The following is a 132010-nucleotide window of genomic DNA, read 5'->3' as shown; positions in this document are numbered from 1 at the left end:
AATTAAAGTGCCTTGTTCTTATTTGTGATTCCGCAGTTGCACCGCAGCGGAAGTCTAAAGAAGATCAAACCAGCTTTATGCCTCACGTTAGGCTTTCATTAATTAAAAGCAGCAGGTTTATTGTAAGATATATGTATACAATAGTAATATAATGAAGCTTGGAAACCATTGTGACTCAAAAAATTATATTCCTTGAGGATATCTTTGGATATGTTTGCATTTAAACCTGGTCTATATACCATCTATATACCACCTGCTTCTGGTAGGGTTGGACTGTTCAGATATTTTGGCCATTCATCTTTTCCATTCAGGCAGCACAATTAAACTCTAGAGAGAAATTGCACTCTGTGGCCGTGGGCATGGTAAACCCATGTGATGCGCCTCACTTCTTTTTGCTTATTCTGGCTATAGCTTCCCTTTACATATCAGCTTTGAGTACAGCACTCCTATTTGGAAAAAAAGCTCGATACAGATCATGATGTTTTACTGAAAACATCTCCAAAAAGACGATCCCGAGGATGCGTACAATGGATGCCAGTTGGACTAGCTGCACTTGAGCACCAATAAGGAACATCCTGTCGATGTCTGTCTGATGGGGGCATCCTGAGGTTAACTCACCCAGTCAAGAAAAAATCATTTGAACATTCCAATTGGTTCCAATTCTGGATTTTTCATTTGGAACCAATTGGTTCCAGTTGTGTTATTAGCCACGCAACCAACTGAACCCACGGATTAGCCCCGGCAGTCATACTGAATCTAGAAATAATCACAAAATATAACTCACTGTTAAGTTGTGCAAAGTACTCAGCTTGAGAAATATTGTGTAAAAGGAAAATGTGTGAAAGGAAAACTAGCTGATTTCTGAGGTCTGCAAGGAGGCCGGCACTCAGCCTGCATGGTGCCAATCAACATATTTTTACTACCGAATTGAAATTCACATGCTTTATGGAAATCAAGGCCAACTAACATATGCGTCAAAAGAAACACTACATATTCAGACACTATAGCAGCATATATAAGCTCAATATGTACATCCAGAGAACACACTTCTGCGGCCACCCCATTTACGAGGCTCTCGTTCTAGTGGTGCTTGCCCACTTAATTTCGACCACAGTATGGTGGTTCAGAGCGAACCATATGTTCGCTCTGCCTTAATTGTTTGTCAAATATGCAAACAATAATTTATGGATACATTGGGTGCAGTTGGGCATAAGACCAATCCGCCTTTTTCATTTTCCTGTGCTGCCACCTCGCGTACAACGCTGGAAGCTCACTGGTAGGGTACTGCGCGCCCATCCCGGCCGGACTGAGTGCAGCTCCGGAGCACGTTTTGTTGGAATCTGTCGACGATGGCGTGTCCTGGGCAGCAGCTGGTGCCTGGGGGATTTCTAAGATTGACTGATGGCTGGGTGCGAAGTCCGAGGCAGGCTGTAGTGCCCACCGAAGAGCAAATTCTTCAGTATCTCCGATCATCCGGCATGCGATGCGATCGCCAGCTGAGCAAGGGCCGCCGCTTCAGAGATGAAGGCTACATTTGGAACATAATGTTCAATGAAATATCCCCGATCAGTGAGGTTGGCGTTTTCCGCTGTATATGCCTGCCATTCATGAAAGGTGGATACTACATCGTGCACGCAGTAGTACAGAAAACAACTGGGGACAACAGTTTTCACAAGCAATCGTTGTGCTCAAGCGCTGCAGAATAGCTACACGAGCTGTAAAAGCACAAGCGTACTCACAACAAAGCAGCTCTGCTAGCATTTCACTGTATTTTCCCACAGCACCCCGCTGCATAGGCTAAACAAGCATGCGCGTCCATAAAGACGAGCGCGAGAGGCGCACATTGATCCATTCCGGCGATACGACGCAGAGCTCTTCATCATGGATATGATTCGAACACACGTATAACGCACCTTTTTCTTCTGCCTCTTAATACATGGCGCATACCCACATGGGGGGATTGGCCAAGGTATAGTGGCATAAACAAGTAAATTTCCATAGGAGATTATGACAAAAGTTCAGCACCATGCGTGAATGCTCCCGTAGCTTCTTTTTCGTTGCCCGCTCCATCGCGCGTTGAAAGCGGCTCACAGCACTTGCCCATTTGGCCTTCTTGCTTGAGAAAGCAAAAAGCATCGGAACCAAGTCTGGGTGCCGCGGTGACATTCGAGGCCTTCCTGTCCATGAATAAAACACTTCGTGATAGACTGCACACGCATTTAAGCACAGTACCTCGTCCGTACCTGTCACAAAGTGATTCCGGCACAGTCTTGACGTGCTTGACGGTGCCCAAGGGCGGCCGCGATCGTCGAGCCGGCGAACTGCTTTTATCCACGCTTCGCGTCGAAGTCTGTCCCGGGAAGCGCTCGGAAAGCAAAAAAATCCGTGTTTGCTTCCCTTTACATATTGGGAATTGCAGCCGTATACAACACATTTCGTAGGCATCGCCAAATGCGTCGCGCTGAACGCCCAACGGCTGCAGCAACGCACCCGCGTAGGAAGCCGGTTTGTTTACACTTCCACGGCCGGTCTCGAGTGGAGCGCGCGGCCCTTCCAATAAGTTTCGAGACACCGCCGCCAGGGGATGGGCGCATGCGCAGTCGCGTCGTGAAAAAGGCGGATTGGGCTCGCCAAGTTGGTCCAGTTCAGTTCAACTGACGCTCAACTGAACTGCCGTTGAAAACGCCCGCGTAACACGGGTATTAGAAATCCAATTGGTTCCTACGCTTGTTTTTTTACTGGAATAGATGTAGCGCGCCTAAGCTTGCCGCTCCACTTGACTCCTTATCTCAATCGCGGGAAAGGCTGCGCTATAGCAGCAACAACTGGACCAGCAAGCCTGGATTATCCAGCTACGCAAGTCAGCTGCCGTCAGCGGTGCTCCTACAGATTGTTGTGGCTAAAAAAAAAAATCTCTGTAGAGTCTGTCGACGCAGTACACATAGCATTTTTTGTGCGTCAGGCCATGATGTGAAAGAGATGCGGCGGCGCTGGTGTCAGCAGCGACTTTCGTTGTGTAGGCAAAAAGCGGGGCTTCCATATTGGGTGCACCAGGGTGCGTCACGCTTGCATGTTTCTGGGCACAATTCACGGCGTGCCGACAAATTGTGGTGCAATTGGTTGAGCCGCAACGCAGAAGAAAGGAAGTGGCATAAGTTTCCCCAAGTTTATTGCAGTCAGGCGCGAAAGCGATGGGCAGGGGCGCGTCGAGGAGCAAGAAAAGTTCAGTGATGGATCAGTTTTGCGGCTAATTATTACTCCCGAGCTCGTTTCGCCTGTTGGGTTATTACATTGCGTTTCTGCATTCATATCTAATAAGTTGGTTCGTGTCTCTGACTTCGCATTGTTGCCGTTCGGTCGCGTGGTGAACAGTGCAAAAATAAAGTAACGCCTGCAACTCGTTCTCGTTCTGTTGCACTCACAGCGTAAGTTTAGGCGCGATATTCCGTGTGCTGCTTGGGATCGTAAGTTGAACACAGGGGGCCATTTTCAGATTTTTATCACTCGGACAACGTCCCGATCAAGCATCGCTTCACGCAAAAAAAAGAGAAGAAAAAGCTGCCACAAGTCGCCTTCAGCGTTCCCACCGTGCCGCGCTTAAAGAAGCACCGGCCTCGGATAGTAGCATGCAGGACGCTTTTTTCTCTGTTTTCATTGTCACGAATTTCAACAAGTGTGTTGTTTCAACACCGTCCCAGCGACGCTAGGATCTCGACAAAGTCACGCTGGGTTATTTCCCAAATTATATCAAATTTTCACATTGTAGGTCGATCAGAACCTAGCAAACACAGCAAATTCCATGCCAAAAGCCAGTCCGATCAAGTAGAATGGGCACACATGAATAAATTCTAAAATAAGAAGCAAAATTTTATAGCTTAGTGTGGAGTGAGTGCAAATTTCGTTTGGAGCTCGAGGAAAGCATCTATGCATGCGCTCGTGTAGCTCTCAAATCGCATTTGCCTTATTGAAAGCAGATATAGTGCTCATTAGTTTTAAAGGTCTCCGGAGTGAAGCGGCACGGTGAAAATAGGAAGCACATTACAATTAAGGTTCGTCGTGTGAGAAAGCTGATTCGTGTCGTGCATCACGTCGTCCTATCTTGCACTAGCAATCGGATATGCTTTATCGGCCCATAAGTTGAGAACTGTGGACGATTAGTTTCTCCTGCAAGGGCACCTTGAATCTCAAGGTGATGGTGCTTGGCACCCTTATACCGAAGCTGTCATCTGCACCGTGGCGATAGGTAGCAAGGTGAAGGATAGAAACAATGAACAGTGGCGGTCGGGGCCATGGTCAAGCCCCGGCCGACGGGCTCCCCGTCTGTTTACCAGGTGGGGGCTCCGGGACCTTCCTGTGAATAAGACGATGAACCACAGGCGATATTTAGGAACCGTCAGTACATCCATAGCACATGAGCACCTCTCCTTCTAAAAAACATGATCGGTCCCTGAAAAGGAACCTTCACCAGTACCCGACCTGACGTTGACCACTTTCCTCACTTCTTAGTGATACACTCCCTGATAGATAATGACACCATTTCAGCGAAGTCTGTTTTCGTTATCGCTCGAACCCTTGAGAAACTGATTGGGAAAAAGTAGAAAGCAAAACTCTCATCTGGTGACCTTGTTGAAGTGTCCAAGAAAGACCACTCTGACATCCTTCTGAGGCAAAAGCAGTTTGCTCACCTCCTGGTGACCATCACTCCTCAACGGAATATAAACACTGTGCAAGGTGTCATATCGGAACGTGATCTGATCCAAGAAACAGAAGCTGACCTCCTGGAAGGCTTCCGGGATCAAGGTTTCATTGCCCTTCGTCGCATCACCATAAGGCGGAACAATGAAGAGGTGGTGACACCCCACATCGTCTTGACTTTTGAACAGTCCAGTCTTCCAGACGCTGTAAATGCAGAGTTCATCCACTGCAAAGTCCGTCTATATATCCCCAACCCGAGAAGATGTTTCAATTTCCAAAAGTATGGTCACAGATCAAAAACGTGCCGGGGAAAACTCACATGTGCGAAGTGCGGTGCCCATGAGCACCCAACCGACAACTGCAGTGCCGCTCAAGTAGAGTGTCCAAACTTCCACGGGCCACATGCCGCCTGCTCGCGATCATGCCAGAAATTTTAAAACGAGAAAAAAATAATTCACCTGAAAGTAACAGAAAACATCACATTCTCGCAAGCCTGGAAGAAGCTCTCGCTTCTCTCCGAAAGATCCTACGCTGACACAGCACGCCAGGGGGCCGGGCGGCGTCTCGTCTCAGTGGGCGCGCAATTCAGAATCGGTGATGCACGTCCACTACGGCCCCTCACCAAGCAGCCTCCGGCTGCACCAGACTTCCATGTCCCAGAGGTCAACTTTTCGCAGACCTCTGGGAAAACACAGACAAATGAGACTCCCTCTCCCTCTTGAAAACTCCACATCTGCTTCCGTGTCTCCACCGGAAGCAATGGACATGACACCGGGACCCTCAGCGTCGGAGGCATTAAGGGAGGCCCCCATAGAAAGGCGGAGTCTTCTAGACCGCCTTAAACCGAAAAGACATTCACCAGTCAAGCCGCCTGATAAAGGCGGCGACATCTAAATAACTCCCACTAATCTTCGCTTCCTCACCAAGAACTATGGCTTTAGAGAGCATTATCCAACAGAACTGCCGAGGTCTACTTAAGAACCTGCATGACATATATGAAATACTTGCGGAATATCAACCAAGCATACTTTGCCTACAAGAAACGTGCTTAAACACAAAACACACAAACTTTCTAAAGAAGTACGCAGTATACCGGAAGGACAGGCAAGGCAGTGTGCACTCATCAGGTGGCGTTGCTATTGTGATGCAGAATTCAATTGCCTCACAATGTCTTCCACTGGAAACTGATTTAGAAGCAGTGGTAATATGAGCCCTAACTTTTGGCAGAGTGATAACCATATGTTCCCTATATATCCCACCAGATCATTGGCTGTCGACTGATCAACTCGAAAAACTCATTGTTCAGCTTTCCGAGCCATTCCTGTTGGTTGGTGATTTTAACGCTCACCACCCATTATGGCAAGGTACCAGAACAGATTCTGGAGGAGCGCTAATCGAAAAATTCCTGCTGTCATCTGGCTCATGCATATTCAATAGAAAAGAACCAACATACTTTAATTCAACACACAATTCATACACAGTGATAGACCTTGCTGTTGGCTCTCCATTGCTCTTGGCAGCTACTCAGTGGGCTGTTATTGGAAATCTTACGGAAGTGATCAGTTTCCCATTTCTTTAAAATATACAGATAATATCATTTGAGGGTAAATAACCCTAGGAAGTTTAAAGAACAGATTGCTGATTGGAAGATGTTCCGGGAACTATCAGCATTGCCCTGTTCATCAATTACAGAATTAGGTATACAAGAATTTCAATCCCTGATCACACTGCATATAATAGACGCTGCACAGAAATCCATCCCAAAGACATCAGGTAAAACAGAAAACAAACGAAGACCATGGTGCAATGCGCAATGCAAGGACGCTCATCAGGACCAAAATAATGCATGGTCAAAATTCCGCCGTTATCCTACAATTCACAACTTGATAAACTTTAAGCGAGCTAAAGCAAATGGCAGGCATACTCGCCATATATCCAAACGGGAAAGTTGGCAATCGTTTCTCTCATCTGTAAATTCTTACACAGATACACATAAAGTATACAGTTGACTAAAAGCAATTAAAGGGCATAGTTCACATCGAATTCCTCTTGTCAGCACTGTTGGAGATACGCTGGAGCACCAAGCAGGTGCACTAGGCAAACACTTTGAATACACTTTTAGCTCAGCACATTATACAGATTCCTTCTTGAGGTACAAGCTAGCTGAGGAGCGCAAACCTGTTCACAATAATAAAAGGCCATCAGTAGGAGGATACAATAGCCTATTTACTTTACAAGAGTTGAAAGCTGCCTTAGGCACTCGTGGGAACTCAACAGCAGCAGGCCCTGACAGGGTTACATATGGAATGCTCAGGCACTTGCATGAAGAAACCCTTGAAACTATCCTGTGCCTATTTAATAAGATATGGGCTGCTGGACGTCTTCCGAAAGCCTGGAAAGAAGCGATTATTATCCCGGTATTAAAGCAAGGCAAAGAAGCCACACTTGCGGCCAGTTATCGGCCAGTTGCCCTAACCAGCTGCTTATGCAAGCTCTTTGAAAAAATGGTAAATCGTCGCCTTGTGCATTTTCTTGAAATCAATGGTCTTCTTGACCAGCACCAAGCTGGATTTAGAGCTAAGCGGTCAACCACTGACCAGCTCGTTGCCTTCGAATCTTACGTAAGGGACACCTTTGTTCATAAACAGCACTGTTTATCTGTTTTCTTTGATTTAGAGATAGCCTACAATACCACATGGCGCTATGGCATCATCCATGACCTGTTCGTCTTCGGCATCTTGGGAAATATGCTGTCCACCATTCAAAGTTATCTGTCTGAACGAAAATTCAAGGTCCGTGTAGGAAACTCGTTATCCAAGCAGTTTATACAAGAGAATGGTGTCCCTCAAGGCGGCGTTCTTAGCTGCACTCTTTTTATAGTGAAAATGAATTCATTAAAGAGCGTCCTGCCTAGATCTATATCCTACTCCGTTTATGTCGACGATGTACAAATTAGTTACAAGTCATGCAATTTGGCCATCTGTGAGCGGCAAATTCAACTTGGAGTAAACAAAGTAGCAAAGTGGGCAGACCAAAACGGATTTAAATTCAATTCATCAAAGGCTGTAAGCGTACTCTTCACAAAAAAACATGGTATTAGACCTAAACCCGACATCACACTTAACGAGCAGAGTATTGCTGGCCAAAAAGAGCACAAATTTCTTGGCGTCATAGTCAACGAAAAGCTTACATTCATCAAACACATTAGGCACCTTAGACTTATATGCATGAAATCAATGAACCTTTTAAAAATCCTGTCCCACCAGTCTTGGGGTACAGGTCGAGACTGCTTGCTGAGTCTTCTAAATAGTGTAGTTCTATCACATATAGACTATGGCTCAGTAGTGTACGAGTCAGCACGAAAAAGCACCTTAAAAATGCTCGACGCTGTGTACCACCTTGGTCTGCGGTTGGCTTCTGGTGCTTTCCGTACAAGCCCAATTGCAAGTTTGTACATTGAGGCAGACCGATGGTCACTTGAACGACAATGGAAATACACAAGTATGATGTACAGTACGAGGGTATTATCTCATGCTAACCATCCATGCAATGCGCTTTTGCGAAACCCAACCAGTAAACTGCTCTTTTCAAACCGACCGTCTGAAACCCCACCTTTACCCATTAGAGTCGCCACACTTGTCCAAGATATAGGCATACGTACCAGTCTCCAACATTTTGGTAACTTTTTCTAAAGACATAATTGCTCCCTGGCAATTGTATCCAATTGCCTGCGGCACATCTTTTCGTGAGGTTGGTAAGAATGGGTCACCAATTGGCGCAAAACAGCATTTCCTGTCCCTACAAGCAAAATATCAGTGCACAGAGTTCTACACTGATGCCTCAAAGACATCCTCAGTTTCATGTGCAGTGCACAGTTGTCAATTTTCTGAAACAAAAACAATGAATGGACACACAAGCATATTTACTGCGGAATGCCATAGTATTCTGTTTGCTTTTGGATTCATCCTGGAAAAGAAGGTCCCAAGCTCTGTTATATACCCAGATTCGTTAAGTGTGATTATGGCCGTGTCTTCTTGGAAACCCTGTAAAAACCCTGTAATGAATTCTCTCTTGAAATGCTTTATGTCTGCACGCATATTAAACCTTAAAATTACAGTATTCTGGGTACCAGGTCACTGTGGAATAGATGGAAATGAAGAAGCTGATAGGCTTGCAGCATCAGGTGGCGAACTGAGTAGGATGGATATCAAACAACTTACATACTAGGACCTCAGGCTGTATATTAGGACTGCACTTTGCAAAGAGTGGCAGCAGGATTGGGACGAACAAACAGAGAACAAACTGCACACAGTAAAACTACAGATTGGGAGGTATGCCACAAAAAACAAAATAGATTCAAAGAAGTTGCTCTCTGCAGACAGAGGATAGGACATACACACATCACACACTAGCATTTTTTACAGGATGCTCCGGCACCACAGTGCGCGAGATGCGGAGTCCACATCTCAGTTGTCCACACATTAATCATATGCCCCAGACTGGATATGCAAAGACGGCAGCACTTTCCTGAACTTTACTCGTTTAATATACCAATGCACCCATCATTACTTTTAGGTGATCACCGCATGTTCTCATTGGATAGAGTTTTTAAATTTTTAACTGATGTAGGTTTTTCAAGATAATAATAATAATAATTTTCGGGGAAAGGAAATGGCGCAGTATCTGTCTCATATATCGGTGGACACCTGAACCGGGCGCCATAAGGGAGGGAGTTAAAGAAGAAAGGAAGAACGAGGTGCCATAGTGGAGGGCTCCGGAATAATTTCGACCACCTGGGGATCTTTAACGTGCACTGACATCGCACAGCACACGGGCGCCTTAGTTTTGCCTCCATAGAAACGCAGCCGCCGCGGTCGGGATCGAACCCGGGAACTGCGGATCAGTAGCCGAGCGACCTAACCAGGTTTTTTAAGAGAGATTTCATATTCAAAGTAACCTCAGCTGCTGCATGGCGGCACTGTGCGAGTAGAATGGTAGAATGCGTCTGGCACGTCGGGTGTCTCCACTCTCTTCGAGAATACGAGAAGCTGGGCTGGCGTTAATCGGCCGCGCGCAGTACAATTCTTGCTTTCGCGTTTGCATGCGTGTTTAATTGCATTCATGCTTTCCTGAGGCTTTTTCAAGTACGTATTCCGCATGCAATCTGACCCTATGTATTTATAAGCGCTAAAAAGAAAAAGATGTGGGCATACCTGTGAATTTCTCGCAGACGAGACGTATATCAGGCGATTCTGCTCGTTACCTATTCTACAGTAGCGTGTGTCAAATATCTGCTGACAGAAGAGTTCTTTTTCGTCCCACCCGAAAATTCAACAGCGATCCAATTGAATTCCTGCTTGGCAGTTTGACCAGGTGTAACGACATGTTGGATGTTCGGGCTGCACTGTCAGGTCTTGGAAAGCTACTGAAGACCATGATCGCTGTGTCTAATTCGTCATCCTACATTGCCCACAAAGAATGTGCTTCGATGTCAAGGCTAATACCCGCTGATCTCCTCTCTTCTGCGCAACCAACTTCTACTTCAGCTCCAAAGCCTCCCCTGACGTCGACTGTGCAAGCAGCGCCAAGGCTGTTGAGAGAAAGATTAATTGGTGATTCAGAGGCTTACTATCACAATTTTGCCACAGCACCTGCCATCGCTTCAGAACTCGGCTACCGCCTATGTGAGCGGCTACATTGCACGAGTTTTCAGCGAGCATATAGAATGCGAGAACCTTACTTTGGGAACGAAGACGGTTAGTAACCAGCCACTCCTTCAGTTCACCAGCAGCCAAGACCTAGATGGGCTGCTCTACCCATCAGATCAACTTCTCTTCGTTCTCAGCACAATAAGAGCTTTTGCTGACCGCGCCCTGCAGGAAGACCAGACCTTGCAAAATCCTCTCACCACATTAGTAGAGCACGCTGTCCCAGCTCTTTGTACCCCAGAGTTGCTAAGTGCAAGATCAGCGATGGCAGCAACGAGCACAGGCTTAATTAATTAAGCTCATGAACCGGTTCGTTTCCTGAGGCCGCACCTCTGCAACTACGCATTCAATGTTACTGACAAGCATGACGTAGTTAAACATTTTGCAAAAAGCCCCTTTCGCGAAAGTACGCGAACCTGCCATGTGAGAGTTACCGCAATTAATGTTTTTTGTTTTCGATTTGGAGTAAGTATTGAGTCACAACGCACCGTTATTGAATACATGAACCCCTATATCTTTTTTTTTATTTGAAAAGTGTGCCATGAGGCATAAGTTGAAAAAAAGGGAAAGGAATGCGGGAGATAGAAAGTTAAAAGAAGGATATTTAAGACCCGTGCTGAGGCAGTCCGCGCAGTGCTATCTTCAGGCAGATGGTGCAGCGCAACGTTACATAACTGACTGCACTGACAGGAGGGCGCATTTTTCGCGCGTACCGCTCAAAGTTGAGCGTCAACACTGCGACTCGAGAAACAGTGCTGCAGGAAAGTGCGCGGCCGATCAAATGATACCACATGGCACAGCTCCACATTTTCTGGCGCCAACTGCGGCTTCGGTGGCGACAATGGTAGCTCTCAAAAACTTCACGAAGGAAACGCGGGATCAGGCATCGCTTTGGAAGCAGTCTAACGGCTTTCCGTGCTACATAGCGCACATGCCCTTCCAGCTTGCGTCGTCTGTTACATGAGTAAACAGCACGCAACAGAGCTTCTTCAGCGTCCAAACTTTCAGTATTAGCTGCTGCCAAACACTGGTTTCAAATAAAGACCCTCAGACAAGCGAACTTAAAGGTGACAGAACAATTTTTCACGAATTGGATTCAAGCAGGCGCGCGCTAGCTGTCATATCGGCGCAGCAGACGACGCGCGAGCGCATTGCTCAGCAATAGCCGCAGACGACACGACTGAAATAGGCGGGTTACCCTTAGCGACAAGAGCTTCCTTTTAAAGAAGTTTTGGTTGTACTTGAAACAACATGAACGCAGTCGAAAAGTCAACGACAGAACAGCTGCGAACGGTGTGCGTTTCTATGAGCGACGGGCGTCCTACTCCGGTGGCGGCGCGTGGCGCCGAAACGCCGTACTAGCCCCGACGGCCAGCTCCCATTGTTCGCCTCTCCTTTTCCTTTTCTCCTTTTCCCTCTCCTTTTCCTTTTCTGACGAATTAAATGTTTTCCAATCCAATCCCAGGCACAGCACTGGCTATAATGAACTAGAATACCTATTCTAGTTCACTGTAGCACTGGCTGAGCTTACCCATAGCTGCCAGAAGCCTCGCCCCTCTTGCTCAAGCAAGGACTGTGGTTGAGGCTATACCTGGCTTCGTCGTTCATATATAACTCCTGTTAGAACAAGTTTTAGGCACACATCATTTTAAGCCATTCCACCAGATATTTAGGCACCCTCTTCAGACTCTATAATCATGCACCTACTCACTACTCTTAGGCCCTATGGACCTCCTTCACCCCGCGACGTCACGAAGATGCGGTGGCGCTGATGTTAGCAGCGACTTTCGCATGGTAGGCAAAACAGGTTCCGCTTGCCCGTGCCTACCGCAGCTGCCGCAGCTACCGGCGGCTGCTTCAAGCCTGTGCACTGCCGAAGCAGCATGTATTGACCAGCTGCGTCACTGCTGGATCCGCGTAGTAGCATAAAAAATATTAAATTAGCCTCGATAGGTTTCTCGCGCATAAATGCCGCATTCGGAAACTGGCTAACAGGCATTGGGCCACGGTAGTAAAGCGCGAAGTCTGGGAGTCGATAGGCACTGCCACTCAATGCACTTAATAGCATGCAAGTTACTGAGTTCATTCACCTGAACTTCAGGATAGTAGGCTGATAATTGCTCAAGGAAAAAAAAGACATATGCAGCTGCACACATACTTATCACCTTGAGCCGGAGTGCACGGGGTGCCGACAGGTTTGTTAATAGCACACCATGTTTTCATGGCGCGTTTTATCACATTTAATATTTACTTGAAACTGTTTCTTGATATGACGACGTAATTATTTCATTCGAGTAGAAAGAAGTTTGGTTAAGTTGTGTCAATCTTGCGCGGTCGCGTTGGTGCATGTGCTTAGAATAGCGCACCTTAAGTGTGCTAAACGCATGTGTCATGCATGTGTCATGTTTCCTGAGGTAGTACATGATCGCGAAGCTTGTTTGGAAAGAAGCAGCCGCAGGCGTGCTACTAACAGACACGTGGCGAGATTGAGAGGGGACGCGGCAATGAAAAGTGTTTTCGTTATTCATGCATGCAATATGTAACTAAACTTGGTGCAAATATGAAATTCCTACGCTAGTTTCAGTAATTTCTTTTATTTATAGCTATGCCTGGTGCAGTTTTGGGTAATTATAATTAACGCCGTCGTCAAGTCCCCCCAAGGTCTCAAATAATTGAGTAGATAGTGCGCAGTTTTTTTATGCCAGCATGTACATAAAGCCCTGTTCTGTACGATGACGCGATTAGTTCTTTTTCTATATATGATCAGTACTTATGCATGCATAGTTACATGAAAACGTTTCTTACAAGAAATAACTAACACAGTACTTACTGCACGTGTAGGGAAAAAAATCGAGAGATTTATTACGCTCCTCAACGTCTCAGGAATAGTTTGCGACAAATGGAATCATTTGATTTTCATGCGAATTACGAGGGTGAGTGATCCAGTCGCAGAAAATGTGAGAGGTCACAAAACGAACCTTAAAGTTTATTCCCTCGTTTATGGCATCTTCGCTTTCGCTATGGTCAAAGAAATGCGGCACTGAAATCAAAGAAATTACCTCACAATTTTTGACGAGCACACTTCTAAAAAGCGTAATTTATAAATTTGTACTCAATATTTTGCTATAATTTTTCGTCACGAAACTAGACTGCAGGGCTAGGAAAGAAAATAACTCTAGAAATCAAAAATTTTCACCAAATCGACCAGCTTAACAAGAGGACAAGTCGGCCTGGCTGGTGCGTGGTCATGCGGCTAAAAACAGCGCTAAGCGAGACAGGAGATCAGGGACACGACGCTGTCCCCACTTTTCGCACAGCGCGACATGTACGTATGTCAGCAGACCATGAGCGCATGTCTGCTCCGACGAAACAAGGCCAGCGCTTCCCCTCACTATTGTCCTAGTGCAGAGTGCAAAACTAGTGCAGTGACAATAGTGCAGAGTGTCAAAACTTGTTTTATTCAATGCCTAGCGCATAAATAAAGGGCAGGAACGCTTTCTACATGTTTACTACTAACCATATATACAATACAGTGGCAAACTATTTCTCTTTATAGGCCAGCTATAAACGCTAAGGCGCCCGTGTGCTGTGCGATGTCAGTGCACGTTAAAGATCCCCAGGTGGTCGAAATTATTCCGGAGCCCTCCACTACGGCACCTCTTCTTCCTTTCTTCTTTCACTCCCTCCTTTATCCCTTCCCTTACGGCGCGGTTCAGGTGGCCAACGATATATGAGACAGATACTGCGCCATTTTCCTTTCCCCCCAAAACCAATTATTATTATTATTTTCAGTTTTAGTTTTCGTTTTCCACTTAGCATCTTGTCTTTTCGACGTTCTCGTCTTTCTTCATGACAATGCCTACATGTTGCACCGTCAACTGCATGAGGAGAACAGGAAAGTCCTCGGGTGGTGGTAGTGGTCGTTTATTAAAATAATAGTAAAAAGGAAGGAAAAGATTTTTGCTAGCCCCGACATCTGCCATCGATACTGAAGCACCTGAGCTATAATACCTGAGCTGGGGCAGCGGAAATAAAGGATAGCAGGTAGAATGGAGAAATGAAATGAAAGAGGTGAGGGTACAGGAAGAGAGGATAGGGGAGAAGTAATATTTACAAACTATTTACACAATAAGAAATGTGTCCAGGTTGTGCGCGTGATTAGTTCATTTTAGAGGAATTAAATCACACACGCGCACAGCACTGTGTTGGCTACAACTGGAGTGGGGCGTCCAGTTATTAATCGTTCAAGGTAGAACTCGCGAAAAACGATTAAAAAATAAGGGTCTATTGCATCGCTATGGGGCGACACTAGCAGACGACAGAACGTCGCTACACACACTACGTACGGAGCCTCGTCTGCTCAGATCTGTGTCGTCCCGTTGCGCTAGCATCGCCAACTCTGCTCGTTGTTGTGATGCACGTTGTCGCGCTGTAAGCCCAAATTATACCATCAGTGGTGGTAAATTTAAGAAAGGGTAGGTGGGAACCTTCATTAGGCAGACGACTTTGCAGCGATCATTTTACCGAATTATGTTTAGACCGAACCGGAGTAAGGGCGAGGCCACAATCTGGAGGGGTGCCGTCGGTGTTCTGCTGGTTCACATTAGCGCGTACAAAAGGTATGTACTGGAAGGACTCTGGTACTACTTTTTTGACGGATCGAGTGTATCAAGTACTGCTTTGTACTGTAGCAAATTATGCCTGAATGGGCTGTTATTCGTGATGTTTGGTGCAGTTCACTTCAAACAGCGCTTGTCACATGCGCTGCTGCCTTCGTCTTTCTCGTCAGTCGTTTCTCTCGTGCTGTGTAGGTGAAACGTGGCTGTGCTATTGAGTTAGATTAAAAGCGCGTCTAGAAGGTAAATGACACACCAAAGCGATAACCATTACTTGCCGTCGATGAGAAGAGACATCGTCCGCCACCAACCCGAAAGTGAAACAGCGGCAGTTCAAGTTTCAGGATTTCCGCGCCATTGCCTTTTCTTTGCCACATGAAATTTTGTTTTTAAGATGACCTAGGCTCAGCGTCGTTCTACTACTTCCCCTAATTACGCTCGGAAGACAAAAACTATATCAGAAAATAGTGTTTAATGCCCTTTGCCGCGGCAGTGTCAGACCTGCATGCCTGTTAAGGTTTCTCTGAAATCACAGGGTTCCCCAAACAATGCGCACATTTCTCGCGTTGAGCTTGCTTATTCTTTTGATATTACAGTAGACGTTACACGAAAACAACGCGAAAAACTGAGAACGGAAGGGCGAAAGACGCAACTTTTTGGATTGAAATACACAACATACACCGAACTTCCGGGACATGCCACTGACCACTGATTTTCCGGTGGCTTCACTTGCGCCCACTTCGGAAAGCGGGAATGCGGCATCCAGCCACATAGTGGAGATCAGTGGATTCTTGTTTCGTTTCGAAATCGAGGTTTTTTTTAAAACAAAAACTTTCTTTAAGCATAATTTTTAATAAAAAAAATTGTGCAAAATAAAAATTATGCACAGCAGGTTCTGTTGGTCATTAGTTGTGCGTGACCTTCGAAAAGACAAACTACGAGCTCTGCTTGATGTGCTCTATGTAGTCGCCGCTGGCATCGCGTGTCGCAGAGAAAAATGGCGCTGTTGCGCGCAGTTGAGTTTCACAGCTGTCGCAGTTAAGAACATATCATTTCCACGATTTTTGCGCCGCTGTATTGTTGCCCTACTGTGGCTGTCTCCATTTTCTCACGCAGAGCAACTGAGCTATCGACCCCAATCTTTGGATGCGTTCTGATGTAGTCATCTGTTCAGCTCTGAGCAGGTAAGTGTCGAGAGTGCATTTTGGCGGCTTATTTGGTTCATGGCTCTTCAGTGAAAGTTGCGAAAAAATGGAGATGCTGCTCCCTTTACCTGCATTTTTTTTGTCTGCCTTTGTCTTCGTTGTCTTCGAGACGTTCTCTGAAAGCCTGAACTTGCCAGGTGGTTATGGACGCTGTCTCAGCTTCATGATGTGCGCGCGTCTGCTATGACAGTAGCAGTGTTGAAGAGTGTGCATATGTTTGTACACATACAACTTGGGAAACAACTTGGCCGCGTTACGCCTTGATTATTATTAATGCGAAAGCATTATGTGGTTATGTCGTGGCAGCAGAAGTGTCTGCAGGTTTTGTCCGCACAATTATGTCGTTCTGTGGTGATAAAGTGTGCAGAAGTTTGATTGTGTTAGGTGGTGCGTGAGTAGATCTTGAAATGGGAAAAGTTTGGTTGACGAATCGTAATTAATTAATTTAATGAAAATAAATGCTGTTTGAAGCAGGTTTTGTGTGATTGATTCGATGAAAAACGATGTAAATGCACAGCCAAAGTAATCAATAAAAATAAAACAAAATTTCGCTAAGGGTAGACAGCTGGGCTAGTTGGTTGTTTACATTATTATGGAACATGGTACCAGCGCAAGAGACAAGGACGAAAGGACAGGACAACACGAACGGCCGCGTTGGGCCGAAGCCTGCCTGGCGTTGCATATGTCTCCTCGCCCAACGTCGCCTCTCCTCCTCCTTCCCGTTCCTTCCCTTTTTTCTCCTCTTTCTCTCCTCCTTTACATCGTTTCACTCGCCCCTTCGGCAGACAGCACCCCTCCTCCTCTACATCGTTTCGCGGGGGGGGGGGGGGGGGGGGGGCAGCGGCGATGCCTTCCCTTCCGTCCTTTCAGGGTGAAGCCACCGCTACTTGCGGGGACATGCTGAGTTTCACCCTCTTGTTCAGGTGCATTGAGCGCAATGCGGCGGCGCGCCATTTTGAAGAAAAACCTGCAGCTGCCGCGAGGAATTCAGAAATTTTGGTGTTCAACGTTGACAGAGTGGTACCACAGATAGTTTAAACAGTGAATCGGTGGTAGTTACTCTAAAGTAGACTCTTTCGCAGCTAACCTGCCGATAAAGTCGGCGCCTTATGAACAGTCGGTGCACTCATGCGTGTTGGTTCTCTTCTGTAGCATTTATTCTGCGCAGTGTTCTTTCATAACAGCTTTCTTACAACTTGCGCAGCACATTCCAGTGCAACCTTTTGGCCCGAATACTCTCCACTTCAATTACTTTTCCAACAATCAGGATTACTTATTTCGAGCTGCAGTTGCATATTGGCCAAAGGTTGCCATTCAGGCAGCTTTTCGTTTGCCGTGAAATCAATGCGAGAAGGTGCGTTTCATGGCTGCTAATTTAAACAATTATGAGGATGTAAAGATAAGTAGCATTATCCCTCCGTCCCAAGCAGAAATTGTTCTGAAAAACAAGCGTTTCGCATGCCTTACCTCTCATACTTTGAGGTTTACTGTTGTTCACACAGTCTGGGTTGACCTGCAATTGGCATTTTTACGGCGCGCGCTGTCGCGAACAAAGCGAAATAGCCGGGTCATTTCAATAGTGCAGGCAGAACACCCGGGAACACAACAGACCCTCATAACTTGGTCTCTGACTGCTACATCACGCACACTACGAGTTCACTTGAAGCAAAGGGGCGTGGCCCGTTTTCGGCTCGGTTTCGCAAGTTCTCTGCGTTCTCCGGCGCCTTTCTTCTTCCGATTAGAAGCCCGTCGTCGTCGTTACGTGTCGCGGCCTTTCTTCTCCCGATTACAGCCGCCTCGGTACATACCGCACATTCTGCGCCACAGTGTCAAAAGTCGCATGTTTTGACCAGAAGCGCTTGCACTTGTGCGAGTGCTAAAACCTGCCAGGCCCCATCAAAAGTTGCCGAGCGGCTTTGGCTTCCCAACCTGATCGCAAAGGTGTTTCGCAATAAGGCAGCCGTATTATTTCTGCGCTCTTGTGGGTAAGCGCGTATGTGAAGCTCTCGTTGCAGCTTTTTTGCTGAGTTTATTATTTGTTTTATCTTAATGCCACGAAGGCAGGAAGGCTCTCCTCTCTCCTTCTTTGCGCCAACTCACTACGAATATCCTGGCGCCAAACCCATCTTCTGTGCGTCAGTAAGCAAAGAAGCCGTGGCTGCGTGACGTGAACGCAAGGTGGCTTTTTTTCTCCAGTAACGGTTAAAAGCGACTGTTATCCAGTAACAGCTAGCTAGTCGTTTTTGAAGATTTTTCTTCATGTTTTGAAAGGAAACAGAAATTGTTTAGTAAAATTTGTCCTCGAATAAAGCGACTTAATCACTACGAATTTGGAAGATGTCATCGCATCGCATCGTCAGTCTACGTGCAGTCAACACCATCCAAAGGGAAACGCAACCATTTGCATTGTTTTGTTGCGGTACAAGCCACTAAGGAAAGCAGTTAAGAAAATATGACCATTTGGCTTCAGACGTGTCCTCTGCTTTCTACTCTAGAGCAGTGAGGTGACAAGTTACTTGGAAGAGAAATTTGCCATTATTATGTGGAATTTTTCACATACGGTGCAGCAACAAGACAGTATGAGCTTTGGAAAATTGTTGTCGTGAGTTCTTCAGGCGAATACGCAGTAATTAAAATTTATTGCTGTGAAGTAACGGCAAATTAACGAGTGGTGCTTTTTTTCGGTAACGGTAATGGTAACGCGTTACCATTTTTTTTCTGGGGAATGTAGGGCGGTAATGGGTTACTTTTTTTTAGCCTAACAAGTAACGTATTTTGTTCCTTTTTTTCCGGTAATGCCTACAACACTGTTTATACCTCGTTATCACAATTGTTTTTATGACATAACACAACTATTCTTACGTCGCCGCGCACGTGGAAGTGTGTGGCGCGAAAAGACTGTACCAAGTGTCTGCGCAAAGGCAACTGGGTGTAGAGAGAGGAACTCGAGTGAGAGACATTGGTAAGCATCGTGCTTGCCCTGCCAAAGTGCGATTGGTGGCCCTGAGAGGGACCATTGAAAAAAAAAAAGCTGCAAAAGCAGCTTTGAGTCTTGGAGGGGGTCGAATATGGCAGGAAAATGGCCCACTTCACATTGGGTAGTGCCGTGCAATGGCCTCCACGAGTCGCAAGAAGGGGTCGCTGCAGCGCTGCCTTCCGTTCAAATGACTGCCACCACACCCACCCGAAGTAAGACTCAGTGAGTTTTGGGGTGAGCTTGCGCCCACTCCTTATGAGCTGGGCCTTAACCTTCTGCCAGCAACCGTCAATGTGCTACGTGTGGGTGCCGGTTGTGGGGTCCAAAAAGTTCGTGGAGTGGTTAACGGTCTTGTGAGACAGGCCCATGGAGACGCCGTTCCCGTCAACCAGTCCTGGTACGCACCGGTAAGCGGCCCACGCGTCGCTGCTGCTGGTGGTCCCTAGGAGAACGTTTGCAGCGATTATGGTGCCCAGGGTTGCCGCGTCTCTTCGTTCTACATTGAACAGGCACAGCTCCTTTGTGCACAGAAAATATACCAAAAATCCATGGCCCTCGGGCGCCGCCGCCGCCGTAGTTGTTCTGGCGATGCGGCGGCACGTTGTCGCCAGCCATAAGCCGGCCGCGGTTGTATTTTCGCCTACCTCTCATAAGGCATTCGTCCACCTGAATCTGGCATCAATCAGCGCCTGCTCTTTCAACACCGTCGAATCCAAGTTTGGAGAGGTCCTGTGCACCTCCGAAGAAACGCAAAGAACCATCTTGAATTCAGCGAGTGTTGTTTTTTCTTGCACAAACTTCAAAGTTCTGTTATTTACATTGCAACCTCTGGGCGCCTACGACAGTGCAGTTAAAGGGACGGTGAGGAGAACTCTTATCATTTTTTTTTGTTAGCAAAATCTGATAGTTCGGCATTTTATGGCTTTGTTGCCGCTTGTTCGGGAGCGAAAGGCGCATTTATTTCAAAGAAATTTGGATTCGAGAAACCAAAACTACTTGTTGGGCGAGTTGGTGCTCACGATGATCCATTACAGTGCGACAGACGGGACAGAGAAGAAGAGACGCAACACAGAGCGCTGACTCGCAACTAAAAAGTTTATTGACCGCCAGCCAGTATAAATACTGCCCTGGTGGCCGGGAAGGATACAAGCACGCTTGACGCGCGACATTCGACTTCGCCAGTACATCAGTAGCGGTGATATTTCCCACGTATCACTCTTACCTGTTGACACGTGCCTGATGTACTGGCACATGTCAACTCAAGTTCCTCACTCGAGTTCCTCTCTCTACACCCAGTCACCTTTGCGCATACACTTGGTGTAGTCGTTTCGCGCCACGCACTTCCACGTGCGCGGCGACGTAAAAATAGTTGTGTTACGTCATATAAACGGTGTTGTAGGCATTACCGGACAAAAACGGAAGAAAATACGTTACTCGTTAGGCTAAAAAAGAGTAACTCGTTACCACCCTACGTTACCCACAAAAAAAAAAGGTAACGCGTTACCATTACCGTTACCGAAAAAAAGCACCACTCGTTACTTTGCCGTTACTTCAAGGCAATAAATTTTCATTACTGCGTATTCGCCTGAAGAACTCATGACAGCAATTTTGCAAAGCTCATATTGTCTTGTTGCTGCACCGTATGTGAAAAATTCCACATAATAATGTCAAATTTCTCTTCCAAGCAACTTGTCACCTCACTGCTTTGGAGTAGAAAGCGGAGGACACGTCTGAAGCCAAATGGTCATATTTTCTGAACTGCTTTCCTTAGTGGCTTGTACCGCAACAAAACAATGCAAATGGTTGCATTTCCCTTTGGGTGGTGTTGACTGCACGTAGACTGCCGATGCGTTGCAATGACATCTTCCTAATTCGTAGCGATTAAGTCGCTTTATTTGAGGACAAATTTTACTAAACAATTTCTGTTTCCTTTCAAAACATGAAGAAAAATCTTCAAAAGCGACTAGCTAGCTGTTACTGGATAACAGTCGCTTTTAACCGTTACTGGAGAAAAAAAGCCACCTTGCGTTCGCGTCACGCAGCCACGGCTTCTTTGCTTACTGACGCACAGAAGATGGGTTTGGCGCCAGGATATTCGTAGTGAGCTGGCGCAAAGGAGGAGAGAGGAGAGCCTTCCTGCCTTCGTGGCATTAAGATAAAACAAATAGTAAACTCAACAAAAAGCTACGACGAGTGCTTCACATACGCGCTTGCCCACAAGAGCACATAAATAATACGGCTGCCTTATTGCTAAACACCTTTGCGATCAGGTTGGGAAGCCAAAGCCGCTCGGCAACTTTTGATGGGGCCTGGCAGGTTTTAGCACTCGCACGAGTGCAAGCGCTTCTGGTCAAAACATGCTACTTTTGGCAGCGTGGTGCAGAACGTGCGGTATCTACCGAGGCGGCCATAATCGGGAGAAGAAAGGCCGCGATGCGTAACGATGACGACGGGCTTCTAATCTGAAGAAGAAAGGCGGCGGAGAACGCACAGAACTTGCAAAACCGAGCCAAAAACGGGCCACGTCCCTTTGCTTCAAGTGAGCTCGTAGTGTGCGTGATGTAGCAGTCAGAGACCAAGTTATGATGGTCTGTTGTGTTCCCAGGTGTTCTGCCCGCACTAGTGAAGTGACCCGGCTATTTTGCTTTGTTCGCGACAGCGCGCGCTGAAAAAAATGCCAATCGCAGGTCAAACCAGACTGCGTGAACAACAGTAAACCTCAAAGTATGAGAGGTAAGGCATGCGAAACGCTTGTTTTTCAGAACAATTTCTGCTTGGGACGGAGGGATAATGCTACTTATCTTTACATCCTCATAATTGTTTAAATTAGCAGCCATGAAACGCACCTTCTCGCATTGATTTCACGGCAAATGAAAAGCTGCCTCAATGGCAGCCTTTGGCCAATATGCAACTGCAGCTCGAAATAAGTGATCCTGATTGTTGGAAAAGTAATTGAAGTGGAGAGTATTCGGGCCAAAAGGTTGCACTGGAATGTGCTGCACAAGTTGTAAGAAAGCTGTTATGAAAGAACACTGCGCAGAATAAATGCTACAGAAGAGAACCAACACGCATGAGTGCACCGACTGTTCACAAGGCGCCGACTCTATCGGCAGGTTAGCTGCGAAAGATAGTCTACTTTAGACTAACTACCTCTGATTCACTGTTTAAACTATCTCTGGTACCACTCTGTCCAGGTAGAACACCAAATTTTCTAAATTCCTCGCGGCAGCTGTAGTCTTTTCTTCAAAAGAGCATGCCGTCGCATTGCGTTCAATGCAACTGAACGGGAGGGTGAGACCCAACATGTCCCCGCCGGTAGCGGTGTCTTAACCCTGAAAGCGGCGCTGGCCCATCGAGGCATCCTACGCCGAGCTGGCATGCAGCGCTGGAGATCCCGAGGGGACGGGTGGTCGAGAGGAGGACGGAAGGGAAGGAAGCGCCGCTGCCCCCCCCCAAACGATGTAGAGGAGGAGAGGCGCTGTCTGCCGAAGGGGCGAGTGAAACGATGTAAAGGAGGAGAGAAAGGGGATGAGCGGAGAGGAGAGGTGACGTTGGGCGAGGAGGCATATGCAACGCCAGGCAGGCTTCGGCCGTCTGGTTGTTGCGCTGGTACCATGTGCATCTTGCGGCGTCGACCATTGTGGCGACGCTGCACTCCAGCCTTCGTGTTTAAAATGCTGTAGGTGGCCATGGAATAATAAAAAAGACAATTGGAAGTTTAGAAAAATTGGGGGACGCCTAAGCTTCGCCTTTAAGAGTGGAACACGACAGTGTGTTGCAGCACTGCCAGGGAATCCACGGAACGCCATCGCCCGTTCGGCGCGACGCCTTGCCCGTTAGACAAATCGCTCTGCTACATACGGTGAAACGGACGCGCGAAGCAGCAAACCACGTAGAAGTGCTGACAGGCGTCTTGCCGAAACGCGCGAGACACAAGTTGCAGTTCGTCGGCACATCGTTCTCGACAAAGCCGGTGCCACTAACGTCAGCATAGCTTCCGCGCCGAACGAACGGGCAGCAAGCCACAAGCTTCGTGGTGAACACGCTTTGGATGTGCGCTGCGTTGTTCGCTGCTCACCGCGTGATTCCTGCGTGCCCGCACGGCCAGAGATATGTCAGACACGCCACTTCCTTTCCTTAAAACCAATTTTCATCTCAATTTCCACCGCCGAGGTGGCTCAGTGGTGGCTCGGCTGCTGTCCCGAAAGACGTGGGTTCGATCCCAGCCGCGGCAGTCGAATTTCGATGGAGGCGAAATTTTAGAGGCCCATGTACTGTGCATTGTCAGTGCACGTTAAAGAACCCCAGGTGGTCGAAATTTCCGGAGCCCTCCACTACGGTGTCCCTCATAGCCTGAGTCGCTCGGGGATGTTGAATCCTCACAAATCATTTCATTTTCCTTCCCTTGCGGTGCGTTCCGGGTTGCCCACCAAAATATGTGACAGGCGTCCCTTCCTTTCCTTGCGCTGTTGTCGCGGGCTATCTGTTGGGGCAGTGGCATACATTGCGAGGAGGAGGAGGGATTTTTCACCCATAGCCGACAACATCGGCTTTTCTGTGACACGAGCGTTAAAAAACAGTTGGAACCTAGTGGAATCCGATTGGTTCCATTTGGTTTCCAAGTGTCCCAGTTGTGCTTTCGACACTTCCACTGGATCTATAAATACTGAGGTGGGCCCCTCACTTACATGTTATTTTTATGAGAACTCTTGGGATCTATAAATGCAAATTAAAGAATTAACAAATTCCGCATATATGGGCATTAACACATTAACGTTATCACATCATACCTTTAAAGCAGAGGATCGCCGAGTATTGCCACAGCATATTTGGTTCTTGTGTTTTAAATTTGGCCATGTGTTTACGAAGAAGTTGTTTCTTGCATTTGAAATTTCTGCTGAGAAATTTTGAGAAAGGTGATAAAAGGAATATTGGCTTTCATTTTACATATTGCTTTTGAGGTGAATAGTTAGAGGTGTCTTTCTGTTTATCCATCTTGTTATTTTTTGAATGACTTTTTCTTCACAGTGCTATGTTATTTGTTTTCAACATCAGCCATAAATTGTTCATGTTTTCGAGTTCCTGCTGTAAAAAAAAAGTATCTAGCATTATTTCAATGTAATCAATAATGCTGACATCATCAGCTCAGCAGTTGTGTTTGACAGATATGCTTGATATGCTGATTTCCATTAGGAATGATAAATATGACAGACCCCTTCAACCTGGTATGCGATGATAAGCATGTGCTATCCGAAATGTTTACGATGTGGGCACCAAATGCATGAGGTTTAATGGAACTGAGTCAGACATTTCATGTGACTGTCTCTATAGGCTGTAGACATTAGCTTTCATGGATCACACATTGGAATCCCCACCAATTATATCTTGCTAACACCCTTGAGGGGGTTCAGAATAGGGCCACTAGATTCGTACATTCATGCTACTCACGCAATGTCGGCATTTGATCCCTAAGAAGACAACCTTATCTACAGCATCTTCCACTTCTCCACCACATTGCCAGTCCCGGTCTTTATCACAAGTTTTTCTGTTCTGCACTTCATCAGGAACCCTATATCTGCGCACCTGCTTCACGTTTTTCTTCCCGCACTGGTCACCCCCTTCAGTTTTCAAGGCCACGTACCTGTACTGCCACTTTTTCAATGTCATTCTTTCCAAGGACAGCATCCGACTGGAATGACCTTCCCCACCACATCGCTGCCACAACATGTCCCTTGGTGTTCTGTGAAAGTGTTCCTGCGCATCATGTATAAAATGAACACTTATTTTATTTTTTCCCACCCCTTATGTAATACCCCTAAAGGGGTCTTTAAGGTAATAAAATGAAATGAAAAACACCATGTTATTCTCTTTGACCACTAAATAGTTTGATTCTTGATGCTGTTTCCGTCTCAGCAGCCCAACTATAGCTACAAAGTGTAAGGAGCGTTTAGATCACATGAGGTATGAGAAAAAAAAAACTGCGGTATAATTGCTGACATGTAGTTTTAATTCAGAACAATGCTTAAGCTAGCCTGCTTCTAGAGGGGGAATAAAAAAAAACATATCAGCAGTATTATTGCAGTTCCTTTTTTTCATGCCTCAGCTGACCTAAAAACTCCTTGCACGTTGGAGTCCTCATTCAGTTGATGAAACAGAAACGCCATGAGAGAAGAAACTGAATTTTAAATTATTTGGTGGTCGTAGGCAAATGCCATGTGGTCATCGATATATTCTAATGCATTTCGCATCATTCCAGGGTAGAAAATATGCAACTATAATGAGGTGTCTACAGTTAGTAATTTGAACTACCACTTAAGCGAGTACTCCTTGTAATACCCCTAACAAAAGGGGACCTTTGAGATAATAAAACTGCACTGAACTGAATGAGGTTTTTGTCGATATCTGTGGGCAAATAATGCTTTGGCCCTAGTTATTTAAAAATCTGCAATTTCTGTGTTCTGGGTTACCTGCAGAAGGCACCCTTGTTTTGTTTACTTTTTTTTTGCTCATGTGCATTCTTGTGGCCAGCACATTTTCTGCTGCTTCTGAACGAGTCCTTACATTGGAGGGATAGCTGGTCTTGCTGAAAATATTGTGTGCAAGTGGCAAACTTTTTAGTTATCACATCTACACTGACTTCCTTATGGAATTCCTTATCTAATGTGGCATATGTCATAATCAGTGATGAGTTAGCCAGTTGGAGGTTCCGGCATCATTGTGTTGTTGGAATGTTGAGGATGATACCTTATGACGATGTGGAAGTGATAACTTCCTCTGGGGCCATTTAAACATGCCAGTTCAAATTGTCAAAAACAGACGGGAATATGAAAGCTAACTTAAAGCAGGCTATTTTTCTCGATATTGAGCAGCCATGTGTGGTTTTTTTGGTATATTTAAAATAAGCACGTTTGAGAGGATAAAATCTTCACTTGCTTGGCCCTTAGCATCAGTGAGCTCGCTTCCCTAAAAATTGGAGTAAGCATTAAAATCCCTGACTGCCAAATAGGGCCGGTTCTAGCAGTTTGGAAAAGTCCTCTGAATCCTGTGTAGTTATTGTGAGGTGTGTTGGAAGGTATTGAGAGCATAATGTTATCCTTTGTAGGTGATGACAATGACCGTGGCAACCTCAGATTTTGTCTTTAGTTGTAGTTCTTGAGCCAGGACAGCGATTTGTATAGTGACTGCTATGCCTTTATTTTATGATGTTTCTAATTTTATAATATTTTGGGGTATTCACATGTTGTAGGCCTGAATGTGTTGCCTCAAGACATAACGTTTATCCTAGTATGTCTGTAATGTCATTGTAGTCCTTCCTTGAGTATGCCTCAATAGTTTAATAGTACTACAGAAGCCATATTTGTGTATTTTTGAGGTGTGAAAACATTTACTTCTTTTCCAGAACCATTATTTCGGCCTTTTTCTTCTTTGCATACTCAAGCGAGCTGTGCCATGCCTGCAACGTTGAAGATGCAGACCCAGAAGGAGTTGCATCCATTGCCTCGCTGGGGGCGTAGGAGGCCTGCAAAAAAGCCATGGGCACACATGTTTCAGGCTTCTCTCGATGTGGGGCAGCCTTTTGGGCCGCCGACTCAAGGGACAGTGTGGTCTTCTTCGAAGATGGCAGGGCAGCCTTTGCAGCATCTGCCTGGGGCATGGACGGCCCTTCTGGAGACTTCATAAACATGGCCTGGGCAGGGGCCATAGCCCGGTGTGGTGAGCTTCATCGACACACCACATTGGCAAAATGTATGTTTAGAACGAGTGTGTTGTTGGTGAGTGAGAACTGTCTCCTTGAAACAAGGTGGTTTTGTTTGTCTTCACCCCTTTTTCAGCCTTGCAGGATGGGCATGACCTGGAGTATGCAGGGTGTGTTCCCCGTAACAGTTTGCGCAGTGTGGTGCACAACTGTGGGAAGAGTCATCGTTTCGGCCATATCTTGCACATGTTTGGCACCAGTTCTATCTCTCGCATTTGAAACGGTGGCAGGGGTTTGGTGTGTAGGGACTGACACAGGTTTTTGTGTACCCTGTTTAAGTTAAGTCAGAGTGCGTACAGGAGCTGAAAGTGAGAACTGGGTGCTTTGTAGATATTTTTTTGTTATCATTTCTTATTTTTATTCTGAGGGCATTGATCACATGCTGTTCGGAGAGTCTGTCTAATGTTTCTTTTTCTGTGGTATGCTGGATTTAATTCAGGAAATTACACCACAAACTGTTTCAGCGATCTATGAGGTGTTATGGAAACGGGGATGTGCCCATATGATGCGGTGTTTGGAACTGCAGATTGCTGAGTTTTGTCACGGACTTCTAGGAGGAAATCGCAGGTTAGTCTCACTATGTTGTAGCCAGGCCCAAGGCATTTGTGGGACTCTTGGTAACTATAAATGGATACATTATCTAGGTTGGCTTATCTGTTGCTTTGATGTGCACAATTTATCTGAGCAAAGATTTTTTTTTTTTGAAGAACTGCTCTGTTACCTCTATCCGCCCTTTGGGAGGGTGGGGTAGGGAGGTGTGATCGGTAATCAAGGAGGAAGAAGCCGTAAAATGTGTTGGTTGCTCAACCAAGATGCCAGCCACCTGCCATGTATTGGACAGAACTATAGTGAACTAGAACACTCACCTAGTGGCACGAACGGAGGCGCGCGGCAGCGACACGGCTGAAGCAAAACGCTTCTCGCCGCAAGGGGCGCTACCGCGCCCTTTACTAGCTCTGCGCCTCTGCCGCCGTGCTGGCCGGGCAGTAGGAACGGCTCAACACTTGCTTTTTCAAGCCTCACTGCTGGTCTTCTAGGTCCCAATTCTGCATCTGTTAAGCTTCATTTATTTCTGTCGCACCTGGCGGAGTGTGTGGGAAAACCAGACTAATGGAATGAAAGGCTTTTATAAGCAAGCCGACAGCTACAGGACTGCGTGTGACACTGTCTAGCATACACGTTGTCATTGTTGGAGTACCTGATAGAGTGTGTAGGTTTCAGTTACCTGATGACAAGTAGAGTGAGCCAGGATCCAGCTGGGCATCTTAACAGAATTGTGCGCCAGTCTTCGTTCTGTCTGCAATACCCATACCCAGCGCCTGAGCCGACGTTCCTAGTTATACTGGAATCTGCCTTGCATTTAACAACCTTTCCCACTCAGTTTCTACGGGAAACCTCTAGCCTGGCATCCTCATTGCCATTTTGTACGCCCATACTGTCCTGCAAAGCTGTCCCAGTAATATGCAGGAGGTTGATAAAATTCTACATGCAGTCAATATGCAGATGCAGCAGGCGCAGCACTTAATTCTGGAAATACCGCAGTACCATTCCACTTGCACTGTAGCATCAAGTGACAGGCGGAAAATATTCTAATGGAGAAGCTTGGGCGTGTTGGTGGTGGATGATTCTTAAAACACAGCGCTAACAATTCGAGAGCGCAGAGACAATAGGTAAGGGGCGATAGATAGAAACGTGAACAGAGCGGAGCCTGTAGGCGCTCCGCTGTTTGCATTTCTTTTGATCGGGCTTTTACTTCGGTGGTAGCTAAAGGACGCCGGTGTCGTCCGTAATGCTTTCTAGGATGACTCTAACGTCTTTTTCTTACCGCCTAGGTAAAAGCGCGATCAAAAGAAATTCCAACAGCGGAGCGCGTAGGCGCCGTGTACGATAGTACACACGAGGGCTCATGTGTATACGTCTCGTCTATGTGCACTCGTACTGTTAGCGCTGTTTTGTATTGTTAGCTGCATGGTTACGTAGCATAGCAAAAAAAAAAAAGAGACGGCGTCTTGAAAACAGGCTGTGAAGGCTGTCTGAATTTGCTTCTAATGACCAAAGAAGCGACAGCGAACTGAAGCCATCAGAGTTCACTCGCATGAACGACAAGGGTGACTTTCGTCTCTCTGGAGAGCCCCCTCTACAAATTGTAGCTGACCTGGAAAATACTTGCATGGCATGCTTTAGCCTCCTATAAAGCTACATGCAGACAGTACCCTTGATATTGTACAGGTGTTTAAGACAGAAACAGAGACATCTGGCTCTCTGGCCGCTGTGAAAATTTGGCAAGTCAGAAAAACTCTGTATGGCAGAGACTCTATTTGTAAAATCACTAACGGAGATAGAGACTTGAAGTCTGTGTACACTTACTGAGTCACGGGAAAATGTTGGTAGCATTAGCTGCGCTGCTGTGGTGTCATCTTGGAGGGTGTCCTACTAAAGGGTACAAAACGAGCGTTCAAACGGTAGCAAAGTGGTGGCGGTTGGGGAGCGGCATCGGAATTGCAGTCACATAAAGCAAAACATACCTCAAAGCTCGCACTCCGTTTTTCAGCAGCTCGACTGTCAAAGTATTCATTGTGTTTGTGCTTTGGGATCGTTTTGAGCTTGGATATTTTGCGGAGATATAGTCTGGAGTATATTTAGCACGAAAAACTGTTTTTTGAAGAATAGACCTTTTGGAAGTTTTTTGCTATCTGAAGACCTGCAAGAGATGAAATGACTATCGACACCTAATTTTGTTGCGTGTTTTCTTTCAAATGATGCATTTGACACTAGAATACATGGATCACTGCATGGTTTTCGCCTACAACCGCTAAATAATATACAATTGAATTTCTGCTCTCATGATGTTTCGGTTCCAGTTTCATCAACCGAACGATGGTTGTGGCGTGTAGTTGATGCTTACGCCACGTGACACACAAAAAAACTGCAATATAAATGCTGATGTGGTTTTCATTGACTGCAGTACTTGAACCAGCCTGCTTCAATATCGAGAATTGCAACAAATGGTTGGGTGGTTGGCGGTTGGGTGGTTATCATGGTAGGAGGGTATGTTAGGTGTGAGCAGTGCTCAAATGAAGGGTGGTTGCCAGGGGAACCACCCTTCGGGTGGTAACCTTTGAAGGAGGAGGGTAAAGGGCGGTTCACATGCAAGCGAATTGGCGAGCAGCGGCGCGGCGCTGCGAAGCGGTTCGTGAGCTTTCGTTTCACATGCATCGCCGCTGCGCGTTTCCCACCGCTGCGAAAACCAATGTTGCTGCAAAAGATATGCGCTTGCAACCGGTTGTGGTGGCCTGAAAACAGAAAAAAGCGTAATATATAAGCAATATTTTGCCATTTATTTTCACAATTTATTTAAATAAATATAATTCTTGCATTTTAAGCATTAAACACCACTTTATACAATTTCTTTTTTAAACAAAGGTTCGTACGTCCAGCGTACAAGTTCGCGTGGCAATGCCGGGCCGTCATTGGTTGAGATGCGGTGCTGCCACGTTGCCGCCGTGAATATTTCCAACTTGCTCGCACCTCGCCGCTCCAGCCGCTGGAGCTTCCTCCGCCACTTGAGAGAGGGGGTACTCGCCGCCGTGGCAAAATTCGCAAGCGGTTCGCTTGCATGTGAAACAGGCTTAAGGTGAGAGCATAAAATTGCGCTAACGGAGAGGGGTTGCCAAGGGAGCCACCCAAATTGTGGAAGGAGAGTATGGCACTAGTGGGGTGCATAACTGGAAGGTAGTTATACTGTGGGAACCATCCGGAGTGTGGTAACCGTGGAAGGAAGAGGGTATAGTGAGAGCTTAGGGGAATGCACAAACGGTAGGTAGTTTCCACTGGATAAACTTGGAAAGTGGTAACCGTGGAAGGAGGAGGGAGAATTGTAGCGGCGCTGGTATCAACACCGGCTCTGATGACAATGATAAAGGTTTGAGCGCGACCTCGCTCGTGCAGAAAATAACTGATTCGGCAGCCGGTCTGGCCAGCAGCATCGATAGCTTGCTCCGCCAGCTCACAAGCCGTGGCTACCGGGCCTCCTTCGATAAATGTGGATCACCTTCCATCTTCTAACCGCTGTCGCTGAATCTGTCGTTACACAGTGGTAACTGTCGTGTGACTTTTTATTATTTTTTTCCAGGGGATTTGTTGAGCCGGTTAGAAAAGCACTCTGCCCACCATGGCAAGGGGCAGTTGAATCGCTCGTGAAGAGCAACCTCGGTCGCACAAGTCCCACCGGTGGCAGCACTTGCCAGCGCAGGGCAGTGGTGCATCGCTTAACCGCTGCACCACTGTGCCAGAAGTGGTATGGGGACTCCTAGGGACCTACAAATGTTAAGTAGGGAGTGGCCATTTCTGCATATATGGGAATTAACTGGGGGTGTGCAAATATTGAAATTTTCGAATACGAATCAAATACGAAGAAAAAATTGCTTTGAATATCAAATATCTGGTCAGCACAAAAAATAAGTTCAGAAAAGATAAACAAGCAAACATTGCTGCTCATATTTTTTTCGAAATAGTGTATGGCCTTTGCAACTGAAATAAACAAAAGTAGACTGCCTGAGCACCATATAAAAAAAAACGATGTGCGCAGAAATGTATATTACTTAATTGAACAGCATAACTATCCAACCTGCAATGTGGTCAGGCAAAATGAAATCCATAACATGACAAGACTGGAAACAAAAATAACATGATGGCTAGTAAAACCTCATTAATTCGAAGTTCAAAGAACCGACATAAATGCCCGGGTTATTCGAAGGTCAATTTATAAAATGCGGTAGTCTTATGAGGCGGCTCTATCGTGCAAACACCTGTAATCCCGTGTCGAGCACCTAGTTTCGGCGTGCTGGAAGACATCGTGAACGTAAGCGAGATGGGAATGCACATTGACGTCGGAATGGCGAGAGTGCTTCTAAAAAGGAAAGAAAAAAACTTAACTAGCGACGCGTCAGTCAGCGTCTGAAAGCGGCACGGTGCTGAGATTGGACTACTGGCGAATGCGCGGGCCGACAGTTGCCATGGCCACGGACGAGTGGCGAAGCTCAGAAACCAAAACTACGTGGCTAGGTTATTTTTTTGACCTAGTGACAGGAGCCCTCCGAACGTTGTCACGCCTGCCGTTACGCCCACTTAAGAGGTGCACGGGTTACTGTGCACCTTGCAATAAATAGGCGGGATTTTTACAGTATCACTTGCCCTGTTATGACACCTCGACTCGCCACTTCGGGAGCCTCACGCGAAATTCCGCAAGTAGGCTTTCCCGCATAGTGTAGTTGGCCAAAACAAGATGGCGGTGGTCACGCTCAGAGAGTTAAGGTGACAAAACGAATGTCATGGGTGTGGGCATTATTTGGATAACATATTACGGAAGGATAAAAAAAAATAAACGCGCTTTCGCGTTGCAATTGTAAGAAGCGGGTCGACCCGTCCCCCATCTTGTTCGCAGCACGTGTGGCATGTGGGAAAGCCCACTTGCGGAATTGCGCACAAGGTCAAGCCTAGCGGCATCGGAATGCGAAGAAAACAGGGCCTTTATATTGTTTTCCTAGAACTATAATTTGCCCAGATATTGCGCTTTTGCCACAATCAAATTTACGAAAGTCTGCGCGGTATACAATCGCTGCCGAGTATTCGGGAATTTTCGAATATTCGGAAATTCACGAATATTATTTTCGAATACGAATATAAACTGAATATGAAACATAATCGATTCGTATTCGAAATTTCGAATATTCACACACCCCTAGAATTAACCCATTACGCTATTGTGTCATGCCCTTACTGTGGAGCTTGTGTGTCCCCTCCACATTTTTTTTTTTGCTTCAATTGTTAGCTTTCCCTGATCAAAACAGGTTTCAGCATGTACTTAAACATTTTTTTTAGTGCTTGTGTGGCTTCTAAGTTTGAGGCTCTTTCATGAAGCGCAAATTAATGAAAATTGAATTGATTATTATTGCTTTCATTTATATGCTTTCCTTTTTATTTCTCAGTCACCTCTGCCTTTTAACTGTTTCATTACCTGTATTTTTCACATCAGCATTAGATAGATAAAGAGGAGGAGGGAAAGGCAGGGATGCACATCAGCATTTGTATATAGTATGATTTGTGGGTTCCTGGGTTTTGAAATATTTTTTTTTTTTTAAGCGATGCTTATTGCCTCAGGGCATAAAGGTTATGAAATGAGGGATGAGGAGGATGCTTAAATAAATGAAAAAAGGTTGGCTGATCTAATGAAATCAAGCAGTGTACAATGATGTGGTCCCTGTGTCCAAGCGATCTATGAATCCGGATTGTTCGGTGAGAGATCCACTGCCGCCAGGTGCCGAATTCTCGTTGGCTTCAGCGCCGGCCAAACCCACAGCAGTCTGACATTGTTGCTCTTATCAGCTTGTTGCTCTTTTCAGCTATCTTCAATTTCGTGTCATCGGTGTCCACAATGCCACCTGTCACTGGCCTCATTTGGCAGTTGGCTTGCCATGCCTTCCTCATTCTCCTTCCATGGTGCTGACTACTACTATTACTACTACTACTGCTATGCCGAAAAACCCAGGAATGGGCACTTAAGAGGTGTAGGTGAAAAACAAAACATGCTTGTGGGAAATTCGTTGCTGTTGCAGCACAGCTAACAGTCTTAACGTTTGCAGTATACACTTGTAACTGTCCTGTGATTTTTTTCTTTGTATTTTTCTTTTTTTTTACCCGATAGTGTAAAGGTCTCGTGCCACAGAAAATACAGCATTGTCGGCGTGGGCAAAAATCCTTTTTGCCTAACACGGCATAGTGGTGCGGGCATGTGGCGATCAGCGGAAAAACCCCACAATCTGATGTACTCAGTTGCCCAGACTGATGGCATGCGAGCAGTGTACAGTCTTAGTTCTTGAGTGCAGAACCTGCTAACTGTGGTGACTCTGTGGTGATGAACTGTGTCTTGGGCATAGTAGCAGCGCAAGAAAACACACAAAAAAAGAACTAGACGCCGAGAGACACACACAAACGCTGCTGCATGTCCCTCGGTGTCCAGCAGCGTCTGTGCATCTCTCTCGGTGTCTAGTTCTTTTGTGCGTTTTTTTTGCGCTGCTACTATGCCCAAGACAAGTAACCAACTCGCCCAAGAGCTCGTTTGAATGAACTGTGTCATTGTGAGCAAGGAACAATGTCTGTGTCTGTGTTAAGTAATGCTATTGCGCTGTACCCTTGAACGCGGAGCTTAAGTGTTCCCCAATTTTTATTCTTTTTAACCTTTTTATGTACGTTTATCTCTAAAGGCTGGCTCACATGCAAGCGAATGAGCGATTGAGCGGCGCGGCACCGCAGCAATTTACAACTTATTGGTACCTCACCGCTCACTGTCATGGCAACCAAAAAACAGGTTTTTGCGTCATGGCGGCAGGATTCGCTAGCGTTTTTGCTTGCATGTGAAACAGGCTTGAGCCTTTGCTTTTTTTGGTCTTTTGAACATATGCAGAGACATTTACCCAATGTTGCCTTCACACTTTTCGTATTTTGTACATATTTTATTTTGTTCATTTTTTTTACTTTTCCTACATTATTCGCACTGAATTTTGGCTTCTCTTGTTGTGCTGTCTTTTTCCTTTTTTTTTGCAGATTGCTGTTGTGCCTCCATCATCTCGGGACTGGCTTCTCAGAGTGAAGACTCTGGATTTTACCTTTTTCTTTTTCTGTTTAAGCTTACCATACTTTTCAGTAAATGAGAGTTTGCTGCTCTCTCTGACCTAGCAAGAATGTCACCTATTCTTTTTCAATTTTCCTCCAAAATTTGATTTCAACTGTTGACCCATTTCATTTTTATTTGGCTGGCTACCAGCCCGCTATAGGATAGCTGCAAAGGACTTTTCTTCTCATTTCTAATTTGCTTTTTTCTCTCTCTCTCTCTTTCCAAAAGGACAGCTCTACAGGGGGCAACATGTTGATATAAATGTGTCAGTCAGTGTCACATGTGGCTTAGTCTTGGCAGGTTGAAACTCTTTGCTGTAAGTTGTTGGATGCACGTATGTCACTAGTTTGGGTCAAGCATGATAGTCCCAAGTGCACCATTTTGTGCTGCAGTCACTGGTGCTGTTTTTTGCATGTCGCCATGAAATGTTTGTCATGAAATGAACAAGTGGTCCTGACAGTGCTGGCTATTTTGGTGTCATTTGCCTGTGAAAAGGGTGCCTGTAGTTTTTGAGGCCCTGCTTGCTCACATGTCTCCATAACTCTGCCTTGTAATGTGTGCAGTGGCTTCTATATCCGCTGGCCACTCTTGGTGACAAATAATACATTGGCTCGTTTGTATTTCTTCCCTTTTTATTTAATCAATTTTCTGGTGTTTCAGACCCCGGTACAAGTCTGCAGAGGACAGGAACGATGCCTCCTGACCTTCATATTTAAACCTTGCATGCATGGGCATGTTTGCGAAGATGAACACTTTCTGTGGACATTTCTTTGCTTCTTTATTGTTTTTTCTTGTCTTGTGAGTGGTGTTTATGTGTGTGTGTTTACATTCACAGTGTTACCAGGCTCTGGGGCTTTTACCATTAGCTATTTTCAGATTTCTTCTCTGTTTTTTACTAGGCAGTTCAATATTTTTATGCCATCTACACCATCGACGATTTTTCATATTCCTAAACATTCTACAGAAAACCATTTCGATACCCAGAGCTTGGTGCATGATGGCCTTAGCTGCCTATGTGCCACAAAACCCAACACAACCCAGCACGACACTTATCCCTGAGATTGTGTTATCAATGTCTGCTCCATCAAACTCTTGACTGCGACTCGTATCAGTTTTTTTCAAGCAATGCAGTCTTGTCCAGTATAACTTGTATATTTGAAAGAATAGCTTGCAAAGCTCTTAGTACTGTACAGATGACCACCGTGTAGCCATTTTTGTAGTGCGTATATTATTGCTCATGGTGCAGTTGTTTGATTTGTTGTTTTATTGTTTTGTGGTTTTTGTATTTCTGTCACCTCAATTGTCTTTTTGTGTTCTAACCCGACTGCACTCCCATTTGCCCTCTTCAGTCAGCACCTACCGTTGCTGTTGGCACTGTAGTGCAAGAGTTTGTCATGCATGCATTTAACTCTTGGACAGATTGTGTCATTCACAAATCCTGTGCATCAAGGGTGGTCATATTTAGTAGAGCTGCAGTGTTGTAGAAGTTGGTTGAAACACCTATCAGTCAACACTTTCACTGTTTTACCTGTGAGGTTTAGTGATTTTTGTTTTTCCAGAAAGTGCCAATGGTTAGTCAAGCATGACTTTGTGTACAAAATTTGGAAAATATGCACAAAAGTAGTTTTAGGGTAAAACTTGAGTTCCTTGTACGGATATGTTTTCAAGTTTTGAGTGTTACCCTTGGAAATGACAAACATATATTGAATTAATACAGGCTAGGAGTGAGGTAGGCAAGGTGCTGGTTTGGAGCTGAAACTTTCCAGAAGATGTTGCACCATCTTTTACAGAATCGTGTGTGCAAATTTCAGCAAGTTTTATTGTAAAGGGACACTGAGGAGAAAGTGAAGTTGTCCCCTAGATAACCACTTCTAAATGACCAAGTGGTTGCCGTTGACAAAAAGTGAAGTTCTTGTAAGCTGTAAAAAGAGCGAAATATGGAAGACAGGTAGGTACCGTCACCACTGATCATTTTATACTGGTATACTGGAGTGATGTTAGTTGACGCTTCTTGTTGAATGAAACAGAACAGAGGGTTATTCACTTGAACTAGTTGAGGCTTCTTGTTGAATGAATCAGAACGGAAGGTTATTCACTTGAACATTTGCGCAAGTCTTGTACCATGGCTGCTAGAGCACATTTAGCATACAGGAAACACTAAAGAAAAAATTAAACAGAGCAAACCCACAACCTACGATGTCGTAACCAACCTCATGAGTTTGGGTCGGGGGTGTGGGAAAAAAATTCTCCAAGCTTAAGTCCGTATTAGCAGTGAGAGCATCTCTCACTGCCAAACAAGCATCAGCAGAGCCACAGGAAGCCCAACAATCGACTTTTACTGAGAACAGAAATTTTCCTTAGTATTTATAGGGACACTGAAAACTGCACCAACCATCCAGTTTTTTTCTTAGTAAGAATTGATTCTATGGCTTTTTGTGGCTGTGTCGATGCATGGTGGGTAGCACAGGACCCATTTACTGCTTAGAGAACTCAATTTAGAAATGGGACCTATATTGCATCCCTCCACTCGATTCATGCTTGTGACGTCAAAGAAGACTCTGATCACACCGCATGCAAGCGAGTGGCAACATGGACTGGACTAGGGATCTGCCCCCCAAAAAATAGGGTCTTGGTGTCATTGCTTGCCAGTGAGAATAGCCAATGATGATGACATTTCGATTCCTGGCCTTTTCTAGTTTATGAAAACTTATTTTCAGTAAACGTAACCTCTTTGCCACTAGAACGTGACAAGATGTCGATGGAGGCCAACTATAATTTGTCCTCAGTATTCCGTTAGCCCTTTAACCACCAAATGAACTCACAAAAACATACCAAAATCGTCAAATTTTTTTGTGATCTTTGGCGAAAATGACTATTGACAGGCTTAAAATGTGCTAAAGGCGTAAAATGCGTTTCGTGGACAACTACTGCCATCTAGTGTATAAAATTGCAACCAATGCAATTGCTGATCATTACTCTTACTCCTCTTGGGCGGTGGGAGCAGGGCGGCATCAGGCTGAATGAGTGTGCCTCGTCATTGGTAGTATTCGTACAATTTTCTATTACAAGCACAGCTCAGTGTTGGTGGTTAATGGGTTAAGTAGCTGCACTGTATTGGGTGGCTAACTGAAATGTTCCTCATTGATGTGACAAGAAGGATGGATTTATATTGAGTAGTAGATTACTTACTTGAGGGAATGTGGTGGTACGTTTTTAAGCTGTAACGTGAAGCTACTGACGAGTTCTGAATGGGTGCTTTTGCTTGAAATGTTTGACGAGTGGCAGGCCGAGGCTTGCACTTATGAAGGATTGTAAGCCGTATTCTAAGCAGGTATTTTGCCTTAAATAGCGTGCTCCGTTGCAAGCAGAACAGACATCTATGCACACAGGTAGTGAAGTTTATTCACTTCTTTTTCATTTTTTGTCATTGTTGCTACTTATGAACATTTGAAGGCAAATGGAGGAAAAATTGGATTTGGCCTGTATTATTAGATTACCATGTTTGCATTACAAAGAGGCTACCTATGAAAACAGCTTGCTGTAGCCTGATGCAACTCAGGAACGAAGCAGCTTTTCTCCATCAAAGAACCCACTTCCAGGCAATGGCATCAACCAACTCTCATGAGCCTGGTAGCGTGACAATACAGGGAGTAGCATCTGAAAGGGGATAGTCCCCTCCGTGCATTGTCATGCTACTCTCCCTGCATTGTGACGCTAGCAGGTCCATGTGAATCTGCGGATGCTGTTGGCTGGAAGTGGGTCCTTTGACAAGAAAAAGCGGCATTTTTCTTGACTTCTATCCGGCTATAGAAAGTGAAATGCAAATAAACTGAGTGACAAGACATTTTTAGTGCACAAATCTCTTAAGTATGTGCTAGACGGACATTCATTTTCAAATGGCGATTGCAGACTAGTTTTTTGTTTTGAGGTCGCAAGTTTGAATTGAGTGGCAGGAAATACTTTTAAAATTTTAAAATGCAGTTTTCTGAACTGCACAAGCATTTTCTGCTGCCAGAAAAGCACAGGCATAGTTACAAAGAGCCATAAAATTCCTTTTCCCCACAGCATCCCTATACAGGGAAATGTTGTCGATTTAAAGGGTGCTCTGTAAAAACTGGAGAGGTTTATCAGTATGGGCCAAAGAAACGGTAAATTGTATTGATGGCCTTTTACTCTCTGGTCATTAACGTTTCTCTCGTTTCGCCCCAGGGTGGTGGAACGTTGTGGTGAAGCAAGAGCCAGGAGAAGGTGCCCTCGACTCCTCTGGTGGGAGTGAAACTGCCGGTCCAGTGGCACCACCTTCTGGCGAGCGAGAGCCCGAGGCCTCCTGCTCCAACATCAGTGGCCCCGTCGTGCCTGAGCGCAACAGTCAAGGGTTCTATTGTTGCCAGTTCTGCATCTACTCGACGCGCCACCGGACGCACTTTACGCGGCATGTGCAGAGACACCAATGCGGGCCATCCTTCAGGTGCACTGTCTGTCACGCGTGGTGCAGCTCTGCCAGGATGTTGTCGATGCACGTGGCGACTCACGAGACGCACAGGAAGGTGCGACCCATGGTACAAGCCCCTACTTCTCGTAGTGAAGAGTCACACAAATGCTACCTCTGCCCAGAAGTATTCACAAAAAAGGAATTGTTTCTGCGCCACTTGACCTTGTGCCACCCAATACCACTGCGTGACACCAGGCGACCCAGGCATGATGCGAAGTGAAAGGAGACTTGGGCGCACTCATCACAATGGGGCCGACACAGCAGGTAATCGAGGGGAAGGTATTGCAAGCACTGAAATCCTGCAAAAGCAGCGGAGTATTTGAAACTGAAAGTCCGCAAGGAAAAAAAAACTGAGAATTCACCTTGTTCGTCTTGGAAAACAGCCTAAAAAACATGCAGATAGCCTGAAAGGTGCACAGAATCACTTCTGCCTGTATTTTTTGTCATTTTCAAAGATAAACAAATACCAGTCTGCCACTTTATTAACTATTTTGCAGCAGCCATCCTAACACATTTTGATGTTACGCATTTGTGCTTAAAATCAGGTACCCCTTAGAGGTACCAGATGGACACCAAATTATGGGTTGCATGCTATCTTCTTTAAAATGCTCTGTAGGATGTTGGTGTAGTATATTTGCACGATTGTAGGTCAGCCTATTTTTCAAAATTTTAAAATCTGAAGTGGAGAGGGTCGACTTACAATTGCAACCAAAGCATGGCACCATAAATGCAAAACAAACGAAATATCAGGCATGCTACAGTGTGGTTGCATTTTTGCTGCGCGGCTCTGTCGCATTGCTCTTGGTGCTGGCCTTGAGCAGCTGCAGAACCGCATTCCCTCCCCGCGCGCGGCGGCCAATGGCGGCTGTTGATAAGCAGCAAACCGGCAGAAAACCAGCGCCACATGTTGGCCTGGCTCCGCCAACTTTTTGGACATTTTTGGCTCAAAATTAATTAACTAATCAACTTATTGACATAATTCTTTTTTCGACACCAACCTCGCATCATCCTCTTTCGATTACAGCCATTCATCTCGCGCTACCTCTTCTAAATTCCTCATAACTGCTGTGGACACGTTTTGCGGACATGACCTTGTTGACATAGCCTAGTAAAGCTTTCGGTTTAATAACTCTGCCCAATAGGCAAGCACCACTGACCCCAGTATGAGTGTGTCATAAGTAGGGCACATGTATGGGAGCAGAAGTGTGTTCTGTGGATGTTCACACATGTGCTAATGCTATTAGTGTCTGACCATAGTATGTGTTTCTTGTGTGTGGTGTATGCTTGTGCGTGCATTTGTCTTGATTTACATGACAGCATATGCACTTCCCACAGTTTCAATTCTCCTTCGAAAACATTGGCACCAGGCTGAGCACCGCCCTGCAGTCCTCACAAATCAGTTTTCCTTTTGCACCTTAATAATATGTAAGTTGATTAAAGGCACATTTGGAACCAATTTCAAAACCCAGTTAGAACCATCTGAAATATCCAATTGCATGGTTCTAATTGAAATTTCCAGTCTTTTTTTTTCTAAACCGGGAAGTTCCAAATGGTCCCACTTGTGAAATTTCCACCTTAGAATTCTTCCACCAGCACACTTATGGTGTCTTCGGCTGGTCGCTTTAGATCGCTCTAGAGCGCTCTGAGAGGCGACCGCACATTCGGCTGGTCGAAACCGGCCGCTCTGACTACATTCGGCTGGTTCTTTTTGAGCACTCGCCTCCAGCTCGGAGCGCTCTGACGCGCTCCGAGAAAAAAGTCGGAGCGGCTCCGAGATGAATCCACGTGACAGATCGAGCCACTTCCGCCATTTCGCTAAAGCGGTGTGAGGCCTCGGTGTCCCCTGCGTGTAGGCAGAAGCAAGTGTAGGGTTTTGGCACAGTAGTACCGTCCTTGGTGTGTTGTGTTGTGCGGGTGCTGCGCTGTGTGAGGCAAAATGTCCAAGAAACGCCGGATAACTACGCCAGAAACGCGGTCTGCGTTGCTGTCGCATGACAACAGCGATTCCAGCAGCAGCTCAGGCGAGCACGACAGTGCTATCCACAAGGCGATGTTCGAAAAATGAGCATCCCGTGAGGACGGAAAGCCGGTGTAGCGATCGACACAGGCTAAGCAGCGACCATGATGCAAACTGTGTGCGGCCACGTGCGGCTAAAGGTAATCAAGGGACTTTACGTGCGGCTACTGTTGACATCAGCAGTGGTGCCGCATAGTGGTTCCGGAAGTTACGTCCCCCTTCTGCCTCCTGTGCTTCCGCTCTAAAAACTCGCTGACCATTCGGCTTGACTGGTCTCGCTATGCGCTCAGAGCGAGAGCAGCTCCCACTCTGCCAGATCCTAACCGGATCACGGAAGTGACTAGTCGAAGACACCATTAAAGAGCCAGATTGACAGTGAATAAAGGAGTGGCTAATGTGTAGTTGTTGTGAGCCTCGGTTTGAACTAAATTTTGAATCCATAGCCACTTTTTGGTGGCTGAAATGGAAGCCAGAGTGCTATGAAAGGAGAAATGCAAATAATTTATGCGGTGTAGGCCAATACCATGTCACGTGGTTGGTGTGGAGATTTATGTTTACTAATTTCGGGGGCTTCACCACAGAGCAACAATGTGCAACTAGAACTTGGCACATATACACTCTTAATTTAGAAAACTCAGCTTCTGAAAGCTGCCAAAACAATTTGCAAAGCGTATTCTGTTGAGGTGGTTTTCTTCAGTGTGAACGACGGCATTTGTTTCCTTTTATTTATTGTGCTCTCATCTTATAAGTACTATACTGCAGCACATCGGCCCTTGCCACCTTTCGATAAAATAGCCATTTTCACTGCTCCAGCTGAAGCCCTTGTAACCGGCTGTTGCCGGTAAAAAAGAAAAAAAAATTATTCCACTGCCAGTGCATGTGTTAAGGATTTAGTGATATTATTATGCGCTTTCTCTAACTGCTGTGGTAAATGCTTGAGTGTCATTGCTGTGGTTAAGGGACACCATGTCCTTTACTCGTCAGAAGAAACAAAGCGCACTGAGGTCAGAGTAAAAAAGTACAAACACTACTGTGACATATTGCTCACTCTTTGAGTGTATCCTTTTCCCTGTTGGCTCTGGCCTGCGTTATTTTCGTTGCATACTGGCAGCGTGTTCTTTAGCCCGGTTCAGCTCGCCTCACTAGAAATGCTTGAGGTCATTTCAAAATTCATTGTTGTTGCTCTCGTTCTGTATTGAAGGAACGCATTGTGTTTCTTAAAGAAGTATAGACATCTAATTTTGGTGGCATATTTTCTTCTCTGCAATGGTGTAGAAAACACTGTTATGCATCAGTTGCCACGGGGTATTCGCCTATGACCGCTAAATAATTTATAATATAGTTTTCCTGTCATGCTGTTTCGGTTTCAACAGTAGTCAAAGTGTGGTTATAGACCTCCTTCACCCCGTGACGTCACAAAGATGCGATGGCACTGATGTCAGCAGCGACTTTCGCATGGTAGGCAAAACAGGTTCCGCCTGCCCGTGCCTACCGCAGCTGCTGCAGCTACCGGCGGCTGCATATCATGCCTGCGCACTGCAGAAGCAGCATGTATTGACCAGCCGCGTCACTGTTGGATCTGCATAGTAGCATAAAAGGAAATTTAAATTAGCCTCGATAGGTTTCTCACAGATAAATACCACATTAGGAAACTGGCTAACAGGGAATGGGCTGCGGTAGTTTATAAAGCGTGAAGTCTGGGAGTCTATCAGCACTGCCACTCAATGTACTTAATAGCATGCAAGTTACTGCATCCATTCATCTGAACATCAGCATAGTACACTTATAACTGCGCAAGGAAAAAACACATATGTAGCTGCACACGTATTTATCACCTTGAGTCTGTGTGCACGGGACGCCGGCAGGTTCACTCACCCCCAAGGAATGCGTTCTTTTGTTAATGGCACAGTATGTTTTAATGGCGCGTTTTATGGCATTGAATATTTACATGAAAGTGTTCTTTAATATGACCGACATAATTATTTGATTCGAGTAGAAAAAAAGTCTTGTAAGTACTTGCGCGGTCACGTTGGCGTGCTTAGAATAGCGTACCTTAAGTGTGCTAAAAGCCACATGCTTTTTCATTGTATCATGCTTATGTCATGTTTCATGATGTAGTCCATGATCGCGAAGCTTGCTTGGAAAGAAGCAGCCGCAGGCGTGCTGCTAAGAGACACGTGGTGAGATTGAGAGGAGACGCGCCAAGGAAAAGTGTTTTCGTTATTTATGCATGCGATATGTAACTAAATTTGGGGCAAATATGAACTTGCTACGCTAGTTTCAGTAATGCGTTTTATTTTTAGCAATACGGGGTGCAGTTCTTAAGTAATTATAATTAACACCCTTGTCAAGTCACCCCAAGGTCTTAAATAAGTGGAAAGTTCGGAAATTCTTTTATGCCAGCATGTTCACAAAGCCCTGTTCTCTATGATGACGCTGCACGTGTAGGTAAAAAATCGAGAGATTTATTACACTCTTCATTGTCTCAGGAATCGTTTGTGACAAATAGAATCATTCTATTTTCATGCATTACGAAATTACGAAGATGTGAGTGGTGCCAATCGCAGAAAATGTGAAAGGTCAGAAAACGAACCTTAACGTTTATTCCCTCGTTTTTGTTCGCTCGTGCTTTGGTTAAAGAAATGCGACACTGAACTCAAAGAAAGCCTCAAATAAATCAAAGAAATTACCTCACAGTTTTCGATGACCGCACATCTAGAAAGCGTAATTTATAAATTTCTACTGAATATTTTGCTATAATTTTTCGTCACGAAACAGAACACCCCAGGGCTAAGAAAGAAAATAATTCCAGAAATCAAAAATTTTCACCATATCGACCAGTTTAACCAGGGAGAGAGGGAAGTCGGCCTGGCTGATGCGTGATCCTGTGGCTAAAAACAGCGCTTAAGTGACACCGAGGAGAATGGGGACGCGACGCTGTCCCCACTTTTCGCACAGCACGACACCTACGTATGTCAGCAGACGGTGAGCGCACGTCTGCTCCGCTGAAAGAACGCCAGCGCATCCTCTCACTGCGGTCCCGAAGTAAAATCATTCTGGCTAGAGCAGAGTGTCAAAAACTTCCTATTTTATTCAATGCCTAGCGTATAAATCAACAGCAGAAATGCTTTCTGTTTACTACTAACCGTATATACAATACACAGTGGCGAACTATTTCTCTGAATATGCCACACGTGGCCAACGCGAGCTCATGTACTTCGAGAAATTAGTAAATTGAAAGCATTAGCCATTGCTGTGATTCGCAGGAACTGAAAATGCGTCTACAAGCCTTGAAAACCCACGCTCAACACCTCTCCATGACGCCACTCTTTGGCCTTTTGCCTACTGCGAGCCCACTAGCGACTGCAGCGCCACCTTGTTTGCAAACATGCAGGAGGTCTATATGTCATGTGAGGCATGGAAAAACTGCGATATAATCACTACTCTATCATTTTAATTCACTACAGTGCTGAAGCCAGCCTTCCTCAGGAGCTGTAATGACAACGAATATAGAAGCACCATTTATATTGCAGTTTTTCATGCCTCATGTGACCTATAACCACTCTTTGACGTCACAGTCATTGTTCAGCTGTTGAAACGAAAACAGCACGAGAAAAAAATGTGATTACAAATTATTTAGCAGTCATAGGAGAATACCACGAGGTAATTAATGTATAATAATGCCTTATGCCTCATTGCAGGGAAGAAAACACACCCAAAAGTTAGGTGCCTATACTCCTTTAAGCTTTCTCTCCTGGAGTGTCCCTTGCCATGATAAACATGCTTATCTATGTCAACTTTCAATTCTTGGCTCTTTTATCTGCCGTTAAATTTACATTGAGCCGAGCTTGAGTTATTCTTCGTCTGGCAGCTTTCCTTCTCTGAATAATTTCCGATTCCTGAACCCTTAGGACCTGACTTTGCTTGTCTGTAACTTAGTAGCAGGTTGTTACCATCGACACATGTGCTAGTCTGCTACAAGCGCCAAAGGCTGTCAACAGCTTGCAGAGCTTGGCTTTCATTTAAAGTACGCATTTGTTTTCAACACCAGCACAATGATATGCACTTTAAAAGAGTGGCTTCTTTCTCTTCGGTGATTTGTCAAGGAACTAAACTGACTCGTGTGTTAAGTTTAACATTCACGAGCGTTCTCTCAATGTATGCTTGAAAAGTGCATGGTGACCCTTGTGTGCTTTTTTCTTTTTTTGTCTAGTCTAGCTAGCACATTGAACTTGCTCCATGGTGGCTTGCAGGCTGATCTCAGATGTTGCAATGTTTCTCTCTTTCATGTGCAGTGTGGCAGGTATGCCTCAGAGGAGGCCTTCCAACAAATGGCATCAATGTTGTTGTGGTTAATTAGTCAGTGCCATTCGTTAGAGGGTCCCTCCTCTAAGGGGAATTTCCCGCTTCGTTCCAGAGTTGTGTCTGACAGTATCTAAAGCACACTAATCTGCATTATGTTCTGCACGTACAATGGCAAGCTGTACTGAGTTGCACATCTAGTATTTATGTCGGACTGAACTTTGAATGCTGTGTGCTGTTTGAAGAATGAACTGGCGAGTCGCTGTAGGAGCTTGTCGCACAAACACGTAAGAATCGTGTCCTCTTGCCAGCCAGTTGGTGCACTAGCATTATAAGGATTTTATAACAAGTGCACAAATGTTTCAGATGAGAAATGCTTCTTGTGCCCTCTTCTGGAAAGTGTGACATCTCTGGAAACGAGTAGCGGCACATTTTGTTGGAAGGTGAAAATGCGTTCAGCAGCACTTTCTGGCTTCAACGAAATGTGTGCCCATTGCATGTCTGCTTCGTGGAAAATTCTGAAGCACAGTGCAGACACACTCACAGTTCATGTAGAGGCCTTGTGTAAATTAAGCGACGAGTGGCCACTGCAGCCTGTTGCAATACTAGAACTGTGAGTGAAGTAGCGACATGCTGGGATAAAGACTGAAGAAGGCAGTTTTGTTTTTTTTGCAAGCTTGGCTTTATTAAGTTTTTACTGTTTGAGTGTGTAAACAAGATGCAAGTGCCACAGCACAAAAGTGGCAGCAACATTGCCTGGCTTTTTTTACAAGCAGCACAGTTGAAGTGGGCCTTGTGGGTTATGGGAACTACTGATATGATGCAGGTATGTTTATGCACTTTTGTATTGATGAGTTACTGCCATGTAGTTCTTTTACAAGGCAACAGGCCGTGCATTGTCGTGTTTGCTTTTCTATCAGTTTCAATTCTTATTTTGTGTTGTTGAGCCCAGTAAAGTGCCATTGTCGATGCTGGCTGTCTGCAGTGCGTTTCCTAAGATGCACCGCTTGACATGTCTTGAACGCCACTTCAGGGTGCCTGCACGTAAACATTGCATTCATATATCTTTCTTCCCTGCACAGAGTGCATGATGCTTCCGTGGTGAAAAAACTGTACAGCGCGAAATGTCAAAGACCTCAGAAGAAACGCACATTCGGACACAGTGGCGCCGTCATGCAATAGACATGTAATGATGAACACAGAAAATATGTGGCATAAGTGCATGCGTTCATTATACGTAGAAGCCGTGTATCACACATGCTTTTTAGCGGTATATTTTTTGTGTGTTTTTCGCTCGCCATGAATGCTTTCATGCACAATTAACACAGTTGTGCACATTAAAAAATCACAAAGTGAAGCTCCGCCCCCATTCAGGACTGGCGCATATAATTCCTCCATGACAGAAAAGTAGTCCGTTGTTAAAACTTGTCTTGTCACCTAAACAAGAAGATAATCACGAGGAAAAAAGTTATTTTTGACACCTGGATTGTTTAATAAAGCCAGACGATCAAAACCTGATTTCGTTTACTTTTGTGACTGGCTAGCGGAGTAATACAGTGTGTGGCGGACCGTGGTCCGGTGTTTACAACTGCTGCTTTTTTAAGTTGTATCATGCTATAGCCCACCTCTGCAGCGTGTTATGAGCTTCCAAACTAGAGTGATGCACGCTGAAAAGCATTAAGGTGTTACTGGTGTCTTTTAACGGGGACCAGTAATATCTTCGAAGTAGCTACGGTGCAAAATGCAAAAATGCTAGTGCACTTGCATATCATTGTGTGTCAAGTAACCCCAGGTGGCAAAAATCGATGAAAAGCCCTTCACTAGCCTCCCTGGCAGTGCAAAGTGTTGCTCTGGCATGTGAAAACCCATGAGTGAATCATCTTTTGATTGCGCTTGCTCATGCCGTAGGCTTGCTTATAGTCTCAGTGGCATCAGAAATGTGTAAAATTTGTTGCAAAATGCTGTGAACTGCAGCGTGTGCCTAGAGCTGCTGACATTTGCAGACTAACATGAAACTGCATGCACAGTAAGTATAGTGTAGACCCACCGATGATGGTGCATCTTTTTAATTGTGCTCTGCAAATGTAACCGTTAGGTGTAGAAAAAGGTTGGTCTGTTCACATCATCATTAGAAATTTAGCTTAAGATTGTGGAAACTACACAAAGTAGCAAGCGCAGAAGGTAATGTCCTCAAGTTACAACTGCAGTCTCTACCGGAGCCAGTACCCAACATTGAAATCACATATGCATGGGCTTGGGCAAGCTGTTTTCTGCTGTCTGCCAATTTGTGAGAGTAAGCTGCCAGACAAGGTATAAACAGTATAGAAAGTGGACAGAGTGTGAACAAAGTATAATCTTTTTGTTTTTTGCGCATTGAAAACTGTTTAGTGTGATATTTTCAATAGTAATAGGTCCTGAAGCGCTCGTCTGCCACAGTTGTGCCTAAAACTGCCATGCCTTGTCCTGCGAGGCAAGAGACTGGTTAATAAGAGTCTGTGCTTAGCGCCAGTCTGCAAAGATCAAGCAGAAACCGTGCTCTTTGAGCACTGCGTGCTGTATTTTTCACTGTTTGTTCAGTGTCTCTTGGTCCTGCTTTGACCTGGTGTCTTGCTCCGATTTAGACACTTCACATGTAGTATGTCGCTCACGAGAGTCGGCAATGACTGCAGCCAACTCGCCGCATTCTGTCTTGAACTTGCACGTCTGTGGGCATATTTCATGCTTGTAGTGCATTGTCGTTTGGGATTTTCCAGCTGTATTGTGCTGCCGTTAAATTTTTCATGTTATATTCATACTGTTCGTATGTTGTGTGAATTGTTTCACTTCCCGAGAGGAAGCAAAAGCAGTGGGAGGCCATTGTTACCAAATCGATTCTTTATTAAGAGCAAAAATTTAGCTTTACAAATACTTTACCTTCCTTTATTAACGTATTTATTCAGAGTACGTACATAGGCGTGGTAGCGTAAACAAAGGGACTGAATAGATTTCCTGCAACAAGCAAGCAGTATGTACTGTATGTTTAAGGAGCATGTTGTATGATCAGTTCTCTGCATTACTGACCAGACTTGCATATGTCCTGTGCTTCAGTCCTTTGCGAGGTAATGTTACGGAATGCATAAATTAGGCAGAGTGTCACATAATAAAGAACTGTATGAAGGCAAATAAGAAGCGAGAGCAGTTGTGCGTGCCTATTTTTGTGTGTGTGAAATATGTAACGCTAATTCCATCATGACTGCTCACGTTGTTCATTAGTTGTTTTTCTTGTCCTTTTTTCTTTCCAGAGTCACGTTGCTTAATTCTAACTGAAATTAAAAAGGAACCCCGCAGCCCCTCTCCAGAGGGGAACGTTGTTAGGGAAGTTGAAGGTCCTGGACCGACCACGCTACCAGACAAGCAGTTCACCACAACAGACGAGGCAAGCTGCAAGAGCGTGTCCAGCATAAACAGCCGACCGGTGCTTGCTTGCCACCTGTGCCCCTACACCACCAAGTCCCGCGCCAGTCTGAACACGCATGTGCACAGCCACACAGCGAAAAAGCAGAGCCAGTGCAGCCCAAGCCCAAGCTCCTTCGCCAGCAGCTCGGACTTGGTGAGGCACATGATGGTCCACACGGGTGGAGAGGAGTTTACGTGCTCCGTTTGCTACGCAACATTCCCCACGAAGCAGGAGCTGGGCGACCACACAGTTGGGCATATGGGTGGTGGCCCCTACCAGTGCCCCGTGTGTTTGTGGTCATTCACGCTGAAGCGCTTCCTCATGACCCACCTGCGCACCCACCGTCCAGTTCAGACGCCAAAACATGACACGACGCCGGGCAAGGGGGAATGAACGCCCGTGTTTGTTGCGTGCTCTATTTATAGTGGCTATGGATGAGGGCAAGTACCTCCTTTCCTAGAGAGATGCAGTATCTTTCTCTGCGGCGATGCATTATATGCACATGGCCCATGGTTTCTGGGTCAGTGGTTCATCTACCGATACATCCCCCTTTGTTTGAGAAACAAAGGAACACAAAAAAAATTTAATAGTAGCACTGAGCACTTCTGTTCGATAGTCATGTCTTCGTTGTCCTAGAGTCATCAAGGTGGTTCTTGATATCTTGTTGACCTCCTCGGTACTGGTGTAGGTGTAGGGCAGAGTCATGCGGATCGCACAGCCCTGGAGGATCTCCGCAGGCATACGCCTGCACTCAAGGTGTGGTCCTGAAGCAGGCAGTCCCGGCCAGAGATCTTGTGTAAGTTCCGTGTTTTTTTTTTTTTTTTAGTATTCGCTTGACAATTTGTATGCCCTTTTCAGTGAGCCCATTCAGTTCAGGGAATCATGGACTCGATGGGGTTTGCCTAAAGTCGCAGTGCTTAATTTGTGAACGCATCGAAGTATACTTGTGAATTGTGGACAGTTATCAGTGCATACTTCAATTGGTATACCGTACCACACAAAAACTGTTGGTTCAATGACACTTCGATAAGTCTTGCAGTTCTACTTCAGGCATATTGGACAACGCGTTGTGAAACACAAGTACGATTTTCCACTATGGTGGAAAATGTTGATGCCGACTTGGTTACATGGTCTTTCAGACACAGGATGCATTCATTTTCAATGGTTCTTGTAGTTGGATGTATGCATACTGCATGCAAACACTACACTTCACAAACTCCTCTATGTTGGCACTCATTCTGGTCCAAAAAACTAGACGCTGCATGCTGAGTTTGTTCTTATTGATGCCCATGTGTCTGTGGTGGATCCTTTCTAGCATCTCCTCTCGCATGCTAGCCAGTATTATGGCTTTGCAGGCTTTTTAGAAGGAGGCCTTCAACCTGATAGTTTGCCTTCTGATGACTTGAGCGGCCGTTCAACTGAAGCACCATTTCCTAATCTTTTTAACATTGTGCTTAGGTGCAGATCCTGCCTCATTTCCGCTGTCAATTGTTCCCACGTGCCGTCACTGACCACGGAGAAAACCATGTTTACAGCATGTACTTCCCCGTCATAGCTACAGATGCCGGCATTTTCTCCGATGAAGGCACTTGATAGCACCTTGGCGAGCGGAAGCTTCTTCTCTGGAATGAAGCATATTTCAATTTATAACGCATCAACCTCAGAAAGGACCGCTGCAGCCTCAGTGGCATGTCAACAACTGCTTTCTTGTAAGTAGCATTTAATGAGCGAAGGTCTGTTTCCATGATAACTTTGCATTACGAACTGGCTTTCATTTAGCGACCTTGTGCAACAAGCTAATTTCTCAACTGCCCTTCGAACCTTCCAATGCTTAACCTTGTTTATGGTAGTACTATTGCTTATGCTGGTGGCTTAATTTTGAACAAACAACCCTTTTAACCTTCCAGTAGTTAACAGTGCTTATGGTAGAACTATTGCTTATGCTGCTGCTGGAACAAACAACCTGCAAACTTAAAGGTTGGTAATTTTTCAGTTGCGGAAAGTTTTTTTAAAGTAATCAGTACATGACTCTGCTGTGTGTAGCAATGATTTTCTTGCATGCAAGTCATTTCTTTTTTACGTTTTTTGTAACTATTGTATAGTTTTCATGTATTTCAGTTTTTCTTTTTGTATGTATAATGTCGAGTTGTAATGCTATCGATTTTTGTACCTGCTACATAGGCCCACATCTAGCTGCCATGTTATGTCTTTACTTCTTTGTCTCATCCGTCGTGCTGTAACCATCGAATAGCCAGAAAGGCTTACTGGCTCAGATGATTTGCATGCATTTTCTTGACTATTGGTGTGAAATAAATTGATTTGATCTTATTTCTTGTCTCTCGTTCTCTTGATATGGGTGAACAAGTTGACTGTATGTAGACTTAACGAAGGTGTTTGGCAGTGTCCCTGTCTACAAACTCTTTCAAATGCTTAACCCGATATTAAAAACCACACTCTTGTTAAATGGATAGCTAGGATAGAATGCGTTCCCAATGCTTGAAGATTGAAAATCTATCACTTCATGTAACAAACATGCACCTGTTTACGTTATATTTTTTCGAGACTGTTTTTGTGTTGTCATCCAGGGAACTTAATTCCTTGTTCACATATTCATTCAAAGACAATTACCCTGACAAAGTAGGGGCTCTGAATATATAAATTTTCAAATACGAATTGAATATCAGATGCCTTCGAATGTTGAACCACATATGATCAGTACAAAAAAAAAAACTTTCAGAAGAAAACACAATTTTCCGCCCCTAAAATTAAAATTAAATTAAATGAAGCCATAATTCCCTCTCCCCCCTCAAAAAAAGGAAATGCAGCGACATTTATACTACCTGGTTAGACAGTGCAACAATATGAAACCTAATGTGGTGATGCAAAATGGGCCACAAAATGAAATTCATGATGATACTTGATGAGCATGATGAGTAGTAGCTGCTGCAATGCTAAACGCGCACAGTAAAATGCTTATCGCGGTTAAACCGCTTGCTTATTCGCGCTGGAATTTGAGGTAGCCTATTGTGGTTTATGTACTTCACTGATGTGATCAGAAATAGTTATAATCGCGTCTGCAGCATTGGTGACCCACAACAATCATCTTTAGCATAGTACGCGTTTAGCGTTGCAACAGTTTACAGAAAGCAATGCTCGAATCATCCAAAGGTCGTGCACCGCCCAACTTCCGCAAAAACTGCTCAAAGCAAAGTGAAGCTTTGAGGAGGCTCCAACGCACAGCGAACAGCCCGTGGCAAGAGCACAGTTGTGGCATGTTGGAAGAAAAGTTACGTGAACGTAAACGAATGGAGCGCATCATGGAACGGCGAGGCACCTCCTAAAAGGAAAAAATAAATTACCAGCGACGCGTCAGTCAGGGTCTGAAAAAGGCGCGCCGATTCGCATTCCGAAACCAGACCAGCGGACGCCGTGAGCCATTTAAATCCAAGCCACACTCGCCGCTCGTGAGCCATTTAAATCCAAGCCACAGTCGCCGCCGAGTCGGAGTACAGTGCAGTCGGAGACTGACGGGAAGTTTTCGGGATGCGATACGGTGAAAGCTGCGGGGTTGCATTTTGCGTGCACACTGCTTGGTGAGCCTGCAATCAACAATTTCGACGCGTCGAAAGCCAACGAAGTTCACATCTTTCAGCAGTGGCTTTCGGGTGACCTCATATGCAAGCTTCTGCTGATTCTGCGTGCGCGGGGCGGATGTAGTTCGTGCCAGCCGTGCTTCGGTGACTGCTCAACCGGCTCAACTGTGCTGTGACGATCGAATGCCAAGTTGCTCAGGTGGGATAGTTGGTATACGTGATCAGATGCCGTCAGCGCTGCTTAAACGAGGCACAAGAGACCGGGGCAAGGCATCTTTTCGGCGACAGCAGTGATTTCCGAGGAAACAGGGAGTGTGTTCGCGTGACGCGCATCCGGTGTTTCGCATATCTGCTGTTGTCGGGTGCAACTCAAGAACGAAGGACTCCGCTACGGCACCTCTTTCTGTCTTTCTTCTTTCGCTCCCACCTTCCTTCCCTTACGGCGCGGTTCGGATGTGCACCGAGTTCGGAGACAGTATACTGCGCCATTTCAACAGGGTAAAGTTGTAGGCCAGTTGGTGCGACATTATGACTAAAAAACCGCAACAGACGCAGGACAGAGGGACCGCCCTGTGTTGTCTTCTCTCTCTGTCCTGCGTCTGTTGCGGTCTTTTAGTCTTAATGTTACGCCATTTCCTTTCCTCAGAAACGAATTTTCAAGAACGAAGTGGGTTTTCCACGTCAAAGGGCTCCCGTTCCAGCTAATGGCGTCTTCAGATTTTCCTCAACCTGCTAGCGTCACAATGCAGGGAGTGGCATGACAATTCAGGGAAGGGACTATCCCCTTTGAGATGCCACTCCCTGCATTGTGCTGCTAGCAGGCTCATGAGAATCGGCTGATGCCATTGGCTGGAAGGGGGTCCTTCGACGGGGAAAAACCGCTCGTTCTTGAGTTGTATGCGGCTACAGTGCTATACGCTTCTTAATCTTCTCTTGCGGCGCGCAGCGAAGACGGATGATGGCTCGACAAGATTTGAGAGTATGAGTGATAAACATTCGAGCTAGAATCCACTCATCGTTCGGAACTAGACCTTTCTGTTTGCGTGTTATATGTCTGGAGAAAAGGGGGGGGGGGCGTCGCTGCGATTGATTAGCATGCGCATGTGTGTGCGGCCAGGATGAAGTCGCAGTCGGCATGCAATAGCTGCTGAAACGGTTGTCAAATGCGCGAGCGAGCTGAAGCTAACAGTCTTTGGCAAGACAGAAAAAAAAAAGAAGCCGTAAACTGACACTCGCAGCATACATGGAAGGATAGTTGTTCTGTCGAGATGGGGAGAAACACGATGGCAAGCGTCTTTGCGACGCTGTCACCAAGTTAACTATACGCACGGAGAGTTGCTGCTGCCGACTGGGTGACACAGAGACAACCACTAGCAACGGTGCTGCACTTTGTGTTTGCAAAGTGTCTTCACAGTGTCGATTGCATAGACTTGGTGACACGTTCGAGTTCTCAGGTGCCTGCAGTGTGTGTTGTGCAGTAGTAAATTTTGAATGGAGTTGGTCTTCGAGCAGTGGGATTGCGTGCAGTCTTTAGCTGTGTACTGTGCAACATCTTGGCCGTCAACGCTGTTTCCTTGCTGGATATGCCAAAGAACTGGCCACTTTTTTACCTGAAACTGATTCTGTTCTGTGCATAAATATGTCGGGACCTTGCAGAAAGAAAAACAAGCTACAGAATGAATGAAAATGCTCCTGGCAACTTCAGGTGCACAGATAAAGAATACTCATTTTAATGCAACCGGCTGTTCAAATATGATTTCCTTATTTATTAAATGTACAGTTGGAATGTTGATGCGTACATCACTTTGGCCTTAAATGGCACATATGCTTCATGATGCACCTTGAAGATGCACCACTTGTGATATGTCAGTTGTATTCTTGCAGGATTAGCACTGCACTGGCGTACTGCTTAAGTAAATTAATCTGTTTGTGCGACTTAGGGTTGATACACTTTTCACATCACAGGGATCTTGTAATTATACGATGCCTATGGCACTGTGTGGTTGCAGGTTGCTTTGTTTTAAACCATGCTACATTTCTTGGAACTGTCAATGTTAATATGTTTGTACCATCAGGATCAAATGAAACGCAAACACAAATATTCACTGCTCGAGAGGAAATACAGGTTAGCTCTATTGACATTCCTAAGAGTGGCCTTTACACATTCGAAGTGAAGATCAATTGCGTTAGTATCCAGTTTCCATCAACCAAGATCTCTTTTTGCTGTTTGTGTTTCATTTGATGCTATCAGTAGAGAGAACTCAGTTCCTGTGCTGCTTTGTTTACAATGAAACACACACGAGCACAGCTTGCATCTTTATAGCTGATGTGCAACTTTGTGCTCTTCAGAAATTGCTGCTAAGGTTGTTTCTCTACCAGGTTTGGATTTCGTCCTCTGCAAATTTTGGCCAGATTTCTGCCAAGCTACGGTTCCAAGCTTAAGGGTTCAGCTTGAGTTCACGACATTGCAGTGAGCTATGGAAGGAAAAATTATTGGTGTAACATTAGGAGACAGAAAGAGGGCAGAAAGGGTCAGGGATCAAACTCAGGTTAATGACACCCTAGTCAAAATCAAAAGGAAGAAATGGGCGTGGGCAGGGCATGTAATGCAAAGCCATGATAACCGCTGGTCCTCAAGGGTAACGGAATGGATTCGAAGAGAAGGCAAGCATGTAGCAGGGGGCGGCAGAAAGTTGTGTGGGCGGATGAGGTTAAGAAGTTTGCGGGGATACGGTGGCCGCAGCTGGCAAATCACGGGGTTAATTGTCTCTCAGGGGAGACATGGGAGAGGCCTTTGCCCTGCAGTGGGTGTAGTGAGGCTGATGATGATAATGTGTTCTTCATGTTGGTTTAAATCTTGTTTGGCCTATTGGATTGAGCATTCACCTCGCATCTGGAAGGTGCAAGGTTTGATCCCCAGTGTCACAGGGTACCCAGCAGTTTCCAATGGGCACAAGCTTTTCCCTTGGCCGATGCTCGCTTTTTCTAGGATGAAAGGCTTTGGAAAAATGGGTCTTTCACCCCACCTTGTGTAGAGATAAACACCTTCTGCCATTGTGCTGTCTGGCCAAAGATACCCTTGCACCACTAAAATTCATCATCATGATCAAATCTAGATGGCACGGAGATTTGCACCATCGTACCCAGCATGTGAGGTAAATGTTATGTCACTGTAGTGCGCTGATTTTCCTTATGTCTAGAGTGATGGACTCCACAAATGCATGTTCCACATCTCCCCGGTATCTTGTTTGATGTTTGTTGACTTCCTGCATCCATGAGTTTTTATTCATACCAGTGTTTCTAATAGCAGCTTGCAGTTGCATTTGTTTTTCATCGTCTGCTGGATTTCCTTGTTTGTATGAAGAACAGCAGGTGCTTCTGCCGTTAATGCAGGTTATTGTTTGCGTATTTTTGCTCATGCGTTTCATTGGAGGTGCATTGCAGAGGACTTCTGCATGCTGTGTAGTGACACTGCTTGTCAAAGAAGCCCGGTTACTTGAAAATTAACCTCGAGCCCACCACTACAGTGTGTCTTGTCCACATGCAGATTGGGGATGCTGAGCCCCACGTAGGTACTTACCATACCTTAAAGTAATAAGTAATGCTAGAACTCGTATGAGTTAGATGCTGATTCTGCTGCTCATTCTGCAACTGTCGGTGGCACATTCTGCTGCCCATGTTGCATCAGTAGGTGCAAAGTGGACATGTATACTTGCGTGCATGCTTTCTTGCAGATAGTGACGCTGGTGTCATGTGCTGCGTAAAAGCTTGATGGATTCCTTTTTGCTTCATCTTATATGAGTTACAAGTGTGTGCATTTTCGTTCAGCTGAATTGCCTCGTATTTCTGTTGTGCATGTTTCCAACTGCTGCCATCCTTGCTGCTTCATATCTGTTAGTGAAGGTCTGAAAAGCTACTTGCCTGTCAGTTAAAGTCATGTAAATATATGAGTGCACTGCTGCTGGTGTAGCTTGCTTCTTAGAGCAAAATTCATATAGTTTTTGCTGTATTTGTAACTCTTCCTTTTCAGGTAGAGGTCCCCAAATCACCACGGCCAAGTTGAAGATGTCTCCAAAAGAAATACACTTTATAATTGAATTTTCCAAACAAAGTTTTTTGCAAGAAATGCTTCATGTGAGGAACGTGTGTGCATTAGAGCTTACAAATGTCTCATATGTGTTCTGGGCTTGCTTTTGGGCATTTGTGTGCGTGGTCACTTATTCAAGTGCATCTGTGACATTTACAGTGGTGGTCCAGCTTTGCTGATAGTCACTCTTTTGTTAGTTTCTCTATTGGTTATTCAATGGAGGCAATATGTTAGAGGCCTGTGTGCTGTGCGATGTCAGTGCAGGTTAAAGAACCTCAGGTGGTCGAAATTATCCAGGGTCTTCCACTGCAGGGTCCCTCATAGCCCGAGTCACTTTGGGACATTAAACCTGTTTAAATCTAATAAAATCTATTGGTTATTCTAGCCTGGGCCCAAAGAGGCACACTGGCACAATGTTCTTTTTTATCAAAGACACGAGATCCTTATGAAATAACACATCTCTCTTCAGCTGGCTACCTGCTAAGAAGATGCTTTAATTTAAAAACCCGTGCATGTAGTCTCGCCAGTACCGTGCAGCAGCATGGTCATGCTGTCTTGTGTCTTGGGGTAAATTTTGACGTGTGTGCTCACATATGCTCCTGCTGTGTGCAAGAACAAAGCCGTACCAGGAGTGAAGGGGTAATGTGGCCAAATGAGAGTGTATAGAAGCTGCTAGTTTGCAGAGAAATCCTATTCCATGAGTCTCAGCTTCTGTCAGCTTCGACATTGCGCACTCTTAGCATGACTGCCTTATGTTTCGGGTTTGCCCAAGCTGCTGTTGTCACATTCTCATGGTTTTGCGTTTGGTTTGCGTTTGGCCCTCCGTAATACATTCATTGGTACGTTTGCCGTTGCATTGATACCAAAATTAAAATATCAGTTTTTCAAGCTTTTGGAAATGGCAGCTCTTTGGGAGAATATGGCAGTGTCAGAGTGATAACAATTAGTGCGCCCTTTCCAGCCTTTCTTTTCTTTGTGTGTGTCGCTGTTAAAAACGGGCCATATTACCTGATGCCAGCCTGACGGAAATGCTTGCTGTCGCTTGTATTGAAAGGTCGCCTGTGGTCTGGAAAAAGTGTGCCTCAGTGGTGAATTCTCAGTTCTTATTAAAAAGAATAAGTTTATGAGCTGGTTTAGGTACTGGCGCATAAGATTGATTGCCCTTTTGCTAATTTGGGGTATTTGCCTGCTGTGGCTTGCAAGGTGACGACTCCTAAGCAAATCTAGTTATTTCCATTGAACAGTCAGACTCTTTATGGAAGCGTATGATGAGGGCAGTGGCTTTTGAATGCAATGTAACAAGTTATGGTCCTCGCCGAATCAAGACAAGGCAATTGTGCTTTCATAGGGGGACTTTCCTGACTGCTGACACCATTGCTATGTTGAAACGAGACAAAGTGGCATTTGCGGCATAATGGTATCTGTGCTGTGGCATAGAGTTCCAGAAATTGATAAGAGTTGGTCCTTAGTATGGATGTGTGTTGACAGGAAGAACAGTATTGACATAGTCTTAGATTGAATATATATAACTCAAGCAGCACAGTTCAGTTTATTTTACATAAACACGGTTTCTCACCTTGGTAGTACTTCGTAATGATCTAAAGCCGGTTGCCAATGCTAAGCATGGTCCATCTTTTCACCTGTGCAGGTGTGCATGGTTTTGTGTGCTGTAGGACATTGCTATAGTTTTGTACTATACAACTGAATCTTTTTTTTCTGGTTTTTAGAACAGATTTCAGAAGCTGTGGCAGATACTGCCATAGTTGTGTTGGTTCTTGACTGAATGAAAATTCTTTGTATTAGATGCGATGGCATTTTCAAAACTTGCTTGTTTTGGTAATACAGCTATGCTGTTAGCCTTCTGGTCTTGCCATGAAACATGGATACATGGTTATGGATGCATCATTTTACTTGTTGGTGTTGATTGTGCTGCTTCAGTTTACAGTGTGTACCTATATTTTTGTGCTCTTGTCTGAGTTTGCATTTTGCTATAAACATATTATCCCCAAGGTATGCTCAAAAATGGGGTGTATTTTTGTGGATTACTTAGACTTGCATTTGACCCTTTGTCGAATACTGCTTTTGAAAGCAGTGGTATTCTAAGAGATGTCATTTTGTGCAAATATTTCGATATCCAATTAAAACAAGCACTACAGAGAAAGTGTTAAGAGCCTTAGAAAGCATTTGTCGAATTTACTTAATCAGTGTGATACTAGGCTGCTGACCTAGAGAAAGCTTGTTAAAACCCACTTTTCGATGTGTGTGTGTGTGTCATATGTTTCTCTTTTTTCCAATCCTTTGAAATCTCTTTACCAATTTAAATTTGGCAGTGATTCAGTGCAGTTTTGTTCCATTTATGCATCACTTTAAACAAAAACCAATCTTCCTGATTTTGAAGTTAATCTTCCCTGCTGCACCAAGAGTTCAAAGGAGAAAACAATTATGGTTTGCTTGTTAGTGGGCTTTGCGTCTTCTGACGTTCAGCAGCATGCCCTGGAAGCCCATGTGCGCATCCTTTTTAATTTTCTGTGGCATAGTGAAAGCAACAAATGCTGCCTTAAAGGTGCTCTGAAACACCTTCCGAGAAGAGCACATCAACACTCTCAATCACTGCATTGTGCTGTCATAAACACCTGGGCCAAATAATACACCTCTACACACAGCAGGGAAACCACAGTCACGCGCAAAAGTTGACGAGCCCTTCCCGGTGGCGTTTTCATGCTCACATCCTCCTCCATGACTCGCACCAGTGTATACAAGTTAGGAGGTGGCTATTGGTTAGATTCTTTCAGATGTCAGGCAGCTACCACAGCCGCGGCCAATAAGCCGCTTAGCTCCGGCGGGTCAGGAAGCTCCGCCCCTGGAGATGGGGCTGCCGCAGGAGCACCGATCTTCCAGTGCGCAAAAGGTGATGAGAGGAGAGGGAAAGGCGCAAAGATGCTGAAATTCAAATTTTGACTGCAGATAACCCAGCTTCTAGAAAGCGCGTTAAAAAAAAAAATTTTGCGGACATTATTCGTGAAGCAGGGTTCTTTAACATCCAGGCATACCGCAACTTTATTAGAGCCCCTTTCAGAGCCCCTTTAATGTTCATGTAGCAGAGAGAAGCTTTTTGTCTTGTCAGGAAAGAATAAGGCTGCTCTACGTCATCAGAGGAACCAAAGTACTGAAGGAGGCAGAGAAGATGCTGTGCGCAAAATCATTCTTCGTTTTAAACTCCTCTCTTCCACCTTTGTTTTCAGTGTTTTGGAGGGGGAGGGGCAGTATAGTCGGTTGTGTTTGTTATATTGATGAATTTGAGAGCTTTGCTCCATATATTTATGAAAGTGATTGAACTTTCAGCTCTCAGTTCAAACAAGTGCTGATAAAAACTCTTGTTTATTGCAGTGCTGCCCATTGATGCTTGCAGTCAGTGGTCCTCACCCTTGGCAGCTGATGTCTCTGGGTTGCCCAACTGTAGCTCCTTTGTTGCCATGCCAACACCTAGCTCAGTGAACACACAGAGGCTCATCGATGGTAGTGTGGTGGCACAGCCTTTGAGCAGAACTGTGAGTCAGGCCATCAACATTGCTCCCCCTCCCACGGCAGCAACGAACCATCCCGGACTGACGATGTACGTGTGCCGGTACTGCCCGTACATGGACAGGTGGAAGGCCAGGATCGCCGTACACGAGCGAACACACACAAACGAGCGCCCCTTTCAGTGCGACATGTGCGGCAAGGCGTTCAGGCGCCAGGAGCATGTCAAGTACCACCGGCGCACCCATACTGGCGAGAAGCAGTACAAGTGCAGCATCTGCTCGCACGCCTTCATTCAGAAGGCGGCACTTAGGAGCCACATGGTGTGCCACACGGGAGAGAAACGGTTCCGGTGCCACCTCTGTGCGGAGGCATTTGTGCACAAGTATCAGCTGCAGCGCCACTTGAGGGAACACTAGGCTGCTGCCCTGCATGTCATTTCAAGGGCACTGAACATGGCTTCAGTGGATGTGGACACTAGTACTGTGCCACGAATAGTGATGGTGTATGGCATATTAGTAGGTGTCACTGCGGAGTAGAAGTTGCCAGCAGTAATCGCAACGCTAGTCCAACCAGTCAGAGGCAACCGCCTCAATCTCATTTTGAGGGTTGTTCTGGAAGGGTATCGCTGTCACTTGTGCTCGAGTATTTCCAGTCAGATGAGAAAGCAATAAATGCTTTCATTTGACTGGTTCATTGATTGTTTATCCTATTTAATATGTTGCGTTAAGATGCTTGCACCTGCTTACCATGTAGATAGATCTCTTGCTTACCAGAAAAAGCCAAAAATTTTAAGCACAAAATGCAACTTTTGCTGCTGAAGAAACATCAGTGTAGCCACAATGAGCCATGGAATGGACCTAGACATTAAAGTGGTTCAAATTCAAACTTTGAATAGATGGAAAAGTGCTTTTTTAGCTTGCTATGTATCTAGAAATGGAAATGCAAACATAATGGTGTAGACCCACGGTGTACAATTCTTTTTCACGAACATGGGCATGCGCTTCTCTTGTGCATGTCTGCATGCTGCTCATGCGTGTGGTGAACATTGTGTACTGGATTTAAAGCATATAGATATTCACTTTGCATTTGTATGTTCACATTGAACACTGTATCAAATTGAACACTGGTGGCCTTTCTATGTAGGGTTTCATGTGTCCTGTCTAGCATGAATGGAAGAGAAAGAACTATGCTCTTGTGACTTAGAATACGACCACATAACTGTTATTGTCATTGGAATCTGATCATTTTTTATGCTCCTTGGAGTCTCTAAAGTTCTCAAACAAGGTAGAGCCTTCGATGTTACCAGGTAGAGCCTCTGGCGTTGTACAGGGTCATCCACTCTTAGAATGTCGTTTCCTGCTGCTGGCGCTCCGCGGGGCGCCTCTGGTGGGCGCCGTAGAAACTATTGCGCAGGTGCAGTGAGAGCCGTAGGCGGGGCTTCGCGCATCGTCTGCTACAGTGCGCTCTGTATTGTGGTAAAGTGGGCTTCAATTTTGCACTGCGTGCGCATAACGTCGATCGAAGAAATGTTTTTGACTAAACAAAAGACTGCTAAGAAGCCTATCAGCTGCTTTTATTTCGTTGGAGAAACAGTACCAATGTGCTCTGTTTGCATGTTCAATTTGAAACCTACAAATAAAGACACCGGGGAGAAAGTTCGCGCCACGGAATAGTTTTGAAGCTTTGCTACTGTGGCTGCAACGGGGTAGAAGGGGCTGATAGGCTTCTCAGCAGTGTTTTGTTTCTCACGTTTCTGCGATCGGTGTTATGCGGACGCAGTTCAAAATTGAAGCCCACTTCACCACAATACAGAGCGCACTGTAGCAGACGATACGCGAAGCACCGCCTACGGCTCTCACTGCTCCTGTGCAATAGTTTCTCTGGCGCCCCGCGGAGCGCCAGCAGCACGGAGCGACATTCCAACTAAGAGTGGACGACCCTGTACAAAAGAAAGAAATCTCAGTTTTTAGATTATTTGCTTTATTTACAGTGGCATAGTTTAGTAATGAAAGGACTATAAATCCATTCATGCTGACACGGAAGGCATTGTAGCTTGCAATGCTCTCTTAGCAGAATTTGGTGAAAAGACCCATTTTGTAGGGACACTTTGTTGTTAGAACAAATATTTTTCCAATTTAGTACATATCTAGACCGCAGAAAATGTTATTTGTTAATTTTCCAGTGCAAAGTACTTGGAGTTAATTTTTTTACAGGGATGTGCAAAATTTCATACATGTTGCAATGGTTGAAAATAGTAGCGTTGAAATGTGAGAATTTGCCAAGTGAACAGCCGAGAGATTGTGGAATTAACTTCTGCTTCAAAGATGAAAACTATGCTGAAAACTGAGAAAAAAAGAATTGATGTTATTATTGGCGGCAAGATTTGTCTGCATAAAAATGGTGGACGACATGCTGCCCAGCTCACTATTATGCGAAATATTGTTTAGTACTTTGCCTACATGGCATAAGAAACCATAATATCTGCACCATGAAGGGTGCTAAATTCACCTGCGACATAGAAATCACAGCTAGGTGACTTAGAAAAAGCTACGGGTTCGGTTTGAACTAGGCGCCTTAATAAGTTGAGAGGTTGATAAAAAAGTGCTGCTTGAATAGGGGTGGGGTATTTTTTTTCTCTGCGGGACTGAAGAGAAAATGTTTTATGCATGTTACTTACTTCTTAATCCAACAATCTATTATTAAAATCCTGATGCCACACAAGAGCTTTGGTAATGTGCCTCGGATAAATTCAGTACTGTGCCACTATATGCTTGCTTTGAACAGCTGCATCACTTCTAGAGGCAGTAGTGGCTAAAAAACTGTGCCTTTAAAATTTTTCTTCAAGGACACCAACTAAGCTTTGGTTCTGTAATAGAAATATTTGATTTTGCATCATTCATTGCTTACCTTATGCACATGCACTGTCAGTGTCGAACTTCAAAGCAAAACTGCATAGTTTTTATGACGTCATCCTGAAAAGAGACAGTACGTCTTGCAGTTTGTATTTGCAGTGTTAGTGAGCGTCAGATATAATTTCTTAAAATGTGGAGAACGTTAAGAGGCCTCCTGATTTCATTTTTTTCTAACAAACATTACACTGCACAGCACACCCAGTAGACCGTGTCGCATCTTGTTCTGTGTAGTAGTGTGCAGTGCAGTGATCACTAGAAAAAGATTAATTTAGGAAGCTATTACCAACTCGCCAAACTAAATGCGTTGTCGAGAGGCTGCACAGTCCTTTAAGAAGTTAAATGGCATCTAGGTGATGTGGATAGTGTGATCTTGAATGTAAACTTTTCATGTAGACAATAACATGGTGTTTTATAACCGTTGGCCTTGTTTTTTGCATTGTGTCAGTTCTTTACTTGCCTATTATGTTGGCACTGTTCAGATGAGATTGATGCCTGCAGCAGAATCTTTTGACACTGTTGTAATGAGTTTGTGCTTGTTTTCTAGATCATGTGTGTATTGTTTTCGTACATGTATGAAAAATATATACCTGTTGAATTTACTACATTGTACTTGATATATTTCTTTCTAAATGTTGAGTTTTGGCTGAGCCCATTTTCTTTATAGATATTTATGGAGAGTAAGTCAGTTACATAAAAAGTATTATAAAAGCTTTTCTTTTATTCTACACTCTGATAAATTACGTTTCAGGTAAAAAACTATTACACTACTAATTTCTCATTGGTTAACACACCCCAAAAAAAATCTCCTATACTTTTCTTAGTTTCAGTGACTGTTGACTTCCTTCATATGTTCTTTAAACAAAGCACTTCTAAAGCTGGGTACTAATATGACTTATTTTGCCAAAGGGTTGGACTTATGGACACTTCCTGGAGGCAGCACTTTGGGGGCTTTATTTATTTAATGCGTTTCCTCAACTTCACGGAAAAAAAAATAGTGCTGAAACCAATAAAAATTTATAGCCCCTAAATTCACGTCTACTACTTCACAAGGTTCTTTGTTGTTTGCAGTGATGGTCTTTGTGCTTGATGCAAAGTCTGAAAATAAAGTGAGTTTATGTGACTTCTAAGCTATCTAAGAGTGTGGTTACATTTGGTTTCATTACTATGCAGTGTAAGTGCTTTGTTATCACTTTCCGTGGTGGCTCTTTGGTTATGGCGCTTGGCTGCTGGCCCGAAATACGCGAGTTCGAGCCCGGCCGTGGCGGTCGAATTTCGACGGAGGCGAAATTCTAGAGGCGCGTGTACTGTGCAATGTCAGTGCACGTTAAAGAACCCCAGGTGGCCTATATTTCCGGAGCCCTTCACTACAGCGTCTCTCATAGCCTGAGTCGCTTTGGGACGTTAAACCCCTATAAAACTAAACAAAACTCTTCTTTTATCCTTCTATCTTGTACTCTTATTAATGACTCGTTTTCCTTGCTGTTATAATGCGTAATACACAACAAAAAAGAGGCTGACGTAAAATGGATGATGTTTCTGCATTAGTTAATTATAACTAATTCTTGGTCATTTGAGCAGAGTGTATATGCTTCTTATGAGCTGTATGAAGTTCATTTAGAGGCATTCTTTTGTAGCCTTTATATGTTTTCTTAATTTGATCATCTCCAAATTTCTGATGCACTCCTTGCAACTTTGTGCAAGCATCTAACTGCTAAGAAATTTCTCTGAGGCTGTGCCAAGACTAAATTTTGCGTTGGTGCAGTGAGTGTTCAGGGCGGGACGGGTTTTCTGCTGACATGGAGGCTTTTAACTCGGCAGTGACCACATTTTTCTTTGCCTTACAATGGAATATAAAATGCACTATTTAACATAAGTGGGTAACACGTACCTTATGCTGATGAACATTTTGCTTGAAATACCACTTAATCACTAGGCATGCTTTTCACTGGTTTCATGAAACATTGATCTGTAGTTGGCTCTCTTTGTTCATGTTATCCCATTCGCATACCCGTTTTACATGGCCAACAGCTAAATTATCTGCCATATAGGGTAGCCGTAGTACTCAGAGTGGGCGGCAATGAGGGCACGTAGATTCTGGTGTGGCATCCTCTTGGACTGTTCCATTTGAACACAAGTGTTCTGGATTTGATTTTCTATTCTTTTTCTGGGGCAAACTGAGCCATACAGGCAGCTTACCGCATGTGTGTATGAATTATGCTCACTCTGTTTATTCCTGAGTAGAGCTTTGTATCTAACAGGTGCAGATCTTTCCTGAAATTGATGAACACTGCTTGCTGTGTGATGGTAGATAGGATGCAGCCTTGCCAGATTATCACATTCAGTTGGGTTCTAGACGGTTGCACTGTACAGCATAGCCCTGTCGTGAGCATCGTCACTGACATCAGTTCAATTTTGTCGACTGAAATTGAACTCTGCAGGTGTGATCAGCACTACAGATATAGCGGTAGCAGTCTTAGCTGCCTCATTCAGATTGGTGGTGAGTACTTGTACCAAGCGAACGAAGTAAAAAAAAAGTGAGGAAGCAGCTGTGAAGATGAATATGTTGATGGGCAACGAATATATCTCCTCATCATCAGCCTGACTAAGCCCGTGGCAGGACAAAAGCTCCTCCCATATCTCTCCCCCATTAACCCTCTTCTGTGCTAGCTGCGGCCACCCTTCTTAATCTCATCCACCCACCTAACCTTCTGCAGACCCCTGCTATGCTTGCCTTCTTTTATAATCCAGTCGATTACCCTTTGCAACCATCGGTTATCTTGCCTTTGCATTACGTGCCCTGCTCAAGCCCATTTCTTCTTGATTTTGACTAGGATGTTATTAACCTGCGCTTGTTCCCTCACCCACTCTGCATTCTCCCTGTCTCTTATGTGTGACATAAGCAGTTGCTAGGCGTAGGGAATTGTCATTGTCGTGTGGTGAGACTTTCTAACATTTTTGTGGCTGCTCTCAGCTCAACAGGCATCTTAATTTTCCCAGGCTCGGCTTGTCATGGCTCCAGCCAGCTGCCGACCGGCATTAGCGGCCAGATCGTCAGACCAATGAGCTCTGCCATCTACGACCCTTGCTTGGACATAGGAACCAATGGAAGTGGCGTTGCCGACCCAGACTTTACTAAGGTGCTACTGGCACAGAGCCCCATTTCCAGCCCTGCAACTGTGTCAGCTCACCGGTGTGTTGCCAAAGCCACCACCGAGACCGTGCGCTACTCCTGCAGCTTTTGTTCTTATGAGACGCGAATCAAAGCGAGCCTCACATTGCACTTGCGGACACATACGGGCGAGAAACCTTATAGGTGCGCCGTCTGCCCGCAGGCCTTCTCTCACACATCGAACCTCAAGAAACACGAGATGATCCACAAAGGTGAGAGGCCATTTGGCTGCAACGCATGTTCTCGTGCGTTCAACCGCAAAAGTCATCTGATCGCACACATGCGACTGCATCTTGGGGGTGCAAGTGCGAAATAAATGTGTCAGTGCACTAATTGAAGGCATTTGCTTTCTAATGTGTGCCTTCAAGTCATTCCTTTCAAATAAAATTTTTGTGATGAATTTTGTTGGTAGTCTTTGTTCTTGAGTACAACAGTGCGTGATAGATGAAGAGTACAGATAGGCAAAAAAGCAGTGCACCTATTATATACTCTTGTGTACTTTACAGACTCTTATAGACTTGCATACTAATGCAACACTTAATGCAGTTTTCAGTAGCTTCGTGCAAGGTTGCAACATGTCTGAAAAGTTAGCAGGCTATCCTACAGCTTATGCAAAAAATTTTGTACAAATTGGATAAATAATAAAATGAATGGAGAACGTTTGCACCTTCTACAATTGTATTTTAGTTGGCAGCTGGTACTAATATAAGTAAAGAATCCAAGATGATGCTAATGCATGTCTGCAATGTACAAAAAAGGCGAGCCCAGTTTTATTCGCCAAATTGTTCAGCATTGAATCTGGACAGATTTCTTATATACGATTATCATTTGCATAGGTTTTGTGGTTACTGCTGCTTCTGTGTTTGTCATTGCTATATCCAGTCAGCATACAGTTCACTTTATTTGATGCCATAAATGTGTCATCTGGCACACTTGAGTGTTCAGGTGATACGTCTTGAGTATGCAGTTTTTTTTTTAAGAACATTAGTTCATTTCACTGTGGACTAGGCCTAATTGTACTAACGAATGGATAGTTGGGTTTTGTTGGTTGTCTGTCATAATGAGAAGTACAAGGCACGCAGTTCCGCTGCCTGCCTCCTTCCTTTATACCTTCTCTCGTGTTTATCTTCTCATTATGACAAAACTGGTTGTAGCCAAAAGCTTCTTGATATTGGTACGATGTTAATGCAGGTTTCCCAAGGCGATGCCTGGTGGACTGCACTTTCAGTCTATCTTAACACGTTCTGCCTAGACAGAACACAGCCTGTGGTTCACCTCATTGGCGGACTACCGGCCATGCCTGCCTGCTGCTTGCACTGCACCTTTTCTATGGACAGGTCAGCCTAAATGCCCTCAATAGCTGGGCCAGTTCTTGGTGACCCAAGCAAGGCAGCCACCTGATGGGCCACATTTGCAGATGTGGGTGCACCCCCGCAGTTCTAAAAATTTGTAATATTAAGAGAATATTCAGTGGAAATATACGGTCAACAACAAAATACATGGCCAGAAAACAGTTGAAGTCGTCGGAAGTGCTCACATATAGCCAACACGGTGAAGCACGCATTGCCAAACCCTCAGTTTCTCTCTGTAGAAGGATACCAACGTCACTGAAAGAAAGTGTAGCTGTTTTTCCCTTTCTTTTTTTGTTTCATTTCACAATCAGTAGTGGTCACAAATGTTTGTCAGCACTGTTTCCTTCCATCACCCTGTTGCTGATGCCCTATTTTTGTTCATTTTCTCTGAATACGTGCAAACTACTTAAGTCAGCATTGCATTAATGTAGGTGAGTAATGTACCAGTCAAGGTCACATGAGTCCTGGTCAACAGTCAACAAGTGCCCTTACTTAAGGGTTTTTTCTTTTTATTTCTTCTTGTACAAAATTTACTTGAGATTATTTTTGGTGATGGTTCCCCAAACCAGGAGAGAACAGTGTAGAGAAGAGTGTATTAATCTTTAATAGAGCTGTTTTTTTAGATTCATTGGAATATTTACAATGCTTCAACATGTTATTTCCTTTGTTCAGCGTAAATCAGCTTGAAGGGAGCTGGTCAACAAACTGAGACTTTGCCGCATGGCACTCTGCAAGCCTTTTATGAAAACCAGTTTCAGGAATTCTCAAAATTCTGTTTTACTGCGCAGAGTCATGTGCTAGAACTTTACTTTTGCAGTTCTTGGCACTTGGCAATCGAGCAACATATGCAGTGGCATTTAGTGCTGCCTCCTGCCATTAATGGGTCATGTTTTTTGTTTTATGATAAATTACTGTGTCTGCTATAGAGTTGTCTTCAATCTAATAATGAATTTTAAATGCTAGAGCCCTGGCGCCATGCATTCTTGAATACTTTGGGGAATAGTGGAGATATGGCACATAAAGGTTGGCTTAAATGCTATTTCCACTTATAATTGCATAGCAACCACTACCGCGAACAGTGGCAGCGGTCGCAGAACACCGCACAACAGGTCAGTGACGGCCTAACATTGAAGTGTGTTCGTGTGCTGGACAGAGTACATACGCGGTTGTGCGACTACGTCGCCCACTACTTTTTTTGCAGTGGGCGACAACCGAACCGCGACTCGCGCATCTCTCGGCCATGGGCAGCGACGTCGATCACGCATCCGTCGATACGTCCGCCGTTGACGGGCGCATGCAGCGATGAGGCACAGCCCATTCCTGCGCCCGAACCATCTCTGGGTCATTCTTTGTGCTTTTGACCGAGATGTGCGCTTTGGCATGCGACGTACATACGTTATCAACGCGCACCACCCTGCACTAACTGCGACGTTCTGGTTTGACTCCCCTCAACGTTCGGTGAGCCTAGCCGGTGCAGCAAAGCGGAGGCCCTGCTAATATTCCAGTGCTCGTACACTGACGTCTTACTGCCGTCGTTCACTTTCGTGTTTACGCACGCACACCACCGTGCTGTCTATCTCAGCTGCTTTTCCTCTGCGTAACCTGAAACAGCTGAAACTTTCACACTTTTCCCTCAGACTTTTCAGCGTGCTTTCCCCACGCCTCCACTCGTTGCGGTTGTGCGCTCATCAAACAGCTGAAAACAGCAGCGGCAATATTGACGTTGACACTTTCAAAACCGAAAGGGTGCCTCGATGCCAGCATCGCCGCATCGAGGCACCCTAAATGATAGATAGATAGATACTTGAGGCCTTGCCCTTTGTAACTGGTGGGACCACTAGGTTGGGCACCACTAGGTTGGGCACCCGGACCAAAAAACAAACAAACAAGAAGATGGAAGCGCACAAAAAGAGAAAGAAAGATAAAACGCACAAAAAAAGAAGAAAAAAGCACGCAAAGGCTAATGTCGGGAGCCGGGGGGTTCGCTCATCGACCTCGTTAACTTCCGACTCTGCGGTTTCGCTCTTTTAGACACAAGTGCTCCACCAAAGAGTTAAGTCGACGCTTGGTTCGCAGCACCCCCTCGCTCTTGACCTTGGAGCTGTCTCCGTCGTCCACTGCAGGACCGTGAAACCCGAGTGCCTGTGGGAATGTGGTGCCCTCTGTCGGCATCGGATGGAGTCTCTGGCACATCACCAGGTTCTCGATGGTCTCCTCCGCGTCGCCACCCACAAGCTCGGCATATTGCTGCCTGTGCTTCTGGTGTTGCATCGAAGCGACGGCGGTACACCAGTGTTCGCAGCGCTCCTGCACGGGCCTCAAACAGCAATGCGCTACCCAGGCCGTTGTCAAAAATCTTTTCGGGTCCGATGCTGTTTTTGCACTCGCGGTACACAGCCAGTATCGGTTTTTCCGCGAGCGCCTGCAGCCATTGGCGATTCTCTTTTTCCTGGACCCGTCTCCCTGCCTCCTGTTTCCATGCCGTTGCCAATTCGGCACTTATGGGTGTCTGGAAAAGTCCATATTTGACTTCTATCTTGGGGAGGCGCTTCACCCATGTAGTGCGTAGGCATGTCGCAGCGAGGTATTCAAAGACCCGCCTTGCCCATCGGTTGCGGCTCAGGAACTGCAGTCGACCGCGGTACTCCAGCTCGCTGCATGCCTCCCTTGCCTCAAAACTAGACCATCCCAGGTCGCCTTGAATGGCTGCATTGGCCACCGGTCCATGACATCCGACTGCAGTGCGGCCGACCTCTGTCTGCGCTGTAACCTATTTCTGGTGGCTGATGGGAGGCAGACCACCGCATTGGCGAATGTGAGTCCTGGCACGTGCGCGAGCTTGCAGAGGTCGCGGACCATGGTGTACTGGTGGCACCCCCACAGGCACCGACGTCGGAGGATGCATTGCGCTCGAAGTGCAGATTGACGGACCTTGGTCTCGTGCAGTCTGAACATGTCAGTCTCAGCACGCAAATTTATGCCCAGGTATTTATACGATCTGTCGACTGTCAGGGTCTCTTCATTCAACATCAGCGATAGCTGATCAGTCGCCTCGCCTGCCAGCTGAACAACCCTGCATTTTCGCTGGTTGAACTTGCGGCCAAGGCTTCGCAGCTCCGCGGCACAAATGTCAATCATCAGCAAAGGCAAGATCCGGCTGGAGTTGTCAATTCCTGTGGTGCTGTACTTAAGGCCGAATCCCACGTTTGCCTGCAGGAGTGCCTTTTCCAGTCCGGACACATACATGAGGTAGAGGAGAGGAGACAATGGGTATCCCTGCCGAAGCCCCGTGTACGTAGACCCGTTCCGAAATTAATGCACTTTGCCAAAAACGGCTGTGACTACGTTTTCACTGTACAACCTCTTTATCGGCTCGAGAAGTGGTGGTGCCATTCCCAGATTACCAAGGCGATGGAAGAGAGTATCGTGCGGGACGTTATCATAAGCCTCTTCGACGTCCAGAAAGCAGCAGATGAGTCTCCTGCCTTCCTTCCTGGCAATGTCTGTACAGCTCGTGAGTACGAAGAGGTTGTCTTTTAGCCGTCTGCCCGGACGAAACCCATTCTGCAGCTCCGTTAGGACCTGCGCTGATTCTGCCCATCCGCTGATCCAGGCTTTCAAGACTTGCATAAAAACTCGGTACACCACGCTGGTGACCGTGAGTGCCCGGTAGTCGCCGATGTGGGATGCATTGCCGCCGGGCTTCAGCAGGAGCACCACCCTGCCATTGCGCCAGTCCTCGGGTGTGTCTCCGCCGTTAATAATGGTGGTTAACAACTCGGCCAGCTGTTCTCTCGAGTTTGGGCCGAGTAGTTTTAGTAGGTGAGCTGGTATTCCATCGGGTCTGATGACTCCTGGCGCCACCTGCCGTATGAAACTGAAAAAATAAACCGCCAACTTGAAGAGCAACCCTCAGGGGGCACTACCGGCCCTGCGGGAGCATATACAGGAACACTACCTGCGGATAGTGCGGGAGCATATAGAGGAACACAACCTGCGGATAGCGTTCCTGCGGGGGCGTTGTCTAGCCACATACAGCTGTAATTAATGAGTGAATGGAACGGGGAATTTATCGAATGGGTGACTTATCATAAATAGAGAAAGAGATAGTACGGAGGCAGAAGGACCGGTTGTAAGCGGAAGGGCGACGATAGAGCGAGGAGGTATTGGTTTATGGTTTATGGTGGTTTAATGTCCCAAAGCGACTCAGGCTATGAGACGCCGTAGTGAAAGGCTCCGGAAATAGGCCACCTGGGGTTCTTTAACGTGCACTGACATCGCACAGCACACGGGCCTCTAGAATTTCGTCTCCATCGAAATTCTACCGCCGCAGCCGGGATCGAACCCGCGTCTTTCGGGCCAGCAGCCGAGCGCCATAAAAAAAATAACCACTCAGCCGCCGCGGCGGCTAGGAGGTATTAAATAATCCAGTGGACCCCGGTTGCAACAGGGCCGAAAGTTGAGCCCAGTTGGATTGACCGCCTCACAGCATTCCTCCGTAACAAAAAGTATTCATACTTGGCAGCGCAAAAAAAAAAAAAAAACGAGGAGGCTTGTGTTGTGTGTCCTCGTTCGCTTTTGTCCTCGTTTTTTTTTTTTGCGCTGCCAAGTATGAATTCACACCAACTAGCCCAACTTTCTGTTCTTATTAACAAAAAGTAGTCAGCCATTCAAGCTTTCCTTGCATCTGAACAAGAAGCTAACCATCAAACGAAATTTTAAACTCAATAATTTTGAGCCTCTGGCTTGCTTAATATAGTCGAATATAAAAAAAAAATTAATGGGAATTAGCTCAGCTAATCCAGGATATACAAAGCGAAAGATGTCGGCATTCACTGTGTTCATTGGCGTTGACAATGTTCCAGACGGCGATGGCTTTGAACAAAGGAAGGGCGCATAACTGGCTCCCTGGATATACGGACGCCTCATTCGTGCTTTGATACATGTGGCGGTGGTGAGAGAGATGTGGCCTGAATGCTTTAGCGCTGACAGCGTTGTGGCTGACATGCGGCACTGCAGCAATAGCTAGGCCGCAGCGTTCATTTGGTGATCAATCCCTCGCGATGAACCATTAACTGCATGCCACCTCCCAGGGTGGCAGAGAGGGCGCGCTGCCTATCCAGTGTGCGGAACGCAATCAAAGCAGGCTTTTTCAGTTGGACACCAACGCCACGTACATGAAAGCGAGATTGAGATCTCCACTGGCCCACAGAGCCGGTTGTGCGCCTTTCGTGAAAATGAGCGCCCTTTGAAAAGTTGTGAACGCCAATGAACTCTATGAATTCCGTCGGCTGACTTGTTTTGTTCGGTTTTCGAAGAAAGGAAATGGCACAGTAACAGTCTCACATATCTCGGTGGACACCCGAAACGCGCCGTAAAGGAAGGGATAAAAGAGGGAGGGAAAGAAGAAAGAGATAATAATAATTCGTTTTTGTGGAAAAGAAATGGCGCAGTATATGTCTCGTATATCGGCTGACACCTGAACCGCGCCCTAAGGGAAGGGAGAAAGGAAGGAGTGAAAGGTGCCGTAGTGGAGGGCTCCGGAATGATTTCAATCACCTGGGGATCTTTTACGTGCACTGACGTCGCACAGCACATGGGCGCCTTAGCGTTTTTCCTCCATAAAAACGCAGCCGCCGGGGTCGGGTTCCAGCCCGGGTACTCCGGGTCGGTAGTCGAGCGCCCTAACCACTGAGCCACCGCGGCGGGTGAAAGAAGAGAAAACTGAGAGTTGGATTTTCAGGAAAAGCGCAGCGGAACACCTGTAGCTCGGTGCTACTATTGGCGCATGCGCAGTAGTGACTAGGGAGCGAGAGAGAGAGCGAAATATCCGCGGTGAGGGGTGTTGGGTGAGGCGTGCGTTCGGACGTCATGTGTCTCCTCGGAGCACCGCCACGGCGAAATCGCAAGTTCGCGGCCAGTAAAGGATTCGCTTTCAAAAAAAGGCCGACTTCGTTAATCTTTTGTAATTGGTCGGCGAAGTTGCACAGGGCACCACGGATCATGGCCGATTGAGCCAACTGCAGTCTTTCTTTTTTGAAGTTGTATACATGACTCTTGCTAAAACATAGGCACTAATATTTGAGACAACAAAACCAGGACAAAGCGCTGCCCACAACTTACGTTCTTTATTGAACGGTATCTTTATATCCACATATCCAGAAAAACCAATCACGTCACGTGCCAGCCTTTTGTGTGTTAAGCATTAACACGCAAATCTCGTCTGACAAAAAAATTCCGGACAGGCTAATAGAAAAATCGCTCACTCGATCATATATCACTCCTTCGTTTTTAAGGTATAAGCGTGCTGCGTCACTCGATACCGGTGAAGAAACACAACACTCGTCTTTGAAAACAGCGGTGCGCAACCGTCATTGCACTTAAAGGCCAACTCCGTTTTTTTCAACACTGAGTTCGTAATCACGTCATATTCCTTAAAGACCCTCGCTCTGGTGCAAAGCGACTTTAAAAAATATTAGTTGCGGTTCAACTACTGCTGAACCTGGTTAGAGAGCGAAAGCTGTAGTGTATCGGGCAAGTAGACGCGGCTTGGCCTCTAACATCGAGTGCGTTCCGCACACTGGATAGGCAACGCGGCCACCCTGCCCGGTGGCGGTTAAGTTAATGCTTGATCGCGAGAGATTGGTCACCCAATGAGCGCTGTGCTGTAGTGGCGCAGGTCTGCCACAACGTTGTCAGCCCTCATGCATACAGCCCACATCTCTCCCTCACACACCACTGCCACGTACCTCAAAGTGCGATTGAGGCGTCCACTGCCCCAGGGAGCCAGTTATGCGCCTTCCTTTCCTCAAAATTATCGGTGTCTAGAGCGTTGTCAATGCTAACGCCAATGAACACAAGAACGCCGACAGTTCCGTGCTTCTGCTACAACGTTGTGAACACCAGCGCATGCAGCGCACATCTGTCACTACCACCACGTAGCTTAAAACGTGACTGAGGTGTCCATGGTCCCAGGGGGCCAGTTATGCGCCTTCCTTTGGATTCGAAAAAAATTAAAGATTGGTTTTGAAGACAGGAAATGGCACAGTAACTGTCTCATATATCGGTGGACACCCGATTGGTTTCGAGGAAAGGAAATGGCGCAGTAACTGTCTCACATATATCAGTGTACACCCGAAGCGCGCGTAAGGGGTTTGACCTCTGGCTCACATCAAGGTCAAAGGTCAAAACGGCAAGCACCGCGAAATCGTTACGCGGTAGCGTAGTGAAGCCTTCGCTTGAATACTATGTAAATGTATTTGAAAAAACAAAAACAGGAAACCAAAATATGTTTTGACCGAATGATGGCGTTACGGCAGACCGTCTTATGATATGCCACGGGCACTGTCACAAAGCCTATCGTGTGCGCGCTGATTGGCCAAACAGGCACTTGTAAGTGACAGTTTGTGTCATTATTTTTCTGAAGTCACCAAAAAGCAGCACGAAATTTTGCCCTTCAGGAAACGCAGAGCGAATATCGACGGCCGTGCGTCCAGTGATGTCACACATGAAAGGTTGTGCGTTGAAATCTCCCTCCGATTGAGGTCATGAAATGGGAAATTTTAAAATTCGTTTGCGTAGCAACAGACCACCGCCATGCTGCGAAGTTGAGCACAAAGGACCGGAAGGCTGCGGTGAAGGTACCGCGAAAGTTTCGGTAAAATCAGAGGACGCAGAAAAACGTCGAAGTTGGAATTTAAAGGGACCCTCAGATGTTTTTTGCGGCCATGTTCTCACCCGCCGAGGTGGCTCAGAGGTTAGCGCGCTCGGCTACTGATCCTGAACCGCTCCGTAAGGGAAGGGATAAAGGAGGGAGTGGAAGAAGAAAGAAGTGCCGTAGTGGAGGGCTCCGGGATAATTTCGACCACCTGGGGATCTTTAACGCGCGCTGACATCGCACAGCACACGAGCGCCATTGCGTTTTTCCTCCATAAAAACGCAGCCGCCGCGGTCGGGTTCGAACCCGGAAACTCCGGATCAGCAGTCGAGCGCCCTAACCACTGAGCCACCGCGGCGGGTACATATTGGTTTTTAAAAGTGGTTTTGAAGGAAGGAAATGGCGCAGTAACTTTCTGACATATATCTGTGGGCACCCGAACCGGTTTTGAAGAAAGGAAGTGGCGTAATAGTTGTCTCGCAATTATCGGTAGACACCCGAACCGCGCCGTAAATGGTTTGACCTCTGGCTCACTTGAAGGTCAAAACCGCTAGCACCGCAAAATCGTTACGAGATAGTGTAGTGAAGCTTACGCTTCAAAACCAGTCTTCAATTTTCTTCGAGAGCAAAGTAAGGGTGCGTAACTGGCCCCCTGATATGGTGGGCACCTCAGTCGTGCTTTCAGCTACGTGACGGTAGTGACAAATGTGCGCTGCATGCGTTAATATTCACAACGTTGTCGCAGAAACGCGCCACTGAAGCTACAGACCGTAGCGTTCTTTGTGTTCATTGGCGTTAGCGTTGACAACACTCGACTCCAATGATTTTGAGAAAAGGGAGGCGCGTAACTGGGGCAGTGGGCGCCTAAATAGCGTTTCGAGGTACCTGGCGGTACCCGCCGCGGTGGCTCAGTGGTTAGGGCGCTCGACTACTGATCCGGAGTACCAGGATTCGAACCCGACCGCGGCGGCTGCGTTTTTATGGAGGAAAAACGCTAAGGCGCCCGTGTGCTGTGCGATGTCAGTGCATGTTAAAGATCCCCAGGTGGTCGAAATTATTCCGGAGCCCTCCTTGAGCTACGGCACCTCTTCTTTCTACCTTCACTCCCTCCTTTATTCCTTCCCTTACGGCGCAGTTCATGTGTCCAACGATATATGAGACAGATACTGAGCCATTTCCTTTCCCCAAAAAACCAATTATTATTACCTGGCGGTGGGGAGAGACATGCAGGCTGCATGCATTAGCGCTGACAACGATGTGGCAGACACGCGGCACTGCAGAAATAGGCTGCAGCGTTCATTGGGTGACCAATCTCCCGCGACGGATCATTAACTGCGCCTGTCAAGGTGGCAGGGTCGGTGCGCTGCCTCTGCAGTGTGCGGAGCGCTTTCAATGTTACAGAGGCCAAGCCGCGTCTACCTACCCGATACACCACAGCTTTTGCTCTCTAACTAGGTTCAGCAGCAGTTGTACCGCAGTTACTTTTTTTTCGAGAGGTGCTCGAAGCAAACCTTTAGTAAACAAAAAAAAAATGTCCACAAAACGCCATCGCTTTTTCGGCGCGACGCCTTGCCCGTTGGACAATTTAAGGAAAGGAAATGACGCCTGTCTCACATATCTCGGTGAACACCCGAACCGCGCCGTAAGGCAAGAAAAATGAAATGAAAATGGGAAATTGGAAGTTGATTTCATTTTCCTTGTCTTACGGCGCGACTCGGGTGTTCACCGAGATATGTGAGATGAAATGAAATTTGAAATTGGAAGTTGACTCGCCGCGGTGGCTCAGTGGTTAGGGCGCTCGGATACTGATCCAGAGTTCACGGGTTCGAACCCGACGGCGGCGGCTGCGTTTTTATGGAGGCAAAACGCTAAGGCGCCTGTGTGCTGTGCGATGTCAGTGCACGTTAAAGATACCCAGGTGGTAGAAATTATTCCGGAGCACTCCACTACGGCACCTCTTCCTTTCTTTCATTCCCTCCTTTATCCCTTCCCTTACGGCGCGGTTCTTTTGTCCAATGATATCATATATCGTTTGACACAGACACTGCGCCATTTCCTTTCCGCAAAAAGCAATTATTATTATTATTATTATTATTACTATTATTAACAAGCAAGTCGATTTACTGTTGCCTCGATGAGTGCCATAATAGTTGCAAAAATTCCGCCGGGAATCAGTTAAGGATTATGTTTTATCGTTTTTCCTGTAAATCATACGAGTGGAAAACGAAACAGCGCTGCCGAGAGTAGTACGGCGTGCAGGGTAAACAGGTCAGCGTGGAGAAGCGATAGAGAAAATTGTCAAGTGAGAGCTGTGTACATAAGTAGTAAACACTGCGCGAGCGACTACCATTTGTAAAATTTACAAAAAATAAAAAGGACTGTATATACAAAGCAGCGTGTTCGCAGCACCCTGTCCCTAAGAATCCCGCACGGGGCACACTGCAAGCAGCCTGGGTGATGTGCACCCGGCCGCATATCGTCCGAAGTAATTCACGGGCTGAGCGTTCATGTCACTGCGCGCAATACCTGGCGATGAGCAAGAGGGATTTCAAGCTCGGTGTTCGTACCGAGTGCTCGAAACCAACAGACGGTGAAGAAACGATCCAGCCGTAAAAGAATTAAACTCGCCTCAAAACTAAGCCTGCACATATCTCGAAGGTGTCCGCGGACATTGCTGCATGCACAGAAAGGTTCACCGCACGCATCATACACAGGCTTAGGGTCGCATAATCTGCGACCGCGCACCAAACCGTGGTGGTGGTAGTGGTTTTATTAAAAATAATAGTAAAAAGGAAGGAAAAGATTTTTGCTAGCCCCGGCATCTGCCATCGATAGTGAAGCACCTGAGCTGGGGCAGCGGAAATAAAGGACAGCAGGCAGAATGGAGAAATGAAATGAAAGAGGTGAGGGGACAGGAATAGAGGACAGGGGGAGAAGTAATATGTACAAACTATTTACACAATAAGAAATGTGTCCAGGTTGTGCGCATGATTAGTTCATTTTAGAGGAATTAAATCACACACGCGCACATCACTGTGTAGGTTACAACTGGAATGGGGCGTCCAGTTATTAATCGTTCAAGGTAGAACTCGCGGAGCGTTCGGTCACTGCGCGTAACTAACAGACGGAGAACAGACGGGACGTCAAGCCCGTGTGTTCGAGGAATGCACAGAGGCTCACCAAAGTTCGCTCACGAGTGCGCGCACTGCCCTGCGCCACAAGGAATGCAGAGGCTCACCAAAGTTCGCTCACGAGTGCGCGCACTGCCCTGCGGCCACAATAGCGTCTTGATGGAGTCTGGTAGTATGCCCTGCGCCCTGTAGGCCGCGAGCATATCGCGACGAGCATCGGCGAACGCGGAGCAGCGAAGGAGCAGATGTTCTAGTGTTTCCACTGCACCGCATCCGTCACACACATCACTCGTCGCGATTCCGTGACGCACCCGTCGTTCCCCGGGCCACATGCCGCCAATGCGCGCGCGGAGGATCATTGCACGTTGTGACCGTGTAAGTGCGCGACAGCCGGTGACACTGTCGATGCGCTCACCTCCCGCGATGCGTGGGTCGGGGTGCTGCTTTCGGAGATGGTCGTGAATGGCCGCACGCACGTCCTCCAGCGCAAGGGGCAGATCGCTGGCAAGTAGTTGGTGTGCAGCGGTCGCGAGGTCGTCAGCTTCGTTGCCGGCGATGCCGCAGTGACCGGGCACCCACTGTGCACGCACGGCACAACCTCTCTGCGCGAGGCGCTCGATGCGCGAGCGAATTTCCCGCACTAGTGGGGTACCGCGGCCGTTAGATTGCAGGCGGCTGAGGGCGGCGCGGGAGTCGCACAGCAGAGCACTCCTGGGCGGCGGAGGGCCGAGGGTGAGCAGCAGGTCCAGCCCGAGCCGGATCCCCATCAACTCCGCCGTGGTGGAGGAGCCCAGGAAGGTTGCGTGTTGCTGGCTGTGCAGTCGCAGGGCGGGGATGGAGGCCGCCGCAGCAAGGGAGCAGCTGTCGCGGGCCACTGAGCCGTCGGTGTACACCAGGAGATGGTCCTGGAGCTCCTCGTGTATGACGGCTCTGGCCAGCTGCTGCACAGCGCAGAGGGGTGTGCTCCGCTTTCCCGCGATGCCGACGATCTCTCGCTGTACCTCCGAGGCAGCAGGCCAGGGCGCGCAGGAGCCGTAGGGGGGTGGGCCTTGGGTCAATTGCTCGTACTCGAGCAGCGCCGCACCCATTCGTGAGCGCGGGTGCGAGCGCATACGCTGCAGCAGCGAGCCGCCGTCCGGTGCGCGGTGAAGCCGGTCGATTTGATTCAGTGCCCTGCGCGCTGCTTGGAGCTCAAGGGGCCACGCTCCTGCCTCGGCAAACGTTGCGGCGCACTGCGAGTTTTTGGGCAGGCCTAGGCACACGCGCAGGGACTTGCGGTGCTGAAGCTCGAGCTTCTTCCAGCACGGCTTGCGCACCGTGACGAGCGGCAGCGCATAGAGCACCGCCCCCAAAGCTGCGGCATTGTATAGACGCAGCGCGGCTTGCTGGGAGATGCCCTGGCCTCGAGCGGTGAGCTTGTGCACGGCGGCGGTGATCCTCTTCATCTGCAGACAGGCCTTGGTCGCCGCGGGGCGGAAGGAAAGGCGCCAGTCGATGTCCAGGCCAAGGTGCCGCACCGATTTACGTCAAGGAATCGGAGTCCCGTCCAGTGACAGTGGCGCAAGGTGCGCGCGCGAGCGCGAAACGCAGGCCATGGCCACCGATTTGTCCGCGCTCAGCGACAGACCAAGGCCGCGCAAGCTGGCATCGATTGCGGTCAGGGCTCCAAACCGCTCCAAACACCAAACCGTTGTTTTTAAAAACGCGTCAACATTTCCATCCGTTCGAAAGCTACATCATCACGCGATGATGATGTTAATTAAGCCGGTCATGCATGCTGTTCTTTCCGGAGACTGCGCTCAAGCCCGACCCCTCCGTCTTTTCGACCGAGCGAGCGAGAGAGCAAAGGAACAGCGGTGGTGACCGAACCCGCTGGTGGATACCGACGACGCTTTCAGAGCGATGTTGTAGTTGCACATATGCCTGACCCGGCCTCTCAGGGCAGCTCTTCAAATGCGACCCACGTTACTAAGAAAGCGTGTTGTTTGCCCGCCCCTCAAAAATATTTTTTTTTTTTGCAACACCTTTCCTATATATATGACTGTTTGGGTGTAAACTCCTAAAACGAAGCGCCGCCAGCAGGAGCGCTCGCGACAAGAGACACCCAAGGCGCCGGGGTACAAAAAGCGCGCCTGGCGGAGAACGGGCCGCGACTTGCATTGCTTCGCTTTCAGTTCGTTTTGAAACATAAACACGGTGTGTGCGAATGTGCATGCGACGCTAACACAAAAGCGGCAGAAAGAAGCCCTGTTCTAACGCGCTGACGCTGTCGGGAAGCACGCATTTTACGGCTCCTTCCGCTCCCTCACACGACAGCGGACAGCCGCTTTCCGCGCGCGCCGCACGTGAGGTAGCGCCACTTGTTCTGGAGCAGTGGCGTCACCATACCAGCGCACCATGCGAGCAGCCTCTTTTTGCTCAAAATCATGATTAGAAGAACAAAACTGTTTAGTAGTTCGTTTTTACTCGCCGTTGTTTGGGGCGAGAAGGTATAGGGGGCGGTGATTCTCAACACTGTGTTATTTGCCAATTACAACGGGCAAGCCACTGATATGATCTTCATTATCAAGTGCGTTTGGAGAGCCTCTATGCTCAGGGCCCTTTTCCAAAAGTTGTAATTTACAGCAGTCGCAATGTCTGGCATGCTCACATTTGTTCAACACTATACGAGGGCGCGTCGTAATTTCGCTTCTGAATATTTTCAGTTTCGAACCCGGGTACTACTGTTCAGTAGCCGAGCGCACTAACCACTGAGCCACCGCGGCGGGTAGCTCCTGCTGAACTTTCGGGTAAGGAGGTGGACAACATTTCCTCCCACCGCTCAAGCGTCGGTGCATTAATCCTTTATATTACTACGTTGTTTTGGTAGGCCCACACCATGCGGTTTAGCTTCGCTTCTGTGCCACAGTGTGCGAATTATGGCTTGAAGACTCCTGGCTATAGGTTGCGTGGTCTTTTTGGGCGCGAGTATCGCTTTGTTTGGTATTATTCTCACTGTCATTGCCTGTTCTTTGTATAATGCCTCATCTGGTGGTGCATAGTCTCTTCTGTCTACCCTGCAGTGCTGTAGGATTTCTGAGTGCGTGGTCAGCATGTTTGAGCACAGCTGTGGTCGTCCGTGCGTTGGGGTGGCCGGGGTAGGAGTGTTCGGGCTGCGGCGTGTGCGCCTTCGTTCCCCTCTACGCACTGATGCGTTGCTCTCCGTATGAGCTTTGCTTGATTTTCGGCTTCCTCTACGTGTTTCATGATTTCAATGGCTGTCTGCCCTATCCTGCCGCCGATGTAGGTCCTGCACGCTTCTTGCAAATCCGTGGTTGCATTCGTTCTTTTCTGAGTGGTAATTCGAGCCACATGAGCACTCGAGGGATCGGGCCCGATCCTCTGCTCTGGAAGAAGGGAAAAGCCATGTATAAAGAATCCCTGGACGACTGGTCTTGACTGCGTATACATTAATAGTTAACCTTTCGCGTACAAGTGATAGGCATGTTTTTTTTTGTTCCTGAATTAAAGCGTATATATATATATATATATATATATATATATATATATATATATATATATATATATATATATATATATATATATATATATATATATATATATATATATATCTCTTTGTTTAAAACAGTTACTAAAATAGACCTGGTACTTTGTTTACTCCTTGAGGTCTGGAGGATTGCAGAAGAAACCGTGGAAAAATGTGGTTTGTGAGGATTTCCGACGGTGTCAGGAGCCAGAACAAGTCTCTTTTTTTCCAATTTTGTTCTACGACAAGTCTTGGAAAGATGTTCAATCTGTCTTGAAGACGTCCTAGATGAATATTCTAACAGTTTGTAAGCGTTTGGAAAATGTTTTGGCAAGATATCTAATAATTGGGTTGCAAGGTATTTTCAGATGCCTTTCAGACGTGGTGGAAATATCCTCTAGCTCAGATAATGCTCCTCCTATTTCAGCGACAAAATGTTTTTAGAGGACGTTTCCTAGCTAACTCAAGGTAACTTCTAGACGCCAACAAAAGTGGTCACATTTTAAAGATAAACCGTGTTATACACATGTCAGCTGGCCCCTGATGCAGTTCCTAAGCGTTTATAAAGTGTCTTGATAATATATTTTGTCGGCAGCTTGCAAGAAATTTTTAGACATCTTGATACATCTAGGAGCTATCTTCTAGCTCAGCTATAGTGTTCCCACAGGACATGTCGTCTCAACTGGTCGAAATTTCTTATGTACTGCTTAATAAAGGCCCACACAGTAATCCATGGAAGCACACGAAACATCAAAGAATACAAACCCTGCACTCACCTTACACTGCCAAGAAACCTTCGATCATACTTATATACCCCACTACAGTGTCCCCTGCAATGTGCATGGGGAGAACTACCGATCTTCAGAGTTACTTAAGGTATTTTTGTGTGTGTTAGTTTATTATTGGTGCCTTAGAATTAACCTGATTTAAACGCGATGTTCTCTTAGATGACAGCCTTGATTCACACTAGAGGATGTATCACACCGATGTATCACTAACACAGTTAGGGCCCGCTTTCTTGATGAAGAACGCTTCCAGAGTTTCTCGGGATGTCTGACACCTGCCTCTACCCAAAATCCTCGCCTCACGGAACCGTGAAGCAATCGGTGCAGGCTCTGCAGTGAACCACAAGTCGCTCACCTTCGTTATTTTTTATATCTAGTGCATGTTCCCTAAGCCGGTCATTGACACAACGCCCCGTCTGTCCAATATAGGATTTTCCGCAGGACAGAGGAATTTCATAAACCACATTTGTGGCACACTTCACGAAACGCTGGCCATGTTTCTTCTGGCAGCCAAGCTTTTGCCTATCGCAAGTAATGCGACGGCTTAACTGGGAAAGCTTTTGGGGAGCCGAGAATACCATCGGTACATTATACCGGTTAGCGACTTTTTTCAAGCCGTGCGTGACCTTATGAATGTATGGGAATACTACAGGTCACTCTTTCTTCTTCGGTTCTACCCTGCTTACCCCAGCCTTCAACTTCTTCAAAAGCGTTTCAGCCACAGGGACCAATACCGACTCAGGGAAGCCAGCTGCAACGAGCCTGCTCAATTGGTTGCAAAAACTTGCCTGCATTTCATGCACACACGACTTCCGGAGCGATGACTCCAGGCAGAGATTGGCGATGCCTCTTTTTACAACTTTGGAGTGGGCCGAATTGTACGGCAGGAGCCCTTTCTTCGCACGAGGGGAGTAAGCCCAACAGATGTGCCCATCTGAAAACTTTAGCTGTAAATCTAAAAACTGAAGCGACCCATTATCCGGTAGCTCATAGGTAAAACGTAGCCCTTTTCCTAGGTTTCTAAAATCATCTAAAACACTCCTAACTATAGCCTGATTCGAAACGGAGTACTTCTTGTTTAAAACTACTAAAAAGTCGTCCATGTAACGATACACCTGAAGGACTTTGTCATTATTAAAATGGTTAAAACGATCGTGTAGAGAGCGATCGATAAAAGATAAAAAGATATTGCACAGATATTGCACAGTGCATTGCCCCTATACTGTGCAATATCTTTTTATCTTTTATCGATCGCTCTCTACACGATCGTTTTAACCATTTTAATAATGACAAAGTCCTTCAGGTGTATCGTTACATGGACGACTTTTTAGTAGTTTTAAACAAGAAGTACTCCGTTTCGAATCAGGCTATAGTTAGGAGTGTTTTAGATGATTTTAGAAACCTAGGAAAAGGGCTACGTTTTACCTATGAGCTACCGGATAATGGGTCGCTTCAGTTTTTAGATTTACAGCTAAAGTTTTCAGATGGGCACATCTGTTGGGCTTACTCCCCTCGTGCGAAGAAAGGGCTCCTGCCGTACAATTCGCCCCACTCCAAAGTTGTAAAAAGAGGCATCGCCAATCTCTGCCTGGAGTCATCGCTCCGGAAGTCGTGTGTGCATGAAATGCAGGCAAGTTTTTGCAACCAATTGAGCAGGCTCGTTGCAGCTGGCTTCCCTGAGTCGGTATTGGTCCCTGTGGCTGAAACGCTTTTGAAGAAGTTGAAGGCTGGGGTAAGCAGGGTAGAACCGAAGAAGAAAGAGTGGCCTGTAGTATTCCCATACATTCATAAGGTCACGCACGGCTTGAAAAAAGTCGCTAACCGGTATAATGTACCGATGGTATTCTCGGCTCCCCAAAAGCTTTCCCAGTTAAGCCGTCGCATTACTTGCGATAGGCAAAAGCTTGGCTGCCAGAAGAAACATGGCCAGCGTTTCGTGAAGTGTGCCACAAATGTGGTTTATGAAATTCCTCTGTCCTGCGGAAAATCCTATATTGGACAGACGGGGCGTTGTGTCAATGACCGGCTTAGGGAACATGCACTAGATATAAAAAATAACGAAGGTGAGCGACTTGTGGTTCACTGCAGAGCCTGCACCGATTGCTTCCCACGGTTCCGTGAGGCGAGGATTTTGGGTAGAGGCAGGTGTCAGACATCCCGAGAAACTCTGGAAGCGTTCTACATCAAGAAAGCGGGCCCTAACTGTGTTAGTGATACATCGGTTTTTCTTTATGAGGCTGAGCGCAAGTTTTTATCGCGCCTAATCAGCTAGTGTTTTTTTTTTTCTTGTTACCTTGTACGCATGCGCGGTGTTTTGTTTCGTGGCCTATATATGTCGAGTGCTTAACCCTCAATAAACAGTTGAAGTGTGCGCCCGTGGTGTCGTCTTCTTTCTGTGTGTGGTGTGTGTTAGGCGCAAAATCTTTCTTTCAGTATCCTGGCTAGATCTCTTCCAAAGAACAATCACTCAGCGTCTTGTAGATATATTTTGTAGTCCAAGATGTCTATGACCATTTCAGGTGTTTCAAGGCATCTAAATGATATTCTGCGCTCAGTGGGTAATCTTTTAATCTGCTGAGAGAGAGAAACCGAAAAGCGTTTATTTAGGTAAATGTGAGAACGATGTCCTTTGCAGGAGGGCCTCCCCAAGCCTGGAACCGGGTCCGGAAAACCAGTGCTGTCTGGCTATCGAGGTCCGCGGCCCTCCAGGGCCCATAGATGGTGCGGTACAGGGGAGCGAATGGGTGGTCTGCTGGGCGGCATGTAACGGTACAGATCCTCTTCCCGATGTGGGCGTTGGCTAGATTCTACTTGTGATGTCGGGTGCGAACTTTTGAGTTTGAGCGATAAGCAGTAGTTAGTCTGGATTCGCTTCCAGATTCAGGTCTCCTCAGGTGTGAGCCGTCTGTGAAGTGGGGCATACTCCGTTCGGACATGTCTATAATACTTAATAATGTTGCTGTATCCCACAGCCCTCTCGCCTTCCTGACAGTGGGATAGAGTGACGATTCCACCGGGCCCCGGTCGATGCATCCTCGTACGCGCACATGGCCGCTGGTTTATTCAGAGTATTCTGAATCACCAATATATATTTTTATTGTACATATGAGATAACAGGCAAAAAGGTAATATACTGACTTCGTGTAGTGTGTCCCTTAGTGGAGAGCAGTGTTGCCTTTTTAGACAGCTGTACCCATTGTACACAGATTATCTTACACATATTTTGAGACGCCTTTAATAATCATAGATATATTGGGCTACTAAAATACATCTACAAGACGTTGTTTGATGATTTCCTTGAAAATATCTTAGCCAAGACGTCTGGAAGCTGTTTTAGGAAGCATTTTCAGGTTTTTAGCAACTCAACACTCTTGCTACACAGCTCAAGCAAGTTGCCTTCAAAGCTTGCTGCTTCAGAAGTATAAAGGGCTTTCTTCTAAGACGTATTACGCCTTCAGCAATGCATGGCCGCATATATGCAGCAGCAGTGCAATATTAGCGCTTAAACACGCGGGGCCATCAGGAACACAAGAACAGAAAAAGAGCTCAATTCGCATGCGAACAATACGTACACGCATGCTGGACTGCCAATGGCAGGAATATTTTATTTCCCTAGATATACTGCTCCAGTTCTTGTCCCAGATACGTAACAAGGAAAGATGGAAAGATGAAGATGAACGACAGGAAAAAATGATGTCCAACAGCTCGTTTTGGGCCGTCTCAGAAAATACTGTTTGGCCGCACACTGAGGGCAGTACATCTCACAGACACCAGAATGCAAAGGGACCTAAATATTTAAAGCTTCATAATTAAGACGTGCGCAAGTAAGATTTTTTAGCAAAAAATAAGACATATATCCCAGATGTCTACTAGACCACTCTATTAGACCTTTCTGAGCAGAATGCGTGTGCGCGCTCATAGTGTAGCTTTCAATTTAGAGGTTACCTTTTCTGCTCTGATAAGAGATCAAGATTCAGCCAACAGTCAGTTGCCTTCAAACCGGCCTACCTCCAATGCACCAAGTATAAATTAACAGCCACAAAAATACTTTACATAACTTTGTTGATCGGCAGTTCTCCAAGTGAGCATTGCGCAGGTGGGGTATTGTTGGGACTTGGTTAGCAACATCGGCGCCTCTGGCGTGGCGTCAGGCCCGAGGCAACAGAGATGCGAAGTTGCGGTAAGACGAAGAGCTTTATACCAAAGGTTACATTTTGCGGGTTGTCGACAAGAGAGAGCTAGTATATGGTGGTACTCTGTATAAGTAGAGTAAAAATTCCCCAGGACCCCGCACATTGTCCCTATGTTTTCTCGTCACATTACGTAGCCATTAGTGAGGGTCAGGAGGACCGCCCAAAGTCGAAGGGTAGCTTGGCGCCGGTTTGTTTATTTTGTAGCGAACCATGACGGCCGCACCCGATGCCGCATAGGTTGATCATTGCCCAAACGCCGATGAAGACGAGGCGCCGGTGAAAGACGAAGTTTCGCCGCGCTGCACGAGATCGCTTGGTTTTTGGACTGGCCGTCGGCGCTGCCCGCTATCCTGCACGCCGTTTTGTGTCGCCCGCCGTGAACTCTTTCCCCTGACCTATTTGTGTACAAACCCCCTTTCAATTTGTTTATGAGCCGCGAAATCGGCAGGGCTCTTCGGAGGTTGGATCCGAGCTTCTCGGAACAGAGCGTGGCATCGGCTGCATTCTTTTCGCCGCTGGCAATATGGCCCCGGAGTCACGTTCCGGCCATGGCACGGACCAGATTGAATTCATGATGTAAACAAAGTTCTTGGGCGGCCGTCACTCACTACTAAGTTTCTCTCCCCGGTGGAGATCGCGCAGAAGCCATTAAGCCCTTAAACCCTAGGCTGGAGTGGATTTGCTGTGCAATAGCTGTTTACTGTAGCCTTGTGCGAAGCACTTAGGGTCGTAAGTCACGTTGAAATCGCTCTTCGGATACAACAGCATACAAGAACGAGCGAAGCTGTTCTGGTAGAGTTAGATGAATGCAGGGTTCGCAGCCTTTGATCTTTCGTTTGATTTCATGGATGACCCTGTGGAGGTGTTTGTTACGCAGGGCATGTAGTAGATTCACAAGAAATCTTGGCGAATGAAGACGGCAACGAGGGGCTTTATTACTTTTGGCGACGGGCCTTATAGCCGTCCAATAGACGGGTCGGTGTTCAGTGGAAAAACTTTTAGCCAACGTATAGAATTTGTCTTGGAGCTGCAAGATGTCTTTCAGGACGTCTTGTAGCTTAGAAAAGTGGCTGCATTAGCTGAGCTAGAAGATGGCAACGCGGTAGCTCAGTGGTTATGGCACTCTGCTGCTGACCCGAAAGACGCGGGTTCGATTCCGGCCGCGGCGGTCGAATTTCGATACAGGCGAAATGCTAGAAGCCCGTGTACTGTACAATGTCAGTGCACGTTAAAGAACCACCGGTGTTCGAAATTTCCGTAGCCCTTCTCTACGGCGTCCCTCATAGCCCCAGTCGCTTTGGGACGTTAAACACGTGTGGCGACACACTGTGTGCACATTTCCGCGCAGCCTCCACCTTGTTATTATCCGGGCCAGCGTAACACGGCCACGCGCTGGACTGCGTTACCGATAAAGCACAGTGCCACCGCTGCGTCACCCGAGGGACGCGTCACCAATGGCGCCTACAAAAACAGGCTGCCCGGCTGGGAAGAGCGGCTGTTTTCCTTCCGCTACCCGGACGAGCGTCCCCAGCCGGCCCCAGTATCACAAGTTTTGTCCGCGGAACGCGACAGAGGAGGTTTGAACCTACCCTCCTTACCGGCAACAGCGCGAGCTTTCGCCACCAAAGCAGTTCTTGACCTGCTGGCGGCCCAGGCGTACAGGGGTCGATCACCTGTCCTGTATTGGTTGAGTACCAGGAGTCGGCTCTTCCTAACGCAGCGACACACGGGACCTCTGGCAGAGCAACCTATGCCCTTTTACAAAGTGGCAACTGACCTTTTCCGCTTCTGGCTCCGCCAGTTTTCGGACGCGGATATACGCGAAACACCAGTGGCACGTGTTAGTGCGGTGGTTGCTGTTTTAGAGCTCAGTGCTGACCAGGTAGAAAAAACATCTCCTAGAAAGTGGCAGTTTTTCGTTTCGAGCCCGTTGCCAAAAGAAGTGCAAGACTTCGAATGGCGTCGCCGTTGGCAAGTACTGCCGACGAGGGAGCGTCTCTCAAGATGGGGCGTCGTACCAAATGCGCGCTGCACCAATTGCGGCGCTGTTGAGACACAGCGGCACGCCCTGGAAGACTGCGTCGTAGCACGTACTTTGTGGCTCCTGATCTACAGGATGTTTAGGGTGCGCCCGCGCCAGCGCAACTCGCGAAGGCCCTCAATCTTTGAGCGCCTCGTGATCACAGTAGTGATGTAAGTACATGCTTTGGAAGCGACGTAACTTGGCCGAAGTGCGCGGAAGACGGCAACGCGCCATGTTTCCGCTCTTGAGGAGCGTGCGCCTCATTGTGTGGGAATTCCTAGAAGAGCTGACAGTTGGCGACGAAGCGCTGTTCTTGCGGCGCTGGTCGACCCAGTTAATTTCCGTACATGGGAACAGAGTCGTGCTCCCACCCATACAGTACAAGATAATATTCGATGCTTATGCCCTGAGTTTGCCGTGGTAACGGGCAACATCCCCTTACCTATTTAGGCCTATACTATATATGGGAACAAGTGTAGTACGCAGATGGTAACTTTCCCCCGCCCTTGCCCCTCACTCCACCTTTCTCCTTTGCCTAACCACCGCGTACTGAGATGTGTGTTTGATTTGGAAAGAGTCTGTGCCATGGTATATACTGTGCAGATTTTTGGCCTGTTCGGTACCTGTTCCTTTCTGTTCAAATTGGTGACTGCTTCGCCCATTTTTGTTGCACCTGTTGTTTCGAGATTACCTTATGTACTATTCGGGTCTAATTATTTTCTGGTGTACTAATAAATTCTTTGTGACCACCGCGTACTGAGATGTATGTTGGATTTGGAAAGAGGCCGTGCCATGGTATTTACTGTACATAGATTTTTTTTGGCCTGTTTGGTACCTGTTTCTTTCTGTCCGAATTGGTGACTGCTTAAACCATTTTTTTTGCTCCTGTGGTTTTGAGATTACCTTATGTACTATTCGTGTCTAAATATTGTCTGGTGTACAAATAAATTCTCTTTGTGGGCGTGGGTATGCTCTTCCGCGACCGTCGCTAATAAACAGTTATGTTTTATGTTGGGATTCGTCTTTCTACAGATTGGCGGACAACGGACAATAATGCACCCCACATCTGGTGACCCGTCGAGCTGAACCTTTTCGCTCAGCTGCGTTTCGTGATGGCTTATTGGCAGGACCCAGGCCACGACCCGCCGCTCCCGGCGTTCCGGCCCCAAGGCATCGGAGGGTGGTTCGCTCAGTTCGAGGCTGCGATGTACAGCCGCGGTCAAAAATACGCGGTCCACGGCTCCGGTGCAAGGAGTGGCTGCGGGGCCGCACCGCGGCGCTGCTACCAGCGTTGGGCGCTCAGTGCGAGGGTGTAGAGAGTGACGACAAAGCTTCGCCCTCACTCTTCCCTGAGCACGCCACACGGCTGATGAATGTCAAGTGCAGCGTTCAACTGTTTGCGGCTGACGGTCCGTACGAAAGAGGGCTCTGTAATGCGTGCTGCGTGTGACTTTCATTGCCTACTCGAATATCTCGTATTCCCTATGCACAGACCGGCTACGGCAGGCGCGCGTTCGGCAGTTCGACTAAGCGCGTCTGCCTGCGAAGCCTCCGAGTTCGGTTCGCATTCCATACTTACGCGCGTCTCGCGTTCGTGTACGCCGCGCTCCAGTGCCCGGCGCTTGGTCGGGTTAACCCTAATTAGTAGCTGGAGCTCGCTCCTTTAAGATCGTTAATTCAAAGGTAAAAAAAATCTAAGCACGTTCCTGCTGCAACGAAATTACGAGTAACACACTACCAGAAACAAACTAGGGCTTCACCGAGTTCACAAACCGGGGTCCTGACGCTACAATAACTTGTTCTGCCCTATTTCTTGAGCACCGTAATGCCCGTGCACCAAGGCTCGCCACGCATGGGCGCGCGGGGCATACGAGAGCGAAGCAGAATCGAGGCGGCAACGGCGAACCGCGCACTGCCCTTCAGCAGAACGCCGCACTTGGCATTTATCAGCCGTGTGGCGTGCTCAGGGGAGAGTGAGGGCGAAGCTTTGTCGTCACTCTGTGCACCCTCGCAGCGAGCGCCCGACGTTTAGCCCGACGTAGGTAGCAGCAGCGGGGCCGCCGCTTCTTGCACCTGAGCCGTGGGCCGCGTATTTTTGATCACGGCTGTACCTGAACGGCAACATCATGCAGCCGTTCAAACACGCAGTGCTCTGCGATATCCTCCCGACCGACCTGCTGTGTCAGATCGCCAGCCCTGCCTTGGACAGCCGGCCGCACGACGAGCTGCGCTCTGCCATTCTGGCCGACTTCGGCGTCTCCTACTGCCGCTCTACGACGCTGCAGACCCGCTGTCGCCGCCGCCAGCGGCTGTCCCAGCCTCGCTTTCGCCCACGCACCCTTCGTCGGGACCCTGCCCACCTCGACAACCCCTGGCTGCCTCCTCGTCACCCCTGTCTATCAACGACGCTAAACCGTTGCCTGTCCTCCCGCCGCCCCTCGGTATCTCGACGGCCCCGGCTCTCCCGGCGCCGCCAGCCCCGCCGGCGTCTCCTGCCCTCCCAACAGCCTCGGCACACCCAGCAGCCTCGGCACACCCGGCGCCCCCAGCCACTCTCCCGGTGCCCACAGCCCTGTCGGCGGCCCCGGCCCTCCGGACAGCCCCAGCCCTCCCGGCAGCTTCGCCACTCCAGCAGGCGCCTCCGATTGCCGCTACTTCGCCGGCGTCCTCCTACGTGCAGGGCTCGGCGCCAGTGACAAGGAGCCGCTCTCGCGGCCGCCCTTCACGCTCAAGGCAATCGCTCCAAGGCTGGCTGTGAGCGTGTCCCAGCAGCCCCATGCAGTCCGCCTGCCACTCCACGTCCCTCGCTGCACCCCGAAACCTCGGCCGCAGCGCCACAGCCAGAGTCGCCCGCCTGAACCGAGTGTTCGGAACCCGGACGGCCTGCGCGACTCTTGACTCATCCGATTTTACAAGCCCTGAGGGCTGTCCACACGCGGGGGGGGGGGGGGGGGGGGGGTTGTTGTAGCGACACACTCTGCGCACATTCCCGCGCAGCCTTCACCTTGTTATGATCCGGTCCAGCGTAACACAGCCACGCGCTGGACTGCGTTACCGATAAAGCACAGCGCCACCGCTGCGTCACCCGAGGCACGCGTCACCAACGGCGGCTACTAAAACAGGCTGAACCGGCTGGGAAGAGCGGCTGTTTTCCTCCCGCTACTCGGACGAGCATAGCGTGGGTAAGCTCGTCCGCTGCCGTCGCTAATAAACACTTAGTACGTTTAATGTTGGGATTCGTCCTTCTACAGAATGGCATCCCATACATCCATATGCCATAAAACGAGATTTATCAAAATGTCTGGAAATTTTTTCCAAGCAGTATGCAAGATATCCTGTCAAGACATCTTACAAACATTTAGTAACTGTCTCAGGAGCCAGTTGAGATGTCTATAAGAACTTCAGACCTGTTTATTTTATCGAGACGCGTTATACTTTGTCACTCGAGTTAGCACCGCCACACAGAATTTGAGACAGGGCGCGATGCAGCTTTCCTGCTTATGTTGTGGAAATAGGGGGGACAGCCTTCCGCCTCGCACTCCCACTCGGCGGATGCAGCATTTCCGCTTGATAACCGCGGAGGGGTCCTGCTCGAGGGAACAAAGCAAAGGACGACAATGCGTGAACACTCGTATGCTATTTAATACACTTGCAAATAATACACAGAGCGGGCTAGCTAGCTATAAAACCTGAACCCGAAAGACGGAAGTAGAATGCTACGTAGGAGGGGCTTCCTTATTACCGGCTGGGGCACGGGCGCGGCTTGCTTCGAAGGTATCGGCGGCGAACGTTTGTATGCGCCGACAATGGCGGCCGGGTCTTCCTGTGCGCGGGCCGCTTTCTTGGGGTAAGGCTATCCCCAAACATTTGCTGGGGAAGGTGCCGAGAGTGCGCGTTTGCTGCTCTCACTTCGCTACCGGGAACCAGAAGTCCAGCGGCAAGGCACGACGGATCTCCGTGTGCCTTCCGCGGAAGGTGTCGAGAGCGTATGGCCGGAACCGCTTGTGACGCCGGCCGGCTGGCCAGATCCCGGAGAGATCCGCGTATCGTTCGACGTGGCGCTCCCGCCGCTGCTTGCGCTTTCCCTATGAGGGAGACTTCCCTCCTCACCCAGCCGGTGCTTTCCTGACGCACGATGATGAATGTGGTCAGCAGCGTCGAAATGAGGGTGGGGGGTGGGTGGGGGGGGGGGGGGGGGGGTGTTAGGGACAGGTTTTCCACAATGTTAAAAATTAATCTAATAACATTCGTACCGAACGAGATACGGTAGCTTATTTCTTTGCTGTTGCAGCTGGCTTGCCGCCTACTTTCGAATGTACTTCGTGTAGCCTGTAGCTAATTGCTCTCCAGCGCCACCCGCAATCATCTGGTGTAGCGTTGGTGTTTACTCTCCCTCGGTAATTGAGTCCCTCGAGAACCAAGGGACAGTAATTTGTTTATGAGAATGCTCATTCTTTACAAGGACGGTCTCGCTTTTTAAAATTCTCACTCTAGTGCCTCCAGTGAGGTCGCAACGCGAATGCCGAATTATACCAGGGGCAGAAATGACGGCAATGTGACCCACGCGTATGCGACGTTCAGGTGCGCCGACTGAGGCGCAGTGAACATTGAGCCATTCACAAAGAGATATCTATGCTTTTAAGGACTTCATATAATCGAGGCTGGGAAGGGAATACAATTCGAAGATAACCGATGGTCCTTAAGGGTAAGAGACGGCAAACGTAGCAGTGGGGGCAAAGGGCTCAGCTGGCGGACCAGATTACGAAGTTTACGCGAATAAGGTGGTCTCAGCTTCCACAGGACAGGGTTAATTCGGGGAATGTGTGAAACGCCTTTGCCCAGCTGGTGACGTAAGCTGCGCTAATGAGGATAACGCCCAAAACGCCACAGTTAACTGGCTCAAAGGTGTCTGATGAGCCGTCGCTGTCGTTCACACTGAGGTAAAGCATCATCTTAGGCATCTGCGCCGAAGCTGGTGAACAGATATTTTTAGGACGTTAGCGTTTTCGTCAGGGTATAAAAAATGGTATACGTATTTTCGGGACGTACCTGAACAATTATCACTCACGTGAGTAGCGTATATTAATTATAAGGGTATACGTAAAGCAGCGCGAATGAATGTGCTCCAACGCGAAAAGAAGATTGGTCAGAAAAGAGCGCTGAGCTGAGAATGAATTTTTATTGAGCGAAAGGTAAACAACATAAAGGCAGAGGCAAAGGCACGTTATCCGGCGCAGTTATAATGTCACACGGTGTAAACGGCCATAAAAGCCACAAAATGCATAAAAAGGTGCCGAAATTCGCGCTCCTTTGTTTATGTCAGAAAGGAATAACTAGCCTGCATCAAAATATTCTATTTAAGTTTGAGGACTTCGGCTAAACGAATGTCATCAACATCGCTCAAAAATGTTATTAAAAAAAACGGGAACGTGCCAAAGAAGAAGAAGATTCGAATAAGGTCGGGTGCCCTGAAAGCCTGGTCCTGGTTCCTCGAGCAGCGCCTTCTCTTCTTGTTGCCCTGGTCCTCTGAGGTCCACCAGCCTTTCACCTTGTCGTCGCTGCATCACTTTGGAAAGCGTATCGGCCCGCGGCCTTCATTATCGGGGTCCTCCATGAAGTCGACCTTTGGGCTGTCCAGTAGACTGCGACCATCCGACGCTCGGAGGCACTCTGTTCGTCTTCCCAAGGTGACTCAGCTGCTGCTGAGAAAGCTTACATAATACAAGCGTTATCGAGTCCGCTTTGAAGCTGAACGCGGCATGAGGATCTGGCTTGTGGGCCGAATGAGCGCTTGCGGCAGACTTGTAAGGTATACGAAATGGTAAACAGCTCGATCGACATGATCTATCGATCATTTTTCATCAAAGGACACGCTCTACGTAACTTCAAGTGATTTTATGAACTCTAACCATATTTGAACATTATTTGAGTGGGCTTATTCTTGCCAAGACCTTAGAGCATGAGCACAAGTTACAAAAAATACACTACGCCTCCGAGTTCGTTCAACTAGCCCTGAGCGATACTGGCGCGAAGTGCCGTTTACTTAGAATGGATCACATTTATCCGATATAGGGGCCGCATTTTGGGAAAACTGCTTGGCTTGCCACTTGAGCTAGAATAATGTCTGTGTGCATTTCCTGTAATAATTGATATTTACTACTATCCACTTACCTGCTGTTAATTTCTTTATGTGTTTGTATGAGCTGAAGGCCAGATTACTGAGCCATGACCGAATTTTGCACACCGCTATGGCAAAACGAGGCTAACTGAGAGCACCGTCGCATTTCGTTTTTGTTTTTGTGTTCAGTGTGTGGTGTTCTGCTGGCGGGAGTGTATTTATATGCCACTTGAAGCTTGCAGAAATGGTTGCCGTATGATTGCAAGCGTTAGGTCATTGCGGCCTTTTTACTCGGGAAGTGCCGCCATTGAGTGGTTTTCGCAGAGCGGAGAGCGCAAGACCTACTGCCAGTTTCAAACAATGTTTGCGGCTCGTCCAGTTAAGCAGTTTATGATCTATGGCGCTCTAGCTGTCTAGCCTTGTGCGGCCACCGATGAGCTCTCGGCACCGACAGCTGTCGTCTCTCGGTCCTGCGTTCGCACGCTGTCATTGCAATGCATGGCTTCTTATATTCTCTTGGACGTTGTCTTGGTCGCGGACACTTTAGTACAGCTTAAAATTCCTGACTTAAAAAAGGTGATGATAGTTTAGTTAGCTGCATTGTGCCAAATGGTGACCAAGGGCGCGCTAAGCAATCTCAGTAGTAGTCGAGATATTGCCAGTGCTCACATTACAGGGGATGGGTTCTGGTTGCGAGGACGTACTTGCAATGCCCCGCGCTGTCCTGCTCTAAAACACCGTTTACCTCACAGCTATTTTTCCGTCTATTGCGCGGAGATAATCACAGTTGTCGCCATACGTGCCACAGCGGTTGTATTCATCTAATTACCGAAGACGGCCCTGTATAACTGATAGATATTATGCGCGGTCACTCGGGGTTGGAATCTGTGCAAAGCCAAGCATTGGATAGTTTTTGCAATATTCCATGTGGGCGCACGTCTGCCGTCGTTACTGATGTGATCTGTTGTTTCTGGCTGCCCTCAAGGCCATTCGCAGACATGGATGCAACGATGTAGACGAAGCCTTTGTGCCAGAAGAGGATGCAGTCTCTGAAAGAAGCGTGGTCTATTTATTTTTCTCAACTCACCTACCTTAACCTTGCCAGCTAGCAGCGGGACCCTTGAAACTCGCTGTGTGATCCATCTTATTTGTGTTCAGTAATTACGAAATGATCAGTATCACGATATAGTAGCGAGGGAGCAAGATCGTATAGTTTGATACTTAGGTAACTGGCACTGCCTCTTTGATTAAAATTTATCAGATAAAGCGCCTGTCGTAACATACGAAGTACGCGGTGTTCTAGAACGGAAAGAAAAAAAAACAGTGGATCTGCCACAGAATCCAGTAACGATCTCAACAGCAATGTAATTTTCAAAATTTCCTACCGTACTTGTAAACGGTAGTTGGATGTCCCATCTGGAGTGGTATAACGGACACCTTGAAGTGCAGAACAGGGCCTCCTGTGAAGGGCACTGTCTGTTTTGTCGGCACGTTAATGCGACGCACCTTGACTGTCGAAAGCCGTGCATAGGAGTTATGCTCACATGTGTTCTTGGTTATTACAAAGGTAAAAAGTGAACTCCGAATTTAGCCGTAACTCTTTAGGCTTACAAACAAGTATAGGCAACGTTTTCGCCGCGAACGAGATATTTTCCTCGGGACGGAACAGCTTGGGCGCTGCGTTTAAAATCTACTACTCCCTCTCTCGCTCAGGGACCGGACAGAGACCTCCAGACCCTTCGCAGCCGCCGCCTGTCCACGCACTGTTTGAAGCGGTCTCTGTCTGACAGCTCGACCTCAGGCTCGACGTTCAGACCAAGCCTAAGAAGCGTAAGTACGTTGCCGTAATTTCGCGCGTCGGTTGATCCTTTTTCCTCCTCACAAATTCTGTTCGTTGGAACAACGGCACTGCTTGTACGGCAGTGCCCACCACGCTAAGAGGCTAACCCGTTCCGCTGCCGAGGACGAGGCCGTGGTATATTTCCAATGTTGCCAGCGACGGCCGCATGCCGATCAAGGCCGAGTGAAAAAACTCCATTCTGCTGTGCCAGGCTTGGGCAGGTTAAAAACTCTAGGCCAGAGGTCTCAGACGAGTGCCCTGCCGGGTCATTCCCTGTGGTCAGCGTATTTCAGGTATTGCTCTGGACGATCCCCACACGTTCCTAATTATTTATCCTCTGATTTCTACAGCAGAACTATTCCCTGACCGAACGTCGCTTTCTGCCTATGTCAGTAGTTAGTTTATTGTTATTAAGGGCTGAAAACTTGGAATACGGCAGATGAAACAGATATAAAGAAAACGAAGGTTTGGTTTAGCAAACTCTTGGTCTGCCCCTTTCCTTTTTCTTTTGATATCTTTTTCCTCCCTCCGGCAACTAGCCCGCGGTAATCGAAAGTTTACCAATGCGGCTCGTGTAGGGAAACGTGGTTGGGACTCCTGCCGTACATAATCCAAAACTGTCCGGAGTCCCCCATACAGCGCCGTCCTCTGCCCGAGTGTAGCTTCGGGACCCCTAACCATTATACGTATACACAACTGAGGTCTTCGCTATGCGCGATGTAATGCTCACGAACGACATCGTCAATCGATAAAGACGAAGACGCCTTTGCGATGATCTTTGGGACGTGCTGACGTGTTCTTGCTGGCCGCTGCTGTTTTCTGCATCTTCTGGTGGTTCCGGCTTGTTCATCCTTGGTGAGCCCGTTCTACGTTGGGGGCTTTTGGCCAAGGCGTAGTTTAAGACGCAGTTCTTGTGAACCTGAGAGTGCGTTTTGCTGAGAGATGTCGTTGAGCTCCCCAGGTGGAGGGTCGGCAGCTTGGTTTGCCAGCTTGCCAGCCCAAAGCCTACCACTTGAGTCCTTTCACAAAAATGGCATTGATGCGGTTCCCGTGGCTAGCGTCCCAATCGGTGAGGGTGTGATCAAAATGAAAACCCCCAAACTAATTCAACAGGAGCTAAGATCATTGACTGCCCAATACCTGCAGATCTCTGAGGTGCGTCCATTTGGCCGTCGAGGAATTGTGTGCAAGTCCTCGGACATCGCTTGTGTTGCAGTCTTGCTTAAGTGCAAAAATGTCAGCTCGCTGCCGGTGAAAGCATTCATTCCCGAACAGCTTGCATGTGTCAAGGGTATCGTAAGAGGTGTCGACCCAGCATCATCCCCGCAAGAAATTCTACACGAATTTCAGGATGCAGGCGTTAGGGTCCTTTCAGTCTACCGCTGCAGTAGAGAGGTAAACGGCTCGCGTGTTGCTACTGAGTCTGTAATAACAACTTTTGCTGGCTCTTCCTGCCCTGCTAAATTAAAAATCTGGCCGATTGTATACCGTGTGGACCCTCTAGAATCCTGCCCTCTTCAATGCACCAATTGTTGGCGGTTCGGGCATAGTGGCAAAGCATGCAAGTCGGAGACCCGCTGCCGTTTATGTGGAAAAGGTCATTCTGCTCAAAACTGCACCTCAGAGCAGCCTCATTGTTGCCTCTGCAGCAATAGTCACTCAGCTGATGATGCCAACTGCGCAAAACGTAGTAAAAAGCGTAGCTTGTTGGACATTATCAAAGAGAAGCGGTGCTCAAGAGCCGATGCTTACGCTGTTCTTAACAGGAAAAAAAGATTCATATGCTAGTCGTGTGCGCGCTTCTGTTGGGGACATTGAGTCCAATTTGACTGCCTCAATTGTGACCACAGTCGAAAAAGCTCTTAATAATGTGGTTGAGCGAATGCTAAACACTTTCTCTGAGGCGTTGGATCAGTTTGTTTAATTCAGTCTGCGTCACCATCAACACCCGTCCTGGCAGCAACGTCTGCATCTTTTTCAGCTTCTGCAGCTAGTGCTAGCCGCTCTACATCACCTTCTGATGCTCCCCAGGTCCCACCTAACATCTCTGTTCCTAGCAGTGAATGTCGCAGTGACATCTGCACAACAGATGTCGAAATGTCGTGCCCTACGCAGAAGCGCCGTGCTTCCTCATCATCATCTAATTCTAGTTCTCCACAGATGAAAGCTAAAAAGAGACCACCCAAACGTCATCTCCACGTTGATATCCTTAAAGAGGCGGTTTCGGCCTCTTCAATTGGTCAATAATCATGGCAGGTATCAAAGTGTTACAATGGAATTGCCGTTACGTCCTCTCTTCTCTTCCAGATCTAGACATACTTATTCACAAGCATAAGCCTGATATTGTACTTTTACAAGAAACGTGGTTATCACCGTATAAATCATTTTCAATGAGAAACTTTCGAGTTTTCCGGTCAGATGGAAATGTTGGCAGTGGAGGTGGCTTAGTAACCATGCTCTAAAATTATGTCATCAGGCATCTATCATCTCTATGAAAATTGTTCTCCCTGACTGTGAGCTTTTAGCGATCAAAATTTCATTTCCGCATTGTGCTGATATTACAATTGCTAATGTCTATTTTCCTTTAGGTGTACACAGGACAGACTGTTTAGACAGCTTGGTGACTGGCACGAACAGTGCAGTCATCGCAGAAGATTTTAATTCTCACCATAGTGACTGGGGAAGTCGTACTGATTCCTGCGGCCAGCTTCTCTGGTCATGGCTGTGTGCAAATGCTGCACGCTGCTGCAATTCTAGAGAAATAACCTTTATGCGAGGGGTTGCTCGCTCAGCCATTGACTTAACATTATCAGCAGGTAGGCTAGATGTGACTGATTGGTCGACAGAGGATTCGGGTACGTCTAGTGATCACTTTCCTATAACTTTCGCTATCCGGTTATCTCCTCTTAAAGCTTGTTGTGTAACCCATAAATTTGTCAACCACAAAATTTATAAAAATCTGATGTCCACCTCACTTGCCTCTATAGTTACTACAAGCCGGGATGCCAGAGCTCAGCTGACGGTTTCATTTTTGCAATATGCAATAGACCACTCAATATTCGCTGTGCCCGCGGCAGCCTCTACTAAACAGCCGTCTCCTTGGTGGACAGAAGAATGTGAGAAGGCCTATCGTCGCAGAAAAGCGGCCTGGAAGAGGCTGTCTTGCAACCAGAGTCCGGCTAATTGGTTAAATTACAAATTCTTTGCATCTTTCAAAAGAACACATGCAAAAGCCAAGGAGGAGTACAACCAAAATTTAAACACATATCTTTCAAATCCTCGTCATCGGAAAGCCCTGTATAGATTCATGGAACGACAAGAGTTCTGTCGTCCCTCTTCTCACTAGTTCAACAGTGTTATCACCACAAAAGGCTCAGGAGAGCCTGGAGTGTATTGCTCAGGGATTGGCGTTACGCTTCCAGACGCAGAGAAACGTCCCTTTGTGCACAATTTCACCCTTTTCGGATTATACCGAGCTTGACGCATCAGAGCTCCTCTCAGTCCTGGCAATGTTGCTTCCTGCAGCTCCTGGACCAGATGATGTCACTGCTGGTATGATTAAAATTTTAGACCAGGAGTTTACAAGCGCCCTCTTAGATATGGTCAATGCTTCTCTGGTAAATGCATGAATTCCAAGCATTTGAAAGACGGCGAAAATTATTCTATTAATGAAAGATGTAGGACAAGGATACGTCTTAGATAATATTCGGCCAATTGCACTGACTTCAAATTTAGTCAAATTAATTGAAAGAATAGTGCACAGTCGCCTCACAAAACATGGTCATGACATCAACGGTCTCAGCTCAGCCCAGATTGGCTTTCGTCGTGGATGCTCTATATGGTCCGCGCATGTGGATCTAGAGAGCAGAATCCGGCTTTCGCTACGCAGAAGGGAAGTTTCAGCTTTGGTCACTATTGATGTAGCAAAGGCCTATGACAGTGTAGAGCATACTATTTTACTTAACAGACTTGCTCAGTTACGTCCTCCAACCTACATTTATTAGTGTATATCTGAATTTCTGAAGGACAGATTCTTTTACTGCACCGAGGGAACCCTATGTTAAAATACATACTATCAATCAAGAGGTGTGCCGCAAGGATCGGTGCTATCCCCTCTGCTTTTTAATATTTTGGTCAGTGGCATCCCCATTCGTCCTGATATAACAGTTTTTGTGTATGCAGATGACATAGCTTTTTCGCCTCGGCCACGGATATCCACTCCCTTTACAACGTTCTGCAGGGATATTTGGATGCTCTTGGAGTATGGTTGCAGGGTATTAATTTATCCCTGAATGTAGAGAAATGCGGAGTTTTGGTATTTCCTCCAGACAGGCCTTTGCACATTTCATTAGTCCATCGCTCTCTCCGGATTGCACAAGTGGAATCCGTAAAATATCTGGGTGTTACTTATCACCCAGCATTAGACTGGAGCCTTCATATAAAGAACAATGCGTTTAAAGGAGAACGCGCTCTAGGCCGGCTGACAAGAATCGCCAATAAAAAGCTTGAGATGCGCCGCGACACGTTATTGTTACTATACAAAGCCTACGTAAGACCTATACTTGAGTTCGGTTGCATTCTGTTCTCTGGTAGCGCAAGCTACAAGATTCAACCCTTAATCTTACTGGAAAGGCGCGCTCTCCGCCTCTGCCCTGGTCTCCCAAAATCAGTTTCAAACGCCCTGCTTTATCTGGAAGCCCGTATCCCTGATCTAACTTCCCGTTTTCAAATAATCACGGTGCGAACTTTCCTCAGCTCGATGGACCCAGTGACGGATGTCAGTACTCCTATTTTTGTGTCTCAGCCAGCGTTATTATTTTCTCATCATTGGCCACGGTATCAAATGCCACAATTTATGTTAACGCAGAACCATTTAACACCGATTGGTGTTGATCTCAGTTCTTTGCAGTGGGTTGATGACACGCCGGCAGCAGTGGAATTCCATTTCGACCACATCTTCCCATCTCATGCGAAACACATGTCAGCAAACATTTTAAACGGTATTCTCTCGCATCACATAGAGAAATACCCCCATCATACGGTGCTTGCTACCGATGCCTCCGTCAACTGCCAAAAAGCTGCAGTTGGCATCTTTTCGCAGGATTTGGCATGGAGCTATTCTGTCCGCATACCAGATTATATTTCTATATTCTTTGCAGAATTTTTAGCTCTTGGAATGGCCCTTCACAAAATTCCATGCCATGTGTGTCATGTTATTATTCTCGCTGATTGTTTGTCAGTGTTAGTCTCCCTTGACACTTCACAAGAAGATTTTTTGAACCGTATCCTGCGATTTTTTGTCCCATGCACTTTGAAGGTGGTCCGTTTTGTCTGGGTCCCTGGCCATGCAGGTATTCATTCAAATGAGGTGGCTGATTACTTAGCAAGGTCGGCTCTTGACGGGTCAGTGACACATCCCGTCCCGAATTTCAGCCTGCTGGCGATTTCCAGGTTTCAGCGGTTCCTACATATATCAGCCAGGTTACGAGATCCCTTACTAAATACCACTGACTATCAGCACTTAGCATATAATTGGAACGTCCGTTCGTGTAAATCCAGGCTGTGTGGGGTAACAATGACGTGGTTGCGGGGCTGGATTCCAAGTTCGAACTTATATCTATGCAGGTGCGGGTTGACACCGACGAACCTATGTGACGCATGTGGGAAAGTTGAATCTTTAGACCACATTCTCCTCTACTGCCCAAATTTCGCACTTCAGAAAAAGATTTACCGGGAGGTCCCTCTCTCCAGGTTAGGGCTCCCTTTATCTTTGCCAGTATTATTATCGTTTGGTGCGAACGCCAAGGGATTTGCATTGGGTTCTGTTTGTGGGTTTCTCCACGATTACATAATTGCAACTTTTATGTTGATGTGCTAATTCTTTTAAAGTTCTACGAGCTTTTCTTTTCTCACCAAAATGCTGCCTGTTATTTAACTGTCAATATTGTTCTCTTGTTTTTATTCTTTGATTTTTCAAAATTCACGATTGGTGCTACAATTTCGTCATCATCTTCCATGGAAACTTCTTTGTTTATTCAACTACACCTTGGCCAATCCCCCCGCGTGGGTATGTGCCATATACCTGGGGTGAAGAAGAAGAAGATGATGATCTGTGGGGTGAACTAACGCCGCTTGGCTGCCGGCTTTTTGACTTACGCGTGGTCTAAAGAGGGATGCTCTGAGCACCGATATGAATTTGTTACTTTTGGGTACATGATAGATTTTGCGTCGCCACTTCTGCTTCTGCGGTTTTCATGTTATGCATAGAACTGATAATCGAGGCGCACTGTGTTAACCCGAGGGCACAAAGTTCAGAGAGAGCTAAGTGCCACGTTTTTGGAGTGTAGACAGGTTTTAAGACCTTAGAAGATGTCGTATTATATCAAACTCATCTACTGCAACTATTAGCTTGGAATTCTGTTGTCAGCCATAACTAAATTTGTTAGAACCGGTGCATAACCTATGTCTGCGCCTTGCAACAGGCTCATATCTAGCCACGTTGCAGAAACATAAGAGCCACCTCTAGATAACACGAGAGCCATAAATACGTGCACGTATATCCTAACACTGCACTGCTATTCATCGCATGTTCACAGGAGGTATTGGCAGAATTGGATTGAGAGGAGCTGGGGATAAGGGTTAATGGAGGATACCTTAGTAATCTCCGATTCGCTGACGACATTGTCTCTCTGCGTCATTCGGGAGATGAACTGCAAAACAATGGTCAATGAGTTAGGCAGGCAGAGCAGAACGGTGGGTCTAAACATTAACATGCAGAAAAGCAAGTTAATGTTCAACAGTCTAGCAAGGAAACAACAGTTCACAATTGGTAACGTGGTGCTGTAAGTGGTAAGGGAATACGTATACTTAAGGCAGGTAGTGGCCTCAGATCCGAATCACAAGAGAAAAGTATATAATAGCTCTATCTTGCCAGCGCTCACCTATGGGAAAAAAATTCGAGGATGATGGAAAGCTTTTAAGTTAACTTGAGGGCAACGCATCGAGCTCATCATCATGGCCATCATCGGCCTTACTATGCCCACTGCAGGGGAAAGGCCTCTCCCATGTCTCACCAATTAACCCTCTCTTTTGCCAGCTGAGGCCACAGTATCCCAGCAAACTATTGAATCTCATCCGCCCGCCTAAATTTCGGCCGCCCCTGCTGCGCTTGCCTTCTGTTGGAATCCACTCTGTTAACCTTAAGGACCGTTGGTTGTCTTTGCCTTCTTATTGCATGCCCTGTTCAAGCCCATTTCTTCCTCTTGATTTCGCATCGTGCTATGGAAAGAAAAAAAATGATAGGAGTAGCATTAGAAGACCGGAAGCAGGCAGAGTGGGTGAGAAAACAAACGCGGATTAATGACATCCTAGTCGAAATCAAGAGGAAGAAATGGGCTTGGACAGGGCAAGTAAGGCGAAGACAAGATAACAGGTGGTGCCGGTGATGTTCGTGAGTATCGATTTCCAGTGTGGTGTGCGCGAGTTTCGGTTTCGGAAATGCAAGACCTACCGCCACAGCTCTGAGCAGCCATGCATGCGCCGAGAGCAGGGCCCTCTCTTGTGAACATACTCATGTATCTTCAGTGCGTTTCCAATAAACGAGCGAACCATACGTATGTAGCACTGGCCACGAGGGAAACAGACTCACTGAAGAAACAGGTGTGGTCAACTTGCAATGGCGTCCTTTCAAGCCTCCATCGAGTCTTTCTCGGGAAAGTCCTGGACATCTTGGATTCAACGCCTGGGATTTTACTTCATCGCAAACTCCATAACAACGGAAGAGGAGAAGCGAGCCCTACTCCTGACTCTGTGCGGGCCGGAGACATTCGAAAGCATCCGCGCACTGGTCGCACCAAAGAGCCCAGGAGAAGTTCCATACGACGAGATCGTGCAAACCCTGCCTACGCATTATGACCCACGCCCATCAGAGTTCTACTGTTGCTGCAAATTCCAGAGACGGGACCAACAACCAGGCGAGTACATTATTTCTTACCTAGCTGCTCTACGAAAACTCGTCGCGGATAGTAAATACGGCGTAGGGGCATCGCCCGTCGCGGCGGCGGCGGCGGCGGCTGCGGAGGCGACGGCTGCCGTCGTCAGCAGCGCGCTCGATCCCCCTGGAGATCATGTTACGCGACAGTTTCGTCTGCGGCATCCGCAATGAGCTCGTTCAACAGCGTTTGTTTGCCGAAAGAGAGCTAACATTCAAGAAGGCCTTCGACCCCGCCGAGAGGGCGGAAAGCGCTGCCCTGCAGCTACAGAGCATAAAGATGAAAACAAAAAATCTAGAGGGGCACAAGACAGGCCAGAGGAAAGAAGGCGCAAAGGAAGAGCAGCACACCTCGCAAGGCGCGATGCTACGGATGGGACGGCACGCACGATCCCAGTGAGTGCAAGTTTCGGAATGCTGCATGCAACTTTCGCAAAAAAAAATCGAACATAGCGAAAGGGCTTGCCTCTCAAAGAAAAATCAACGCAAAACTGTTACGCAACAAATCGAGCATATGCCTGCAAGCCACAACACAAACATGCAACAGCCACTACAAAGGTCAGCACAGGACCTGAACACAGCAAAAAGCCCACAGTCGCACCCACAGTTCATGGTACGGCTTCGCGTCAACGGCAAGGTGCCGGAGTTCGAGGTTGACTCTGGTGCATCATATTCTCCGATCAGTAACGAGACCTACGAGCGGACGTGGCCTACAAAACCTCCACCGTGAGCTAAATCCGCCTTGAACCTTCATACGTGGTCAGGAGAGCACTTGAGCCTCATTGGCACTACGAAAGTACAAGTCCGCCACAAGACAAAAGATTTCGTTCTTCCACTGCATGTCATGGAAGGCAACGGGTGCAACCTTATGGGCCGTAACTGGTTCAGTGCACTGAACATCTGTCTGCTATGCGTAAATGAAACGCAAGCTGCTACGCACACCGAGTACGCTGTGCTCCAGTGCCTGCTAGAAAAACATGCACGTTTTTTGGCGAAGACGTCTTACACTATGCGGGACCACCAGTTCACATTGAGCTAGACTCAAGCGTTCCACCACGCTATAGCAAGGCTCGACCGGTTCCCCTTGCGCTCAGACCAGCGGTTAAGGAAGAGTTGCACCAGTTGGAGCAACAGGACATTTTACCATTCTACAGCAAGTTCAACATGCTGATTGGGCGAAACCCTTGGTGTTCGGAAAAAGTCAGGGTTGTTGAGGCTGCGTGTGGAATACTGAAGCACGGTAAATGCCGCAACCGTGAAAGCAGCCTATCGGCTTCCAACCACTGAGGTGGTACTAGCTACTCTCAGAGGTGGAACATTGTTCTCAACGCGTGATCAATTTCAAGTTTATCAGCAACTCCCGGTCACTGAAACCACAGCAAGGGTATTGACCGTGAACACAAAGAATGGACTGTACGCTGTCGAAAAGACTTCCATTCGGAATATCTGCAGCACCGGCGACATTCCAGCGGATCATGGAGACAACGATCGCCGGAATTTCTGGCACCAGCGTGTACCTGGACGAGATAATAGTCGGCAGAGAAACGCCACAGCAACACAATGAGCGTTAGACCAAGTGCTGTCAATATTAGATAATATAGGTCTGCGCTTTCAGAAAGACAAGTGACGAATTGGGGTCAACCGTGTGGAGTTCCTACGACACCGCATTGAAGAAAAAGGTGCGCATACAACTGGAGCAAATGTTAAGGCCATCATGGATGCACCATGCAGCGCCGAAAACCAAAATGGAGCTCCAAGCATTCTTGGGGTTGCTTGCTTTTTATGACCGCTTCCTTAAGGACAGCGCGACAGTGGCCTCACCACTGTACACGCTTTTGCACAAGGAAACGCAATGGATATGGAGAAAGGAGCACCAAAGGGCATTCGAAGAGCAAGTAGTAAGTGGTTTTATTAAATAATAATAAAAAGAAAGGAAAATATTTTTGCTAGCCCCGGCATATGCCATCGGTACTGAAGCACCTGAGCTGGGACAGCGGAATAAAGGATGGCAGGCAGAAAAGAGAAATGAAATGAAAGAGGTGAGGGGACAGAAAGAGAGGATAGGGCGAGAGGTGATATACACAAAGTATTTACACAATAAGAAATATAAGAGCTAAAAAGCTATTTCGTGACTGCACAGTGCTTGCTCACTACGACGAACGCAAGCCTCTTCTGCTATCATCTGCTATCGCTTCGTCTTGCGGCGTTGACGCTGGGTTGTCGCAGATTGAGGAGAACAGAAGAGAAGCGCCCATTGGTTTTGCGTCACGAACGCTAGGCAAAGCTTAACGGAATTATGCACAACTGGATCGAGAAGGACTTGCAGTAATATTTGCTGTTGATAACTTCGAGAAATATAAACTGAACGAAACGTGACAATATTCACTCTTCACCAGCCATTAATGACCATTCTGCGGCCGAAAAAGCCACTTCCGCAGGTGCTATCACGTCGCATGACGAGATGCTGCCTTACGCTGTCCGCTTACCGCTACGACCTTGTTTACGGACAAGGCAGTAGTTACAAGAACGCAGATGCGTTAAGCAGACTTCCGCTACAAGGAGATGACAACGAGCCATCCCCTCCTGGCGTCGTGATAATATTAGAATGTGCGATTCATCCACAACTCTCGTCCCAACGCATCGCAGAGCTAACATGCGAAGACAATATTCCGTCAGCGGTTTTCAGGCAACCCAGCATGGAAATTCTCAAGCGCTGAAAGCCGATGACTTCCGGCCTTATGTGAAGCTAGCGCCTGAGCTGTCAACGCTCCAAGGGTGCTTACTCAGGGGCTCCCGAGTAATAATTCCGCTCGCAGCACGCCCCGAGGCTCTAAAGATCTTTCACCCAGGACACACAGGCATCGTCGCTATTAAGGCCTATGCAAGAGCTTACCTTTGGTGGCCTAGTCTCAGCAAAGACAGAACAGGCCGTTCGGGAATGCACGCCGTGCCAGGAAAACCGCAGGACACCGGCGAAAGCACTGGTTCCAGAATGGCCAAGAACAACGCAGCCATGGGAGACAATTCACATGGACTTCGCAGGTCCCATCGAGGGCTGCATGTTCTTGCTTGCGTCGGCTCATTCAGCGAATGGCTTGAAGTACGACAAATGGCGAGCATGCAGTCGAAGCACCTAACTGGGGAGTGCAGAAGCCTTTTTTCAACCTTTGGTGTGCCAAGGAAAATAGCAACCGACAACGGACCTTCTTTCGTCTAAGCAGAAACAGAAGACTTTATTGAACAAAAATGGAGTGAAACATGTCACGAGCGCTCCGTATCATTCTGTCACGAACGATTAAGCGGAGCGCATGGTCTTCGAACTGAAGCAAGCGCTTATAAAAGAGAAAAACAGCCCTGTCGCCTACCGACTGTCCCGACTGTCCCGACTTATTCTAAAGCAGCACACAACAATGCATGCCAGCACAAAGAAAACGCCTGCCATGATGATGTGTGGTCGCGAACTTGTGACAGCATTGACGCACCTGAAGCCTTCAGACTTCCACCTTACGGATGAGGAAAAGGATGATGGACGACGCATTCGTAAAAACCAGACCGTTTGCGCAAAGAACTTGGCAAGCGACCCAGCGTGAATGAAAGGCAGCATCATCAAACAGGTCGGTCGCCGGTCTTGGTTGGTCAGCACGGACAGAGGCGTCGTGTGGCGACACAAAAACCACATTCATACTACGAGGCAGCAAGCAACTCACGCCAACGCATCGGCAGCAGAGTCACCGAGCAATCGCCTCCAGTCGTCCCTCCTTCCGCTGTTCCTCCCAGACAGCCAGACTGACGATCAGCAAGAGGCACTCACTACAAGTGCTTCTACGGGGTGCGGCATACCCATCCGATGATGCACTACAAGGGCCAGCACAGACGCCGCCGTCAATCGGGCCGTTGTGAACATCGGTGGTAACTCACTCTGAGTGGGGAGTGATGTGTGTTGTTCGGGAGTTTCGGTTTCGGAAATGTGGTGTGAGCAAGTTTCTGTTTCTGCAATGCAAGAGCCACCGCCAGAGATCCGAGCAGCCGCGCATACGCCGAGAGCACGGTCCTCTCTCTTGGAAACATACCCATGTATCCTCAGTGTGTCGCCAATAAACGAGTGAACCAGACGTATGTAGCAGTCCCTTAAGGTTACAGAGCGGATTTTAAAAAAGCGAAGCGTAGCAGGGGCTGCAGAGAGTCAGGGGGCCGGATGAGAGGAAAGAAGTCAGCGTGGCCGCAGGTGCCACAGGGGAGGGTTTTTTGGAGGGATACAGGAGAGTACTTTAATCAGAACTATGGGGGCGCAGTTCTGATTATAATTCTCACCCCATAGTTACCGTGTGCCTTTGTCATGCTGTATTTTGTACTATGCCCGGACAGTAATACCGCCGTTAATGCAGTCTCAAGGTATACCGGTGCTTCACCTATGATGTTCATGAATTTTTAAAATAGGCTTTTTGAGTTGGATCCGATCGCGCGCAATAGAAGAACGGCCGTGAAGACGAAACGTAGGATGTGACGGTGTGCGTGACTGGAGGGATGAACACAGAACAGAAAATGATGCAGCGCTTGCTGTTACGATGGACGAGATGAGCAGATCATGTTCAGATGAGCGCTGGTCCTGGAAGCTGCAGGGCCGTGCGTAGGTCACCTTGAGCCGACGGCCGAGGCCCATGAACACACCGAACGGCATGGGCAGGGCCTGTATTCGAATATGTTGGTGGCTTCTAGGGTCGGTGGGGTCATGTGGGGTCATGCGGCGACGTCATGTCGTCGTGTCTTCTGGTCGGGGCAGAGGACGGGGCTGGGGTGAACGGCGCGGTCGGTTCTGCTCTGGCGGCTGGGGCACAGCCGGGCGGTGCGCACAGGAACACAGGACCGATGACCTCGGCACACGCAGGACGCCGAAGCTCCAGGACCAGGATGGGTATGAGCTCCGCACCTCAAACCAAATGTTACGTGACGACAAGCAGGTGAAAGCAGGACTACATGACAGATGGCGATGGAATGATTTAATGCCGGTGGGCCTTGCGCGAGCGCTCCGTGCCGCACCACTGCCCACTTTGTCGTTTTCTAGTCCGTGACAATATTAGTCTCCTTATTTACTGAGAGGCGTGCAGCCCACCGTGAGTAATATCCATATCATTTTCTAGAATTTCAAAACCCAGTTACTCTCGGCGCAGTGGCCTGAAAAATCTTGCCTACGTCGCGCCAAAATATGAGCTTTCAAAAAGCTTGCGGGCAAAGCGACCCCAGCCCTCCCCCCCCCCCCCCCCCCCCCGAGTGCGCAACTTGTCGAAATAGCCAAAACTTGTTGTGCGACACCGTCCAGGGTAATTGCATTTTCGAAGTTCCAAGGACTGATGTGGAGGTTACTTACGATTTGCTACGCGCCTGTCAATAAATGCTTAGACTAAGTAATAATTAAAAAGTTTATTGGTTAACCAGCCTACTAGTTATCATGTTTTATGTGTATTCTGATGCGCTACACCGCTGACGATTCTCTGTCGAAAAAAGCGCTCTTTTAAATCGAAGGCGCATTTTTAAATATTGCATAACATCTTAGGTGAAACACTCGGTATAATTCCGATTAAATGGCTATTAACCCGTTAACGCTATTGCGTCACACCCTTAAGGCGGAGCTTAAGTATCCCCTCCAGTTTTCTTCATGACCAGCATAACATGGACGTGCATTATACAGCTGCTGCTGGAGGCGTTGCGATCGCTCATTGTACTTTATAGGTGGTTTGCAATGACGCGACGGCATCCGTTGTTTCAGTTTTATTCCCAGGAGGAGACCACCAGAGAACTGCCGACGAGGACCACCGATGTGGGCCGGGAGGCGGCGGCCAAGGACAGCTTCCTGCTTCTCTCGGGCGCAGCGATCGTGCTCGTGGGGACGCTGGCCGCTTGCGTCCTGGTCTACCTGCTGCTCTTCTCCACTCCCTCCAGACCGCTGGTGCGCTGCACCTCGGAGAGCTGCGTGGCCCACTCGAGGAGGCTGCAGGCGACGCTTAACACCAGTGTGAACCCCTGCCACGACTTCTACGCGTTCGTGTGCAGCGGTTGGCAGAGCGCCTTTCCCCACCTGTCTGTGCAGGACAAAGTCAAGGAAGACGCGATCAGTAGCAACGTCAAGGAGATCACCGACGATCTGTGGCGTGTCGGCAGGCCGAGCCGGTTGTTCTATAAATGCGCCGCCCCAGAATCGGCCGAAGTCGATGAAAACCTACAGTTGTTTAAGGAATTTAAAGAGATCATATCTCTTTACTGGCCCGAAAAAGAGCCAGACCCGCGCGATGACCATCCACTGTTCTTGATGATCGATATGGCCATGTTGTATGACATCAACTTCCTCTTCAATTTGGGCTTCGGCTACAGCAATGTCAGTGGCGACGTTCTTATCGTTCGAAGGGGTCACAGAGGCGTTGTATGGAGGGATCGCATCGAGAGGCCCCTCAGCCAGCTCGAGTACGCGAGAAACGTTAGAGAGCACCTGACCGCACTGGATGTAACCTCGGTTGAGAGCACCGCCACGGAGCTCCAAGAGCTGGAACGGGCATTCCTGGTAGCCATCCAACCGACTGCGCACACCCAGCAGTCGTGGTTCGCGATGGGTACGCTAGATAGCAAGACACCGTCCATTGGAAAGGGATACTGGCTCAACGCCCTCCGCCCCCATTTCATTCGTCTTGGGTTCACAATCTCGGCCACAAGCTGGGTTGTCCTCGAGGACTCCAAAACTCTTGAGAGCATCGACGGGCTGTTCGAAGCCTACGGCAAGTTCGACCTCTTAATTGGCATCGCCTGGATGTTCGTCCAATCTCACCTGTGGGCAATCACGGGGAAACCGGAGCTCATGTTCCGCGACAACATCGAAGAGAAGAAGCAGCATGCCTGCCTCGAGTACGTCAACTCGCGATTCGGCCTGCTCAGCTCCGTCCGGTTCGCGACGACGCGCTTCCCGACGCCGGAGTCGCGCCAACAACTCGCCAGCTTCTTCCTAAGCATAAAAAACGCCTTCAAGTCGCTGTTAAAAAGCGCGTCCTGGGTAGACAGGCAAAGCCGGGAGACGGCGGAGCGCAAGATAGACGCCCTGGCAATCAGCGTCTTGCCGGCGGAGCCCTTTTTCGCTCCTCTTCAGCGTGCCTCTCTGTACGCTAGTTTTAGCAGCGTGGAGGGATTGGGTTTCGTCGAACACTGGCTGGTCAACCTTTCGGAACAGTACCAAAATCTGCGACGTCATAAGAACTTCAAAGGCGTCTACAGCAAAAGGAGGATCTTCCGCTACGCGCCGTATTCGTACACGTACCTGCTCAACGAGGTGGACGCGCCCTTAGCGGCGCTCGAACCGCCGCTCTTGTACGCGGATGCGCCGTTCGCCGTCAACTACGCGTCGGCCGGGTCACTGCTTGCCAAGGAGGTGGCCAAGAGCATCGACCCGCGAGGAGCGCTTGTGGACGACAGCGGCGAGAACGTCATCTGGTGGGGCAAATCGCACTCGGCCGAGTACGGGCGCCGCATCAGCTGCGACCTGGGTGAGACGGGCCATCCTCCCATGGACCTGTTCCCGACCATACCGGCGCTGGAGGCGTCCTTCTCCGCGTACACGACAGCGGTCACCGAGTTGGGGGTGCTCGAAGGGCGCACCTTGTCGCTCAAGCTGGCGGGCCTCGAGCACTACACGGAGGAGCAGATCTTCTTTATGACCTACTGCTACACGCTGTGTTCCAGGAAAGGCGCCGATTCGGCGGTGCATCAGTGCAACGTGCCTCTCAGACACAGCTTGCATTTCGCCGAGGCGTTCAGCTGCCCACCAGAGTCGCCCATGAATGCGGCTGAAAAGTGCACCTTCTTTGTTTCTTTCTGACTATTCCTAGTCGCTCTTCGATCATGTCGGATAACGGTGACAAAAATAGGGGGGAATAATGCGAATATTTCTTCAGCCACGGGACATGTTTTTTCTCTTACTTTAGCGCGCCTTGACTTTTGCGTGCTCGAAAGTTTAACGACATTATTTTCTCACGTGTTTTATGCTGTAGTGACGAGAATCCGTTCGTGATGTTTCTTTATTTGTGAGTGTTCCGAGGTCTTCGTACGCCCCTAGATTTCTGAAAAATGCTTCAAGGTTTTGGCAACTCACACCCGTTGCTTTTACTGTTTAATATTTTAGGCGTGCTCCAGACTTATGGAAAGAGAAACAAAAGCGTAGGTATTGTAGGTTGTGGATTGCGACGACCGGACATTTTGTAGGGGATGGATTTCGAACAGTGCGCGTACTGTTAGCACAGAGTACTAGCAGGCGGCGGCGTGTAAAGCAATGCTGCAAAAAGAAAGGACGTCAATTTTGGCCATTAACGTTTTAAACACCGACGTGAAGTCGCTTATTCCTGGAAACTCGGGGCAGACAGTGCTTTTTTCGAAAGACCCGAAATTGTGGTTGTGGCCAAAATGTGTGGCCGCCGGAATGTTCTGTGCTCGCATTTCTGCTGGCTCCTTGAGTGTGTGCGCTGAAGACCTAGCGAATACATTGAAAACAGAGTAAAGGTGACTTTCTTTTGCTCCATTAAGGCGGCCGCGAATAGACTGCTAATAAAATAGGCGTGCAATTGGCATTGACATGGCCTAAATTTGCTTGCCTTAAAATGTTCGGAAGAGGACAAGAAAGAATTTATAATGGTGCATAACAGCACACAACTGGACGAAACACAAAAGAAGGAAGAAGGCAACACAACCTTCTGGTTTGCTGAAATCTGCTGTTGCGCCATTGTGTTTAGCTAGTGGCGCTGCACCTCTCAGCCTACCATGGTGTCCGAGCTCAGACCGCACATGCTGATAGGCAGCCTTCTTTGTAATCTGAGTGATTTTGTGAAGAGGGACTTTGAATTCGTCAGGCAATACGGCTGGGCTAGATGAATTACGTGCAGTAAAAACAATTTCAAACAAAACTCGTACCGAGCCTTACTTGTAAACCGTACTTTCGAAGAGCTTTGCAAAATGTGGCCTGCGCGTTTCCCTGCCAAGCTTTCTATGGCATGCCGCCAGGCTGTGCTCAGTTTTGGGGCTCTCTCGGCATGGCGTGTGGCACATTACTTGCACAGGTAGTTGCTTCGATCCGAAATCTCGGTACACTTCACTCTCAAGATTAGAATTCGTGCCCACTAAAGCGCGTTACCGAATATTTGCAAATTTCTTACTCGAACCAATGCTTTTGGCGTTAGTCGTTACTTAAGTGATGGTATTATGGTAAGGAGTGCACCCCGGAATTATGGGCGCCTCCGGTTAAAGTTGTGGATGCACAGTAGGAACTCCGGTACTTCAGGACCGGGCATGCTAAAGGTCTCAGCTACTGGAAAATACCGCACGCTTCTGCACCGCTTTTTGGAGAGCGTGGCCTAAAATATAGAATTCACGTAAATTAACTATGCTTGCACTGATGCCGTTTTCAAGCAGTTACTTCTCGCAAATCTTCATGGCTACAACCATGCTTTTCACGTCCGAATAGCTAGTCCTTACGAACTGTATGAGGCACGTAGCATAATTTCCTTGTTTCGTTAATGCAGGTATGGTAGTTTCAGCCTTGCCCTCAGTTCTCCTTGTCAAATTTTCCTTAGTGTTTCTTTACACTGTGCTTTCTGTAAGCATACTGTGATGACCCCCATAATGCGCAGGTCCACACGGGACGGAGAGGCAAAGAGACACCGTATGGCTCAGTTTAAACAAACAGGTATATTCAATAATTACACATGATTAAGATTATACATCAGAGGCTGGGGCGTCCGAGCTTACGTGCCGACGACTTCATGGGGGCGATGGAGTGGCTCCGGAGTTGGGCTCGAGCGGTTGCTGGCAGAAGCTGCACGCCGACGGGCTTCGGCGCTGAAGGCCCTCTTGGCGAACGATGTCGTCCTGAGCGTGCTTGCAGTAGAATTTCAATAGTCGTCCGTTTCTTCGAGGATGGTTCACAAACCCTTCCTCTAGTGTCGTTCGGCTTGGAAGATGAACAGGAGGCGAGCTTGTAGATGATGACAGCAGAGCATAATTTTACAACATACATATACAGAGAGTTAAACTGGAAAAAGCAGAACTGAATTTACAAAAGAACAAACTTTGCACTACTTTACTCATCGACCGGGCAGGTTAGTGCCTAAGTAGCATCACATTACATGCTAAGCATGGAGCCCCAGCTCAGACTGGACTGCATCCGTTTACATGTGCTTTTAAGCACTTGATTAACAAAGGACTAAGGGCGGTCATTTCCAGTGGCCCGCCCAAAGCATCAATTCTCCAATCCAAAATAACATGCGAGATGGGGACAACCCCCTTGGGTTGGGCTTAGCCTCGAACCCAGAGTCTGTTAACAATACAAACTAAATAAACAACAAAAACGCCACCACTCTCTCTCAAGTGAGAGTATACACAGGCTCTCTCTTCGGAGCTAATTCACTAGCGCCTGTCTTTCCACATTCTTGGCGAGTACTGCCTGTCCGCCATGACAGGTGTCCGTCGCGGCCCTTCTGGGAAGCTGTGGGTGCCTTCCCGGCGATAGCCCACGACAAAGGGGGGGGGGGGGAGGGAAAGAATGTCGTCTTCGCGGTAGCGCATAGCGTCGGCTGTGGTACGGCGCGCTCTGGCCCGCTGACAGCTCCCTTGTCCTGGAATGTAACCGGAAATTGGGGAGGATAAAGCCTGTTTCCCCGGGGCGGCGGCGGGTCCGGTTTTTCTGGTCGTCACTCAAAGAGCATGGCTGGGTAATTGATGATGCCGCTGTCACGGGTCTCCGTCTACGCCGCGCCGTCGAACGTGGATCCTCGTAGCACACACGGAATGTCACACTCGCTCACCCTCCAGAAGAATGTTCTCCGAACATTTGAGTCCACGCAGCTCCCCTTGTCTTTCTGAATTGCCTCGCACAGTGCGTCTGACAAAACACTTTTCGCTGCACTCAACACTCAACACTCAACACTGAGGGGCAGCACTGATCTTCTTTTACAGATAAACATGAAACTCAGCACCCAAGCCTCTCCTTTCTAGTCCAAACTGGACGAAATAAATTTACCACAGTTACAAAGGAGCTCCCACTTCTAGCACGATCACGGCACAGACAAAAATATAGATAACGAAAGGAAGTAGGGCAGGTTCTGCATGCGCTCCGCATGCTCTCCTGTGAAGGTGTTACTTAATGACAGAAAGGTTTTACTACCAACTCCGATAACTTAACACATAAGCACATAGCAATGTTATGAGCTGTGGCATTACACAATTCTAACCAGTTCAAAACTCCGCTCTGTTTACGCCATTAGTCCGACTTAGCTTTCCGATTTCGCAGCGGATATCGGCCTTCATGAGTCATACTAAGTAAGTCTGTGCCCCTTTGTCTGCTTTGGGACTCGCGAGGGCTCGTGGCAGGAGCCTCTCCTGGCGTTATCTGCGCGGCAACCTCGCGCGCTTCTTCTTCTAGCAATGCATGAAGTAAATCCGGTGGCATTCCGGCCGTCACCTCGGGCGCCTGCCGAACAAATGCAGGAGAGGGCGTTTCTTGCGAACTATATGCGCGCTCCGCTTCACTTCTGTCCCCATCAAAATCCGCGCTTTCCCTTTCCTCATTTCGTGAATACTGAACCGGTGCCGACTTGAGGCGATTTGCGTGTATCCTTATCAAACGCCGGTTCACGTCTCGGACTCTGAAGTTTACCGGAGAAAGCTTCTCGACAACCTCGCACGGTCCTCTCCACTTCGTCTGGAACTTACGAGCTAGCCCAATCTGCCTTTGGCAGTTTTCAATGTACACGCTGTCCCCCACATCAAACGGCGCGTCTTTAGCACTGCGATCGTGCACCTCCTTCCTGCGCTTCGCCGCTTTCTTTAAGGACTCCTTTGCGATGTCCCTCGCCACTTGCAAGCGCGATTCTAGCTCAACCTTATAGTCGTCCAGTGAAGCGTATGGGACACGACGGGGGCCCTCTGGCACTTCACTAGGCTGGTCCGGGTCTCGGCCGTAGAGAAGAAAGAATGGCGATTCGCCCGTGCTCTCGTGTGCTGCGGAATTGTAGGCAAACATTGCATACGGGAGCCACAAGTCCCAGTCCCGCTGGTCGCGCGAAACAAAATGCGACAGGAACCCGGCCACGGTTTGGTTCAGTCGCTCCACCGCGCCGTTGCAAGCCGGATGGTACGGTGTTGTCTGCTTCTTAGCGATCTTAAGCAGCTCGCAAACTCTCCTCATTAGCTGCGACACGAAGTTCGTTCCCCGATCTGTCAAGAGTTGCCTCGGGGGTCCATGTCGGAGCACGATCTGTTCGACAAATGCTCTTGCAACCGTGTCTGCCTTCTGATCTGGGAGTGCTACCGCTTCCGCGTATTTTGAAAGGTGGTCGACAAATACTAAAATGTACTTGTTTCCGGAAGTGGTCGTGGGCAATGGGCCCATTATGTCCATACCTGTCCGCTCGAAGGGAGCCGAAACCTCAGGGAACGGCTGAATTGGAGCTGGTCTTCGTCCCTTGGGTGTTTTTCTTTCGAGACAGGAATGACACTTCGCACAGTAGTCTCTAACATCCCGTCGCATGCCACTCCAAAAGTACAAACGCTCCACACGCCTGCGTGTCTTCGCTACGCCAAAATGACCGGCGCATGGCGCATCGTGAAACGCGCGAAGAACCCTTTCTGTCCACGACCGAGGTATGACGACTCTCTCCCAAGCGGTTTTCTCTGGTCTCCCTTTCCTGGTTGGCCTCGTGCGCCGACACAGGGTGCCGTCTTTGCCAATGAAATAACCTAGCTGTTCGGGCTGAGACGGTGCGCCCTCTAAGCTTTCGATTATTCGCTTCAGGTCAGGATCTTTGCACTGCTCTGTGCGTAATTCGGCGGGGTCGACTACGGGGACAAACTCATCTATAGCTGCCACGGCAGCTGTGCGGCTGAGTGCATCAGCATTCAGATGTGTCCTGACTTGTGCTCAACTTCAAAGCAGTATTCCTGCAGGTGTAGATTCCATCTAGCGAGTCGCGAGCTAGGGTCCCTGACACTCATCACCCATTTCAGAGGATGGCAGTCTGTGACTAGCTTGAATTTGCGGCCGTAAAGGTAGCATCTGAAGTGCTTTACTGCCCAGACAACGGCGAGGCACTCCCTTTCCGTAGCTCCGTACTTTTGCTCTGTGGGGCTCAGCTGTCGGCTAGCAAAAGCAACGGGATGTTCTTTGCCCTCGATAACCTGAGATAGCACGGCACCAACTGCGAACTTTGACGCATCTGTGGCCATAACGAAGGGCAAACTAAAATCCGGGTGGCGCAACAGCGGTGCACTCATTAGCTTCCTTTTCAGGGCCCCAAAAGCATTCTCCGCGTTTTCGTCCCAGCGAAAGGCGACATTTTTGGCTGTTAAGGCGGTGAGCGGCTTAGCGAGCTTGGCGAACTCCTCTATGTGCCTTCGGTAGTAACCGATCAGGCCGAGAAACTGCCGGACCTGGCGGACGCTAGTCGGGGATGGAAAATCCGAGACACACCTTAGTTTCTCAGGGTCCGGTCGCACGCCGTCAGCTGAAACAACGTGCCCAAGGTATTTCACCTCGTTTTTGAGGAATTGGCACTTAGAGGGCTTCAGCTTGAGACCCGCTGCTCTTAGTCGCACCAAAACCTGCTCAATATCGCGCAAATGGCTATCAAAACTGTCACTGTATATGATAATGTCATCCATATACACGAAGCACAGCCTCCCCAGAAGACCTGCCAGGATAACATCAGCGGTTCTCTGCCAGACAGCAGGGCTGTTGGCCAGACCCATCGGCATTCTTTTCCATTCATAGTGCCCTGAGGGCGTGTTGAATGCCGTTTTCTCGGCATCTGCCGGATCCATTGCTATCTGCCAGAATCCTGCCGCCATGTCCACTACCGTGAAGTACCTGGCAGAGCCCAGCTGAGAAAGCGTCTCCTGTATATTGGGGATGGGGTATGGATCGATGCGAGTTACGGCATTTAGTTTGCGGTAGTCCACTACCAATCGATACGAGCCATCTGGCTTTTCCACCAATAGTGCTGGTGCTCCCCAGGGTGACTTTGAGTGTTCGACAATGCCGCGATCAATCAGGTCCTGCACCTGCCGCTCCATCTCCTCACGTTGGGAGTAAGGAATCCTGTACGCACGCTGGTAAACGGGCGATGAAGTGCCGGTTTCTATCCTGTGCTTTATAACGCCACAGCATCCCAAATCCAGGTTGGACGCGGCGAATACCTCCGAGTAGTCGTTCAGCAAACCAGCCAGAGCCTCCCTCTCCCTGGATTTTACGTGAGAAAGATCGAACGACACCTTTGGAGCAGCCGAAGGACTAGCATGCTCTACAGTTGCGAGTACCGTATCGGTGGGCTCACGTTGCTCTATCGCAGAGGTGAAGAAAGCCAATGTTTTGTTCTTGGGAAGGCTCAGTGGCTGCTGGCTACAGTTAACCACCCGTAGGGGCACTCTGTGGGCGTCATTAACTGTCACGAGGCACGCGGCTGCCTTCAGGCCATTGCTGAGAGAGTCGACCGGCTCAAGCACTCCCACGGCGCCGCTCTCTACATCTGAAGGCACAAACGCGTACAAAATGTGCTCCGACCAAGGAAGGACGACCGCCTCCTCGACCAGCCGGACGGCAACCCGCGAATATACCTTCTCCAATGATCCCACTGTTTGACGGGTGTCAATATCGGTAATGCGAATCTCAGCCCCTCTCCTGTTCAGAAACGGAACTTTTGAGCCGCCCGCATTAACCTCTTCCTCAGAGAATGAGACTACTACCTTCCCTTTTCTCAAAAAATCCTGCCCTAATATACCTGACACTCCGTTTGGCAGAGACACCGTGTCCGGGCATACGTAGGAGGGGTGCTCCAATGCAATTCCGCCGAGAGAGAAGTGTAACCGGTAGAGTCCACTTATGCCAAGAGGATCCCCCGTTATGCCTACAAATTTGGTTGCCATACCACCAGACGCTTCCAACACCTCGCGGTCCCCCTTCCTTCGAAGCGTGTTAAAACTGCTCTCCTTAAGCAATGTCACCTTTGACCCCGTATCTATCAACAATTCCATACAACAACCATTTAACTTGCAACGCACAACAGGGCATGCCTCGTCGGCCACACAAACTACCACCACCTCATCATCTACTGCTCCGTCCCCACGCTCCTCAGGCTGGGGAGGACTAACTAGTTTTTTGTCTCGGTATCTGGAGCCCCGCTGTAGGCTTGCTTAGGGCGTGTCTCGCCTGCTTCTCTTTGTGGCTCCCCACGGCGCACGTTTTGGCAGAACCTGGCGATGTGTCCGCGACCCTGGCAAGCGAAGCATACGATTTCTTCAAAATCTCGCATACCGCGCCTGTAGCTTTGTGGCGGTCTCCGGTTTCCAGCGAATGGGCGCTGTTGAGCGCGCGCTTCAACCTGGCATTCTACCTGCTGAGATAGCAGCTGTTCTAAGCGATCTAACCGCTCTGTCAAGAGAGCAACCTCAGGGTTGAGCACCGCTCTCTCTATGACGCGTACTCTCGCTGCGGCTGTCGTTAACGCCTCATTTTGTTCCTCATCCAATGCGGCCTCCACGGCTTGGTCGAAATTGCTCGGCTTGCGCGAGAGCACGAACCGGCGCACGGGGTCTTGCAGACCAGCCACGAACAAAGCGGTCATTTCCTCTTTAAGTATATCCTCCGCGTATTTCTTCTTAAGCTGGTCTCCTTCCTCCTCCCTGCTTAACGTATCGCGCGCTAAGCGCTGAAGCCGCGACGCAAACGTTCGCACGTCCTCCCCTACCATCTGTCCGGCGTCACGGAACCTCTGTACTCGCACGTGACGTGGTTCAGTGTCAAAATGCTCTAACGCGAGCTTCTGAAATTCCGCAAATGATTTTGTGGATTTTACTTTTTCGTCTCGCCATGCAAAATCATGAGCAGCTCCTGCCATCTTACACCTCGCCATTCCGAGCATTTGAGCATCGGACCATCCCCCCATTTTCCCAATCTCTTCTAGCATGGAAAAGAAATCGCAGATTGGAACCCCTGTCTTATCTGTGGGAAGGCAGTGGCCAATTGGAAGCGCGCATTAATTTCCCCGGGCATGCCAGATTGATCACGGTAATTTAGTTTTTTTTCTCGATGCGTACAGATAACAGGCTCAAAAACAAAAGCTGCCCGAAGGGGGTTAGAATCTTTCCTTCTTTCTTTCTTTCTTCCTTTCTTTCTTTCTTTCTTTCTTTCTTTCTTTCTTTCTTTCTTTCTTTCTTTCTTTCTTTCTTTCTCCTTTCTTTCTTTCTTCCTTCCTTCCTTCCTTCCTTCCTTCCTTTCTTTCTTTCTTTCTTTCTTCCTTCCTTCCTTTCTTTCTTCCTTCCTTCCTTCCTTTCTTTCTTCCTTTCTCCTTTCTTTCTTTCTTTCTTTCCTTCTTTCTTTCTTTCTTTCTTTCTTTCTTTCTTTCTTCCTTTCTTTCTTTCTTTCTTTCTTTCTTTCTTTCTTTCTTCCTTTCTTCCTTCCTTCCTTTCTTTCTTTCTTTCTTTCTTTTTCTCTTTCTTCCTTTCTTCCTTTCCTTCTTTCTTTCTTCCTTTCTTTCTTTCTTTCTTCCTTTCCTTCTTTCTTTCTTCCTTTCTTTCTTTCTTTTTCTTTCTCGCCACTCTTGCGACCTGTGCTCATACAGCACAGAGTTCGAGGCCACCCTCAAAAGACACGTGCGATCGCACGCAGGTGAGAAGCCTGATTTTTGTCCTGTTCCGCTTGAGGACGCGTTCCCTCGAACGCCAAATCTCGGCAGGCTTGAGAGGATTGCCTTGGCCGAGCAGCCCTTCGGATATCACATGTACTATCGGTGAGAAAAGTGGTATACTCTACGCAGCGGGAGCCGCAGCAACGTAAATCTGCATCGTGACGCAATAAACAGGCGGCATCTGGGATAGAGACTGCAAATGGGAGCCCTTTATTATCTGCAGGCATGTTGCTTGACTCGTTTCAATGATTTGTGCTTTAGATGGCGCTACGATGCAGTTTTGCGTTGTTCCGGCTCCCACTGCGTGGAGTATATCACTTTTGTCCCCGATAGTACGTGTATGAGTTCAACAGGAGAAGTAAAGTAAAAGCGTAATACACGAGAAGGTACAGGTCTCTAGAATGAAAGGAAACAACCGATTGGCACAAAAATAATTTTGGGGTTATCTATGTAGTAAAGTTGAAAATAGCTTGGTTATTGTACGCCAAGAGGTAAGCCCTTGCAAAAAAAAAAAAAACAGGAAAGAGAGTGCTTGTGACGCATAATTATGAAGTTATTATTAACTAACTGCTCAGACCTTATTCCCTTTCACATTGGAGGCAGCTGTACGACGACAGTCCCATGCAGCTTCAAGTATTACTGTCAAGGAAGCAATGCTTTGTAGCATGCTTCCATAGTGACGAGACAGTGCGATTTGTGTCTCGGCTTATTGGTAGCCTCTACAGACATTTAAGGTGGACTACGGAAGAGCAATGTTAATGCGACGCACTCAAAGGACTGACGTCAAACTTATAGTAGTAGTCAGTGATGCTGATGAGCCTGCTGTGGCGATCTTGGACAGCCATCACATGAACGTTTGAACGCGGGTGGGGCCGTTCGGGGCCGCTGAGCCCTGAAGAGCTGAACACCTTTCCTATAGTAATGTTCTCACTGCAACCAACTCTAGTTGTCAAGGTGTACGACTTGCGCCATTTTGGTAAATTAGCAGTCTTGCGTCTTTTTGTTCTAAAGATCGAAAATCGGTAAAAATTTGCCTTGGTTGCACAAAAAAAAAAAAACAGATGCTCATAAAGAAATTGGTGGTGGTTTAGCTCCGGTTAAACCTAGAGTGACGCGATAGCTACAGCTGGCCGAGTGGAACTTGCTCAGATGAATTGCAAAGTCAGTCTTTCGCCACTCCGTTTCGCTGGGCGTTCCTTCTTCGTCTTCATACTTGACACGGCGCATGCGCACAGCTGTGGCAGCTCGGTTTCGCCGGCGCGCCGCGCCGCCGGCAGCAGCAGCTGCACCGCACATCGTGGCTGGTCACTTGACCAACCACATGACGAACCACGTGATCAGCCACGGCGCCGCGCTGCCGGCAGCTGCTCCGCACCACGTGAACAACCACGTGACTGCGTGGCGGCGCAGCCACAGGGTTGCGGCGCCACCACGCTGAGGGCTCGAAATGCTACCTTAAAGTAGCTATCGCTACAAAAAAAAAAAAAATGGAGCAACATGGATTTGCTGCTGGCAAACACATGCACACGTGGCCGTTGTAAAAACTAGAAGCCAGTAAACTCTACCACGGGCTTGCTACCAACGCTTGTAACCAGCGAAAGCTTGCGATTCGAATCACTGTAATTGCGGCTGTGGATGCGTTTGAAATATACAGTGTGTACCATATTTTCTCGAATGCAATTCGAGATAATTTAGCGAAAATAGAAGAGGTCACCCCACGCGTTAAATATTATGCGGATTAAAAGGCATGTTATATATACTGTATTTACACGCGTATCAGTGGACGCGTAGTAACACTCGGCTCCCAACTTCGAGAAAGGTAATAAAAAAAATGACAGACAATTACGATAGTTGGTAATGCGAGACATGAGCGCAGCTCTTCGCATGCCACCTTCCAGCACTGGCAGTGGCGTCTTGCGCTGCCAGTTACCCTCCGGGATCAACATGTGGCAGCCGGTTTCCGGTTGTCCATTCCTTCGCTGGCGCCGTGGCGGGCAGTAGCAGAGCGGAACGCCACCTGTCCGGTGGCATATTACGCCGACGACGTCTACGGCGCGGAATTGGCGCCTACGAACGGCGCTGTAATGATTGGAATGTCCCATAGGTCGATCAAGAATACCTCCTATTAGCAAGCATCCAACTAGTGCTACCGGGAAAAGCAAAAGAAAATCGGTTTTGGTGAAAGGACGCGGTGAGTCACACTTCTCAGTGGACACCTGATCTGCGCCGAGAGCGAAGAGATCAACAAGAAAGTGAAAAAGGGAAAAATGCGCCATAGTGGAAGGCTCCAAAACGATTTCGGCCATCTAAGTATCTAGCATGCACTGACATCGCAACTGCACACGGGCGCCTTGTGCATTTTGCATGTTTCGAAATGCGGCTGCCGAGGCCAGGTTTGAACTCGCATCCTCGGATTCTGCAGGCGAGCCCTTCAAGCAATGAGCCACACTGGAACGCATCGCATATCTGGAGCAACAGAGGAGCAATGAGGAACTCGTCTCTGTGGAGTGCGCAGTCATGCACTGAGCGCGGATACGAGGCTTCGTTGCGAGAAAAGCGCGATAGAACGCGGACACGTTAAGGCCTTCCTTTCGTTCTGTTTAAGTTCGGCATACATGCTCGAAAACCGCAGCGCTGCCGAGTGCACGGAAAGCTCGCCATTGTTGGCATCTGAAGCAGTTTTCAGCTGTATCGAACTCACGTGCTGCCGCGCAGTTTTTCTACGAGCTCCACGCGTAAAACGGCGACTTGTTTGGCGGCTGCCGAAAATGGTTACCAACGTTCGATAGGCACGACTCATCTCGTAGTTTAGTGATTTGGACAAATTATGTTTTTATGGCAACGCCTCTAAAGAGGTCGTTCGTGCGGTGACGGTGCGGCTGGAATCCTTACGTTACATCGCATTGGATTTAGCTAAGATTCTTGTGCGGCTGTCTTGAAAGAGGAGCGGCGCTTGAAACTTTCGCGTGATAGCGGTGGCAGCAACTTCCTCTCTTTTTAAATGCTCGAAGGCCGCCTCGCCTTGCTTTGAAGACGAAGCACAGAAAAGCCATTTTAATTCGACGGCACTTAAAGGGGCTCTGTAAGGGGCACTAATAAAATTGCGGTATGCCGGGGATGTTGAATCACGGCGCTTCACGAATATTGCCCAGCAAGAATTTTTTTTAATGCGCTTTCTAGAAGCTGAGTTATCTGTAGTCAAAATTTGAATTTCAGCGGCTTCACGCCGTTCCCTCTCCTCTCGTCACTTTTTGCACGCTAGAAGGTAGGCGGTTCTCCGCCGGCCCCACCTCTGGGAGCGGAGCCTCCTCACTCGCCGGAGCTACGCGCATTATTCGCCGCGGCCATGGTAGCTGCCAGACGTATGAACGAATATAGCCAATAGCCACTTCCCAACTTGCATACGCAGATGTGAGCGACGGATGAGGGTGCGACCGTGAAAAAGTCGCCGGGAAGTTGTCGCCAGCTTTCGCGCTTGGTTGTGGATCCTCTGCTGCGTGTAGAAGTGTATTATTTGGCTCAGGTTTTCATGACAACACAGTGTAGGGATTGAGCGAGTTCATGTGCTGTCCTCGGAAGGTGTTTCAGAGCCCCTTTATGACGGCTTACCTGCTGCAGAATAACTGCAGACCAAGTAAAAGAACAACTACAGGCCTTACACGGATGAAAACACTACAGCAAGAACCAGGAAATGTAAAGGGAGCAAATGTTGCCGATGAGGTTTCGACATTTATGTATATTTAGCAGGCGTAAACAAAGGAACCACCCTTGAAATGGGTGATTTCTCAGAGTATTTGTCGCTTTTTTTCTTCAAAAGTATAAAAGCCTCTGCAAAAATTCTGCCAGCTCCGTTTCCATTTAAAGATATGCATGCAGTTGGCGCAGACACCATTACCATTCGACCAGACATCGGTGCGCTAGGGCTTTTGAAAATGTCTTACCGCACTGAACCCATCTTAGAGGCTAAGTGGCCTGAGCATCCACTTCTCATGTGGGAGGTGCAGGATTCGATCTCTAGTGCCGCCAGGCACGCAGCGATGAAACAATGGGTACAAGCTTTCCCACGTCATGGCGCTCGGCTTCTTTGGAGTGAAATGCTTGGGAAATGGGTCTTTGATCCACCTTAAATTGATGAAGACACTTTGTGCCATGGTGCTTTTTCGCCAGGCATGCCTTTGTACAGTAAGAATATATCATCATTGGCCTAAGAGCACAGCACCGACCGCCGATTCTTTTATTTATGGCACCTTCTTGGCACAGTTGCTCGCATTGCGTCATGGCAAAAAGGAGAACACCAGAAGGCTTTGTTCACACTAGGGGAAAAACGGAGAAATCAAGGAAGCCATGTTCACCTTAACGAAAAAACGGAGAAATCGAGAAGGTCTTTTTCACAGTAGCAAAAAATGGAGAAATCTAGAAGGCCGTGTTCACGCTAGCAGTAAAATAGAGAAATAGAGAAGGCCCTGTTCACACGTGCGCAAAAACGGAGAAATTGAGAAGGTCGTGTTAACACTAGCAGAAATACGTAGAAATAGAGTAGGCCATGTTCACACCAGCAGAAGAACGGAGAAACCGAGGAGGGTGTCTTCACACTAACAAAAAAACAAAGAAATCGAGAAGGCCGTGTTGACACTAACGAAAAAACGGTGAAATCGAGAAAGTCGTTTTCACGGTAGTGAAAAAACGGAGAAATCGAGAAGGCTGTGTTCACACTAGCAGAAAAACGGAGCAGTAGAGAAGGCCATCTCCACACTTAGTTAAGATCAGTTACTGGGCGAATTGATATTTCATGCTTTCATTCACAGTTCAGACGAACACGGACAAGAGGGGAGACACTACAAAGCGCCGTATGTGGCGCTTTGTGGTGTCTCCGCTCTTGTCCGTGTTCGTCTTTGCGCTGTCAATGAAAACATGTTCACAATAGCAGAAAAAAGAAAAAAATCAAGAAGGTCGAGTTCACACTAGCGAAAAATCAAAGAAATCGCGGAGGTCGTGTTCGCACTTGCAGAAAAAGAATCGAGAAGACTGTGTCCACACTAGCGAAAAAACGAAGAAATCGAGAACATCGCGTTCACACTAGCCAAAAAACGAAGAACGCACTCCGCGTGCTGCTTCCCGCGCTAACCGGCATTAACGCGGTAGCATTAAGGCTTCTGTTCTGCAGAAAATCCGCCGTCGTCGGAGTTGTGAGCGAAAAATCCCCGTAGAAGCAACCTAAGCTGGCCGCCTAGGCCACGTGACCTTATGGCGTCACCACAACCTGCCCACCGGAATGTGAGCAAACTGGCCACTGTGGCAGGTGACAGATAAATTAAGGATTGGTCGAGAGCGGTTGCTCCGGAAGAGCAACTTGGGTCTCGCAAGCACCACCGGTGGCAGCACCTGCATGGCAGGACAGAGGCACATCGCTTAACCGCTGCTTCACTGCGCCAGGTTTGGTATGAGGACTCCCAAGGATCTATGAATGTAAAGTGTAGATAATGACCAATTGCGCATATATCGGCATGACTTTCATTTGGGCTAGTTGGTTGTAGCTGTGAAACATACTGACTAGCGTATCCACAGGCAGGGACCAAAGTAAGAGTAAGGGACAGGACACACGCTAGCCTCTTAGTTTTACTTTGGTCCCTGTCGGCATGGACCTATTAACCCTATCGCGTCATACCCTTTAGGCGGAGTTTAAGTGTTCCTTCCAGTTTTTCCACCGCCACTACTGGCAGCAGCATCGCGCTCGAGAATGGCGACGGAGCTCGAGTGCGCGCTCCTGTGGCGTAGGCCACGTGACGAGCGAAGTGGCAAAACGCAGATACCGCGGACTTCACAACGCGGAGCTCCGGCAAAGAGCCCGCTAGTATCAGCGGGGCTGAAGCCGAACCGCAGTGGAAAATGTTCCGAAAACTGCTGTGACCCGCAAAAGCGAAAATAAGTAGATGCGTACATTATATTTTCAGCGTCTTTCCAGATTCATCGTTCGCGTTGCTATCCTGATCACGTTATTTCGGGTAGCACGTTATGGCCAACCTTTGTCAAAAGTTCAAAGCCCAAGGGGTTTTCTTTTCACACCCAGGGAGTCCCCCACACCCCTCTTGGCGCAGTGGTCGAGAGGCTACGCTATGCGCCACTCTTCTGCGATGGCAGGCGCTGTCAAAGGTGTGGATTGCGCGTCCCAGGTTGCTCTTCCCGAGCGACCTCTCGTGACCAACCGGTAATTTAACTGCCACCTGCCACAGTGGGCAATTTGCTCACAACCCGTTAGGCAGCCTGAGATGGTGATGTTACGTAGGTGGTCCAGCTTCTCCCTAGGTTTCTCCTCTGTTGATTTTACGTATATTGTATGGTCACGACCAACGACGCCGACGGTGACGACGACATCAAGCCGACTTGCCTACGGCATCTGGTCAAAGCGATGCTTTCTCTCCTCCAGAACTTGAATTTGCTGAACCGCCGGATGACGCTGGCCGGAGCTTCTCCATGGCTGTCCTGTCCCAGAGCGACATGTGCAACCCTCCGAGTGGTACGGTTCCCTGGAGGGCCACCACCTCCGTCGCAGAGAACGCGCGTCACTCATACGACCTGTGCCCGTACAGCCCAGAGTTCGAGGCCAGCCTGAAAGAACACCTGCGATCGCACTCAGGTGAAAAGCCTAATTTTTGCATATGATTCTCATACCCAGCAATTCTGGCCGCGGCGGCTGCGTTTTTATGGAGGAAAAAGGCTAAGGCGCACGCACGTGTGCTGTGCGATGTCAGTGCACGTTAAAGATCCCCAGATGGTCGAAATTATTCCGGAGCCCTCCACTACGGCACCTCTTCTTCCTTTCGTCTTTCACTCCCTCCTTTATCCCTTCCCTTACGGCGTGGTTCAGGTGTCCAACGATACTGCGCCATTTCCTTTCCCCAAAACCAATTATTATTATTATTATTATTATTATTATTATTATTATTATTATTATTATTATTATTATTATTATTCTTGCCAAAAGCATTTTTGAGGCGGCTGCGTTTTTTATGGAAGAAAAACGCTAAGGCGCCCGTGTGCTGTGCGATGTCAGTGCACGTTATAGATCCCCAGGTGGTCGAAATTATTCCGGAGCCCTCCACTACGGCACCAATTCTTCCTTTCTTTTTTCACTCCCTCCTTTATCCCTTCCCTTACGGCGCGGTTCAGGTGTCCAAAGATATATGAGACAGATACTGCGCCATTTCCTTTCCTCAAAAAAACCAATTATTATTATTATTAGGAGGGTACACAGGTTAAGCTAAAGAAACATTCCCTGACCAAACTACCAGAATGGATGCCTGGGGTGAAGAACAGGAAAGAAGGTTAAATATCCGAGTTCGTATAAAAACCGTCGTTGAGCAGCACAGTTTAGGCAAACGCTGAACAATCACAGCTGAAGAACGCGGGGGGAGTATTTCAGTCTGCAGGGAATCTCGTATAGAGCGTGTTTCAGGGTGTTATGGGCAATCGATCTGACCATGCAGGTTAGCACATTTTTTAATTGTTACTTATTTACCAATTAGCTAAGTTAATGTGGGTAATTTTATTACCTTTAACGTTATCGCAAAATTTCCTAAACCTGTTAAAGCTGTTAAAAAATGCCTTTATCGGTCGTTTATTTTTTCAAAGCACGTTTGGCTAAACTTTGGCATGGCTTCTTTTATGAACAAAAAATGTACGCGAGATTTAAATATTGCCACATGGCTATGCTCTCCGGCGCTGCAACTGTAGCATCCTCAAACGCGTCCTAATTGGAGGAACTTCATTATGGAGATCCGAAACGAGTAAAGAGGCCACAGGTCACAGCGATGATTCCGCGATGAGTGAGGGCACTCCGTCAGAGTCACGACGGCGGAGCGGAGGTGGAGGAGGAAAAACTTTCTGAGGCCAGCAATGAGGCCCAGTGAAGAGCGCTAGCTCCTCCAAGAGCCGCTGATAATCTGCCGAGCCCGAGTGAAGCCAAGCACTCCAGGAAGGAGGGAGAGGGTGAGGGAAATCTGCCTTGATGTCTGGACAGTTGGGACAGTGAGCTGTGTCACGCCATTCGAAGTTGTAGAGCATTAGTTATGGGTGAGGAGAGTGTTAGTTCGAACTTTGCGAACGAGGTGTGCTTGTTCCGTGTTCAGTGAAGGGTGAGGCTGGAGGAAAATGGTGCGATTTTTCCTAGTGTTTTGGCCAGGGAATCGAAGGCGCCCGGATATCGATTTCGCAGGGCCCGCTGATGAACCAAATCAATTCCCTCGATCCCAGCGTCGCCAGGTATGCAATGCCGGGTGATTGTAATTTTCTGATTGCTGTTATGAGATTCTAATAGAATGTCACGTAAGTGGGTTTCCAGTAGCCTGCGCTGTATATCGCGGATGGCTTTTCTGGTGTCGGTATAGGTGTTGATGTTAGTGTTGTGGTGTTTGGCGACGGAGCGCAAATAATTTCTAGCTGTCGAACGCGGTTACGAATATGATGCAGTGTCATGATTCTGGCAAAATGAAGTGCCCGCGGACCAGCTCTGCGACCGGTGACCTCTGTATTCTTTGCAAGTTCCCGAAACCGATTTCCTCGTGCATGCATTGTGACGCGGTGGTGCACAATCTCGTAACAACGTTTTTATCTCTTTACTTTATTTTTAGCTCAGAAGCAGGAACCACGCTACAGTTACCCTGGAGGAGGCAGCTGAAATTGGGATTAGTCAACATAGTCATCAGTGGACGTAGTCAGGTTGATGATGATGACCATGGTCTACAAAGTTTACATTGAAAATTTTGGGAAAGATTAGAAAGTTGGCTAATACTACGCCATCGTTAATTAGTAAATGAGGCATAATTTTAAAATGTCCGACCTAGTAAAGATGATTGCCTACAGTGGAGCACTGCGCTTGCCGAATCTTGAACGTAATGTACTAGTTCGTTGTCACTTTTTAAAGATCGACCTAACTTAGCTGCAAAACCCTGTAATTAGGGTAAATCTTGCTGAGCAGCTAAGCGTTTCTGTTGAAACACAGCATGTTTTAGTGTTCGCATAGTTTATTGGTCAGCAGTGCTGAGTGCCTGCGATGTCTTCCAGAAAGCTGGCGCCCGGCGCTTCTCAACACATTTAATACCCGTGTGGTTTGCCTTGCCCGCTGCACTTTTTTAGGCCTACCACCGAGAGACACCATCCTGGTTGAACCCATCGGCTTGACCAGTGCGATGGAAAGGCCTTGGAACCGTACTTTATACGCACCGTGCTCGAGCATAGCCCACGACGGAGAGGTCGATGCCGGCGCGGATGTTGCTTCTACCGACGTCGCCCAAAAGCCGGCGTACAACCCCCTGGGTAGAACGGGTTGGCCCACCTCGCATGGCGCATATGGGCACTACACGTGCCACCTGTGCACGTACAACACGCGTGCCAAGGGCCACCTGACAGCGCACCTGCGAACCCACACCGGTGAGACGCCGTACCGCTGCGCCATCTGCTCTCGGTCCTTCTCGCAGTCGTCGAACTTCAAGAGGCACGAGATGATGCACAGGGGAGAGGAGTTTACCCAGATGGGCCCTCTCATTACGCACGTGAGGCTGCACCGCGAGCAAGTTCACCGAGATCGGCATTAAAATAGTGATCGAACTTTGTGGCCTATTTCATATTTTGCGTAGTGAGCAAATCCTTTAGTAAACCCTTCTCCCAGCTTTGATAAGTATGTGCTGTAAGAACAGTGCACTGTTGACAGGAAGCATAAAACTACATTTACAGGCGTAAACTAAAATATGGAAGACTTCATTTCTATTGAAATACATCGCCGCCGATTTTGAGCCTAGGACCCTATTTAATAAAGCCGCACTCCTCGCGACTTTTCCGGCTTGGAGTTTTGGGGTTTGCTTTCTGGGAAACAATAGATTGTGTGATGTCTGTGTGCTATTCTTTGCCTTCATTTAATTTAATTTCTGTAATTAACCAGGACCGAAAAGGCCTATGTCATAATCATAAACAGGAAATACCTTCCGTTAAGGCGCGGTTCAGGTGTCCGCCGATATGTGAGGCAGATACTGTGCCATTGTCGTTCCCCAAAAACCAGTTTTCATTTTTCATTTCATTTTCAATTTCCTGCATTGGTCCTTTGTGGCTGGGTGTCGCCACAACTCAGCGGACCAGTGAGTTTCAGTGAATCACACATAATAAGTATCGCACCTTCACTACGACCGAAAAATGCTTTGCTACGACCCTGGACGAACATTGTGATTTTCACAACACCTGTATTTTTCAAAAACATGTTCATCTTCTACCTTAGGTCTGAAGGTTCTGAATTTTTTTCCCTGTTGTCCTGTTAAAACCCTCTCAACTAGGTTATGCTATCGTTTTTTATAACCCTTTTACACCATATATATCTGGAGGAAGTAATTATATTTTATATTGTTATATTTAACCTGCCCAATTAAATAATTAGGTTTCCTTTGGAAGTACCGTTTCAGGAAAGGAGTCTGATGCCTGGGCTGATAGAAGCCCAATGTTGCTCTTGTTCTTGTATTATAGGCGTCGGACATCATGTAATGTAGACGT

General features: G+C 47.5%; 4 protein-coding genes and 1 long non-coding RNA gene across 6 annotated transcripts in view; all 5 read left to right on the top strand.

The window, feature by feature from the left end:
* The window catches only part of LOC144108811 (uncharacterized), a 9278-nt gene extending 9048 nt beyond the window's left edge, over nucleotides 1-230 (top strand). Inside the window, exon 3 of one of the 2 annotated variants that reach the window (XM_077641993.1) lies at nucleotides 1-230. This exon is cut by the window's left edge and continues 430 nt beyond it. The gene's annotated coding sequence lies outside the window, so the exon portion shown is untranslated. The other variant, XM_077641992.1, reaches the window with a different exon arrangement.
* A 38518-nt stretch (nucleotides 231-38748) lies between these two features.
* LOC144107936 (uncharacterized) lies at nucleotides 38749-51204 on the top strand. Its single transcript, XM_077641174.1, has 2 exons — nucleotides 38749-39385; nucleotides 48722-51204. The coding sequence occupies exons 1-2, from the start codon at nucleotides 39328-39330 to the stop codon at nucleotides 49267-49269; spliced, it is 606 nt and encodes a 201-aa protein (XP_077497300.1). The 5' UTR covers nucleotides 38749-39327; the 3' UTR covers nucleotides 49270-51204.
* A 1171-nt stretch (nucleotides 51205-52375) lies between these two features.
* On the top strand, nucleotides 52376-66575 carry LOC144108562 (uncharacterized). The gene is made up of 3 exons (XM_077641768.1): nucleotides 52376-52668; nucleotides 59944-60492; nucleotides 65988-66575. Exons 1-3 carry the CDS (start codon nucleotides 52653-52655, stop codon nucleotides 66473-66475), a joined length of 1053 nt encoding a protein of 350 aa, XP_077497894.1. The 5' UTR covers nucleotides 52376-52652; the 3' UTR covers nucleotides 66476-66575.
* Nucleotides 52975-59677, top strand: LOC144107465 (uncharacterized). The gene is made up of 2 exons (XR_013309280.1): nucleotides 52975-56277; nucleotides 56500-59677. It is a non-coding gene; the product is annotated as an uncharacterized LOC144107465 (long non-coding RNA).
* A 3537-nt stretch (nucleotides 66576-70112) lies between the features above and the next one.
* Nucleotides 70113-114008, top strand: LOC144106200 (neprilysin-2-like). The gene is made up of 3 exons (XM_077638936.1): nucleotides 70113-71025; nucleotides 96658-96774; nucleotides 110539-114008. Exons 1-3 carry the CDS (start codon nucleotides 70984-70986, stop codon nucleotides 112627-112629), a joined length of 2250 nt encoding a protein of 749 aa, XP_077495062.1. The 5' UTR covers nucleotides 70113-70983; the 3' UTR covers nucleotides 112630-114008.
* Nucleotides 114009-132010: the final 18002 nt, after the last annotated feature.

This window comes from Amblyomma americanum, chromosome 10, assembly GCF_052857255.1.
Source record: "Amblyomma americanum isolate KBUSLIRL-KWMA chromosome 10, ASM5285725v1, whole genome shotgun sequence".
NCBI classification, from domain to species: domain Eukaryota; kingdom Metazoa; phylum Arthropoda; class Arachnida; order Ixodida; family Ixodidae; genus Amblyomma; species Amblyomma americanum.
Note: the sequence above shows the minus strand (reverse complement) of the source record. Positions and strands in the feature narration are given on the sequence as shown.

Excerpts from the sequence above, each read along its gene's own strand:
- LOC144107936 (XM_077641174.1), top strand. The coding sequence starts at position 39,328 with ATGATGCGAAGTGAAAGGAGACTTGGGCGCACTCATCACAATGGGGCC. Across the intron at positions 39,386-48,721 it reads CAATGGGGCCGACACAGCAG|AGTCACGTTGCTTAATTCTA; the intron begins GTAATCGAGGGG and ends TTTTCTTTCCAG.
- LOC144108562 (XM_077641768.1), top strand. Across the intron at positions 60,493-65,987 it reads GCGCCACTTGAGGGAACACT|GCTCGGCTTGTCATGGCTCC; the intron begins AGGCTGCTGCCC and ends TAATTTTCCCAG.
- LOC144106200 (XM_077638936.1), top strand. The coding sequence starts at position 70,984 with ATGAGTCTCCTGCCTTCCTTCCTGGCAATGTCTGTACAGCTC. Across the intron at positions 71,026-96,657 it reads TGGCAATGTCTGTACAGCTC|GGACCGGACAGAGACCTCCA; the intron begins GTGAGTACGAAG and ends TCTCTCGCTCAG. Across the intron at positions 96,775-110,538 it reads TCAGACCAAGCCTAAGAAGC|TTTTATTCCCAGGAGGAGAC; the intron begins GTAAGTACGTTG and ends CCGTTGTTTCAG.